General features: G+C 41.5%; 7 protein-coding genes across 9 annotated transcripts in view; 2 read left to right on the forward strand and 5 right to left on the reverse strand.

Moving 5' to 3' along the window:
- Nucleotides 1-5906: 5906 nt before the first annotated feature.
- Nucleotides 5907-33101, reverse strand: prtga (protogenin homolog a (Gallus gallus); the record flags this gene model as incomplete). The annotated part of the gene is made up of 19 exons (XM_079997117.1): nucleotides 5907-6288; nucleotides 6441-6548; nucleotides 6661-6799; nucleotides 7070-7193; nucleotides 7392-7559; nucleotides 8041-8211; nucleotides 8540-8667; nucleotides 9558-9744; nucleotides 9914-10009; nucleotides 15827-16015; nucleotides 17262-17567; nucleotides 17890-18054; nucleotides 19715-19962; nucleotides 20498-20657; nucleotides 20757-21053; nucleotides 21374-21507; nucleotides 21739-21883; nucleotides 31206-31508; nucleotides 33035-33101. 19 exons carry the CDS (start codon nucleotides 33099-33101, stop codon nucleotides 5980-5982), a joined length of 3444 nt encoding a protein of 1147 aa, XP_079853243.1. The 3' UTR covers nucleotides 5907-5979.
- Nucleotides 33102-36289: 3188 nt separating this feature from the next.
- On the reverse strand, nucleotides 36290-57972 carry nedd4a (NEDD4 E3 ubiquitin protein ligase a). 2 transcript variants are annotated; one of them, XM_079997089.1, is made up of 29 exons: nucleotides 57875-57972; nucleotides 56309-56382; nucleotides 55850-55928; nucleotides 55688-55726; nucleotides 55167-55220; nucleotides 48646-48696; nucleotides 48093-48154; nucleotides 47787-47889; nucleotides 45198-45361; nucleotides 44860-44977; nucleotides 44307-44468; nucleotides 44143-44226; nucleotides 43816-43938; nucleotides 43252-43458; nucleotides 42893-42970; nucleotides 42208-42262; nucleotides 42049-42107; nucleotides 41898-41963; nucleotides 41542-41771; nucleotides 40671-40792; nucleotides 40428-40498; nucleotides 40211-40306; nucleotides 40020-40093; nucleotides 39865-39925; nucleotides 39717-39776; nucleotides 39508-39615; nucleotides 39283-39379; nucleotides 38430-38502; nucleotides 36290-38339 (listed from the first exon to the last, which is right to left on the reverse strand). In XM_079997089.1, exons 1-29 carry the CDS (start codon nucleotides 57917-57919, stop codon nucleotides 38237-38239), a joined length of 2718 nt encoding a protein of 905 aa, XP_079853215.1. In that variant the 5' UTR covers nucleotides 57920-57972; the 3' UTR covers nucleotides 36290-38236. The 2 variants fall into 2 exon arrangements, with proteins under 2 accessions (XP_079853215.1, XP_079853214.1); XM_079997088.1 differs by lacking the exons at nucleotides 55167-55220; nucleotides 55688-55726; nucleotides 55850-55928; nucleotides 56309-56382; nucleotides 57875-57972 and adding an exon at nucleotides 51040-52815.
- A 1298-nt stretch (nucleotides 57973-59270) lies between these two features.
- Nucleotides 59271-83682, reverse strand: LOC307228119 (DNA-binding protein RFX7-like). The gene is made up of 9 exons (XM_079997644.1): nucleotides 83307-83682; nucleotides 73663-73696; nucleotides 71766-71851; nucleotides 71330-71455; nucleotides 69126-69246; nucleotides 68386-68466; nucleotides 67387-67594; nucleotides 66836-67134; nucleotides 59271-66087 (listed from the first exon to the last, which is right to left on the reverse strand). Exons 1-9 carry the CDS (start codon nucleotides 83459-83461, stop codon nucleotides 62818-62820), a joined length of 4380 nt encoding a protein of 1459 aa, XP_079853770.1. The 5' UTR covers nucleotides 83462-83682; the 3' UTR covers nucleotides 59271-62817.
- Nucleotides 83683-84446: 764 nt separating this feature from the next.
- On the forward strand, nucleotides 84447-89475 carry tex9 (testis expressed 9). Of its 2 annotated transcripts, none has more exons than XM_079997224.1 (12): nucleotides 84447-84967; nucleotides 85249-85380; nucleotides 85620-85683; nucleotides 85898-85980; nucleotides 86091-86136; nucleotides 86399-86481; nucleotides 86647-86801; nucleotides 87988-88070; nucleotides 88291-88464; nucleotides 88554-88688; nucleotides 89050-89184; nucleotides 89265-89475. In XM_079997224.1, exons 2-12 carry the CDS (start codon nucleotides 85271-85273, stop codon nucleotides 89340-89342), a joined length of 1146 nt encoding a protein of 381 aa, XP_079853350.1. In that variant the 5' UTR covers nucleotides 84447-84967; nucleotides 85249-85270; the 3' UTR covers nucleotides 89343-89475. The 2 variants fall into 2 exon arrangements, with proteins under 2 accessions (XP_079853350.1, XP_079853351.1); XM_079997225.1 differs by having other exon boundaries at nucleotides 84447-84889.
- Nucleotides 89476-94244: 4769 nt separating this feature from the next.
- Nucleotides 94245-99101, reverse strand: mns1 (meiosis-specific nuclear structural 1; the record flags this gene model as incomplete). Its single annotated transcript, XM_079997256.1, has 9 exons — nucleotides 94245-94355; nucleotides 94448-94573; nucleotides 96033-96290; nucleotides 96649-96756; nucleotides 96855-97071; nucleotides 97238-97467; nucleotides 98274-98376; nucleotides 98468-98595; nucleotides 98907-99101. The coding sequence occupies 9 exons, from the start codon at nucleotides 99099-99101 to the stop codon at nucleotides 94245-94247; spliced, it is 1476 nt and encodes a 491-aa protein (XP_079853382.1).
- A 4118-nt stretch (nucleotides 99102-103219) lies between these two features.
- Nucleotides 103220-127614, reverse strand: LOC307227819 (uncharacterized protein). The gene is made up of 27 exons (XM_079997257.1): nucleotides 127474-127614; nucleotides 121901-122034; nucleotides 120537-120730; nucleotides 120214-120310; nucleotides 119842-120054; nucleotides 119681-119755; nucleotides 119467-119573; nucleotides 118822-119021; nucleotides 117454-117611; nucleotides 117256-117356; nucleotides 117010-117156; nucleotides 114011-114145; nucleotides 113693-113892; nucleotides 112881-113021; nucleotides 112711-112779; nucleotides 112423-112538; nucleotides 112300-112321; nucleotides 111753-112215; nucleotides 108471-108677; nucleotides 107910-108037; nucleotides 107605-107707; nucleotides 107181-107410; nucleotides 105217-105433; nucleotides 105011-105118; nucleotides 104573-104830; nucleotides 103839-103964; nucleotides 103220-103746 (listed from the first exon to the last, which is right to left on the reverse strand). The coding sequence occupies exons 2-27, from the start codon at nucleotides 122025-122027 to the stop codon at nucleotides 103636-103638; spliced, it is 4053 nt and encodes a 1350-aa protein (XP_079853383.1). The 5' UTR covers nucleotides 122028-122034; nucleotides 127474-127614; the 3' UTR covers nucleotides 103220-103635.
- Nucleotides 127615-133455: 5841 nt separating this feature from the next.
- Nucleotides 133456-144179, forward strand: part of tcf12 (transcription factor 12) — a 70187-nt gene continuing 59463 nt past the window's right edge. The window contains exons 1-3 of the mRNA XM_079997501.1: nucleotides 133456-133583; nucleotides 133670-133758; nucleotides 134562-134634. Of these exons, the coding sequence (XP_079853627.1) occupies nucleotides 133687-133758; nucleotides 134562-134634 (145 nt within the window). The 5' untranslated portion in view covers nucleotides 133456-133583; nucleotides 133670-133686. The remainder of the gene's footprint in view (nucleotides 133584-133669; nucleotides 133759-134561; nucleotides 134635-144179) is intronic.

A 144179-nucleotide genomic window follows, 5' to 3' on the forward strand; every position in this document is an offset into this window, starting at 1 on the left:
ATGCAGTCCACACCAGTTAGACTCCAACTTGTCCTTGTAGACCCTTTTTGCATCTTGAATGGCTTTCTGTAGGTCATATCTGGATTTCCTCAGGGCCTCCAGGTCCCCAGACATCACCATTAACTCAAAGCTTTTGATGGGAGAAAGTCCATTGACTTTCGGGAACGACATGATCGATGCACATGGAGATGTAGGCTGAAACAGTCTGTCTATTCATTAATGTCACCATCAGCTGCAACACAGAGCATCTGCCATTCTGTGGTTTCAAAACAGTCCTGGAGATTGGTGGCACTATGATGTAGTGTTAAGCATTATTTTATCATGTCAAATGAGACTATTATAAAGTTATGTGTGTGATGTTTGTTCCCCTCCACCCCTCTCTCTCTCTCTCACTCTCTCTCTCCCTATATATATATATATATATATATATATATATATATATAGATAGTGGCAGTTCCGCCAACCACACACCACCCGAGTGGCTTTTTCAGGGCACTCCAACACTCAACATGTCATGGCAAGGACTCTTCCTGTGTGTGAGGGGATAGGTGATTTAACCTGTACACATTGCTTGCACTGGTGAGCGACAGGCGTACAGCCAACCCTGATCCCGGGCCCAATTAACTACACCCAAGACAGGTATAACTGCTTAAAGTGTGTCATTTTGTGTAAAAAAAAAAATTTATAAACCGCCTGGAAACACTGTCCCATACCTACACATAATAAAAGACCGGATTCTGAACAGGGTTCTTATACCCTAAACAAATAAAAAACGTCCAATAAAACAGAAACAGTCCACTTTCCCAGAGACCTGGTTCCCCGGAACAGCACGGTCCATGGGCAACCCTCCCCCAGGGCGATGACAGACTCTCTTCCCTTTCGGAGCATGGAGCCTTCGGCTGCTGTGCTGGCTGGTGGAGGTGTAGCCGTGCTTGGCTGCTTAGAGGGGTGGCCTGGCTGCTGGGCTGCTGGACGGTCCCAGTGGTGTCTGCTGCGAGGAGCAGCTAGCTGCAGACAGTTACCCATGGTGGTTGCTGTGGCTGCTTCTCCCCCGGTACTCCGCTGGTGATCCTGGGTGCCTCTGCTGCCAGTCAGGAGAGGGCTGGGGCCATGGCTGCCCACTGACCTGCTGGTCGCTCCAGTGCATCTTTGGACGGCCCTTCTATTTCCCTTTCCCGTGCCGGAGAGTCCCTGTTCAGGCACCACTGTGGCAGGGCTTTTTCAAAGCCCTCCGACGCAGAGACACAGGCAATGGTGTTGAAACGTACCAGTTTAATGAAGAGAGTGGGCAAGACGGAACATATCCAGAGCAGATGGAATCATGACAAGGGCTCCGGCCGTATGAGTGTAGGGATGGGTTATTTAATCTATGCTCGTTGATTGCGCTGACAAGCAACAGGCATACAGCCACCCCTGATCCCGGGCCCAATTAACTAGACCCAAGACAAGTGTGGCTGCTTAAATCACACCAGCCCCACAACACATTTATACAGTTACGTAGCAAGCTGTGACGCACTGTGTGTTCTGACACCCTTCTACCATAGCCAGCATAACTATTTCAGCAATTTGTACTACAGTAGCTCTTCTATAGGATTGACCAGACGGGCTAGCTAGCCTTTGCTCTCCACACGCATTAAGGAGCCCATGGGCATCACCCTGTCGCCAGTTAACCAGTTCACTGGTTGTCCTTATCAGACCGACACCCCGCCCGAGCCCCCCGCCCCACGGGTGGGCCGGCAAGACCCCCACGCCCACCCACACCCTGCACAAGGGGGGGGGGGGGCGGGGGCCGCGCCACCGCAGCCGATCAGGCGCCCCACCCGGCGTGAGTGCCGAGTGACCATACACGTAGCAGCAAGTGCCCAGCGCGGGGCACCCCGATGTTACCACCCCCCCCCCGGGTGATGCGGGCAGGCCGCCACGTATACAGGCCCTCCGCCACCCCCAGCACCCGGGGCCCCTGCCGCAGAAGCAAAAGGCCAACAGCCGCCCCCCGACCCAGGCAGTCCCCCCAGGGGCCCTAGAAGGCACCCGGCAGTGCACTCCGCAGGGTGCACAACCACTAGTTGTCCTTACTTGGACCACTTCTCGTAGATAGTAACCAAGAGGCCACAAGACCTGCCGTTTTGGAGCTTCTCTGACTCAGTCGTCTGGCCATCACAATCTGGCCCTTGTCAAAATCGCTCAGATCCTTAGGCTTGTCCATTTTTCCTGCTTCCAACACATCAGAACTGACTATTCATTTGCTGCCTAATATATAGGGACACAATGGGAAATGTTATTCACTTCACCTGTCATTGGTTTTAATGTTGGGGCTGATCGGTGTATACACTTTTATGCATACAATTGCAAGTGAATCCTGAAAAAAACACAACTGCAAATAATTTCTATTTCTATACTTTTATTTGAACTACAATTCCTTTCATCATTAAAATTGTATAAAATTGCTTACATTCAACAACTAAACAATCTTGGCAGGCACATAGATGTAACTGTATGTAATTCTGACAAAGGACAAAAACAAATGGAGAAAATATAGCAAGATGCTAACACAAAACAACCGAAACCATAATAGTTACAAAAGGTACATTCAATTTTCAAAGTCTTTGGTGTGCTTTCACTTAAAAGCAGAGCAGCAGCAGGTTCCCCTGAGTTTAACTGTAAATGACCCGCAGTGCCCCACTATTGCAGTTGGAAGACACCATTGCTTTATATGAACACACTTACTGCCAAAGGGAGAGCCAAGCATCGCTCCATTCAAATGCAAACCAAGCCCGACACCAAGCCCTTTAGATTCACATCGTTGGAAAGGAACATCATTCCAACATTTGAAAACCATTCTCGGAACATGGCAACTGGCAGCATCTAACTAACATTCATTATCCAAGTGTGATGTATTCATTATTATAGGAAAACGTATAATAAAAGGAGGTAGCATTTATGTACCTGCATGGCCTGTTTCAGATCCTCAACACAACAATAACCACAAGCAGAACAATGAAATAAAAAAAAAAATCATAAAAGTTACATTTGTAGTTTTTACGAAGCAGAGGGTGAGTACTTTGTCACTGCACATGCACCGATTAGCAATATTTAGACCCTTTCTTTTTTTTTTTTTTTGCATTGTTTTGGTTTCAAACATTTTAAACCATCCATGAGAATAAAATGAAAATCACTGTCTTCAGATCCTGGATTGAGCCTCATGCAGCACTTTTGTAGCAGACAACCCTTAAAGTATTTAGCTGCATATCTGCACTTATAATACAAAACAAAACTGGTACATTGGTAAAATTAGAACACAAAACTGCATTGTGGTAGGAAGACACATTTTCCCTTGAATGAGAACGGGATAACAAAATAAAAGGGGAAAAATTGAATGGAATTTGTTGGAAATAAACATTAATTCGTGGCCACAATATATACTTTCTGGAGTTGTTTTCTGGTATTTTAGAAACACATTAAGTAGTCTTCAATTCCCAAATAGTTTAGGTTTGATAACATTTTGAAAATGGTGACACACACGAGGATAGTGAACAACAAAACAGATCTCTCGCCAGTATGTAACGGTGATATAAAAAATCTTTGGTTTACAATGTTGCTTCGAAGAAAAAAAAAATTAAACTGATTGTGTTGATTCTCATGCAAACAGACGTCCCGACTAATCTCCCTGATTGTTCCCCTGTAGAGTCCTCTGATTGAAAACACAACAATGTGCAAGGTGAGAGCGGCCACTGACTTTTAAACACATCTACGGAATCACCATAAGTGGAATCACTCAACTGTTACCGACCAAATAGGCAGCTGACTTCTGAAGCAAATATTTGCCAGCAAAAACATGTTCCATTTGAGTTCAGATTTAGAATTCATTCATTCATTTATGTAGCGTAGGAAAGTGTGAAAGTCAATGGATCTACAAACTCATCCACACGACTGCAATGTTGCAAAATAGGTTAAAGTAATATAATATTCTTTATATAAATGCATATCAATTTCACCTATAATGTACAGATACCTATTTGCAACATTTAGGTTCTTTAAGGACACCTACAAGGGATTCATTTGGTACGTATGCATGAGACTCATTATAATTGTCACATCTTTCATTACTGGGTGCTTCAGAATCCTGTGGGCACTTCGAGAGTCCAGAAAGCACTTGAGCTCTCCACTATGAGAGCCAACTCACGTTATAAACTGGTTGTTCACAGGACAAGGGCACGCATGTGCAAGGCTTTGTTTTGAGCATCTCAACTGATCTGCAAAGCTCTGTTTCATCTCCGAAGAATCAGTGCTTCTGCAAGAGATCAGCCGAGAGGTCACATTTAAATAAAAATAAAAGGGAGGAAGCAAACAATTCTTTGGGGGGGGGGGGGGGGGTCATAGCATCGGTCACCGTTGCATACTGGTTGATAATACAAAAAAAATTCTACTTGACAGACAAGTGCTAATCTTCATCTACCCTACGATAAAACTAAACTACTCGGAACAAATGTCACTACAATGTGTCCCCGGTAGCACAAATCTCCCAACAAAAATATTGAATTCTTAAGGTAAAAGGTAGGTAAAATTCTTCACTTTCATTTCTGATTAAACACTTGCATTGCTCCAACAGCCACACACACTTCATAAATCTAGCATACTCACGTGCAAGATCTCCTTCAGCAAAATTAGACTTTGGCATTATTAACATTTGAGGGATTCTTTTTCGAAATAAGGCCAATTGTAAAGCTTAAGGTTTGCTGTACTGCCATATCAATACAAGCACTTTTGGTAATTTCTCATCCGTTAAAACGAAAAAAAAAAAAAAAAAAAACAAGTCTGTTGTACAACATGAATATTTCTAACTGAAATAAAAACAGAACAAAAACATATATATCTGAGAAGACGGTAACAGCCTCTACCCAGCTGGCACAGTTTTTCAGAAATACATTCATCACACATGTATTAGGCAAATTACACATTAAAACAGTTTAGCGCTGAGAAGATACCCTGTTGATTTTTCCATGTGATATCACATGACTTTTCAAAGCAACTACACCTTGTTCCCTGAGTTGAGGAAAAAAAAAAATAAAAATTAAAAACAATCATTTGTTTAAATGAGGTAGTATAAAAAAAAGTGAATTGCGAGGGCAACAGCGTAAGGACATAGGAAAATAAGTTGTCGAACCACAAGGGGAAATTCTTATTAATACTGGCTCGTCATGAAACTTCAACGCCGTTCCACGGAGAGACGAGGAAACACGCAGCGCTGCCGTGCCCTTCCAGTCCGATGACTCGGAACAAAAGAGGAGGGAGGACAAACAATGGGACGTCTCCGACCGGGGAAATGGAAAGGGAGCTGTCCGGAAGGAGCAGACGCCGTGTGACTAAAGCCGCCCGGTCACATGACACCCGCGTAAGGAAATATTAAATATATATAGTGGATGTTTACCCGGAGGTAAACTGAGGTAGCTTCTTAACAAAGAGGACTCACTCTTCCCTTTTGCTCCAGTGATAAACTCTTAAATACTGTCAAGAAATGTCACAGCCATCTTTTCTTTCACATTTTTGACAATCCTTTGAAACATTCATGGTGGGTGAGATTTTTCAGACAAACACAAAAGACATACGCACGCACACGCACACACAAAGAGAAAAAGGCCAATTTCGAAAAGATGGTAAAAGTCCAAGCCACTGGATCCCAATGCTTCCAAAGACCTTTGATCATCACTTCCTGTTCATTGTCTCTTAGAACAATAGCCAATGAGTAGAGGTCTATCTCTCTCTTTTCTCTCTCACACACACACACACACACACACACACACACACACACACACACACACACACACACACACACACACACACACACACACACACACACACACACACACACACACACACACACACACACACACACTCTAGCACGTTGACTTAGAGAGAAAGTGCAGACTGGGAAGCATTTTTGGGCTTCACAGTGATGGTAGCCCATCTCAGTGGAATCCCCTAACTCCATCGCACATCCACCCGGGCCCCGTGTCCCCGCTCCAGAGACGGGCCGCTTTCCTCGGCCCCCACAGACGTCGGGCGGCTGCTCGGCCCAGAGGAAAGGTTCGTCAACTCCGCCTCGTCGTGCGAGTAGCGCCCGGAGTCGCCCGTCTCGTGGCTGCCCTCGCTGTTGGACGAGCCCTCCATGTCCACAGAGGAGCCCAGCAGGGCGCCGGGCTGGTTCGGGGACGCCGGCAACTCCTCTTCGTAGCACAACACTGTGATGCCCGGCTGGTACGAGCGGCTGCCGTGCCTCTGCTTCTGCACCTGGGATACGGCAAGTCAGTCCGCGGTGTTATCTTACTATCGCATTATTACACAGATATAGATAATAATAGGTGGTGGCAAAATGATGCGACTGTACTTCCCAAAGCGACTACTCATCAGAAATGCTCAATCAATTCTGATCTTACCTGCACTGCCTCAACATGGTTCTTCTTCTCCCGGTTGAAGAAAAAACATTTATTTTTCTTTTCCGTGCTGGGCTGCACAGGTCCAAGGCTATTGATGATCAGATTTGTTCCACCCTTGAAAAATGAACAAAGTATTAGCTTCATAATACATAGTACCCGGTGCCAAATGCACTTATTTTTGGCTGAAGCTGATGGCAGCTCCCGTAGGTGTTTCAGGGTTTAGCACCTTGGCATCAATGAAGTGTTCCCCGCTCATCATGGGCACCGTTATATCAGCGTTCTGGGGCTGAGGCTCGGAGCCCAGATGACCTGCCGCCGGGGACGTGCTTGCTCTCTCCCTGTACGCCTTCGCTGCCAGCAATTTCCTGGGAAGGGAAAGAGAAAAACATTCATGAAGATCATATTCAACCTTTATAACATCTTTTGACTCTGTGACTCTAATGTGTCCCGCTCTTATCTGAGGCTTTGCAAACCACGGCTGTGATGCTACTACTTATTGCAAGCCTCTTAAATGGCACGATTTAAAGTTATGTAATCTAGGCAGAGCAGAACATTTCTGCCAAAAAGCGTGTTTAGTCCTTTAAATAGCTCACATTACTAATGTCCCAGTACATTACTTATGGTTAGGTAATTACCTGTTTTTGCCTCTGCACACAATGATGAAGGCGCAGATGATGATGCAGATAAGTGCGATGCAGACCCCGACGATGATCCCCGTCATGGACCTTTGATCCAGTTGGTAGAATCCATCTGAAAAGACTGCGAGGAAATAAGCCCAAATTTCAGATCAAATCCTGAATTAACACCGGTAAAAATGAGTATATAAACAAGCTTCTGTGATGAGAAGAGTTGCACCACATAGATCGAACTGATGGAAGCCAAATGGGTGGTGTGGTGGCGTTAATCCTAAATATAAGATAAAAAACCACAAAGTGATGCCTTCAGCGCATCTCTAACCTGTGTTGTGTGGGGAACCGTGCGGGTGCTTTGAAGTCTGATCCGCCTCCACCGCCAGCTCCACCGTGTGGGAAAAGGGGCCATCTCCCATCTGGTTGGAGGCAGAAACCTTCACCAGGTAAACCTGCCCCGGCTGCAGGTTTTCCAGCAGCGCCATTGTGATGCTCCCTGTCAGAGAAATGTCCATTTTGCTCAGCATCTTTCATCATTGTTTTTTTTTTTTATTGAGGTATTCACATAAGAACGATACATCACCAGGAGCATAGAGGACTAAAGTTGTGGACTGCTGATGATGTTTTGCGTAATTTCCATTACATTTGAAAAGGGAAAGACCTTGAATGCTTGAGAATGATTGCTCAAGAGTGCAACGCATTAGTACATATGGTGGGAATTTAAACACTTTTACTGCAGACAAAATGTAGTGTTAAGCCTGATGTTGACCAATAGGGTGTTGAATAGAATAAATTACAAATAAGCAATAGATTGAATATAATGGAACATGATTATGGATTATGAAATCTAATGTCTAGTCACTTTATCTCATATGTTGGCAAGGGGGAAGAGATTGTAAGCCGGACTCTCCATACACCAGTATAACAGGCAGCGCTCCACTCTTTCCTTACAACTATCCTCGGCTCCTTCCCCTCACCTTCTCGTTGAAGCACCTGCCATTCACCGGCGATCCAGGCCTTCCTAGAAGCGTACAGGATTGTGTAGTGTGTCACAGCAATGTTTGGCACCTCTGGTAGTTTCCATGACACCAGTGCTGTGTCCTCTTCAATAAGAGTCACTTTCACATTGGACGGCGGTGTCATAGGTGCTGGGAACGGAGAACCAGAAAAAACATAAAAAATGACAATTTAACCAAACCAGACATCTTAACCAGCTTAACCTGAAGCAAGCCAAATATTGAGCACCCACAGAAAAAAAAATCAGAAATGTATTACTTAAGTGACTTTTTCAGGGTTTCTTGGTAAGTAATATCAACATTAGATTAAATTATGTAATATCATCAGCCTTCACTGCATGGAAGAATAAGTGACACTATAAAAAAAGTACAATTATGAACCATTTTGTAGAGTTATGTAAGAAAATAAATCATCTCACCTACACTATTTGTGAGTAATTTGATGTGAGGTTGTGCTCACCTTCAGGTAAAGTACTCTGGTACACCACAGGGCTCCAGGGGCTGGAGAGCTGATCGATGTGCAGACGAATGGCAAACTCATATCTGGTGTTGGGCTCCAGGTCCTGAACCAGGAGCTGCTGCTCATTCCTGCGGGGAAAGCGGGATACACAAACTGTCATGGCAGCAGCCAATCAGGAGATGGAGCTGGAGAGCCGTACTCCCACACAAGCGGGAACTACAGTAAACGTCCATCATGCGGGGGACTCCTGTCTGTTTTTGGGAGGAACTATATTGTTGGAGAAACATTTTGGCGGATATAGTCACTACTCCCAACTTCTCCATGATGTGGAAATAGGTTTGTGTGATATGGCCAAAATCTTCTGTCCCGATTTAGGTCCTTTCTTATCTCGATAATGATTTATATATCGCGATATAGCACCTTTTCTGTATATTCAATTAATAAATAGTTTATATAAAAAAAGAAAAAACACATGGTAGCCTCTTTGTGACATGGCGCAGCACGGGAAGGGGCTTGTCGGGGCTCTCATAATCACAGGAGAGGCAAAATAAGCGACATACACTGTATATCAAAATCTGAATTATTTGCAAAATTGAAGATGTAAACTGTAACTAAAAACAAACTAAAACCATCGGCAATCAAAAGCTGCTCTGGTTCAGCTCGGACGTCACCCTCACCTTATGTGGTGCGGTGGCAGACGGGCAAATGCTGTAATAATCCATCCAATGAGTAATTTCCCAAAGCGCCACGTTCCTCCACATTATTTGTTTACGATCGCTCCCAAGTGCAGATAACGTAAAACAACGCGACATAAAATATTGCCGTAAAGCAGTTCTGCGGCTGATTTGCGCCATAGCGATAGAAACGGTATCAAAAATATACATACGATACTAGTCATTTCTCTATCGTCTTACGGTGTATATCGTCATAGTGCCCAGCTCTATGCGTTAATAAAGAAATGAGAATGGAAATCCGACACAATGCGGCGAAAAGGGAAAGGTTTGTTTGAGACTCTTACGTCTGCAGGTACAGCACCAGCGAGGCGTTCTGCAGGCCCACCGGGTTGCAGCGGATGGTGTAGTTGACGTCGTTGCTGGAGGAGAAGGCGGGTCGGCCCCAGTAGAGGAACACGGCCGTGGAGCTGTTGGTTTTTGCGTAGACGTGGTGCGGAGGCGGCGGAGGGGGAACCAGACGATCCCGCACAGCTAACAAAAAATAAATAAAAAATGGAAGAGAGAGGGGTATTCTAGTTTGTTGTTCCCTCAACCGTACTGATTCTATATTTAAATGGAATGACGCAAAGTCTCATACAAGTGCACATTCAGTGTGAATTCATATGCATGTTTTTGAGAGTAAAAAAAAAAAAAGACCTACAGACACATCCGGGGGTGCTGATAGTCTGGTCCGCTTGGTAACCATCCCCCATGAAGTTGTATGCCAGGAGCTTCACATGGTACTTCTTCCGTGGGTCTACGATGAGAAAGGCAGAACATATTTAATGTCTTAAGGGTCACAATTCTCATCGTGTCTCTTATGCTGGGCTCTGCTGGGGGGGAAACAGGCTCGACAAGTTAATCCAAAAGGCTCCAAATTCACTACAGGTTACTCCAGAAAGATATCAAAGGTTAAACTGCAGTTTATCTATGTATGTATGCATCTGTCCTATCTATCTGTCTCTGTCTGTCTGTCTGTCTGTCTGTCTGTCTGTCTGTCTGTCTGTCTGTCTGTCTGTCTGTCTGTCTGTCTTTCAACTCTCTGGCTACTATGACCCATAACAGCAGGAAAGACTAGTTTGGATGATGGTATGTATATGTATGTGACAAATAACCTCTTGAATCTTGAATCATGAATCTTGGTCCTTCAAATATTAAATGTGAGTAAGCTCTGTGATTGTGAGGGTTTGAGTTTGAAAGTGAACGACAAAACAGGTGAAAAAACAAAATCTCAGACACAGCGGCAGATGAGATCGGTGTGGTCAATCCCTGAATCCGTTGGTCAGTTTCTGCCCCTCGGGGTGGGGTGGACGCACTGTGGGTGACCTACATGATCCATCATCCTGCCACCCTGTCTTTAAAGAATACGTAGGGCGGCCTTCTTCTCTGCCCCGGTCAGGGCTGCCGACCAGTGGTCAGTGTATTCAGCTCCACCACATGAGGATTGGGGACAATGCACTGGGAACCACAACCGTTCATCAACCTCTGCTAACATCTGTGACCCCAAAGACACGTTGATGAACAAAAGTAACTTGAACAATGTTCCTTTTTACTTCTAGGGGGGGAAATGCCATACAATTTTAAATTAAATGGTGTACACAAAACTAGTTTTTCAAGAATCAATCAAGAAAAGAGAGTAGCACTGATCAGTGGGATCTGTGTGTTGGGTCAATTTCAATTAAAGGCCCATAAAAACTTGAAACTAGAGAAAAAATACAATCCCGAAGGACAGAGAAAATAATGTTAAATATTATGGCATTGTTTCGCATTTATAAGCAGCTATAGTTATATTGATACTTAAGGTTAAGAAAAATACAGTTATGATTTGGAGAGTGTATAGATATTGGTATGAACTTCCAACTACCTCCATATTATTTTAGATCAGGATTCATTTCAATCCATTATTTTCCCGAGTTCGTTTAAACTAAATTAAAAAATTGCATTAGCATTACAATTCAAGCGTCAGACTTAGATGGAAATCTAATTAATCGGTCTTTAAAATACTAATCAATTATAACAACATCTCCTTATGTGTTTGTGCTTTCCGGCTCTTGCATTTTGCACGACTAAGCATAACGTCACCATAAATCATCTTGATGCTACTGCAGAACTATCTGAGCTAAAAAACACAACCACTTGCCTAATGTGAATCAGATATTGATCAAAGGGTCTTGGGGCCATGCGGGAGACACTGGGAGGTAGGGACATGGCCAGGGGCGGTAACATAGAAATTTAAGAGGGGTGGAGTTTGGTTGGGACCCCCCAGCCCTGAGGAGTTTCGGTGAAGCCGGCAGGGCCAGCGGGTCAGGCCGAGATAAAACTCTTAAAGAATCTCAGGTCACGGATGTGGAATACGAGATGAGCCTCGGTTTTGTCCCCCGTACACTGGGCCCAAACGGCAAAGGATAACACAAAACTATTGGACATCTGAGAGAATACTACGAACATTTAGAGCCAGCTATCTTTATTATATAAGTTACTTAGGAATTAAGCAGTGGGGGAAGACAAAGGAAACTTTAATATGGCCAATTCAATGTAGGACCTAGCATTTTTTGTCTTTATTTTATAGATTGTACACTTAAATTTAAATGAATACAACCAAATTGATTTTTGATTTCTTACGATTTATATATATCATATATCATATATACATTCAAGTATATTCTGGCCAGTCCCAGTAAAACTCCAGCGTCCACCTCTAAAGAAGGGTCCCACAGTATGCACCCTTTACCCAGCCCCAAAATACAATAGGCCTGTGGTAATTACGCAGGAGAGGGGTAGGACAGGGGCGAGGAGAGGGGGGAAGTTGTGACATCTGGGCCACGACCTTTGACATGGAATCCGGGCAAGCTAAATCCTGCAAAAGGCAGGGTTATAGGGTTTTGTGTCATGGGGGAGGGGGAGGAAATGAGTGGAAAAACAGGGAAACACAGAGAGCCAAAGTAAAATGCCACTTAATAGGTGTGTGCCAATTAAAAAACAGTCGGCTCAATATGTCAACACAATATCTTAGACACGGTAAAAGAACAGACAGCCGCCACGCTCGTACGCGTGCCAATTCAGTAGTCATAAAAAAAAAAAAAAAAATGGAAAAAACAACACATATGTCAACAGATTATTGCTATGCATTCCTTGTATTAACAGGTAACAATAAATTGTGCTTAAAAAAAACAACGTTATTTACTTAACTAAAGACTATTACACAATTCCAGTTATCGATTAGAGACATTAACGATGTGGTAAACAAACAATAAACAATATACAATAACTATATTGTGTGAATCGAACTCTCTTAATGCAATAGTGAAATAGAAAGCACAGATACTGCAATATAATCAGGGAAAACTCAATATATCATTAATACAATTCACATACTTAGTTGGCTCAATCTTTGCTTGAGGGGATGGGTTTTTATCTGCATCATCCTAAAGAGAAGCAGCACTGTCTTGTCTTTTCAGAGCTACGCCTCGCCTGACTTCGGTCCCATAAATTATGTGACTTTGTATTAAAGGGACATTTTTAAGCTGTTTGTGGTCATCTGACTTTTACAGCTGACATGCAGCTCCCGCTGGCCTCTGAGGCTTTGTTCTGTCTGTGAAAGGTCCCCCCAGGCCGCTCCGCCATGCTGGAGGAGAGGCCGTAAATGTCAATTCCCACACTGACCGACACACCGGCATCTATCGTCTCTCACCTATCCCCCTCACACACACACACACACACACACACACACACACACACACACACACACACACACACACACACACACACACACACACACACACACACACACACACACACACACACACACACGCACACGCGCACGCACACACACACACACACACACAAATCTCTGCAGTGTGCTCTTACCCAGTGTTTAATAAGAGGAAAACAAACGGCAACCAGAAAATAAATCTACACTTTCTGTACCTAAAGTTCAGGCGCCAACTGCTACGAAAGGCATTTTAACCCCGACCGCGCTGCTGTATTCTTTGGAGGTGATAAGAACACACATAACACGGAAAGGTCACAGTATTTCAACGCCAAGTCATTCAAACACATGACCGAGGCCCCTCAACCACATTCCACTCTTTCAGCAAAACTTTCAATCATGTGTACAGTTGTACGTGATGATTGGACGGCCAGCTGGGAACGCGTCTTTTCATGTGTTTACACCAGAGACGATTGAGGTTTAAGGATTAAGCTACTTTTCCATAGTTTTGTTGGTTTGAATGACCTTTCTGATTTACAAGGTTATAACTAGATAGATAGATTATAAATCCATTTGAGTCTCGACCAATGCCTGGACCTGAGGCCTGGTTATCTGGAAATAAGTTAAGGAGGATAAGAAGTACGATAAAGGCAAATCCTATAATGTTTAAAAAAAAAAAGTCCTGCTAATGAGGCCTTGCCCACACTTATGTGGGTCACCGCGTTTTTTGGCCTCCCTCCTCCCGTCCACACCAAAACGTGCTGTGTTGCTGTTGTGTTCGCCGCTCAGCCCATCAATGCGCATGCTCCTTATGTTCTTCTGTGGTGTTTGACATAAAGTTTTATAATCACCTACTGACCTTGCATGCTTTTGCGAGCGCTTTAAATCATCTTCAGAAATACCCATATATATGTGGACGAGGCCTGAATTAAAGTGACTTTTTGCTGACTGTGACACAGATTTATAGCTAAATTATTAACTAATAGTTTAAAAAGTTATTTCAAATAAAGATCAATTGTTTGTGGGAACAACCTAGATTACCTAACATTTATCACTAGAGGTTCAACAGACAGCAACTGTTTTAAAGACTCATCCAACACCTCCCAAGATTTCAATTACCTCTAATTATGGAAATCAGTTTAATCAGTAATTTAATAATTCAATAAAAAAAAAAAGTGCATCTTGCAAGCGTAATAACAAAACACATAACTACAAAGCTCAACTCTCATCTGGAACATATGTCACACAGGTAAAAGCTGAGAGCTGTTTTCGTCTGCCTCCACATTTGACCTCATAAACAGGATTTCACTTTCTTCCGGGTGTCGCTCCGCATGGGAGGTCACAGCTTTCACCTCGCTCTGCTCTGTGATGTCACCGACACTATTTCATGAAAAAAGGTGTCAGAACTGCAAAACTGTTAACTGAAAAGAATGCCTCACTGTGCTGCTGGCCTCGTGCTCGCGTGGTATGAGGGTGAATTGACGTTTGTCTTTTTTTCAAATAAACCATCTTTGTGGGTCCTGAAAGACAAACACTAGGAGAGTCTTTGATGTCAGGGGTCCCCCCCCTGCCCCCCCAGCAAAGAAATTCTCAAAACAGCCATAAAACACAAAGTAAATATCACTCCATAATAACACCTCTACCCTCGTAAATTAAAGAGGAAAAAATGGAAGACAATTCCGTTTCTTCACATGGGCAGAATTTCCATTGATACTATTTTCTTATTCAACCGTGTTCAGTTGCAAGTGTACAAGCAAAAGCTGAGCATTCCAATATCTCCTTTGGTGAATTTATTTTCTGAGTGACCAAATTCTCTCCAAATGGTGCAGATATGACAAAACCGCCAAACACTACTGTACGTACGTTCATATGATCTTTGCACAAGCGGAAGATAAGAGAAACTATGTAGAACACGGATGCTACAAAACCTGTCCAAATCTCTCAAATACATGTGGTTTCTCCTCAGTGTTTGTCTTCAGAATGCCCAGAATGGATGGCAACGGCTACAGTGGCGATGTCAGTCACAAAGCAGCGGCGGTAGTGACAGAGCCCCCCCGAAACCACGGAAATAAACGCGGCCGCAGATTCAGGCGTCCCCTCACTCCTCGTACTGTGTAATCCCTTTCTACCGCCAGGCTTCCTGATTTACAAGTCAGCTGTCGACCACCTGGCCGACCTCCTCTGACCACAGATGGTCAGTTGTCCAACTCCGCTGGTCTGGGACTCCCCTCCACTCTCTAACAGGGACTGCGTGGCCGACCCAAAGGCCAAGAAGTCGATCTATGCCCAACACCATCTCGCAGCTGTTGGGGCTGAAATCCACACATTGGGATCCCACACAAAAGGTTGCGGGGGTAAGGGAAGGTGGGGGTGGGGGTGTCACCCTCTCTCCTCCACGCCTAATGAACCGCCGCATACCACACCAAAAGCCAGAGACGATTAATCACTCAAATGCTTGGCTGTCAATCGCTGCTTGTTTGTCATCTGTTTATCCAGAAAATATCATGTCTTCATTGATCATGACCTGGAGTTTGTTTTTCAAAATCGAAATATGAACAGTCCGCGGTGTTATCAATAAATTGGGAGGGAATCGCTGCATAATCTGTGACGACGGTGGAAGCTGAACACAGACAGTTTCTTATCATTTTTATACTTTTTTAGACCAATTCTAAAAAACAAAAACAAAACACAAGCAAGAAATAATGACAAAAGGTAGGTTAACAACCAACTACAGCATCTGTGGCTGTGGTCAACTCAGCTGGCGAAGTAGAACTGTTGATACAAAAATGTTAAACCGTTCCGTAAACCGTAAACCGTAATAGGCTGTATTTTAAAACAGTTTCCGTTCATATCGAAACAACTCACCCAGCCCGCCGATGACGTATCTATGATCCGAGGCCCGCAGCTGAATCGGGTCGCTCTCCGGCTGCGTCTCCTCGTGGTAGAACAGCTTGTGACCCTGGACGCGGACGGAGTTTCCTGGCGCGAGCCGCCAGCTCACCGTAATGGTGGTGCAGTTTAGTGGTTCCAGGTGCAGCTCCGGAGCCAGAGGTACTGTAGGGAGACGGGGTTGAAATGATTCACATTCCAGGTGTTTGCTATTTGAAAAAAATACAAACTTTACATTTTCATTATTTAGCGATCTGTAAGATCAGATCAGATGGGCTTTGTGAAAACTTTTTTTTTAAATTATTTACATTTAGCAACCTAGGCAAATGAGTACATAAAATGTAGAAAATGAATAACAACAACTGTGTGTTTAATATCATTTTGTAGAGTTAAAACTCTGAAGCATTTCATGCAATTAAAGATAAATCAGATTCTTGCTGGCCGACTTTCTCAGATGGACACAACAGGCCCCTTGTGGAACTTCCTCTTAAATCACAGATTAGTGCGACTCCCACTTAGACCATCTCCAGCAAACCACGAGGATCAAGCGCTCTAGAAAGGACCACAGTCCACACCGCAGGCTTTTAGTTTTACTGCAGGGATGAGGCTCCACAGCAGAACTGGAGTCAGGGGGCAAAAGGGATGACAAGACAAACAATCTGCCCCCCCCCCCTCCGTGCTCAGGCCTCAGAAGTCACTCTAAACAGCCCCATTCTCCTTTCCAGCCAGAGGCCTTGGTCCCTCTCTCTTTATGACCCATGACTGAAACCATTCCAATGTTACTGACAGTGCAGGCCAAAGGTCACAGAGTAACAAACGCAGTGCCTTAACAAGACCATTAGAGACAGCTCTTCTCTTGGGCTCCTCTCTCTCTCAATTTGATATTATTATTATTATTATTATTATTATCGTTAATAATATTATTATTATGGTTTCCATGCGTTATTACATTGTGCCACGTTGTGCAGCAACAGCGTGTGTATCAGCTAATGTGTAATTTAGAAAAGCTCACCCATCTGTGTTTCAGTGATTGATTTTGTGGGAATAATAACATGAATCTTGTGCTGTGCAGAGCAAACCTATCTCCTTAATGTGACCCGCAATGCAGCCTAATCACATCAAACACACAAACACTGACGTAACCCAGTGTTTACACATTGTGTTGTAACTTTGCAGTTTCTTTATTACTTTGCATGCAAATTCTCAAAGCAGGAAGAGACATTCTTCCCGCGAGAGATACAACACAACACAGACCTGACCGCATCTACTTCACACCCTAATGGCTACGTCATGACGCCCTCGGAAATAATTCGTTGAAGCCTATTAATATAGGCTAATATTAACGGCACCGTTCTGAGTAAAGGCTTGAATTTCCGTGAAATGGAACTCGAGATACTGTTGAACATTCTACCTTTTGCGCTGGAGGCCTTGGGAGTGCGGTGGGAGGTCCAGGCGGACTGCTCCCCCCACCCGATCCCCGTGGCCGCCGCGATGCGCAGCAGGTATATGGTGTCCGGCAGCAGGTTTTCCAGGAGGTGCTGCTTCACGTCGCCCCGCAGCTCGAGCTGGCTGACGGGCTGCTCGCTGCTGGTGCGGTAGGACAGGCGGTAGGCCGTGACCCGGCCGCGGCTCAGCTTGTCCGGCAGAGGCTGCCACGACACCTGGATGTCCGAGGGGCTGCGGCTCGTGAGGCTGAGCTCTGGGGCCCGCAGCGGAACTGCGGATGTAAAACGGGAGGGAGGATAAGTTGTGGCCAACTCCCATCGTCGAGAATCTATGATCTGTTTTGGCTTTTAGACAAACAACGATTTGATGTAACAAAATCGCCCACACCCGATTCACTGTCCCCCTAAATACACAGCACATCTCATACACTGCAGTAAAACTCCCCGGCAACAATACTCACAAAGCTTCCATTAGTGGACAAACTGAAGATCAATACAATTAGAGCGTCCCGTCTATATATCCACATGAATCTCTTGCTTTCTTCCAGATTCATTTTGGAGCTTTATTTTCCCTGTATGGAAAGCATGCCTCACCGTCCTCAAACGTTCGCTGGAACACGTGGTCCGACATGCGGCTGGCCCCCATGGGCATGTAGGCCACGATGTAGAAGGTGTAGTTCCGAGCCGCCTCCAAGTCGTCGATAATATACCGAGTTGTATCGTTACCAATTACAACCTGATACTCCTCGTTGTTCAGGCCTAGCAAAACAAGAAATGAAAACAATTGAACTGAAGGTTTAGTTGAACATTAGGTCCAGTTTAGTTCTTTTTTTGTTCTTTTTCTGTAACTATAAATTCATTAAAGTTTGATTTCAACATAAACATTCATCCATCATTGAAGTGAATGAGATATGTATTGAATATTGAACCCTCATTAAACTTGGATTAATTTGTTTTTGACGCCCTGCACAATTTGTACAAAGACTTATTACAGACATGCTTCTTTTTGTCAAGAAGGAAAAAAAAGTTGAAGAACCATATTTTGAAAACACTGCACACATGGTGAAAGATTTTTAGAGTTTTTCATCATTGGTCCTAAAGGTATACACGGACCGACAAAATGACTTTTATTCCAAACAAATCAAGTCCTGGGGAAGCCTAACAAACATGGGAAGGGAAAAGTCTATTATTCTGTACAAGTCAACCAAATCCAACTGGTTGAGGTTTTTGGGCTGAAAGCCACATTTCTGAACACTTTCTCCCATTTCTCAATTGACATTTCTTCATAATTAGAGGACATACGGAAAAACGCACAAAAGACCTACTTGTAACCTTGGCACAAAGCGCTGGGCTGAATTTTGACCTGGTAAACAAGGTCCTTGAGGACCAACACCAAAAAAAAACGAACTTATCCACAGCCTGAATGCTGCGGTAAACCTCCATCCAAAGTTGAACAAAGCCGCTCTCCCTGTCAAATATACACTGTCCCACAGCCTCCGTGGAGTGTACACGTATTAGCACACTCCATCACACAGGATAATTAGTTCCTCCTTTCAGTGGAGCTTCCATTTAGTTTTCGAGCGTCTCTGTCTCTGACCTCAGGTGCAGAATGCACTGTCTGAGACTGCACTGTCAATGGAAAGCCATTCTCCAGGAATGGAAGCAGAGGGAAGGCGTCACCACCTTTTAATCAAGTGCACCCGCTCCTTGACAGAGAGGCAGTTATTCAAGAAAAAAAAACAAAAAACTGCATTTGTTAAAACGTTTTTTTTTTTTTTTTTTTTACTTCATCCCTACATAATCCAGCAGGTGTCCCTTTTGCTGCCTCACATCCGTACATTTCAGTACTCCTATGGCGCCCAATGGCATTATCATGTATTATGTCGCTTGAATGCGGAGGCAGAAAATTTGTGTGAAACGTTTGTTTGAATGTGACACTTGCTGTCGACAACAAAGGTTCCCAAGAAAGCTGTAAAGGCCTTTTTTTTCCCTCATACACTAGACCACTTGTGTTTTCATGAATAGTTTTCCCCACAGCATGCATTTTTTTTTAACCGAGCAAAGAGCAACCTGCTTCTTAAAAGTCACTCCATGGGGCTTAAGTCTGTGGAGGACCGTTCCTGTGCTCGGAGAAAGTCGTTATTTTTATTCCTCTTCGGTGGAGTAATCATTTTTTTTCCCCTTGACCTCTGCCTGCCAACGGACTATTGGCACCAGATGGTCAATCTCCCACATTCCACTTTTGAGGAAAGGAGGAAGTAAGAGCATTTCAAGGTTCTTAACTACTGGCTCCTGGGGCTATGAAGTCCATTAACATAAAATGTTTAATTGAATGATTATTTCCTGACACTCATCGCGGTGTGACACATGGAAGGCTGCAGTGAAAAACGGCCGCTTCGTGCCCCGCTGTACCACTCACCCTCCGCCTTCATGTAGTGCACGGAGTAAGCGATCACTTTGTTGGAGTTGTAGAGCGGCCGCTCCCAGGCCAGCAGGATGGCCGAGCTGGACACGGTGTCGGCCTGGACGTTCCTCGGAGCGCTGGGCCGGTCCTCCGACATCACCACAATGAGCCGAGCCATGGACAGCACGGAGCCCTGCTCGTTCTCCGCTTGGCACTGATAGATGGCATCATCTTCAGGGATTATCTGGTTGATGACCAGTTTGCTTTGGACCGCACACACACACACACACACACACACACGCACGCAGGCGCGCACACACACACACACACACACACACACACACACACACACACACACACACACACACACACACACACACACACGCACACACACACACACACACACACACACACGCACACACGCACACGCGCACACACACACAACACACAATGGGTGGACAGACAGATGGATTAGTCTCGAGGCCCTTTTGGGTCGTTTAGCTTTGTCATTGCCGTTACCGAGCAAGGTTGAAAGGCGAGCAGGGATAAAATTAGAAGGAAGTCAACTACAAAGCTATTTCCACCGTCGTTAATTATTTATCTTCGTCTGCACTGAAGAGACAGGCTAATTAATATTTGATTATAATTATAGTCAATAAAAACAAATACAGGTGATTACAGTAGTAAGTACCCCTGATCTTTAACGGAGAAACCATTTGGCTTGTGCTCAAAGGACTCATTGCTGAGTAGGATAAGTGAGCGAGGAGAATAATAAGTGATGCTCAGAACCGAGGATACCTGTTGTACATCTTGATGCGGCCGTTGGAGTGCACTCTCTCTCCGTTCTTCAGCCAGGTGATGCGGGGCGCGGGAACGCCCTCGGCTTGGCAGACAAAGCGGGCGGTGCCGGCGCGTGGACGGGTGAGGCTTTCTGGCCACTCCACCAGAGAAGGTGGCGCTAGAGAAAATGAATCGCAAAATGAGTCTCTCAACCCAGTGAAAACGACTCATTCCTCCCACCTAAATTATGCGTATAGGGCCAAACTAGCGTCTCTACCCAGCACAGTGACGTTGGCCGAAGCGATGGTGTAGTTGCGTGTGCCAGGGGTGGTGGCTCTACACATGTAGACTCCTCTGTGCTGGGGCTTGATGTCTGTAATGATGAGGTTGCCGTTTCCCAGCACTTTGGTGTTGTAAACATCAATTGACTTTCCGTCTGCTCGGCTCCAAGAAAGGAGGGGGCGGGGATTCCCTGTGGCCATGCACTCCAGGATGGCATTCTGGTGCAGGGCCACGGTGATGTTCTGCGGGCCGGCAATGATGCGTGGCCTTTGAGGGAGCCGAGGTCTGAGGGCTGCAGTGGAAGACGAAAGGAAGATATATTTGGTATTTAGAAATTAATGTGAAAAAAGTAACTGTGCACAAATAATTCAGTTCCCGACTCAAAAGGACCTAATCACCCACTAGGTTTGGTTCAACCACCACTGACAAACGCAGCTGCTAAATGACTAAATGTGAATGTAAATATAAAAATTGTAAACCATTTAAGTATCAAAACAATTTAGAAAGTCAACAACTAGAAAGCCATGCAGATTGTTGCCATAGAATTTAGGAGAAAGGGTTTCAGCTCAACCCCATTTTGACACGCTTGAAACAGACAGCTAGGTCACACACCAGGGGTGACTGTGAGGATGGCCTCTGTGCTCCGGCGGCGACTGGCAATGTTGGTGGCCGTGCAGCGGTAATTCCCAGCATCCGCCTGCTGCACCCCATAGATCTGTAGAACACCACTGGGCAGCACTGTGATTCTGAAACACACGCCCCAAAAAAAATCATAAACTTAACAAAGTTTCTGAGAAAAAGGGAAAGGGTCAAGGGAAATACCTCAACAGTAATAGCAGAAAAGCAGCCCGTGATTCAATAGTATTTATATTTTGTTGAGATTAGACTGTGTTGTCAAGGTGCAACATTACGTTTGGAATTATTTACACTGTCTAATGGAAGACATTAGCTGAAAATTGAATTAGCCGAATGCATACCTTTCAGTGGAAAGTGGTAATGTGACGCGATTGAACTCCCATGTGATGATTGGGGGAGGGTTTGCAATGACTTTACAGGCCAACCTGGCAACTGAGCCTTCTGTCACCACTATAGACGTTGGTTGGATTGCAAAGGAAGAGATACCTGAGAAACGAAAATGAAAGTTGGTTAAGCATTTTATTAAGCACCTCTTTTCTGGCAAATTTACTAGATGCTTTGCATCCCTACCCAAACTTTTTTAAACTTGGCTCACCTTTCTTCCGTATTCATTTGTCATTATTTGTGTCATAAACTAAAGTGACCAACAAATAGTCACAATTAACACACATGCAATTATGTTCCCTAGATAATATACTATATATAAGATGGGAAGACAAAATCATGTAATTCCAGTAAAAAATCTTTTGACATTTGTACTTTGATGACATTTGTCGATAAAGCAAATAAAATCAATTCCTTGCTTACCAACACCAAGCTGAGGCCTAACTTATACCTAATACATCTTTCTGTAGGGCTTATAGCCAAGGACACATCAATATATTATTCCTACTGTCATAAGAGTTATATATGACAAAATATAACATCTCACACAAAATATGTTTCAGTATAAAAGAAAACAACCATTGTTGATAAATTCACCCAGCACAACCAGAGGGTATAAGATGACAAACATGACAAATAACACTACTATTTAAGAGGGTGGGAATTACCTGACAAGCCCACACCTAACAAGACTGTACCGCAAACTGCACGACCTAAATGACAACAATCCATGGATGAAAATGCTTCTTTTAAGCTGATGGTATATCTACAGTATAAACTCAATTCCTGATATATTTCTTTTTTTTTTTTTTTTTTTTTTTTTTTTAAATCAAGCAGTCAAAGCTACAAAGTTATTTTTGGAAAGAATTGATGTGGACCAGCACTGTCCTCCTACTAGATATAAGGATGCTTGTGGAGTGGCTGATGCAGACTGCTTGTCAGCCAGGCATTTTCAGTAGTCCCATAGTATTGGCAAATACCCTAGAGTGACACAAACAATTTGTAATGGTGCACTTATAAAAATTACCCAAAGCATCGGTTAAAACAAAATAAAAGATTTTAAAACTTAAAATAAGATTTATTCTATTTTAGTTATACTTATTTACTAAATGTGTAATAAAAATTGATCCCCCTTGGTCGTAAAATTCGTAAAAGCTATTAGGGTCATTCGGTGCTGTACCATCCCCCGTCACTTTGAAAGAGACTACAGGGGCTTCAAGTCAATAACTGGTTAAAGAAACTGTTTTGTTTCTGTTCTTGATAGCGTGAATATAAGATACCCCAAATTTAAATTTTGTGATAAATAAGCTATGAATAAATTGGGGGTCCAAAGAAGCCTACAAACGCCAGAGAAAGTTTTCTGGAGAACCATAAAAAAATACAGTTAACATATAGAAAACTTAGTTCTATGAAATCAAAAAGAAACTACTCAATATGCATTGTTTTCTGTTCGGCCCCATCTCCTCTTAAAAGTAGGCAAACACGCAGAATCAATCGCTCTTTGACCTCAGCGCTCATCCGAAGTGGCTTCTAATGAAAGAAGTCATGACCACACACTAACGTAAGAGCAGGCCATGAGGAGGGGAGTGCTAAGATGAAACCGTGTTGCAATATATTCAAGGTGCAAAAAAACATAAAACCCTAAAAGTAAGCATGCTTAGATCTTCTTGGTCAATGTTGATAAAAGCAGCGAGTTTAACAAGGTGAGGGGCTGAGAGCATGTAAACGACTGGGACAATTTAAAAAAAGAATGATTAAGAAATATATTGCCCTTACAATTTAAAGGGTTATTATCTCAAACAACTATGGAGGGAAAATCTCAAGTAAAACATCATCCACTTCCAAATGTGATTCCATAGACTGAATCAGCTGCTTCAATCGGTCAACCTCTAGTTCCCTAATTTCTTATTCTGTAAGATCAGATGAAAGTATGGCAATAGGTGTCAGCTCTAAAAGACAGCCTGGTACCTCCCCCTCCCCATCGCCACAACACAGCACACGCTGATGGAGTCGTGATGGATGGCTGCATGTAAACGGTGCTGCCAGGTGTCGTGGCGCTAAACAGCAGGAGCTCCAACAGCCAAGATGAACTGTGGGAAAAATCCCCAGCGCCCTCTCTGCAAACTGGCAGGTAGAGAGCACAGTGACTTCAAGGAGATTCTCCTGAATGCAGCCATGCTCATCTGGGGGGGGGGGGGGGGGCGGGGGGATACTTCACTTTTCCAACAGACAAAGAAGAAATGATTGGTTCATTCACTGAGGCAGAAAAAGTAGTCTTCCAAAGTTTTCACTATTATTCTGATACAGCTATTACAGTACGGCTTGAGATAGTTTACTGATACTTTAGCTTAATGCTGTTTAACGACAGGACTAGGACAGGACATTTTTAATTGACTTATTTTGAGTGATTAGGCCTCCCAGCAGAACTTTGAGGAACTGGGGGGGCTTGACCCTGATACCGTCGCCACAACAACTCTAGAACATTAATTAACTTTAATTAATGTGCTGAAGTAATAAAACTAGAAGGCTGTACTGAAGCCCCCTTGTCCCATTGCCCCTCTGCTCAAATGATATTGGATTCACAAACGGTGAGATCATCATTGATTATGGATAAACTGATAAGACTAGGCTGAAAATGTAAGACTGCTAAGGTTTGTTAGGCGTCTGCGAGAGCACTGGAAACAGGGATATGACCTTCTGCTTGAAGCGTTAATGTTTTCTCTTATGTACATTTAATAATAATTTTAAGGGGGAAGCTTTGAGATGTGTACAATCAATTCTCCTTATTTAGTCGTTTAAATTCGATATCATCATATTATCACCCATAATGTTTAATGTTCCTTTAAAAGACAATTTATCTTACTTGTTTTCTACCAAAAAAGTATTTGAAGTGTTAAAAAGTGGAAGCTGGATTAGATCAGATGTTTACCGGGGTATTTTTTTGTCTAATCAGGGGCAAATACCTCAACCCTTACTTTCCCAATGAACACAAAAAGAGGTTCCGACCATCTGCCCCTCCCAGCAGCCTCCACGCTCACCTTTGACCTCTACAAATCCTGGCCAGCACACAGCTCAGGCTTATTCCTGCATGACCACCCCTGAACTGTGCTGCAGCTTAGGGCTCTGCTTCCAAGAAAATTGCCAATAAATCACTCAGAATCTTCTTCTTAACACAATATGAAACTATACCGTCTTAACACAACATATAAATGAAACTAAACTGCCTTCATACAACATATAGAAACTATACCGCCTTAACACAACATATACCACCTCAACACAACATATAAATGAAACTAAACTGCCTTAACATAACATATACCGCCTTAATACAACATATAGATGAAAATATATCAAACTTAACTCAACATTTCCCCCCTTTAACACAAAATATAGATGAAACTATACCGCCTTAATGCAACATGAAACCATACCACCTTAACACAACATATACAGTAAATTAAACTATACTGCCTAAACACAACATGAAACTATACCGCTTTAGACTCAAGACAACATATAAATGTAACTATACCACCTTAAATGCAACCTACAAAAGTCTCCATCTTATTGGCTTGACTACGAATTTCACATCAACTGATGCTTGCCACTACACATAAGCAATGAAAATGATTGTTTACATGTGCCAGTCAGCTGCAACAATATCAGGGTCCTAATTAAATACTCAAATAAAACTGTCAATTAATATGTTTTATATTGCATAGCTCAGTTATTCCTGCTCCCGCCCATCAATGTATTCTCTGCCCACATGTTGGCAAGCTGAAGACCAGAGTTCAAATTAAGCTGTGCATTTCTGTACAGCCAATCTGTTAATTCTACAATGGACATCGGTAATAATGGGATGTTTCTTCCACAGTTTGTCTGAATTAGAAGAGCACAAAAGAAAAAACAGTCTCAACTTCTTTTGGATTTACTATTTCTACGTAAATCTAACTGTGCGGACTAAGCGGCACCAGAGCAGCAACAGATTGGCTCGCTGATACCAGCAGCTAGGGTCAGTAACGGGGTCATGCCTAAATAAAGGTCCCTTGAACATTTTTGGAATTAGTTCAGCAATCTTTCCTCTAGTTGCACTAGCCAGTACCTCACTTTTTATGTTGAATTTTGAAGAATATGAGCCACATTAAGTCAGCGTACCGCCCTGTAACTAACCTGGACGCTGTCTGTCGGGTCACTAAGCTTAAGTTGGCTCAATTGAAACAACACAAGAATGTTTAACACACAAAACATTAATATTATTCACAGAGACCGGCGGTGGGTGCTTGACTCATATAACAAAGCACATTCTCATGTCACACATCCTAGACTCTTCAACCTTTATACTGTCAGTCAACTGGCTACAGTGAATAGTAAAGTTTCTCTTTCCACTCCTGAGTCGTGTCCGTAGTCAAACTCCTGAAGACCATCTCAGTTGTAATTGGGCAAAGGGTCGCACACAGGCCAGCTGGCATTCACATCAGCATCATAACTACAGTCACCCCGGTGGTGTTCGGTTGCCATGCTTCCCATAGCTCAGCATCCAGTGTTATTCTTTGCGAGATTATTTCGTGGGACTAAATTGCGGGATCGAGCCATTACAATGCTGAATAACCCGACCCAAGGTCAGTTAGGTCTCGAAGGAGACCTGGAAGGTTCTCTCTCAAAATCAAGAGGAAGAATGCAAATGTAAAACTCTCCACAAATCAATCACAGGCAGACCGGCAGCCCTACAAGCCCCTCCACACATTCTGCGGGCTACTCGAGTGGCCAGTGGCCTGGCAAAACAAAGAACAATTCCCATGAGCAGCGTGACCCTTTTGCAGCGCTGGCCGGTGGGGGAGTGAGGTTAGGAGTGCACTCCTCCCTTCCTCCAATACCTTATCATCCCCAAAAAGTTTTCCAATCATTCAGCACCAACCCGTCCACTCACCAGAGACAGTGCTTTCATTGTCTATGATCTCTATCAGAGTTAAGGGTTAAAAAACAGTTTTTCTGCCGGGGATGTATGATCTACGTTTCAATAACAATAACCCTCACACGTCATATCATTTCAGTAGCCGTTAAAATTCAAAGTGTTCTTTAAACATAACATTCCGATGAAAAGGTACCGATAAGAACAATTTGAATAAAAAAAACCCTCCCGAAAAAACGGATGATGATCGGGACGGTGAGATCATTTGATGAACTTTGAGGAATGCCCAGCACTATTCTCAGCGAGATTTACGTTCCGTTCTCTGTCCCAGGGATAACAATCTATTGAACAGTTTAAAGAAACCTTTGACCTCGGGGAACCTCTGTTCCAGGAAACCATGGTAACCTTTTGTGTCCGGCAGAAGAAAACAACATCCAAGGCTTATTTCACTTAAGGGTTTTTCATTCATTCTCACCCGTCTCTTACTGTGCCAAGTTTGCTCTTGTCTTATTACAGCTCCTAGTCGAGTCGAGCCATCGCGAGTCAAGCGCATTCCTTAGCAACTGAAATGAACACTTTGTTCGTCTGAATCTTCTCAATTCATAGCTGCTTACTGGGCTCCCGCTTTGATTTTCTTTTCAGTTTATACTGTTATCACCAAAGTGAATTTGTTTGTTACTGAGTGGATTTGTACTCTGTATACTGTATACTGCGTACAGTCAAATGATCAGTTTTCATAATATCCAAGGAAACAATTGAAAAATATAGGGTTGAGCCAATACTGGTGTCCGATATTGGTCAAAAGCCAGGCTAAACTAGGGCATCGGTATATGAGAATATTCACACAAAAAAAAACAACTCATTCCAATAGCGAATCAACCATGGCAGATTTATTTTCCGCTTTTTTGACAGTCGGTGTATCGGTGAGGGTGTCATTGTCATGTCATTCATTATGTAATTATGACCCCAAACAAACAGCCTAAACTTAAAATAATCAGTCAGGGTAAGAATTTGGAATCCTCTCCACAATTATTGAAATCTGCATTCCCAATATGTAATCCCGTGAAAGTACGAAGTGCTGTTTCAAATTTTCTGAATTTGAGAATATTTGTAGTGACTTTTAAAACTTTTAAAAGAATAAACCGTGTACTGAAAAGAGAAATCAACCACCGTCAGCAAATTTGATCAAAATGCTGAACAGAAAGTGTGTCAAAGTCACGGCAGAGACAATAATTAAAAGGGAAACGTATGCTTATGATGACACAAAAACCAATCGAGGCGTTAAAAAAAACAGGTGTACATTGATGGAGAAGTGAAGACAAATGCATGGCCTCGCCGTTCCGATTTAGCGACTTTTTTTTGTCCTTAAAATCGTTGTGTCAGAGCCCTAAAGGGAGTCAACTCAGGTGACAATCTCTCAAGAGTTCCATCAATCTGTGTCCTATTGACAGAAGTCAGGTGACGATGCCCGGGTGTCACATGCTTATTCAACAGAGGCGAATCCCCATTGTGCCTTGGCAGCCCAATGTTTGGAGGAACCCTCCACGTTTGTTCAGGAAGCAGATAGAAAAATACACCACTTCAGAAGAGGAGGAGTCGCCCTTAAAACCAAGAAGGAACCTCGTAAAAAGTAGAATTTCAACACTTCACATATGGAACATTCTATTACTTATACCATATAATCTCAATATTAACTTGCCGGCATGGCCGAATGGTTCCTGGTTTCTGGGGCCACAGTTGTAATACAATCGTAATCTGCCTACAAACAAAATTCTCTATGGTGGTGAGTCACACAAAGGCTACTGCGTCACAACCTGGACTGTAGCCACGGCAAATGGAGCCAAGCCTCAGTGGCGGTTCAAGCTGAGAGATGAAGAGGTGTCAAACGTGCCCGCGCCCTAATGGGGCGCTCTATCACAGCCGTCAAATTCATCTCCTCGGTCAGAATTAGCTGCTCGGTAATATTTACCGGCTCAGTCTGCTCCGCCCCCTCCCCTCCACCCACCTGTGTCCTCTGCCTCTTCAGTTCAAAGGGGGATTCAAGCTCCCATATTTAACATTATGCCAATCTAACGTTTGCTCCAACCAATGCGTTAGTGATGCGTTGGTTTGATTTCAAACCTAAATGTTATATATATTATAATAATAAAACCATTATTTCATGGTGAGTTTTGGGCAAAGATACGCACAATGAATACAATGATATGATGTTAAATTCCTAAATTCCTTGCGATAATTAGGTGGTTAATACAAAACCAAATGTCCTGGGGAGCAAGGAAGGGTCAAACTGGAGAGCAACACCACACATATTAAAAAAAGAACATTTTTTGTGAAGACTCAACATCCTGCATTTTAGATGAAGCTAAACATCTATCTCCTCTTTGACGTTTTACCATTCACATATTTCGATTTGTCGAGGTGAATGGGCCCAGCTGTTGTGCCCACCGCTATCTGGACAAACGCCTCCAAAGATATCCTTTTCTTCGCAGGGCACTCAGGGGCAAAGGGGACAAAAAAAAAGGGTCAGAGTGAAAAGCTTTTCATTCTTTTAGTGGGGAAGGGAAGCAGAAAGCCATTGTACTGTCCATGCTACACTCACAAGACCTGCAATAAAGTTAGGCCATTTAGCACTCAGAGCAAGGCTGTAGTACTAGGAAACGGCAATTCACATGTATATGTGTGTTTGTGTGCCTGCACGAGTGAGTGAATGTGAGAGAGAGGGAGAGCGAGAGAGAGAGCGAGCGAGAGAGAGAGGGGGGGGGGGGGGACGGACGGACTGCCGGTGCTATTTTCAACAACCCCCACAGCTACCTCTGTTTCTTTCAACTGTGCATTTCTCAGGTATGTGCAAATTTTATGATCTCCAGATAGACCTTCAAGCAGGTCTAAGTACCACTTTAAAACAAACCAGTAAACTCTACTGGCCACCTTTATTACCTCTAAAGTTAAAACTAGAAGGCAGGCAGGCGCAACTAACCCCAGGCAATCAATTCATAAAACTAGACACACTTATAGCGTTCAATAAATATCCGAATGAATACCTGGACCACAGCAGCAATAGATTACAGCCTTGCAAATCCATAAGTGCTTTGTACGTTTCATTTCATTATCCAAACAATAAAATGAAATGCCATTTTGGTCAATGTCTGTCAGCGAAATCAACTTTTCAAATTTCACACCCTCTGAACTATGTTGCACTGCACACACCCAACCTGACATAGTCAGCTTCAAAAAGTGAAATAAGCCCGAGCTATCGTGCTCCGAGAAACCTATACAGTATTCTGGAATTTAACAACGTAAAAAAGGTACACATTTAATCAAATCGAATCTATATCTAATATAATCTATATTAAGTAAAATGGGATTGTATCTCTGTAACATAAGATAAGATGATATAAAATAGATAAATCATTATTAATCCCTGAGGGGAAATTCAGGAATTATTTTTCATATTTCGTATTTCTTTTGTACTAATAGTAAAATTCAAATTCATGCAAATTCTTCATGTACATTCTGGTCTTTTGACATATACCCGTCAGGACTGCACGAGACAGGGGGAGAGCACTATAAATTCCCAAGACAGTCCCCCAGTATGCAAAAAACAAAAAAAGGAATATGTCCGATTTGACAAGAAAACAAAACGGGGAGAGTAACTATATCAAACCATACGTCGCTTGATTAAGTGCAAAATGTCCCATTCCAGGCAAAATGTAAAAAAACAAACAAAAAAAAAAAGGCCAATTTGCCCTGGAGATAGGAATGCGGTGGAGGACGGAACGGGGCTGATATGTGTCTTGTGCAAAAGTGGCACAGCAAGAAGCGCGGCCTGGGGGAGGTTGGGTGACACCCGGGAAAAAGTCCCCAAAAGACTTGCCTGTCACTTTTTTTTTTTTTTTTTTTTTTTTTATCTTTCCCCCGAGAAGAATGGGCCAACTCACACACACCACTGGAGGAAAAAGCATTCCAAAAGGACAATCCCGGTGATCAGGGAGCAATAACATGAAAGCCCGGGCCAGTGAATAGGGGTCATCTGCTTCTTAGCGTTGGATAACTGGTCGCCCGGCCAGCTCCTAACCTTTCAAACCTGCTGCTCCCTCATTACCACATCAATGGCCGCGCTCTCCCTCCAAATAGTATCTTTTGGAGCTCTAACTTTGAAGACTTTATCCCCCCCCCCGACCCAACTGCAACTACGAAACCCCTTGAATGGCTCATTTCCCTCATCTTTTAGGTGAATTAGAGATTTTAAAATGTCCAAAATGATGCCAGGGACCCATCGCTGGTGAGGAAGGGGTGTGATTCCTTCAGACAGTTTGAAATTGATGTGCGGCACTCCTTGTCCACACAAACACATAAACATGCAATGCTTTGTGCTTTTAAATCCTTTTTTTTTTTATCCCAACTACAAGTAAAACAAGAGTAAACAACAACAACAACAACAACACAACAACAAGTCCTGTGTCACTGCTCCATATTGCTGCTTTGCCCACATGATTCCAGTGCGATACTCACTTGCGATTGTGAGACGGGCTTTCTGGCTCAGAATTGCTCCATACTTGTTCTGAGCGAGGCACTGGTAAAACCCCTCGTCTGATTTGTCTCCTCTTCTGCTCTCCACCTCCGAAATATAAAGGGACCCGTTGGCGAGGAGGTAGACTCGCTCGCTCTCCGCTAGCTGGGCCCCGTTCTTGATCCACCCGATGCCGATGGGCGCCTCTCCGTGGGCCTGGCAGTCCATGATGACGGCATCCTTCCGCAGCGCGGTGGTGTCGTGAGGCTCCTTGATAAAAAACAACTCGCTGAAACAAAAAACACCTGTGGAAAGAGAAGAGGGGGAGAGGGATGAATTTCAGTAAAAAAAATTATAATAATAAAAAAGTCAAGGTTTTGCATACGTCAGACTTATGGACTGTTCACTTGGATGAACAGGCCCACAAAGCCATTGCTGTGGCCCAATAAGTATTCAAAAAGTAAGTCCACGAAAAAGCAGCTCGGGAAATCTGGTTTTTTTTTTTGGGGGGGGGGGTGGGTGAAACTCCACTCCCTTGCATCAATTTATTAAAAAGAAATGGTACACGGCACCGTATGATTTGAATCCAGTGAGTCGGTGAAGTCAAGTTTCAATGTAAATGCAAAATCAGACGTCACCTGTTGTACAATATCATTTGTGGAGTTTCTTAAAATTCTTCTCCTCTTGTGGGATGTTGGTCGACATGCATGTCACTTAGAATGTGAAGTAGCTGTGTTATGATGAATGCACGGCCGACCTCCAAGACTGAAATGATTATGCTCATTGTGGCTTAGAGTCCATGTTCAACAGATATGCCAAACTTGAATTGAGATAAACAGACGAAATATACATCTTCTTTGACAGCGACTACACATAGCCTGGCTCAGTTCCCACTGTGTTCACAAAGAATTCAGTCTGCCCCCGAAAGCAGATGTTAGGATAATACTATAGGTGTCAGCATCGCCTAGAAACCATCATTAATGAAAAGATATAGTAAATTTAAAAAAAGACCCTCACAGCAACCCTCCTATTTCTGTGCAATAACCGTAACCATGAGGGTATGTGTGAATGTAATAAAATGATCTTTTTTGGTCTCTGACTTGTAGCCCCCCATTCTACCGCATCCTCTCCCCCTCCATTCGAGCCGTGATCTAGGAAACGCACGTATAACGTTTCACAAACGCACAATCCCTCGATTCCGCTGGAACAACTTTATGACGCAATGCTCATTTAACAGCCCGCAAAGTTGAACTTTAATAAGACAGGAGGGGTTACTGGGGTCGAATGGGCATCTTATCTGCCGGGATCACCATAAGCACCCGCGTGAGGCATGTGGTGAAAGCACATTTTGGGAAGGGAGTTAAAGGTTAAATAACCAAATTGCCTCATATCACTGATTTTTGGGGTCTCGAGAAGCGATCAGAAGGCACATGTTCTGTTACGTCACAGGATCAATTATGAAAAGAATAACTTCAAGTGTTGTCAACTTGAAATTGAGGAATGAAGATTCACATTTTAAGTTGATAGAATCTAAAAAAACATATACAGATATATAGTTGTACGAATTAAAGCTTTTTTTTTTTTAATTGACCCAATGACTCCAATCCTTTTGTTTTCCAGTGTTTGTTTGACTGGAGGCGTATTACAAATACGAGACACAACATGCGACGAAGAAGAAGTTGATGTGGAAGAACACCGAGGTAACTCCACACGTTTGCGGGGGAGAACGTCCCGGTTCTCCCGGCAGTGACTCCCACCGGCAGCGTGGGGCACGTCGGGGTCATTTCAGTCCGAATTTGCCGCGAGCCGAGCGAAAGGTGAGTGGACTCACCTGAGATCGGAAGGAAGACGAGAAGGAACAGCAAACGCTGGTATAGCTTCCTTTTGACCGACGCCATTTAGGTGAGTAGAGCTTGCATGCTAGGCGCTCCCAGCTCTCCCGGTTCTCCCAGATGAACTGCCGCTGCCGCTGCCGCTGCCGCCGCCGCCGCCGCCGCTGCTCCTCTCCACGGACGCTCTGCCCTCTCATCCCAGGAGCTCGGCCGCGCCACACACCGCGGCGCGGCTCAGGGGATCCAGCGCCCCCCAGCGGCCTCCTAGTGAATCGGCGCTGTGTTTTTATTTTATTTATTTTGAATTCCATCTGTTCCTATTATATTGTCATGGATATGGTTGAAAAAAAATAAAGAATACAAAAACATATATATTATTTTTGAGTTATATTTTTATATATCTGAAATGTATATATTTATTTTAGTCAGTTATATATAGTATATATACAGTTTATATCAAGATTCAAGATTTTTATTTGTCACATACATATACATACTTTCATACATATATGCAGTGAAATGTAATGAAATATATATATATATATATATATGTATACACACATATACATATATACATAGTATATATACTGTATTATTATTATTATTATTATTGTAATATTAGCCTTTATTTGACTTGTAAATGGTTTCAAAGTGTGAAAGCTTTGATAAGCGTTTATGTTGTCTATTCGAGATACCTCCATTTTTGAAGCTGTCAGTGGAAGATCAGTTCGTCAGGCATGTTCTTTTTGTGTGTTCAAAAGAACGCACAACACCAACTCCAAGAACAAACAACAACTCCAGGACACAACTGTAGGGTGATGTTAGTGAGATACCTCCATTTTTGAAGCTGTCAGTGGAAGATCAGTTCGTCAGGCATGTTCTTTTTGTGTGTTCAAAAGAACGCACAACACCAACTCCAAGAACAAACAACAACTCCAGGATACAACTGTAGGGTGATGTTAGTGGATGTGACACGCAGCGTCCATAAGAGCACTTGCACTGCCAGGGCTGCTCAGTGTTTGACGAGGCTCAGAGCTGTCCTGTTCTCTTTCTTGGTAATGAATAAGCTTATCTCTTAAAATTGGGAAATTTGACGAGGGTGCTGTTTTCTTTGCGTACACAGCAGATCGATGCTTATCAAATGTTCAGGAACATTGGATAAAACGTCAAAACGTTGTTTTCGTCCCAGGCGTTATGGTGAGGTTGTCAGCCTCTCCTCCACATTAGGCAGCCACTGTAACTTGATTGAAGTACATTTCATAAGTTGAAGTGAAAAATAAACTGAATCCCCAAAAAAACAATCACTAGTAAACATCTAGTTTGACTCTTTCTATAGTGATTGTGCAGGGAAATCTATTTTGTTAGTTTGATCAATTGTGCTCCAGTTGAAGTGGCTTTATCTCTCAGTGTAACACAGCCAACTGCACGCAACGCAAGCCAACTGGTCATGGAAATGACTGAGACCCTCGTCCACTCAAAACTGGGCCCATTGGACAATTACAAGAACACATTGATGGGAGCAGCAGGACAGCTGCTGTGTTAATGCAGATATTGATCCGATGTCCATCCCGTATTGTGGAGAGAGTTTGACCTCTCGTCCCCCTCTCTGCACCCTTATTCAGCAGCAGCAGCAGCGGCAGCGAGGCCCAGCTGTTAGATCCATTCGGCCAAACAGAGGGAAACCCAAAAGTTCTGCGTCGTGGTCCAGTGAAAAGGTAACAATGCTAATAAGTGCATATAGATATTAAATAAGTGTCCAATAAATACAAATTATAAGCATGGTGGATGGATCATGGCTGGGGAACCGTTAAACTGGCATTCATACATATACAGTATATACTGTATACAATATCCCAAACTCTATTCATCCATTTTGGAGAAGAAATCATAGCTTTGATTCATCATTTAATATATGTTAAAAAACAAACAAACAAACAAACAAACAAAAAAAAAAAAACGTCCAACGCTGTCAGGCTCCCAACAACAAACTTCTGTTACCATCTATTACATCTATTAAAAGGAGAAGTGATAGAGATAGACGGGTGGCAAAAATGTCACTTTGCCAATTGCCTTTTGACTAAATTAACATTTTCAAACCAAATACAGGCATGTGTCTGAGGCCTGCATTGTGGGCTGTGGTCTTTAATATGAGAAAGTAAATGCCAGTCCTTATTTACAGCCACTCCTCGCTGGTCAAGGGGCGCCCCCAAAGGTCTTTAATCAGGAATTCAGTTTCGGCACCTGTCAATACAGCACAGTTTGTGGGTGGAATGATGATCGGGCTACAGATGAACTAAGGTCAAGCTATAAGGCCAGATCAATGGAGTAAAAGTCATTATCAGGTTATGAATGTTTGTTAGGCAATGGGTAAAAGAGAGCACACCCAGCGCCTCCTGCCATTGGCCGAGCTCCTTCCCATTCAGAAGCCACACATGCCCATCCCCGCTGACCCCAAAAGTGTCCAAAAAGGCCGGCCTGAATCGTGTGACCTATCTCCTGACCCCTGTGGGAAGGGGAGTCCTTGGCTGGCGCTGTGGGGGTGGGGGAGACGAGAGCTGTGGTTGTTAGGGTGAATAGTGCAAACAGACCAAGGAGAGAACTCAACCTGCTGTAAGAAATACAAATTTGAAAATGTGCACCATATTAACTTTCAAAGCACACAGAAGAGATCACGTACTGGGTTACATTGAGGATTAGGGTGTTGATTTTGACAAAGACTAAATTTAATTATATTTCTTCAAACATAAGAAAAATACGATACGTACAATCCTACAGATTAACAATGAGCCAATAATCTAAATAAAAGTGTCATACGTAAGTATGACAGCGTATCAAGTATCTGTCGGATTAAACATGAAACTTATATATAGAAAATATTCTTCAAAGATCATTTTTAGAAGATATATTTCATGGTCAGCTTTATGGTTTGACCCCAATTATTGCAACATTTATGAGTGTACTTGCACTGTACATAAAAATAATTGTATATGTAATTGTGTAGAATTGATCTAACTGGTCAGAGGTTTATCTCCTCCTTCTGGGGCAATCTGGTATTACATCGTGTGTATCAGGGCATCAACGTGCATCAAGTCATGGTTTAAATGTAATTATTAATCAGATGGGAATAAAAAAAAAAACCCTGTATGACTATTACAGGGAAAAAAATTGTCTTTATTGCATAGACATGAGTTGATACAAAAAAATGAAAAAAAGGTTTTTTTATGTTGGAAAACAATCGAAGACAGTACTACAGATACTTGCATTGTCATGTCTTTATTGTTGTAAATATATTTTCAATTTGGTTTTGATATTCGACAAATAAGATAAATTGTGGATTTTCCATTTGTTTAAACTTTTGAAGAATACACTTACAGGTGTAATTTTAAGTTCTAAAATAGCAAAATCTGCCAAATCATAAACGTCTTTATATTCCCACCATTCCTAAACAGTCAATATCAGATAATTAAGAGCATTTAAAAAAATGTTATATCTCAAAAGGTCATCTATCAAGAACAAAATTAATAAATTACAAATGAAGGCCTCATTATTTATTTTAAATTACATGTTAGAGGAATATGCTTACTTTGAGAAATACTTTTGTGTAAACATTTTTTTCTTAATTACAATTGAAGCAGAGGATCTTTTTCACATTTGCAACCATTGCAAACAGTCTGCAGGAGATAGATTGGCAAAGGTCTAGATAAAGTAAGACTTACCTATATTCACAAAGTGCTTTACCTTATAAAAGCAGAAGTATAAAACTGTGTTCTTAGAGACAAGAAGCCCACAATATTTCCTTCATTAACAGCCTGTAAACATAGCAGATAGTGTAAACATTTTTTAACCATGTCTAAACTTTTAAAACACATAACTGCTACAAGGAGAGAATTCTTTACATGGTTAACCAAACAAGACATATTTGAGAACAGAATCAGCAGTTATGAATTACCACAAGTCAATCTACCGGCAAAATAACAACTTTACAGGTGTACTCTTAAAAATAGAGCTTTGCACTGAAATTACACCCTTGAGGAGTAGAGGAACGCAGCCTTCAATAAAAAAAAAGAAAAGAATATACATGTGATTATATTCAACATGTTTCTACTGTATGTTAAAGTCCACCTGCCTCATAACCATTTTATTTTTTGAAGATAACTAATATGAAGATATGTTGTCTAATACTTGGATATACTTCTTATTCCACTTAATTGTGGCAAGTTGCCATTGATGATTATGGAAAGGAATACTTAGTTCCTAATGCATAAATGCACAAATAACTTCACAGGCAGATTACTTCTAATAGAGGCAATGTGCTTTGCTACGGTAATAATTGTACGTGTGTGTGTGTGTGTGTGATACTTCATGATTGCTTTAATTTAATAATATGCACCATGATAAGCAATGCATAGTTTAGTGGTTGTTTTAAAAATCATAGAAAAGGAGTAATTTTCCAGTTAACTGTATAACTGACTCTCTTAACAATGCCTGTGTTGTTGCATCACTACTTACATTGCATGCATTTGGTTAATTTAAGATAGAATATCTTTGTGGATAAAACCCTTCACAATTAGTGGTACAAAATGTTTTGATGCCATATATTTCTTATTGCAGAATCAAATGAACTGGAATGTTATGTAAATATGAAGAAACAGAAAAAAATAAACATTGTGAATTTGTTAGGAAATTGCAGCTGACTGTCCATATGGTGGTAAATATTATATCTATATATAGATAGACAGAACAATCAAAGAAAGTTGATTTCTGAATGTTTATGTTAATAAATTGTATGTGTTCACAAACATGGTTTGGAATCATCTTTTCTAAAATAAAATATAGTTTAAAGAATATTTTCTGAAGGCTCTTTCAGCAGAACAAAATGTGCAAAAATCTCAACATAGCCATTTGTTTTTGAGCAACTTGACATTAAGTATCATAACAGAATTAAAAAATATATATTTGTAAACTTGAGAAAGGGAGTGGTTTAGTCACTCAACATCTCTCCAGGCTGCGGTCGTGTTCCTGTACAGAGGAGAGGAGTTGAGCCCGAGGGAAGGCCGCGTGACCGTCCTTCATTAGTCACATTGCTGGCATATAAGGCCTCTAGTTGAGTTCTTCCCTCAACAACACAATATTCTACTGTTTAGGTGCTGCTTTAATGGCAATCACATCAATTAAACCCTGTAAGATAATCATTTATTGTCCTAATCCACCCCGTCAAAGCCTTGTGCATTTTCTATGGCAATGTGAAGTTTCTCTCGCAGCTCTTCGAAGGACTCATATGGAGGCAGGTCAAGTCGATTGAAGCTGTGGGGAATGAAGGTAAAGATAATTTAGTGAACGTCCAAAATGCTTCCCCGGACAACTATTCTCGAAACATCCCTGTGAAGTACTCACCATGTGTGGGCTCGGGGCAGTTTGTCACGTGTTCCCCACTGCTCGATGGTGAACAGCTGTGGCCCGTTAGATCCTTAAAAAGGAGATAATTAGGAGGGAAATTTCATAACGCACTATTTGGGGAACATGCTCGATGTGGAGCTGAACGCAGAAGGCCCTAGTAGTAATAGACCCTGTGGTGCAGGTAACCATGACTTCAGGAAGAAGGCCCTAGTAGTAATAGGCCCTGTGGTGCAGGTAGACTACAACTTCAGGCAATGAATATGTGTATGAACGCGCGCGCGCACACACACACACACACACACACACACACACACACACACACACACACACACACACACACACACACACACACACACACACACACACACACACACATTATATAATATATGTAAATATATATATATATATATATATATATATATATATATATATATATATATATATATATATATATATATATATATATATATATATATGTGTGTGTGTGTGTGTGTGTGTGTGTGTGTGTGTGTGTGTGTGTGTGTGTGTGTGTGTGTGTGTGTGTGTGTGTGTGTGTGTGTGGGTGTATGTGACAAATAAACCTCTTGAAATGTGAACTCGTCTTCAGTTTGTTAATCCATTCATAGCTTTTGGCTCACTTGGCTAAAACTTGTATTGATCCATACACACATTTGATTATTGAGCAAAGAGTCAATATACACAACACAGTTCAAAGCGTCAGTAAAGGAGTGTAAATTACTATTAATTATTCAATCCAATTAACCTGATATAATCTGCTCCTTTCAATCAAAACACACAAAATGCAATAACATATAATCATTTAAAGCAAAAACACATGACAAAAGCTCACCATAGAGTTCAGCAAAGCCATTCATTGGGACCCTGGATGTGCCTGTCACAAACTGTAAAAGTCTGATTCTCTTCTCTGCGTCCATCAGCAGTACAGTCTAGAACAAATCCAATGAAAGAAACAATTAAGAATAAACCAGACACACAAATCGAAAACCTAATGAAACATTTTGTTCCACAACAGAGAAAAGACCCCGTTGAACTCCACTGGGGAGAAAAGGCTTACTTTCCAAAACCACTGGATGACGGGCTGGTTGGCACAGTAGCTGTTCTTGTACTTGGTGTTCTCTCTCCAGTCGTTCACATCCACGTCTCCCAGGCCACACATCAGCAGCTGAACGGAAGAGCGGAAGCAGAGATTACAACAACAACAACAATTACAACGCATCCGACTGAAAATAAACGGTTCAAGGTGAACAGCGTAAAGAAACCCACCTCCAATTCATTCTCATCAAAGATCTTCACCAGATCCTGAGGAATTAACTCATAGAATCCCTAAGATAAAAAAGAAGAATATATATTTTTTTAGAAATCAATCCTTAATTTATTATGACAACTAAACTAAGTCGGACTAATTATTCACCTCCTTGAAGGCGGTCATCTGCTTCTGTATCCGGTTCACAAATCTCCACTGCATCACGAGACTGTCAAACAAAGCAAACAGCAGCATAAACAGTATGTGTTTTGTAATATGTGTTTTGTTTTTATGAACGTGTCCCCGAGCGTCCCTCTACTTACTGGATGTATTCGCTCTTGTTGTCGTCAGTGACGACGATCTCCATGCCGCCAGGCTTCAGTTCGCGCTGGTGTGTCTAAAAAAGACACATAACCAGTCAGTACGAGTGACATGTACGCGTGCTTCCTTTTAAACCACAAAGTAGAAAAACAAAAAAACAAAAAAAAAAAAAAAAAGTACACATGACGCCAACCTGTCCGAACAGTTCTTCATCAATGGAGAACCTCAAGTCCAGGTCGGTCGGGTCGTTCTCCAAAATCCACTTTAAGGAGTTGAAATACTCGCTGTCCTATGGGGACATTATTAAAAAACACCTTAGGTATCTGGGCCACCAAAACATCCACGCGTTGGTCAAAAAGTGCAGGATGGAAACAATAACCTCACGAGGGAGCTCTAAGCGAGGAACTCACCACAGACTCCATATCGTGCAGATTGATGGACTTCTGCAACATCATCTTGTAGAATGGCCGAATGAAGAACGCTGGGGGGGGGAGACATACACCGAGATGTCACGTGAGGGACCCTAAAACCTTGCAATTCGATCTGCCCCTCTCTAACCGGATAGCTGCTTCACAGGAGTTTAAAAATATCCAAATAGCCATGTGAAAATATTGTTTTTAATGAGACGAATGTGTTTCGGTCGGCGTCCTCACCATCGAGCAGCTTGCCATGATACACCGCCATGCCCGCAACGCGACCAATGAACTTAAAGTACGACAGGTGGTCCTCATTACATAAACCTGAGTTAGGGTTAATCTGCAGCGTGTAGTTGTCCCTGAAAGAGATATCAAATGAATAATGAACATGTATAACTGTATATTAAAAAAAAAAAAAAAAAAGTTGTGCAAGAGGCCTTACTAAAATTTTTATTATGGAATTTAAATTTCAATAATTACATAACACCAGTTGAATTATGTAATATGTGGACTGACAGGATTACATAGATAACCACAATAATTAGTTAAATAAATTAATAATTGCTTACATTCATTTTGTAAAGCAACCAACTTTATCTATGGTTATTCTGTGGTTAGCCTTTTTTTGTTGTTTGGTCACTGAAACATCTTCTATTATCCTTACAATGATCTGACCCGGGTTTCTGGACTGGTTTCAAAGAATTTCTACTAATGATGGCTTGGCACAATGATTCTTTGTTTTACCATTTCTTTGTCTCTTGTTGTGTAGCACTTCTTGACAATTGTAAAATAAGGTTACAGCATTATAGAAATGTAATATTAATTCTAGTGAGTATAATTATTCATTAAAATCATTCATTACCCCTAAGAATATATTTACAACAATCTACATATTATTTAAATCAACAACAATAAGATTAGCTAGGGTACTCTTTTTTAATTACTACATTTCCTACAAAGTCTTATTTATCAACTTAAATCAACCACATCTCTAATCCATTCCAGAATATCCATGATTGCTGGAACAATACACTGTACTGAATGAGACTCCCAGAGGATGTCGAGATATCAAATAAACAAGTCAATAAGAAATAATATTTGAACTCACGTGGCAGAATACTCGAACAGCCCATAGTAAGGGTTGAACATCTCCTTAGAGATCAGGAAGAACCACTCCCGGGCCAGACCCCCGTAGTCCAGCCCTTTCTCCCCCTCAAACGCCACCCAAAGCCGGGCCTTCAGGACATCCGCCCTCTTCACCGACAGGATGCGCCGGTACGAGTCCTCTAGCACCGCGTTCCTCCTGAGCTTCATCTCAAAGCGGTTGGGGATGTCGGCCTGGCAGGCGTGTCATTTTGTGTTTTAGGTATAAAAAAGGTAGTGTGACCATATCTGTGTGAAATGATCAACCGCCTGCTACAGCTAAACATTACCAAAAAAACTTCAGGAAAGCATTAATCTTACCGGTTTCTTCAGCTTCTTACGGAAGTATTCATATTTCTGCTTATAATCTCTGGAATAAGGCACAGCCTGCAATTGACAAAACAGAAGTTATGATGACCAGAACACAGTATAGTCAATATAGGCCGATACTGCTGAAGTGAATAATACTCACTGGTCCTGTTATGGCAGAGTTCTGTAATCTTGGATCGTCCCATTGTGTGGTCCTAGTGTCTGATATAGAGAAGACAACATATATGTATAAGTAACATGTTATAGTGTTTCATTAGACATGGAGCAAAGACATATGCTTAGAGCTGAATGTGATACGTACTGTGATCTATGTAGAAAATTCTCCCATCACTGTGTACCCTCTCCTCCCAACCCGGCTAGGAAAACAGACATTTTACAATATAAGCATACATGTTTTCAGTTTTTATTTATAATTTTGTGCAACATTTGTGCAGTCAGTTTGTTTATTCCATTATCCACGTCTAAGTTTAATATACTATTAACATCCATACTAGATCAAAAAAGGCACCCTGTGCAACATTCCCCTTTGTTTTAATCTGTTCTCTCAAAAATACTCCACCCCATTTCAATTTTTCATCCCTTCAAAGTAGGCCTAAGAGGGAAAAGAGACTAAGGTTTACTTCACTTTTGGGACGAGCCCTATGTATATCTTTTTTGGAGTCACTGTAATTCAGCTTAATACGTACAGCCGTAATTACAATAAATAAATAAATAAATAGATAGATAAATAGATAAATACGGAAACAAATATATAAATACACTCACAAATCAATGTTTCTGTTTTATGAAGCTCAACGACAAGCTCACAGAATTATCCCAAAAAAATTCAAATATATATATATATATATATATATATATATATATAAAATAAAATAATCGGGTCAAATCTGCACAGTATGCCTTCCTGCTATGAAATCAAATTATGTCCGTCAAGGGTTGAAGATGATCTATGGTTTTTAGATAATTGATATATTGGATGGTCTTACTGGCATTGAGCCCAGATCAGCTGGGTCAAGTGAAGGTCTCTTCCTCATCTGCACAGGAATCTTTAGCCTGGGATCTTCCTGCATTGAAACAGGATGCGAGTCATTTAAAGAGACGCGGTTCTATTGACGGTATATCGATGGTGTAAAATGATCACACCGGGAAGAGTGGAGGGAACAAGAGAACAGGAAAACAAGAGGGTCCAAGGATTTTAAAGTTTAGCCTCTACCCAACATGCAACATGCACAAACTCAGAACAAGACACATATTTTCTTTAAACCAGCACCAGTTTTTTTTTTTTTGTTTTTTTTTTTTAAATAAAAAGGTATGTATGAAGAACACAGTGTTTCGCTTTTCCCACCCAAGTAGTAGTCTTTGTGTTGTGGTCGATGAAGAATGGTCTTCCATTGGGAGCACTGCGAACCTCCCAGCCAGCCGGCATGAAACCACACTCGTATCGGGCCTCTGGTCCTGGGGAGTGCTGGGGAGACTCCTCCTGGTTGACGGGCGGCTGGTGTGCTGCAGGGCTCTGGGGTACCACATTCTGTGCCGCTGCCTCTGATGTTATCTGTCAAATTTTAAACGTTACAATGGTAAAATAAATAACTAAATACAATTAGAAAAAGAGGGCTGAATAAGGGGCATGAGCGACGCATTTGTGTAAACTTATTAATATGTATGAGATATTCAACTTGGATAAATGCAATTACTGCTTGGTAGGGAAGGGGATTGACGGGGACCTTACGATTCAATATCAAGGATAATTATTTGATGATTCTTTAGTATGGTGACTTTGTGAGTATTGAAATATGAGATGATGATTTCATATTTGGCCAAGTCGGCTAGAACTTCCTGACAGGCTCCATAATGCTTTTCTCCCCTCACCCTCGCCTCGACACATCGAGAGCCACAGAGTGGATCCTACCTGAACAAGGGGTCGCGTCCATGTAGTGGAACGACTCTTGTGGTTGATAAAGTAGCGTCTTCCTTTGGTATCCTGCTTCTCCTCCCAACCTGGAGGCAGCCCGGGTGAGGCGGGCAGCGGCTGCTGAGAGACCAAAAACAGAAAACGCATCACGCAAACACACCTGAAGTCGGCGAAGAGAGCGAAACTTCACCGAAAATCCAGAAATCCAGAGACGTTGCCGTGCCACAGTGATGAAGGTAAACCAAAGACAATATACTACACGGTGACCGTAGAGGAATCCAGCTGGACGGTTTAGGGTGTTACCAAAATGAGTAAATCACGCACCACAGGAGGAAGAGGATGTTCCTCGGCGGTTGACGTTGGCGCGCTTCCTCTTCGACTGGAATGCCTATAACCGCTGGAGTGATCCTGCAGCAGAGGAAACGGACATTACAGCGCGCGGCCATGAGTATGACGGACCCGAGAGGCGCAGGATATTAAATAACCACCTGGGAGGCGTGCCGATCGCCGGGGCCGGCCTCTGAGACATGGAGGTGACTCAGCTCCTCACAAAAAGCATGGAACTCCAGTGGTGGGAGGGGTGGGGATGTGGAGCGTTGGTTATTATTATGGTGTGGCATGGACTCATCCTCAGTTATGATCTCCCAGTTCTAGAGTAGAGAAGTTATTTTTAAAGAGAGGGATTCTGGGTGACAAGGATTTTGTAGACGTTGTTTTGTTGGACAGTTGGTTAATTAGTCAATGCAGCACTTGGTGGATGCCAACAGCAACTGTTTGAATAAAAAGCTTAAAAATATGAAATGCCAAACTTCATAGTGCAAAAATATTGCCTGGGTTATCTTAGCCTGATCCGTTGTATAACAATACATTTACAGCAAAATCAGCAATTCTGCAATTTCCGGTTACATTTTGATTATTATTTATTTAACGTCATTTAAAATCCAGGCAAAACTAATCGTAAGATATTAGAAGATATTGAAAAGGGATTAACAAGACATTATTGCGTACAGAGATTGAGCAAATCAAATAAGCAAGGATTACTTCAGGAGACTCCTGCCTGTCATTCTCTTCGTGGTCAGAAATTTGTCTCCGGCCAATGAAAGCATAGTGGGCCTCCATGTTGTTGTCCTGTCTTTGCAGTGCCTGCATCGCACTGTCTCTGTGAGAAACACGCACACACGCACACACACACACACACACACACACACACACACACACACACACACACACACACACACACACACACACACACACACTTGAACTCCCAAGAGCTAGTGGATGTTCTCCTGTCATCTTCAAAGCCTCAAAATGAAGCATTGATACAGCGTAACCGTACTGAAACCAAAGCATTGTATCGCACATTGATAAAGCGTTCTTACTGTGTTGTTGGTCTGTGCCACTGTGTCGTTCTGTTTTCATGGTTGACGTAGAAGGTCCTTCCCAGGTTGTCCTGCCTATCCTCCCAACCAGGCGGCATGGCGGGAAGCTGCCGGAGCTGCCGTGGACCCGACATGTCCTGCCCCTCCAGAAACTCCCAACCAGGCTGCGTTTAATTCAAAGACAGCACAGTGTCAAACACAGACAACATGGGCCAAGATATCAAATTGCAAGTCAATAGCTGTGTATGTGACATATTGACTTGGCCAAAGTCAAAGGATTCACCAGTTAATAAACACATTAAATAACAATAGCTCATGAAAATAACCAATTCATGACAAATGTCTTACGTTCTTACTCTGCATTTGTCTGTCTGTCTGTCTGTCTGTCCTTTGATTTTCTCGACAACCGTTCATCCTATCTACTTCACACTTGGAGGGTGTATTGCTGGGGACCCAGGGACGTGCAGTGTCGAATTTGGTGCGATTTGGACATGTGACACATGTAATATTAATAAACAACATGCAACTGCCCTCTGTGCTCTCTGTGCAGGAGCAGGGCGGGGCTTCAGGGCTCTGCGACTGAGTCACAAAGATTCTTTACCGGCTGTCTGACTAACCGGAAGTTTCATCCATTGTGGAAAGTGGACAGCGTGTGCGTGTCATCAGAGTCACGCCTAAACATAGCTGTGCCGAGCGGATGTGTGAGGAAATAGTCCTACATTTTGCACGGGCATGCACTAATAACGCTCAATAGTAACAGGCTGAACAAACTTCCTTGCGGCGTCTCATTATCAACCTCACATTTCATTAATGTCTAATCGAATATTGACTTGGATTGTCCCGCCGTGTGAAAAAAATAAAATAAAATCTCTTGATTAAATTAAACGCTCTACCTTTGATTTTCAACTTTGTCAAGCTGAATTATTAATCCTTCTCTCCACAGCATATTGTATTCCTTTCCATCGAGGAACACACACACAGCCACTTCCTTGCCAAGTGGTGCTTTCCTCATTTCATCCTCCAGACAAATTGAGAGTACCTAGCACCTCTTCCCTTTTCTAAACCCACTCCAAACCCAGTCATTGGTCTATTTGATGGCTGAATCGCTCCATTCTCTTCCTTTCCCTCCCATGTTCTCAATCATGTTCCAAACCTGTCATATTCGTGTTGTCCTTCCTACTGTATCTTGTAACATTAACTCCTCCAACTCTCTCTTTTTTTGCTTGCCGAATAGTTCTCACCACTGACTGTTGTCTCTTATACTAGATGAGATCTTGGGAGAACTTAAAGGCCTTGTTTCGGTTCTTCACTGCTTCCCTACACTCCTCAGTCCACCAGGGAACTCCCTTCATTCTTATTCTTCCTTTACTTTTTGGTATTGTAACTGTAGCTGCCATTATCCAATTCTTCCAAACTCTGTGTTTAAACAGCTTTTTGCACCAAATTCGTAATGTTGGATTACCGAGTGTGTGTGTGTGTGTGTGTGTGTGTGTGTGTGTGTGTGTGTGTGTGTGTGTGTGCGTGTGTGAGAGAGAGAGATGGCAAGACGTGCTGCCCTTGGACGTATCGATTGAAATATTTGGTCAAATTGTCCTAACCCGCTCGGAGTTCCCAGTATTTTATAGGGGTAGAGTTGTGACCTCACAAAGACATCCTATGACGATGTCGATGCACCCAGGATGCCACAGCTACAAAGCAGGGGGGGGCATGTATGTGAGGAATTCCCCTAATATGTCTACCTGTATTTTCAGGTGGGTTTTTGCCGAGTAAGCATAAAACTAAGTGTGCGGCACTCCCCACACAACATTCCTCCCTAGAATGTACGCACTTATCTGTTAAGGGGAATACAGCCCATTCTCAGCATATTCTGTGTTCCATATAACCCGCTGCAACACTCCCGTTTCTGAGAACAGGGCAATCATGCTGTTTGAGAGGCTGTGACCTACTGCCAATGTACTCTTTTGGCCACACCCCCTAGAGGGCCGTCTAGAGATGAATGGATAATCTCAATTGAATTCAAAACAGTGGGACAAGTGCTATGTTTTTTAAAAACATTAAATATAATTGTTTAACTCAATTAAATTGCATCACTTTTCCAAGCAGGCGGTTGGAACTTTTCCCCGAGTTTGGACTTCCGCGGAATGCGTAAAGCAGCTCTCTCAAAATTCAGTCTCAAAAAGTCCTACTCCGCGTTGAAAGAGAGCGTGGAAAGCTTCATAATAAACCTGTATGCACTACTCTGAGGCAGGAGTGTTTTTACTCCTATCAAACCTTAAGCGTGATTCCTAGCAGTGATTCTCACATGCCTGATAAAATCGGGCCAAGGTTGTATATGCTACTTGAAACAGCAACATTCACCTCTTGTACAAAAAGCCAGGCTACTTTTCTCATGGCGTAATCATTATTATACAGGAGTCATGTTGCAGCATGAAGGCTCAGCTCTAAGCAAGCAAAAGTGAAAATAAATAGGATAATGATGGCTGAGGAGGATCAGTGCATCAGGACCTTACATAACCAATGAATGGGGAGATGTCGGAAATGTAGATAAGAAGATAAGAATCGGACGGAGAATCGAATTGTTGGTCTTACATCCGGTTCCTCTGTCTGTTCTGCGGTGTCCTCCTCTGAGCCAGGGCTTTTGGGCAAGTAGGTCATTTTTAGACGCAGATGACCCTTGACTCGGGACTTGTGGCTGTATAGAAACAACCAAGAAAAGTTTATCGAAGGAAGTATTGAAAAAACAAAAATAAGAAAGGCCAAAGGCCTCAGAACAGGACAGATTGCTTGTGTTTCTCATACATAGTAAAATAATGCACTAATACATGAAAGATTAATATTTAAATAAAAAAAAAACCCAAAAAACAAGAAGCTTAAAAATTATGAAAATAGATTGACCTTCTGGGATGAAGCAGAAAATCCTTGAATGTGTACGGCCTTTCAGTGTTAGGATTTTCTGTCTGGAGAAAAAAAAAATAAAGCAAAAAGGAAATCCTTTCATTGTTTTAACACAATCACAACTTTGTTGACTACAAGAAGAACTTTATGGCATTTGATAAAAAAAAAAAAAAAAAAAAAAAAAAGGTAGTACAGCAACAATTTAAGCATCGTCATGTGAGATTATTTATTCAGACAAAAAAAATAAAATAATTAAAAACTAAAAAGAAAACAATGAAAAAACTAACTTAAACAAGATGGAATGTGTGTCCATAACTACTGACAACAGAGCAATGGAGCATAAAGGCCAAAAATACGTGTTTACATTTACCACATGTGGGCAGTGGTGTGGGTGAAGCTAAAAATTCAGGAATAGTAAAACCAGTTACATAAATTGCATAACTTGTATAAAAGCTCGTGGTCCGTTTTGAATTATTATTATAAATGTATTTTCCAAATCAGCTACACAAACAGAATGTGTGTTTGAAGCATCAATCCACAAAGCGAGGCTCACCGGTATTTGATGTAAGGGGATGTCCACTTGGCCGAGAAAGTCATCGCGTGTCTGCAAAATAAAGATGAGGGCATGCTTTACCATACATGCAAACACACAACCAGGCAAGACCTTTAACATCCATTATTCCGCTATTACAGAGATAGAATATTGACAAATGTACCATTTGATAGTTACATTGTTTTGCACATTAAAATAAGAATTTCCAGCGCTGACCTCCAGATATGAAGGTAAGCGTGCAATGGTGTCAGCTTTCTGACCGAACCAACACTGTCAGCATGTCAGACTGAGCGACTGAAATATGTAGAGCGTTATAGTGTTTGACATGAACAAATATAGATTAAACTCTCTTTCCTGCTGCACTTACCATTCTAGTGGCTCAGCAAAGTAAAACTGGAAAGGCCAGATTAAGCAACAAGCCGTATCCGGACCAGCTAAGGAAAACAGTGATTGCCAGGTTTTAACCAACCTCAGCAGCTCTTAAGTCTTATTTTCTCTACGCAATTGCTTGTTTCATGTATACTATACCCGTCCACTAAGGATTTTGCGGATGTTTGTAAAGCCTTATAAGCCAAAATTTGGTGTTTATTTCTCAGAAAACTCTGCCACAAAGTGCACCTCCTGCTTCAATTCTGGAGCAAGCAAAGAGCTCAGCACAGGTTAATGTTAACTAAAAAATAGCCAATTTTTCATTTCCCCCACAGAGTAAATTGTTTATATTACAATTATTTGGACAATGAAAATAAACTAACACCATTTGGAAGGTTTATGATAACCAAAAGATTTAAATCAGGACCAGTAAGTGAGCCCCGAAACTTAAAACCCTGGATTTTATTATGAAGTCCAAATTAATATATTCTTTTCTAATTATAGAGATCCCCTGCCTCAATTATTATATATTAAATAAATCTATTTTATTCCTCTCAATGAGAATTCAACAATCAAGATAGACTGTATATTTATATATTAATATTAATCCTAAATCTCAAGCGACCTAAAGCTGAATTTCAAAACCAAAAGAATATAATCAACTCTTTTCACCTTTCTATTTGTACTGAAGGTAAACCAGGATATTCATTAACTTATTGACAAGGACATGCAAGTATATGGTTGCACTACAAATGAGAACACACAGGTAACAGATCCATGAAACTTGCGTCGTCAATGCCAAAACGGAAAGAAATTTCACACGCGTGATTGAATGAGCCCCCAATTGTCACCGTCATCAGAGTCCGGGGTACATGAAATATTGCACTGTCAAAATGTGAATATTGGATATTTAAATGAGAAGGCAACAGCTAATTGCCGGCGCATACCTTCCCTCTTGACAACCTGCTAAATACAAGAAGGAGGGGGGCTGACACCTGATACTTCACAAACACTGCCTCGCAGGGGCGCTGATGGGGGACGGAACGGGGCCATGCTTTTACTGGAAAAGGATCAGACTCTTACCCTGGCTACACTATATGACACCCCCTTCCCTCCCCTCCCCACCCCAAGCCATCTCCACAGATAGCTGGCATGGCATGACCGCTGCTCTGGTATGACACTGTTAAATTTGAATCCACAGGACTGGGCAGAGCTTCAGGCCCCCCAGACTATCCGGAGTCAGGGGGAATATTTTAGACACAGTTTATTTATATCGGAAGGGGCAATGGCCTACCCCCGACTAGAAATAGCCAGGCTAAAATACTTAATCCGATTACTCATAGCGCTAACAGAATAATAAGACTAGATATCGCTTCTAAATATAAGCCGTAGACATATTCTAAACAATATAGACTAACAACACTGTTTCCAATTTCTGGGAGACAAGTATTTAAAGGGGCTACTGTAACGCAACCGAAAAGCTTTTAAAGTAGTCCCCCCCCCCCCAAACTAAACCTTGTTAATTGCATTACTTTAACCATCTGTTACAGAAATAACCCATTAGTTGTTGTCAGACCAATGTTCGACATGAAGTTGGAGCTGAAGCGTTTGAAGGATTCAGGCGGTTATAGCTGTAACAGAACGGCAGCAGTACATTATCAGAAGGTGTCGTCTCAGATCGATAGACCTTTCTCCTAATGCCAGCGAGTAACCTCTCTCACTCTTGTAACCCGAGTTGACCTCATAATAAAACTGTTAAAAGGCTAACAATGAAACACGTTTCGGTCTCAAGTTATATTATGTTCTTAGGGGGAATGTTTGTGATACAATTTTCATAGGAAGAAAATAAGATCTCCTTCAACCATTTTTCTTCTTGAGGTATGGCCTTATTTCATTGGGCAATTGTGTTTTTTTTTTTTTTGTTTTTTTTTTAAATCGGTGCTGCTTTTTTTGGGGATGTCGCACGTGCTCTTAGTTCCGCCGATCAGGGGTACCAGTTAATTCCAAGACGCACATATCACTCACCTCAGTGTCTTGACCTGGGCTGTTCAGAACGGGATCCCTTTTGTCGCTAGGTTTTACATCACTTATGGACGTAGGCAACCGAGCCCCGGAGCAAGGGGACAAATGAATATGCACGTGTTGAGAGCACGGACTTGTCAGCTTTGGGTTTGAAAGATGACAAGAAATTCCGGTGTTGGGGTAAGGCACTTCCAAGGAGAAACTCCTTTGCATGGCGGGATGACAATGGTTTTCCTTATGTGTCCTTACATGTCCACTTTCTCTTGGACAGGCTTTGTGATTATTTTCTGAGAGTTTAGCCGAATGGAGCAAACACGCGGACGTACTCCGGTACAGCTTCACGCGAGGTTCACGCTCACCCCCGGGTTGTGAGGACGGCTGAAGAGCCGTCGGAAAGTCCGCATTAGCTTTAGCCCTGGCTGGAGCTCCCTTTTCGGTTATCACTGGTCTCTGGTGGGCAAAGTGTAGCAGCACCCTGCTGGAGTGTCGATTTGACAGGTCTAATAACGAAGACTGTTCTGGCATTTTTCTCCAGTCGCCCTTATTACATTTTGGTTGATCCTGTAAGGGAACATTAAACTGCACCATGTGTTTGGCGTCCCTGAAATCAGCTGAGGAACACCCACTCTTTGCGAGTCTAAGGCCATTGAGTGACGTGGAGCTGGACCCTTTGCAGCTGACCTCCTCCTCGTGTGAGGACTCGCTGGCAGTTTTTGGAACACAGGCCTGAAAAGAGCCTCTTGTTGGAGGGAGAGCAGGGACAGCCACTGGGTTAATTGGGGAGGCCGGCGGGGTACTGCAAGGACTCCTTGGAAATATGACCAGCGAGGAACACCGCCTCAAAGGGATCTTGGACTTGCGGCAGGGTAAACCCTTCTCCTGGCCAGTTCGGGGATGTTCTGAAGCCTCCGCGTCAAAAATGCTGCTGCTGCTGCAGTACCCTGCATCGCTGGCCATGCTGCTGCTGCATGAACTTCCATCGGAGCTGTTGCCTGCTCCTGCTTCACAGCTCCCCTGCTCCACATCTTCCGCGTTGCCTTCCAGCTCTCCACCGAGCCTTCCACAGGGATGTAGGGAGATCTGCAGGGTGCTCTTCTTATTACATCCGCCACTGTTAAACTTGGGTATGAAGACTGACGAATAGCGCTGAAGACTGCTGTAGTCGGGAGAAAGAGGAGCAACCTTCATGTGGACAGCACTGTGCGCCGAGCTCTCTGTGGGGCTACAGGCAGACAAACCGACTCCCCTCTCTGCATCGTGGCTTCTCAGTGTCTCCGACAGAGGGTCTGTGTTACTTCTCCTCGACGCAAAATGCAAGCGGAGCCGGCGCGCCATATGTTTAACTCTCTGATGCCTGCAATGCGCGCATGATAAAGCCCGCTCGGAGGAGAAAAGCAGCAAAGACACCGCTCAGACTTCTGGTCCGTGATAACAAACATTAGTGTCTATACATTGCCAAAATAGCTCTGTTGACAACTCACATTCCTCTCACGGCTGATGTCAGCTATTAGTCACGGCTCTGAGTAAGTGGTTCTGTTTAGCGGGTTTAACCAACCATACAACACTTGAGGTAATCCCAGCGGTCCTTCTCTTTTAAAACTGTGTTTGGAAATCAAACGACTGCACTGAATCTCCAGTGGCAGAGCTCCAACACTAGCCTTGCACGAGCCTCTGCCGTGTCGCAACGGCACCTCCTGGATTCCAGTCAGACCAATACAGTCCCTCTGTCTTTATCCGCCAGTCACGCTCCTAGTTGGAAACAACCGAATAAACGTTCTACTTTACATCTTAGACCGAAGCGCTGGTAAAATTGGGAGCGTCTGCTTCGGGCAGCGCACTCAAAACTGAACTTCCCACTGTAGCTATGCTTCTAATGTTTCTGCTCCTTCGTGCCCCCACAAATATTTTTACCCACTGGTATTAGGTTACAGGAAATCGACGGGACCAGCTTTCAACATTATTCTGTATCAAACTGAGGATTGGGTTGCCGATAGCAGTCATAACATAAAAACCAGGGTAGTCCGCAGACACATGGAGGAAGTCAGTACAAAACTGCAAAAGTCTGTAGGTTTATAAAGAGAGATTCTCATCACAGCCCACAGAAAAGACAGAAAAGTGTTTACAGAGCAAGCTCACTGCTTTGCCTGCAAGGAGCAACGTAACATGGCACCAGCATTGACATTTTATTCATTTGCGTACATTCCTGTTACGCAAATGAATAAAGTCAACTTTACATTGCCCTGAGATATAACAGGCTAAACCACTTCTCCTGTGTTATGTAATCTAATGTAACAGCGAGTTCTGGTTGTGTCCCACCATCCATGTGCGATACGGGTTGTCAAAAATGCTGTCAGAAAAGTGCACCGTATTTCATGAACTTGAAATAGTAATTCAAGTTCTATGCTACATTATGGCAAGATTTCACTTTTAAAATCTGAAAGAAGCACTTCGGTCCTTCATGTTTCTGAAGTAACAGGTGCATTGTGGCTAAAACCTTCTTGTTCCTATTGAAGGCTTTGTTGACGAAGAGTGTGAGGTACAGTCGGTTCGACCACTGATGATAATAGTACCTATTGTAAGTCGCTTTGGACAAAAGCTTAATTGCGTAATGTAATGTAAGATAGGCCCAAACCAAAGAGGGAGAAAGAAACCCCCAAAATAAACTCTCTTGGCAGTACATTTTCCAAACTATCTGTAAAATGGAATTACATAAAAACCTTATTAAATATTATTGTTTCTGTGAGTTCGATTGCAGTTTGTTAACTCTGGATTACAATTTGAACACGGTAAAATGTTCCATATTATTGCCTTCGGAATCAATATCTCAATTCAAAAGTCAACGTATTGTTACACACCTAGTGATCACAATATCATGGTTCTGAGGTTCCAAAGGAAAAGACATTCATATTCAGGAATAACCACCACCACTCCATATTGGTATAGAGCAATAGGCCTTCAATGGCGTGGAGTCATTACAACTCCTGAAAATCACCTTCTGAGCCTTCCATTCAATCACGGCCCCCATGCAGCAGGTGTGCTTTATTGACTAAAGATCTTCTAGGAAAAGAGGTTATATTTGATTGAATTATCACATCCTCACCCGCTCCCCATTTCCCTGCTGCGGCTTTCCAGTCGGTAGACAAGCCCAGTAAGGAGAGCTGGCTATATATGATTGCCACCTCTCTTGCGTATGCTTTATATTGGGTAGGGATTTCTGTGAGACCATTTACATCAGGACAGTATATTTATTTTGCTGCATCTATAATTAGTGTCCCAAAACATTATAGGCAAATTACTTGAACAAATAACTATGCCTGATATATAAAAAGCGATTCCATCATTCATGACACACGCATCAGCGTCTCTATTTACAGAGAAAGAATGCAGTAGAGAACACCATTACGCCTTTATAATTATAACTTTTAAAAGGGTTACACATATGTTAGTTTAATACATTAGGGATTTTTTTATGATTGTACATTATCAAATATAAAAGCCATGGAATAAGTTAATGTAAAAGTGTAATTTGTGTTTGACAAGTGTTGAGGGCTGGACAACTTAGGCGAGGGCAGCTATCACCTTAGTTTTGCCACAAGCTGGAGCCAGTGTGACAAGATGATGGGATGTTTCGGTGTAGTCAGTGATCGCCCATATTTACAGCTCTCGGTATTGAGGTGCTCGACATTTCCAGCAACAGCAAATAGTCATAATGGCATAATAAGGGTGCTTGTCGCTTTGATTGTCAGATGAACCGTTTTTAGCCAAAATATATTAAGGTTTACAGCCTTTTCATCCCGTATTTACTGAAATTTGAGATGCTCTCGGGAAAGTGACAACACTTTCAGACATGACTTTGATTGCTGCTTTTACTACGCAGGAAAGCGACCATCATAACAGGGAGAGGGTTAAAAATTGTATTTTTTTTTGATTTTCTAATGAGCAAAATGAGCCTTACTGGATGCATGAAAGAGTAATTAAAAGCTAGAGACAAAAGACAAAATGTGCTGCGACACACCGACAATAACTACAAAATACCTGTCAACTGAATTATAACACATAATGTAATGACCATCCCAAAATATGAGATTAAAAAACAAAACAAAAACAAAAACAAAAAACAACCTACTCACCAAACGATTCTCATCAAACACCTCCAGGAGAAGACGGTGCTTCCTGGGATGAACCTGAAAAAAAACAATAACAATTCTAAAGCACTGGCCTTTAAATTATGTTCTGTCATTGTTAGTAGTTTAATGACTAAAATCACACAAGTGGAAAAATCCAACATTACTGGAAGTGATGTGATCAGGGATAAATTTATCTTACTTCCTGTTACTACAGTCAAGCAACTGCATTTGTGGAAAAAAACTGGCAAGATAAGTTAAAGCATGCCGAGTTGAAAACAAATACTGTCTATCTGCTGACATCACCATGGGACTGAACAGAAAGCTCAAGACAATATCTTAATACTATTAGTGGTATTGTCAGGATCAGGATAAATAGATTAGTGGTATGAACAATTTCTTCATGGGGATTCAAAAGCCATTACCAGTACGCACAATCGTCCATATGATCAGACATGGACTTTAATCAAGATATTGGCTTAGGGCACGATGCAGGTAGTAGTTTTTCATGACGTTTTACAACTCACTCTGAAATAGAAATCCTCATTCCATTTTGGATCAAGTGTCTTCGGGTCACAGGAGATGCAAAAGAAAAGAAATTAGTGATTTACCAAAAAAAAAAAAAAAAAAAAAAAAAAAAACATCCACTAATAAAATAAAATTTTCCGTCAAGCATTTGTGTGACTCACCTTTTTAATTTTTTTAGTCTGAAGACTTGTCAGCTCTCCTTCGACGGGGTCATAGAGCGACAACCTGGTGTAAGGATCGCTGCATAAATAACAGAGGGGACGGAGAGAGTTTAGATCAGCTGTGCCAAATACACCTTTGCTTAGGATGTGAATGATTCACAGCGCCACACACTGCACCTAAGCCCGGTCGGTATTAATTACTGAAATGCCGAGCTCATTGCAAAATGTATTGGGAGTTGGATTTTGTCGACATGCAAAAAATAAAAAATAAAAATACATCTTCCAATCATTTAGCCGATTCATAAAGATAAAGAAGCAAGTCCTCTAATATGCCATCACAAAAAGAGAAACAGCAGCCGACTGGGGTGTTTCAATGCGAGACAATATGAATTGCAACGGATCACAATATCAATTCAGGCACGCAAAGCACAACTTCTAAATCTAGGAATCTTTTCTTACCTGGCGCCGAGTATATCTTTTTTGGCCAGCCCAATTCCAGCGATGACTTTGACTTTCAGGATTCTCGACTCCTCCTGAAACGATACCATCAACTGTCAACACCAAAGTGCGTTCTTAATCTTGAATCTTGAATCTTGACAGCACTAACATACACTAACACCATAAATATAGGACACATTTTTTTTTTTTTTTACAATATTCTTATACACACATATATATACACACACACACACACACACACACACACACACACACACACACACACACATACATACATACATACATACATACATACATACATACACACACACACACACACACACACACACACACACACACACACACACACACACACACACACACACACACACACACACACATATATATACACACACACACACACACACACACACACAAATACATACATACATACATACATACACACATACATACATACATACATACATACATATTTGTTTCTGTTTAAAAAAAAGGTAGTATATATATATATGTATATATATATAAGTATATACTGTTCATAATTGAACAGTAGAGCGTAAATGAGCAAGGCCATTTGGGGTGATAAGTTCCATAAAGTAAGTAGGAACTTTAATATCTGACAGAATCCTCTCCAAGTTATTTAACAATTTTCTGTTCTCTGTAAAGTTTGACCATCGATGTCATAGGGGCGTGACGTCACATGTCACGTGGCCGCGGCCGAAGGAAATAACAACGTTCGACACTTTTTCTCGGAATCGGTTCTTGACGAGTCACTCGGCAAAAAAAAAAAAAAATAATAATAAAATCAAATCAATTTTCCATTTTATTTTCAGACTCTTCGTTCGTTTGATTGGGTTTGTACAATGCGCAGAAAGCGAGGGAGGGCTTCCAGGGAACGACGAACGACAATCAGAACAGTCGGCTTGAGCTCTGAGTTGTGAATCTAATTATCGTAGGAATTTGTTAATTCTGTCGGTTTTTTTGGTTATTAAATTCCAAGTGTAACTTAGCCAAATTCAATATGAATTGTGATAAGTACCTTGTTTTTTGTTTTTTTGTTTACTTTGGACTTTTAGTCCCCAGTCATTCTTTTCAGTTTGTGAGTCGAACATTTATTGGCGCCGCTCTCTTGGCGGAGTGAGTCCGGACTCCCTGATCCATTTTAAAATGTCGTTCGCGGCGGACGGATCGTTCGCGAGTCTCGCGTCGGTTCAGGCCTTAAAACTGACAGTTGATAAGATTTACTTCGTTCGTTTCTAATCACAGACTCCAATATTGGGCTGAGCGGCGGGCGTCGGTCAGGACCGCGGCCTCTGCCTCTTACGGACGGGGTCTCTCGGTGTGTTTTGCTCGCCCTAGTTAACATGTTCAAACGGCGTGTGCCAATTAGCAAGAAATAGTTGGCGCAAGCTAGCGAGAAGTTTAAACGTCAACGATGACGTCCGTCACGCTCCGAGTTACTCCAGCGGTTCGACAAACAGCCGGCGGGTTATTGCTGTTACGCATTAGCGTCGCCCCGTGCTACAACTATTTGGCGACCGTAGCAACTTAAGGTTCGGAACTAACCCCATCGGTCTGAAGTCCCCGGATCTCAGGAGGGAGAGACGCCATGTCCTCCAGCTCGGTAACAAGACGGAGAGGTGCAGCTAGCAGGACGTGACTATCCCGTGTTTAAACCTCAATGCGTTTTTTATCGCAAGTAACTTTAGTGTAGTTCTGTGACGTCACCCATTCTGGCCATCCGCCTCCTCCTTCTCTTCCTCCTCCTCCTCCTGCCCGCCACTCCTCCTGCCTCTCCTCCCACTTCCTCCCCTCTGGTCTCATCCAGGGGGTCTGGGCGGACCCGGACCCGGGCGGCAGAACCGCCGAGCGGATCCTCCTGGGGACACGGTTGGCGCCCAGGTACAAGGAGGGCGCTGGGCCATTCAGCCAGGCAGCGAAGGTGTGGAGGCTAATGCCGCAACTACAAATGTTCACGTAAACACACACATACATGTATGACGTGGCGACTGATAACAGTTGTAATATTGTCGTGTCATCATGAGCCATAGTAATATTTGAAATCGCAAACAAAACTATTTATACACACGTGGAATCGTGCCAGTCTTTTCATTAAGTGGACAGATGTGTGCACAGCAGTCACGGGTAATAAACTTAGGCGCCGACTGGCAACCTGCACCCAAAGGTCAAAGGGCGGCAGCGGGTGATGGCGGTCCAGGTTTTCGGGAGTATACATTGTTTGAGAGCGTCAGGAACCCGCCGGACGTAGTGCCGTGCTTCAAACTGGACCTCAGATAAACGGTGTAGGAAATGAGCTGCTTGCGCAATGTTGATCTTTTCACGCCACCTGGATCAAAATATTTAGTCAGAACTGGGCAGGTTCGAAATTGACTTTGGCACGAGGCGCGGGGCGGAGGTTGAGGGACCATTGGACGATGAAGAAAGTCAGAATTGTTCCAGCGTAGCTATAAGTCAAACCTGTTATTTATTAACCTGCGCGGTGAATTCCCCCCAAAAAAGAAAATAAATAAACCAATGCGCGGCGCTGCATGAATCTTTGAACTACCCCAGATGAGGATGTTTATTGTCATTCTCTTCAAGGTGTTGTGTGTGTGTGTGTGTGTGTGTGTGTGTGTGTGTGTGTGTGTGTGTGTGTGTGTGTGTGTGTGTGTGTGTGTGTGTGTGTGTGTGTGTGTCCTATAAAACAAAGAGCTTCAGAGTGTGTCTTTCTTATCCTTCAAGGAAGAAACTGAACTTTGCCTCTCTGGGACTCTGGGAGCCTTTGTTCAGTGGATCATGTTTTTTTTCCTAATTCCACTTAATTTATAAGTATGAAAAAAGCACCAGTTGGTGCCAGTTGGCCTGGGAAACAGTCGGCTACACACCTTTATCCCAGAATCGAGTTTCCTGCAGTAAATACTGTACTCTACTGGCCTCTTTATTGAAACATTAAAAACACCAATGTTCTGAAAAGGTTTATTGCATAAAAAAACACAGTAAAAATCAGTTTTAATAAGCACACACATGGAAAAAAGATTAAGCTGAAATGCAGCAATAATAATAATAATAATAATAATAATCATAATTCTGTACACTGACATAGTCACAGGAGGGGGTTGTCCTACAGCTCTAACGTAGCACAGCAATTATATAACCTGTATGCGAGTCCTATAATCTCACAGAAAAATGTGATATCTTCATTCTACAACAATTATCAGTGCTGAGAAAGATATTTATAAATTAAAACAAAAAGCATCAAAATATTTATAAACATATTGTTCATCAAAAAGATCAAACATAAATGCCAGAAACATGATATATTGCAAAGAGAGAAAATCTATTCTGTAACAAATAAGTTGAAATACTGTGTGTAAAAAGCACATGCAACCAAAAGAAATGTATTTAAAATGTAAAAGTGATGTCCCTTTAATGTGATCATCGTTTACCACCATTACATATGTTAGTCACATGCATGAAGGTAAAAAGATCTTAAAAATCTGATGACACACAAAATGTATTCGGTATGAATTATTTGGATGTGTGCCAAATATACTGTAATTAAGCTTAATTATGTGCCAACAAACACAAAATGCCATGCTAAGCTAATCAGCCTTTAGAAAAACCATTGTGTATCTAAACATCATATGGATATTCAGTAGACACTGAGTCTGTAGATGGGGAAACAAGTAAAGCTATTAAAAATATTAACTGCATAATTTGGACAATAAATTATGTCGTATAAGAAATAATTTAAGCTTTACAGAGTAAGTGCAATATATGAACGTGATTGTTTGCTTTCTAAATACAATGTTTTACTAATTTGGGCTAAAGAGTAGAACATTAGAAACTGAGAAATTGGCAGTATTTTACCATCACATTGGTTTTGGAAATCAGCAACTGGGCCTTTAAACGTTTCCCCCCATAAAAAAATTACATACATATGTTTACATTTTCCAAAGAATTGTAAATTCAATTTGAGATTCAATTTAAAGTATTTAGTAACTGTAAACTATTGAATTACGAAAGAACATTGCATTCAAAAAAGAAAAACAAATTAGACAGCTTATCTCATAATTACAAGATGAGGATCCCGTAATTACGAGGTAATATCTTCTTTTGTGAATACAATGCGAAACGTAATTCGATAAATGGCAATCATGATTTTATTTATGTGGGTTAAAAAATGTTTTATCAACCAAACCAAATCTATTGCATCATTAAAAAAAACACATGGCAATCTGGAGATATATTGATGATTGTCATAGCAACTTGATGGCTTCGAAATAAGGGCACATATATGCTCCTGACAAATATAAACATATTGACCAGCAGTTTTGTTTGGTAACACCTTGTTTCAATTATACTTTAACAATATATATATATATATATATATGTACAAGTAAAAGACACTGCTGTTAGTGCCGTGCCGTAGTGCAGATTTTCAAAGCAAAAACTGTTCCTAGAATAAATGAATAAGATGTAATAATAGAGAAAAAAATAATAGAGTGCCATATTTTTGCAACATTCTTGAGCATTTACTGTTATTGACTTATTCTTCTGTGTTTTCTCAGGAGCCTTCTGAATGTTATCATTGCACTATATCATATCATTATATTCCATGCCTTCATTATTGTGTTGTGGAGAAAATGCATAGTTTGGTGCATAGTTTGGCACAAAAGTGCTAACGCTAGTTTCTTTTGGTCTTCTGATTCCTTTTCTAATGTCCAAGTTAGTGCGCACTAATACATTTCAAATGAATGCTTAGCCCTTGATTCATCTGATTCGTCTTGATTCATCATTCTTCAATCTGCATATTAAATGGTTTGTAACAGTGCCGGTGTGAATGACTTTGCCTTCATTCTTAATCTATTCGCCCTTTGTAAAGTGCAGGGGGGTAGATTCAATAAATTAAATATTTTTTACATCTCATTAAGTCAAAGTGACAGCACAATTTAAAAGGGAAACTGGGGGCCATAGAAAGTAAAGTTATATTGTAAAGTTTGTGTTAAAGGCAGCGATAGGTAGCATTTCAATTACATATATTTGAAATATGTGTTTTAATTCATTTTGAGGAAAACAAAACAAAAGTAATTTATGGAAATGTACATTCAGGTCTGATTATATTTAAAGTTATTATTACCTTTCTAGAAAATGTCAAGCTAAATTATATTTTCAGATTTTCTTCACCAGCCCTGTTTTGAAGGTATTTGATGGATGTACTAAATACTGTACGTGCTACCATGACCTATATTGAAACTTTAAATTAAACAGTTTTCGGCATGGGTAAAAAAAAAAAGAAAATAAGAGAAAAATTTAGCTTGGTAGTTCGCAATTAAATCGCATACCATTTTATGTTTAAAAAAATCCTACAGCTTTTAATAAAAATAATAGATTCAACAAATTAACAAACCTAATTTCACAGATTTCTTAGCATTTCACATTTTAACAAATTTCAATTGATCTAGTTGCATTGAATTGGGTTCCCCCTTTAACTTAACATTTTGTTTTCTTTATTCACTCAAATATTGTATTTTTTCTGTACAAAGATCATATTATGTGGTGGCTAATGGACAATATTTTGTACACTTTAGATATGTTTGAAAAGCTACGTCATTATTATTTCTTTATGCTTGTAAAGCTGATAAATGCTTGAGACGCTCAAGCGTCTGACTTACTCAGTGCATTTTAACTACTTTGGCATCTACCAAAGTCACCAAAAAATTATACTTTGAACATGAGGTATGATACATACTGAGATGCCAAATTATGATACAAAACATGGTTACTTCACTGCTGGCACTAATAGGAAGACTTCCCATGGTTTTCAGTGGCCTCCATTAGGTTATATCAATCTTTGTTCACTGCTTCTTTTACATATTTTTTTGTGGAAGACGTGCAATGTATTCCAGGTTGTCTTTAGTTAAACTCTCGTTAATCCTCAATTTGACTCTAACAAAAGGTTTAAAAACAGAAACATTAAATAGTTATGCACCATTAACAATAAATACTAATGCTGATGCCCAATTACAGGGATTCTGTTACATAATATTGTGCACCAGTATAGTTTTATCACAGTGGTATATATAGTATATCACATTGAGTCATGGCCTTGTTTGTAAACTTCTTTCAGTCATTGGGTATGAAAAAGCTTCAAACAGAAATAAATAAATATAAGTCAAACATCAACTCATGCCAATAATAAACTCCATTGATTTCTCATTGAGTACTTTTGTCCAACTTAAAATATTCTAGATAAAGTGTATAAGTATATGTTCTGTCAGGAAAATCACGTTGATGTACATTTCATTGCGCTTTTACTATACTGCTTACTTGAGAAGCAAAGCAATCAACCCATTAAACTAGACTGGATGCATTGTGAAATATAATGCAATAGTTTAAAAATAAATAAAAATAAACAGAGAAACAAATTACACATTCAAATGCAAGCCTTAATAAAAATTAATAAAACTATAAACAATATGAAGCTAAAAGTAACTAAACGGTGTTATTCAACCCAATAAACCAACAGTGGGGTGATCTTTGCTTTCCAGCCACTCAAATCCACCCGAATTTGCAGTCTCGCTGCAAATCTGTTGAAATAGTGGATCGTTCATTATTTCATCTGGTGTAGTGTCCTGATATTGCCCTTGTTGCTGATTGGGGTCAAACAAAAGGTTTGCGTCCAAAGTGTTCAAGTCACTAATGCTATTTGAGAGCTCAGGTGTGATTCCAACTTCTCCGGGGAACTTGCCTCTCCCTGTTCCCTCTGACACCTGCTCTAGGAACTGGTTGCAAGGTGTAAGGCTGGTTCCAGTCAGGAGCTTCTTAACACTCGTGTTTAAATCCAGCAGCTGCTCTGGCTGCTGTTGATGCTGCAGGTTCTGAGCCAGTCGCATAGTCTGGCCCTGCTGTCTGGAGGCAGCTGATTGTGCTTGGCCGTCACCTGGGCCGACGATCATTTGTTCATTTCTAACCTTTTTCATGAGATAATTCAAATCTTGGAACTGGTATTTACTGTTAGTGTCAGTAGAAGTCATCGAGGTCTGATGGTTGGCACTTGTTGGAGTGGATTCCAGGAGTTGGGTGAGGTTCGAACATGCTGTATAGCTGGAGGTTAAATTATTGATGCCAAGACCCCGCACACCATCATCACGTTCTCCATCCATCTTGCTCAAGAGTACATTAGTTATATTTTTGATGTTGCACTGCTGACCCTGTAATGGAAGTACCTCAGTTTGCATCATTATGTTCACTGGCACAGATTGGCTCCTCTGGGCCATACTGGTCGCACCAAGATTTGACTGGCTGTTGGCAAATATGTTTAACACCTCAGGGGTCACAGCACAATTAAAGGGAGACACCACCGTCCGGGAGATATTGGGAGGTCCGGTGTTTCCTGCAATCCCACTCAAGTTTCGCTGACACACAGCGGGGCTTACGCTTCGACATCTGAAGGTCAGATTTGTTGCAGGGTTATTGCTGGTTTTGTTATCTAGAGGGGCAGGAACAGCAAAGCTCTCTTGCTTGGCTGTGTTAGCCATGTTAGCTACCTGCTGCTGTACAGGGGAGATGGGGGTCAGGCGACCAAAATGGTTGCTGTGGTGCCTCACCTGAGAGTGGTAAGACTGCCCTGGAATAGCAAAGGCATGGGGCTTTTGGAAGGGGTGTTCACTCTGGTCTTGATAGCTGGAAATGATTCCCATTCCATTGTTTGAATCGCTTTCATTACTGCTGTTATAACTGTCATTCATCCACTCCAGCCTGGCCTTGTCTGGGTGGGTAGCCATTGGCCTTTGCATCGGTTTTACAGGGCTGCTGGAGACAGTATTCCTTTCATGATTACCAATGATACTAGAGTTAATGGGAGTAAATGCAAAGGGGTTTCTGCATTCCACTGGACTAGGAGGTACAGTGCTACTACAGTTTGAGTGCGGGGTACCGATTGGAGTGTGACGACTACTGCCCAATGCACTGTCTACTGGGGTAGTGGGAGCAATGCGGGAGTAGGGGCTTTCTCTGGTGAGGTCTTTTGCTCCTGAAATGATTTCAGATGTAGGTGTAGGGGTGGGGGTTGGAGTTTGAATCGGAGTGATGCTTCTATTAGCAGAGTTGTAAAAAGGAGTTATTGTCTTATTGGTGGACATTAAGTTATCCTGCATCACAGCCTGCTGCCGTTGAAACGGCATGCTGTGTCCAAATTCCTGCAGGTTGAGTTTCATCTGTTCCTCCATCTGCACAAGCTCCTCCACAATGCTGTCTTGGGTTACATCATCATCACCACCAACATCATTGAAGATAAAGTAATCAATATCTGTCTGCATGGGGAGCTGACTGGAGGCTAGAGCCTCAATCATTTCAGGCAGCGGTTCTTTGACTGGAGTGGATGATGTTTGCCAATGGTTTGCCTGTGCATTCATGTGAATGTGCATCTGATCTTGACATCTACTCAGCCCTTCTTTGGTGGAGACTGAACTTTTAAGATCGCCAAAAACAGGATGTTTCTGGGGGTCAGGGCTATTTGATATGGTTTGCATGTTGCCCATTGAGTGCTGCTGTTGTTGCTGTATTAGTGCATGACTGACTGAGGTACGAGTTTCCATAACATTGGAAGTGTTTTTCCTTTGCATCACACTTTGTGTTTTGGCAACAGTCTGGAAGCCACTTGTTCTAAAGGGGGAATTTGAGAGTCCAAGGACTTGAGGAGACGCTGCAGAGTTCATTGTCATCATTACTTTGCCAATTGCTGGTGCACTTTCAGGTCTGACCGGCATACCCGTCCTAGGCAGTTCCCTTGTCATGGTGCTAATACCATATCTTGAGTCATCAGAGCCCCCTTCTGGCTGCTTGGAGGTGAAAGCCCTTTTCACTAGGGAGGGGTGACACTCTGGACTAAGGCCCGAACGCTTCCTGGTGCTTGTGTTCGGCAAGACCCCTTTGTTGGAGGACATTCCATCAGTGCTTCCCACAAATGGTGATGAAATGCTGGCATTCTGAATTGAGTCAATGTTTATATTCCCAGTGAAAACAGTTGAGTGTAAAGTGCTTTCATTGATATCGTCATGATTGATGCCTTTTGTAGTTGTCACAGAGTTAGGACCTAAAAAGGACCTTGGATTGTTTTTAGTGCAAGATGCATCCTCCAGTCCCAAGCAGCCTTTAGTTCGAGGTATCGGCACACTAGCAGCCCTTGGTATACCTCCAGTATTTGCCCCAGCAACTTGACTGAAAGTGGGACTGCTAGGATTTAGGAATTGGCTGCGCTCATGTATTGCTTCAACTTCCATTTCAACATCAACGCTATGGCTGTTATTAGCTTGCTCTGGTCTGGCTATAGGGGCCAGAATCGGGGCAGCAGACCCGCTCCTGATCTTCAGGCTGGATCTGATCTCCTCTGCAATCCCAGCACTGCTCATGCCGGCAGAGGTAGATTGTGAAATGGTGTTGGTGAGTGGGGTGGCTGTAGTGCTACTAGGTGCAAGGGATATGGCGGTCATCTTGACCAAGTTGACTGAACTGACGTGACATGCGGGTATGACGGTCTTAATGGGACTATTAGCAATGAGCATGGTGGAGGGCGAGCGCAAGGTGATGGCACTGGTGACCGAGGGTTTAGGTAAGATTTGGGCGTAGCGCTGACGGGCTGTACGATCCATCATTGGGTTGGGGCTTTGTCTCACAGGCTGAACTGGCTGGGTCACCATTTGGAAGTTCAAAGGCACCACTTTGCTCTCTCCTGCACTCACTGGACTTGGAGACACCAGCGGCCGACTTCTCTGAACCTGAATGAAGAAATGAGGATGAAGTTAGTGAATGATGAGAACTATAAGCTCACAGACTTAATTGGATTTGTATTTTATGCTTCAACAGGGTCTCTAAGTCTTATGTTTCCTCATTCCACATAGGCTAATAATAACTGTAGTAATGCTGAAAAAATTACATTTTGATTAAATACAGGAGTAAATTTTGACCAATTGCATTGGACATATCTCAAAATCTATCTCAAAGACTGATAATCAAATTTGACATCCTTACACGGTGAGCAAAGCAAATTTTCAATCATTAATCGACGAGAAATATAGAAACATAGTTTATAAATGTAATATAAATCACATACTTATAGCACATGAAGTTTCCACAGTATCATCCGTCTGCCATGCAGTCACCCTATTTTCTTTCTTTTTAGCTTGCTGACATACATGTGACCGACAAAATGCAGTTATTACAAGTTCCTTTGGACAAAAGCGTCTACTAAATTATGCAATGTATTATTGTTAGAATTTCCCAAAACCAGAAAAAAGAAACAAAACAAAAAATTGAAAAATTTGAGCAATCATCACAAAAATCATCAGGGGTGATGAAAAAATGTGTGTGCTGACCAGTAAACGGGCTAAAATTCAATTTGGTCTTTATTTAGTGGCCATACCGTCTCGTTATTGTCCTTTTAATAAGAATATCACAAATAGTGGTTCCTATTTCATCTACTGCGCTGAGAAAGCTGCCTTGAAGTGGAAGGCTCTACTTGCTCACCGTGCTGGGACTAGGCACTGCTGCGACCATGATGCCTATTGTTGTCTGCGGGGAGGGATGGGTGGGACTTTCTCCAGGGACAGCGCTGGTTACAGGGGTGTTATCATCTCCTCTCCTTGTCTGGCCTTCTCCAGGGAGTGGTGAATGGAGCTTCTGTTCTTGTTGCTTCCTGTGGATCTTGCGCTGAAGCTGCTGCTTGGCATCGACAGAAGGTGAGGGCAGGGTTACGGCTTGCGGCTGGAAGGAATTGGCCTCAGCAGTAGGGATGAAAGCTGATGTTGGCTGTGGAGACTTCATCCCTAGAGGAAGGATAAAGGGCATTTAAGGTAAACACAGCATTAACTACATTTGTTCATGAGAAATGAAACACAAAATAATTATTCTACTGGCTGACAACATCTTATATCCGGGCCCATGTTTATCCTCTGCAATTTCATGTTATCAGTTGTTTAGTAAATTAAAATAAATCAGTATCTACCAGCAGATGGCAGCATTTCCCTCTTTACCATGACAGCGACAGAGACGATGGAGGTAAACAATCGGGGTCTTACCCGATGCTGTGCCAGCCATGATGGTGAGGGCTGCCACAGACTTGTTGCTGATGTAGTGGCTGTTAAGAAGGAAGCGAGCAAGGTCTTCCACAGCACTGAACTGACGACTGAGTACTTTTTGGGCCCACTCACACACCAGACCACAAGCTGCAAACCGCACTTCCTCTTTTACGTTGGAGAGTTGCCCTGATGACTCCAATACCTCACACTAGTGAAAGAAACAAAACACAGATATATGGGACACAATTACAGCAGGTTGCATTATCCAAACAAGAGCTACTTTCAAAAAAAGTTGTCATCACAACGTGACTGATACCGTTTTCACGCCAAAATTTGCCTATTTTTAGCTGGTCAACCAGCTAAAAATAGGCGATTGACACCTTTCCCATTGCCAGGAGAAATGACGTTTTTTTTCTGGTGCGTCACGTTCAACATCACAAACACATCGGAAAAGGGGCGTGTCATGGTTCCAGTGTGATTGGGAACAAAACAATGGAGGAGACAGCAACTTAAACAAACAACAACATAAAACTGTAAAACTTAAAAAAAAAAAAAAGATTTTGAGCTGTTCCAAAGAATTGGATCGTTCATGAACGACCCGACGCTACAGTAGAAGCAGCATAGAACACCGGTCCGTCGGCGGCTGGGAGAAGGGACTGGCTTGGGGCGGGGCTGGAGTGGCTCAGAGTGCGGCGGGTAGCGGTGGGGTTCTCGCTGTGCTCCCCACGGTGCAATCACCTCACTCACTACATTTCATGGCCCCCCATGTGGGGAAAAAAGTAAATAGCTCCTGATTTTGATTTTGGATTCTAAATGGGATATGAAACGATCGAATGATACTTGGATATTCCTGTCTACTTATGCCAGCGTCCGGTTTTTCCCCTTCCCACCGAAGAGGAATGCCGGATGTTAGCAGGTGTTACTGGGCTTTTGGTGCAGTGGGAAAGGGTAATCCAAAAACAAGCAACATTTTGGTGGGTGAAGAAAAAAAATACTTACTCCATCTCCTGTTTTATGCAAATCAAGACTTGGCAATGATGGCATGTTAACTAGGGTCCTTTTTCTTAGTCCACTATAACAGTATGTAAGAAAGAGTTAAGGCACAAATTAATTCAATCAGCCTGTTAAAGAGTAACAGAGTGGTTATTGAAGGTTCATTTAAAAGACGTACACTACTTTAAGAGGAAAAAATTGTTTGAATGTCAGATGTGGGCAAAGGCTTATCTATGAACTATGGTTTAAGAATTATATTACAGATTTTGACCTACTCAACAAATCACACAAAAATCAATTTGAATTTGCAATAGCAATTATAAGGCTTTTGAAATAATCGGCATCACATATACAGAAGAGGAAGAGATGTTCTAAATTCAACTGTTACACCAGATTTAGATAAAGTTCCTTCACAACAAGCAAGAGACTGAGAATATGAACAACTCTCAATAAGCAAATTTTCTACAGCCATGATCTTACACTACATTAAAGTGAAGTGAAGCCTCTATGGAGGGGTAAAGTATAAGGCTACTGTACGTCCTCCGTGAAAAAAAGAAGTGACAGGTTTCACAAATCCTTCCTCAAGGTCAAGATGACAGAGATATCCCTGAGTCCTCTGCCGTGCCACCGCTCACAAGGCAGGGGGAACTTTATTTGATTTGATTTCTATATTTAGACTCTTTATGAACTGCAACAGCTGAGAGTCCAGAGAGAGGCCCTACTGTGACAAAGCATTCCAGGAAAGGATATTTAGATTTGCCTCTCATGCCAAGTCGCCGCGCCTTCATGTTTGGAAAGACGTTTTTCATCATCTTCCCAAAATCTGCAGCACTTAGTGGGTGGTAATTGAGGTTGTCACAATAGCTCCTGAAACACATAATGGAGGGATACGGATGGCATTAGATTGGGAAACAGGGCATGGGCTACGGTAAAACCTTAAATCAAGATTGTAGAATAATAATATCACAACCAACATTACTTGTCTAAAGAGGATATTGTGATAATACATACTGTTTGGAACTAAGTTGATTTAATTGCGGACGTTAACCTCATCCTTCCAAATGGAAATTAGGTCAAATTAAGTTCCTATAAAGTTGATGCTGAGGAAACGTCTACTTATATTCAATCTACAGTAACTGCAATGTACTGTAAATAGTACAGTGTAACTGCTTAGTCAAATTAACACCATTCTAAAGGCTAATCTGTGAAGTATCTGCATGTTTTGTAATCAGTCACAGATCATCTTTAGCAATTAATTATCTGAGATTGGAGTAGGGTACACTGCTGAATAATTATTGTTAATTTGTTGAAATCCCTGTATTAAATGATTTAGCATTGATTATTATCATTATTATTAAATCCTGACTTGAATTGCAAGAAACTACAGTCCAGGCTTGACAGCCATCCCAAAGGGAAATATCTAAAAAGGACTGAGCGATAACTCAACATTGTCATGAAATTATTATCTCGTCATATCATCATCACATCATGTGATACACAACTTTGTACTAAATTAAGGTTGATGAGAACATATGACCCAATATTGCTCACTACACACGGTCAGAAATATTTGAGTTTCATTTTTGTCAGATGTAACTGAATGAGTTGACAATATAGTTTAATGTGATGAAACTTTTTTAACAAGGGATTTTGAGTATATGATCTAACATCACAGTATGTCCAATTTCTCTAAGTCTGTCTGCCTCTGGGGCGCCAATATTTCTAGGGGGCACAGTGTTTCTGTTTGCTAGCCGAGTTAAAAAGACTGGTTACATAAGAGTGCCAAAGTATTTCAATGACTGTCTCAGACTTTCCATTCTAATGTTACCAACACATGGCGCACACTGAATCCCATGTGTACTGCGTCTATTTATATTGATGCATTAGCTGTCAGTAGCTTGAGGGGGAAATCATCTAAAAACTTGAATTAAATTAACATTGCTCAGGATATAATGTAATTTAATAATTTACATAATAATAATTTTGTTATTTGTAGGGGGTGGTAGCTCAGGCGGTAGAGCTGGTGGTCTAGTGATCTAAAGGTTGCTGGTTCGATCCCAGGCTCCTCCTGCTAGCATGCTGTAGTGTCCTTGAGCAAGACACTTAACCCCTCATTGCTCCTGATGGCTGCGTCCGTCGGTGATTGAACAATTGTAAGTCGCTTTGGATAAAAGCGTCTGCTAAATGTAATGTAATGTAATGTAATAATTTAATTTAGTGACATTCATAAAGAACGTCCGTTCTGATGTTCTGTGTTTGATTATTGTGATGTGGTTTGAGGTGGTGTTTAGGTACAGTCACGGTGCTTTGGTGATCAAACCTGATGTAAAATAATCATTTTTTACTGAATATGAAATTTTAACCGGATCTGTCGGCCTACAGCTAATTTCACGCAATTTTACTTATTTTGAAAACGATTTTCTATGGTTACTGTGTTATAGGGCAATAAGCATCCTTTGGGTAGTTTCGGTGACGACGATAGGTGGAATTTTAGATTGTTTTCTAGAATTATTCTTCTAACACCCAATTGCTGAATTGCTTTGAAATGGAACTATTCCAGATTGTGGATGTGGTGAATTAGGCTGGCCCGCCAGGCTTGTGTTCTTGAGGTTTCCTTCCAATTGTCTGTCTTCTAATTTCATTAAACAGAAATGGAACTAAGAAAAAGATGCATTATTGTGAAGACCTAACTCAAAACATAGGCAAACTAGCTCTTTTTTTAATTTTTACAACCAGCACATTCATCTGTTTGGAATTAAATAATTCCCCTGGAATTAACACGGCATATGACAACATGGGAACTACAGCGCATTTGTTTTTATGGAAAATATAATAAGCTGCATTTCTTCTGGCTCAGTTGTTAACTTTCGGTGTCTAACTTTATTGTATAGCAGCAGTAGAAAATGGCTTTGAGCGTCCTTTTTTTTTTCCCCCAGTGATCGACACCTACTTGTACTCATCGTAGACTTCCTGTTTGGGAAGGGACGTCTCTGTGTGTTCTTCCAGGTGGTTTTGGATCCAGTTGAACGCATACATTTGCTGCGTGCGGCTTGACAACACGGAGCTCTGGTCACTGCTAGAACATCAGAGAGATAACCGGAATATTTGTCTTTCTTAGCAGTGCTTAAGCCTAGATGCTTTAGGTTCAGTCATGTGTTTACAACAGCCTCTGTTTGCCATTGTAGGTAATGCATGAGGTATTGAGCGTTAACTGTGCAATACAATATCACATCATTCATTTATCGGTAGTTGTGCACTGATCAATATCAAAGTTAGTTTGCAATTTAGATGATTAAATATTAAAGTAACAATCTGGACATACATACATGTTGCATTTTGAAAAAGGCTGGATTAAAAAAAACCAATCAAGAATAAAGGATATTTACCTTTTATCAGTGCTACTGCTGGGGCTAGAAGGCAACTTGAGGTAGAGGTAGAGTTTTTCAATGTCAGTGAACTTTTCCACATCTTGCTATTCGAATAAAAAACAAAGAAAAACAACTTTTATTATGGACCATCTTATAATTCATCCATATATTGTAATGTGCTCTCACATTTTAAAATCAAGTCTATTCCATTGTAGAAATATAGAGTAATTGCAGAGCACAAACATGCCAGCCTCCTTTACAGACTACAGAATAGGTTTGTGGCTTTAAATTTGGACGAATCATCTTTCCTATGTCATGTCATCATCGATCGTACCGAGTTATTTAAGGAACTCAGTAGTATTAAAAGTAGTGTCAAATATGTAGCTAATTCTGAAATTATGCAACACAACTAAACTTTCTCAATGGAATGTAAAACACAGTAATATCTATACACACTAGATGTTTAAAAAAGCAAAGCGTGTTAATGCACTTTCCAATCATTAAAGCTAAAAGTTATGTGGCTTTTTATTAACAACAAAATACAATGTTGTGTCGGTTATATTAACTTGTCAACCTTTTCTATGACCATTGATCACATGGAGAGTTTATTTTTAATATATATTTTTATTCTTTTAGCTGCAGCCCCAGGAGATTAGTCTGTTCATGGTAAAGCATACTGTAAATAATAATAGTTGTGTCCATAGAATTTATTTAGAAAATAATTTATAGAATAGGGATTTTTTTGATCACGTTCTAAATTAATTTATTTTGGAACGTTGAAATTAAGTTGAATTGCAAAAGTATTTTGAGGAATTAAAAAAACAATTAAATTTCGTAAAAAATATTTGTATTTGGCAAAGTTTGTACTTTTTTTATTTATTAATTTGTCATTTTGTGATTGGGCTGCAGATCCTGAGAGGTGGCAATCAGGCCCCTCTCATGTGGCTCCCGCCAGGCTGGTGGGATGTACATGCTCTCACTATGACGCTGAACCGCTGCATCTATTTTCTAAGAATAAACGTTCCTTCCTCTGTCTTTTCTTTTCACCTCTTTGTAGCTAGGGAACAACAGATCGCCAACGACTTAAGTTAACATTCACTGAGAAGTGTTGGCATCAGGGGTGTGAAGTCAATAAATACAGTTAAGGAAAAGTGACTTTTTAATTATTATTTTTTTTAATGACAGTTATTTAGACTGGGCAGTTTGTTTGAGTCTGTAGTCTGCACTATAAAGCCGATCCATTCTGTCCACATCCGTTCACATTGAATTTTGAATGGGTATGTATTATATGTCATTTAAAAACACATTTTGCACTTCTCTTAAACTTGAACTTGAACTTGGAATACATACAGGTTTAAATAAAATAATAAAAGTGGGTGTGTATAGGAGAGAAGCGCTTAGTCCCACTTGCTCCTACAGTCTATATTGTTTTAACAGCCTGAAACAACACCACTGCCTGTTGGCGTTCATGTTTTACTTTTATTTTATGCCCAGATTACACACTTTTGATCCATTAACTTTTTTTTTTACCATCGAATATGACAAATAATGTGAGAACTTCTGTTTTTCAAGCTGTTGCTGTAGTAGTTGTTTATTTGGTAATATCAGTCGGACTTTAACACTGATATTAAGACATTTAAAACCATGATACTGTGTATTGTAAGATGTCAAGGTATTGGACTTTTATTTGTCTTTAATTTTGGCACCAAAATTAAAGACAGATAAAAAATGCAAAGTACTCAATCCAAAAGATCTGTCATGTAAGGCGCCAGTCATTCCTTTTTAGCATGTCAAGAACTAAACTACAGACTCTACTGACTCTTAATTAAACAGAACTGATAAAAATTCTGAAAGCCAAATGTTTTTTCAAAGATAAAATCAAGAAAGACCTCAAATTGGTTTCCAAAATACTCACCAAAATGCTATCCACTTTTGATTGGACAGATTTGCTGAGAAAAGAGAGACATAATATAAATTTGAATGACAGTAGTGTAACTCAAGCTCAGAGCCTAAACTGTATTTATTTATAAAGCAGTGGAATGTACGGAATGAAACAAGCCCTCCATCAGCATCTCTAAGGTCACGTATGCCAGGTCCAAAAACACATGTGGTCATTTGTTTAAAAAAAAAAAAAAAAAAAAGAGAGAGACAGAAATTACATCAACTTTATTTTGGGCAGAATGCATTTTAATATCATGTCTACAGTCAGCTTCCATCAGTCACTGAGCCAAAGCTCCACAGTTCCAATTCAGTGCAGCCAGAGTCTCTAAAGCTAGATGTTGTGTAATTGAACTTAGCCAAGTAATTCTGATCCACGAAGTAACCTTTTACACAAGGTTTCCTCAACCCACAGGACATTTGGATCATTCATCTGCCTCTGGGGCAAAGGCAGATGGATCCATGTCTGTCCCGCACCTTCGGGTTGGGGTAGGGAAACATCAGTGAGATTCAAGCCAGGGGCCGGACCGTTAAGAGCAAATCTGAGCCGGGTCTGGCCGTTTTCAAACCAGATCCGTTTTTCCAGTTTTGGACAACCGTACAAATTGAAGCTGGATCAGATCTGTATATGGATCCAGGCCACCTGTCCTGGTGTCCTAGTATCAATTTGCTGCATGGGAACCCATCCAGGTGTACAAAAATATATATATTTTAACTACGGGTGCACGATATAGGGAAAACATTTCACAACAAATTGGGGTTATGAGAGAGCATTTTAACATCCAAAGTATCTTCACACGACGCACTTCCCCATTTTAATATTCATTCCGCAATTAGTTATTAATTTGACAAAAAGCCTGTTGACAACAGTGTTGCAAAAACCCTCTCCTTTGCATGAATTAATGCCAGTATACCTAGAGATAAGGTATACTGCCCGAGCCACCTGCATCAGTATAGTGACTTCTTGATGTCATTGTTATTTGTTTTTATTCCACAATATCAACAATCCTTAACACACAAAGGTTGGGAGGTTAGGGCAGGTTAGGGCACCGTACTTAAAGAGAGACCGTGCGAGGAACTAGAGTGAGATTCATTTAGCGGGAATACATTTATAAAACACTAAAACCTGCTTTAAATTTCAATTGTTATTCTTTATTGACCTCTCTGGGGAAATGTGTCCTCTGCATTTAATTGATTTAGTGGTTATCCACAGGTAAACTTGGTGTGGGGTCAAACCCACGAGAGCAAGGGGAGAACTTGTATAAGCTCAAGACGGAAAGGGTTTGAACCTTTGACCTTTATGGGAGGCAGCAAAGCTAATCATTGAGCTTTAAACGGGGACAAGCACTTAACAACATCCAAATTAGATAACGCAATGATCTCTGCCGACCAGATTCCTAATCTGTAATCTATGAGCTGGTACGCCGAGGCAGAAGGTAAGAAAACTTTAGACGGGAACAACCACTCAAGCCAAATGAGATAACGCAGTGATCTCTGCAGACCAAATTCCCAACCTGTAATCTATGAGTGGCTACGCTGAATGGCAACAAACAGACAAACTCAAAACCAACCAAATCCAAACAACATTAGATATTATGGATACGGTAGGGTGGGTAAAGTGAGCTCGATTCCATTCAATTAATTTATGGAAAAGCTCTGTAAGAGCACGGTGATATTAAGTAAGGGAAAACATGGGAAAAGATTAAGAAATTTTAATTTAAAGGAAATAATTTAAAAAATGTTTCACTCTCCCAGGTGATCTTGACATATCACAAGAATTCTTCTTTTATTTAAATGCGTATTCGTGACCAATATTGTGATAGTAAGAAGGTTTGCCCTTGATACTAACAACCACTTTACACTGCACTGTAGAATCAATAGGTACAGCATGTGTCAGAATTAAAATCTTGGGTTTTCCCTTCAAAATGTGCAGTAGATGCATACTTTTTGTTGACTTTTCATTTTCTTAAAGGTTTATTTAAAAATATATATATTTTATGGTTTCACCAACTATCATATGCAAATGTTAAGATTAAAGACAACTACATTCACGTTTATTTTAAGAATCATTGGGAGAAGATGGGCCCAACAGGACGGACCACACGGTAACGATGGCAATGGAAACAGACCACGAGAACACCAGACCTCCAGCAAATGAGGAGAAGATCCTCCAGAAGTGTGCATGCGGATGGGAGAAAGTGACCACGTTTAGAGGCTTACGAATCCACCAGGGGAAATCAAAGTGTGGTCAGAAAGGCCATCAGCAACTTTACACTGCGTCAGCAGGTGAGACAAGAGGGACCAAAAGCCAGGGTAAAAACCACAGAGCTGAAGGACCCAACGTTGGTGAAGGCACAAGAGTCACAGAGGAAGAAGGTCCCCTGGCGGAGGCTGAGCCCCCACGTGAGCACGAAGACCCAGTCCTCACCACCTCACACAGAACAGAGCCAAACGCAGAGACCAAGAAACCAGCCAAAAGGAGCAAGCTCCAGTGGCCTCCAGTCAAACGAAGCAGAGGCATGGCACACATTGGACACAGACCTGATCAAGACCCTAGAGGGATTGTTGCGTGGAGTGACTGAGTCTAAGCTTAACCTGATTGGGGACATCATATACCAGACCTGCATGGACAGGTTTGGCAAAATTGTCCCCAAACAGAGGACTGCCCTGAGAGAGGGGGGAAGGAGGGAAAAGGAAATCCTCCAGCTGGTGCAAGGGCGCCAGCAACTCCGCAAGAACTGGAGGAAGGCAACCCACGCAGAGAAAGAGGGTCGGAAAGCCCTGTGGGAGGAGGTCAGGAAAAGGCTAGCTGGGCTTCACAGAGCTGAACGCATTCGCAAGTGCAGTAAACGGAAGCAAAAAGAGCGAGCCAGCTTCTTAAAGGTTCCCTTCAGGCACACCAGACAACTGCTGGAGGAAAAGAAGAGCGGCAAGCTTGAAACCACCAGGGAGCAATTGGAACAGCACGTTAAAGAGCAGTACAGTTATTCGCAAAGGAGCGTCCCCTTAGGAACACCAGGATACGTGCTTCGGCCTGTACTGCCGACAGCTGAGTTCAACATCATGCCCCCCAAGCTCAGTGAAGTCAGGCAAGTCGTGAAGAAGTCAAGGTCCTCTTCAGCACCAGGCCCCAATGGAGTCCCCTACAAGTTCTATAAGAACTGCCCCAAGGTACTAGAGCTGCTATGGTACCTAATGAGAACTGCCTGGAAAAGGCAACTCATTCCATCCGAGTGGCAAAGAGCGGTAGCAGTCTTCGTTCCAAAGGAAACAAACTCCCAAGATATTGGCCAATTCCGAAACATCACCCTGCTGAATGTAGAAGGAAAGATCTTCTTCTCAGTACTAGCCCGAAGGATGACCAACTAACTGCTAGAAAACGGCTGTATCAACACCAACTGCCAGAAGGGAGGAGTCCCAGGTTTCCAAGGATGTGTAGAGCACTCCACGATGATCTGGGACCAGATCCAGAAGGCCAAGCGGGAGAAGATCCACCTGCGTGTCATCTGGCTCGATCTTGCCAATGTGTATGGCTCAGTCCCACATCAGCGGATCAACTACGCCATGGAATTCTTCCACATGCCAACCTGCATCAAGAACTTGGTAGCACAGTACTTCAGCGATCTGCAGATGTGCTTTTCCCTCCAGGATTTCACCACCGGTTGGCAGCGGCTCGAAGTAGGAATCGCTATGGGGTGTGCCATTTCTCCAAAACTGTTTGTAGCAGCCTTTGAGACAATCCTAATCGGAGCAAGACAAATGGTTGGAGGGATCAAACTACCAACTGGTCAGAGGCTACCCCCACTGAGGAGCTACATGGATGATGTCACCAGCCTCCTTCAGACAGCAGCATGCACATCGAGACTGCTGAGAAGGATGGATGAGTTGATGTCGTGGGCAAGAATGAAGATCAAGCCCTCCAAATCTCATAGCCTGTCACTCAGAAGAGGAGTCAGAAATGACAGCACCATCTTTATCGTTGGAGGAGAAAAAATCCCACTCCTATCTGAGCAACCCATTAAAAGCCTGGGGAGGCAGTACACTGCAGAGCTGCCTGATAAACAGATGGGGAAAACCGTCATGAAACAGCTCTCTGACGGCCAGACAAGGATCAACCAAAGCCAACTTCCTGGGAAGTATAAGGTCGGGTGCTACCAGTTAACACTCTACAGGAGGGTAATATGGCCCCTGAAAATTAGTGAGATCTCCTCATCGACCGCAAGTAAGATGGATGGAAAAGCCAATTAATTCATCCGAAAGTGGTTGGGGCTGCCACGGTGCCTATCTGAAACCGGTCTCTTTGGGAAGAACACACTGCAGCTGCCACTGCAGTCCATAAGTTTGGGCTACATGCAGGAGAAGACCAGACTGGTTCTCGAGCTAAGGGAGTCCACAGACCAGTCGGTAGGGAACGCAAATGCCAAGGTTCCAACCGGCCGTAAGTGGAATGCCCAAACCGAGGTTGACCAAGCTGTCGTTTGGCTGCAATACCGGGAGATCGTGGGCAGAGTCCAGACAGGAAGAGCAGGGCTAGGATGGGGAGAGGCGCCACACTTCTGGTCCAAGGTCAACCGTAAGGAGAGGAAGGAGACGGTGGTGAGGAAGATCGCTACAAGATCAAGGCTGTGTCGCAGGGCCGACAAGGAAGCAGGACAACCTGGGAGGGAGTTGTTAACCAGAACATCAGTTGGTCAGACCTGTGGAAGATTCCACCGGCAAACTCAGCTTCCTCATTCGCTCAACCTACGACACGCTTCCCTGTCCTTGGAACCTCCACCAGTGGCTTGGGAACGAAGAATGCTGCTCACTCTGCAATGCCCCCAACGCAAGCCTCCAGCACATCTTATCAGGCTGCAAGATCGCGCTTTCACAGGGGCGCTACAGATGGCACCACGACCAGGTCCTGAGAAAGCTAGCCAAAGTGCTGGAGGTGTGTCGACAGGGTAACAAAGAACCACCATCAGCAGAGGACCACACCAGCTTTGTCTCAGCAGGAGGGGTAAGGAGAAACACCAGGCCAACAGAAACATCAAGGCCCTTCTCCCCCGACCAGGAGTGGAACATGAGGGTTGACCTCGACAGGCAGCTCCGGTTCCCCAGATAGATCACCACCACATCTCTCCGACCGGACTTTGTTGTGTGTCAACCAAGGCAAGATCTGTGCACCTCATCGAGCTCACAGTACCACTGGAGGAGGGGATTGAGGCCGCCTTCGAACGTAACAAGGCCCAGTACTCAGAGCTGGCTGCTGAGTGCCGGGAGGCTGGCTGGAAGGCTACCATCTAACCAGCGGAGGTCGGATGCCGAGGGTTTTTGAGGTTGTCGACCACACGCCTCTTGAGGGATGCAGGAGTGTCCAGAGGGAGGCTAAAGAGGGCAACAAAGGACCTGGCAGAGGAGGCTGAGAAGGGGAGCTTTTGGCTCTGGCTGAGGAGGGAGGATAGGTGTTGGGGAAAGAACACCTAACCCCAGACAACACCCGCAGGGGAGAACAACTATCAGCTGCAGGGGGTGACAGGGAGACGTCCCTGTCACTGCTCCGCCACCAGGAGACGTTCCAGAATTAAAGGAGCGAAACGCTGGTGAATGGTGGTTTCTGGCTGATGACCCTGCAGCTGACCCATGGGCACCGGAGGAGGTGTGACAGGCAGCAATGCCCAGCAGGTGATAACATCTTCCTGTACATTTATTGTGCACTCTTTTTCACCAAAGCAGAGTGGATAATAGAAGTTGAGTCTTTTTTTCTTTAAAGCTGAGCCGCTTTAAGAGAAGCAGTTAGGTGCTTAGTGCCTTGTTGAAAAGCACAACCTCATATTGACATCTGCCAACAAGGTGGTCAAAAACACGTTTCAGAAAATAAATGACACCCTACAGACCTTGAGAACAATCATAACATTTAGTACAAAACGTTTTATAAAATTACTTTCTATTGGAAAATAATATTATAATATATACGATATGATGATATTAATATGATATTTTACACACTGCATTGGTTTAACCCTTCTCTAAAATATGTATGGCCAGCCCAGAATAAATGGTGTTGACTGAGAGAATCTTTTAACTCTGTATATCCATTTTACACCGTTGTAATCAGGTTGTACAAACATCCTCAGCCACGTAATATACATATATAACTAGAATTTTTTTTTTGTAACAACAGTTGTTTTGTTATTATTAACTGAAATATATTAAAGGGTTTCAATTTGGAAAAGATGATAATGATAACTAATCAATATTTTCAGTAGCAACACCTTATACAAGACTTCAAATCTTTAAAGGGGACCTATTACGCTCCTTTTTACACAGGTGTCTGGGGTCTCCAAAACAGGTTTTAAGTTTTTTGCCGAAAATACCGCTCAGATTATGCACCTATACCACCTTATTCCAAAACAGGCTGTTTTTTGTGGCCTGAGTTCTGTGAGCTAATGGGGTTTGAGCACAAGCTCAGGGTTCTGTGAGCCGATGGCGTTTGAGCATGGCTTCCAGTTTTTGTTGCATTTACTCTGTAACATTCACAAATGTCACCTTTTCAGTCTCCAAAATCTGTTTCTGAACAAATTTGAGGCGAGAAAAAAGAAATCCAGTGATGAATAGGCACTGGAAGACCCTGTTAGCTACTGATGAAAGCAAAGCAAAGAAATTACTTGCAGTGCAATAACTCTGTATGTTTATGACCTCATTTTTTTTTTGAGGGTTTAAACTAGATAGTGACTTTTTTCAGAGAGGTAAAAGACTGCCCACACAAACCCTATAATAACCTCCCATTTCTCAGTAAAATTCTTGAATAGACAGTTTACGAGCAGTTACACTATTACTCATCCACTGATAATATTTAGGACAGCACAACGGTACGGTCGCTCAGGAGGTAGCTCAGGAGGTAGAGCTGGTGGTCTAGTGATCCAAAGGTTGCTGGTTGGATCCCAGGCTCCTCCTGCTAGCATGCTGTAGTGTCCTTGAGCAAGACACTTAACCCCTCATTGCTCCTGATGGCTGCGTCCGTCGGTGTTTGAATAATTGTAAGTCGCTTTGGATAAAAGCGTCTGCTAAATGACTAAAATGTAAAAAATGTAAAAGCACAAGGAATGATTGGATCATTTGCTAACTGTTTTTCAGATTATCATCAAAATCCTGGAGGCCCAAGGACAAACCCGGTACCAAGCAGAGGTGCCCATGGCCCGTGGGAGACAGTTTTAACACTCGGAGAAAATAATATAGTTATTGCACTGCGAGTAATTTGTTTGTCAAAATGAATAAATAAATAAATGGATAACATGGATATGGATAACATAACACTACAACATAATGAGTTGTAGTGACGTTTGGTGATTCTCACGTAAGACTTCTCTCTCCATGTACATGGATCTACAGACGTCTGAATCATGCATCAATCTAGGTCACTGAGGGATAATTTCTCCCTGATCAGGGTCACTGATCTTTTTTTTTTTTTAGCATTTCTTCTTGACCTGCAAGTATGGAGTTCCTGAAGGGTGGACCGGTCACAGCCGATGATCCTCTCTGCTGCTCTGATGACCTGTTGAGTCTGACTTCAGTCTGGACGTTGGCCCACACCAGCCACTAAGTTTTGTTGAGTTTTCATAGATTTTTTTATTGGTGTTTTTTTTCCCCATGGTTGGCTCACCGATGTGTGTTGCTCGCTGGTGTTCTGAAGTGTAAACTTGTGTAACATTTTTAATTACAGTCATTTTTATAGGTTTAAGTTGCCGGGGTCAAACGTAAAATATGGCTGTTTATTTTAACATGATAGCTGGGTTAATTCGGATCTTGACAACAGAGGATCCAATAAAAGTGCTGAGGGTCGCTGTCTTCCACCAGCAGCTCACGGGGTCTTCCAGTGCCTTTTCACGTTGTTTAATAAATTGTTTATGAGAAATTGATTAAGAAATAAATTAAAGACTTGGCAATATTTTAGAGACTTGTTGAATCAACTTTATATTGGCCCATTTTTGAGAGTCAACTGACTTTTTAAGTTTATTTCTAACGAATAAACGTTGCATATTTGGATGTACGCGGACGCAAAGCCGACGTTCAAGCAAACTTCCGCTGCTGACGTGACGTAATTTCCTTCGACCCGCGGACGTGCCGCGTCGCGGACGTCTGCCATTTTGTCTGCATCGAGGTCCCTCTCGAAAGCCGCTCAAAATGAACCTGCTCACCCGGATTAAGATCCATCAGCAACTCAACAGCAGCTCACTGAGGAGAAACCCCGTGTTTCTGTCAACACTGGCCTGTTTGACTAATGCATACCTCAAAATGTTATCGTAATTATGGCTCCGTGGACTTAAAAACTCATGTTTGATTCTGATTCTGATTCTCCATGAACTCCCCCCACAATCAAACGAGTGTAGCGTAGACACGCGTTTGGACCAATGGTCACTTCTCTGCCTTGTCTTATAACACTATTACTACACCATAATAACCTTAACCCTCATAACCACAGGGGGTAGTTCTCTGCCCTGTATTAGAACAATATATGAACCTGAACCTTCACAACCATAACAAGCACTTTCTGCCTTTTTATAACAATTTAATAACCTCTAAACCTTCACAGACTATTCACGGTGCCCTTTACTTCAATGGACGGTGCATTTATATATTATTCCAGCCTTTTGAAAGAAAAAGAACAATTGATATAACAAGAGTTTGAGGGTGCTGTTCCTTTACAGTTTATAATCAGTGATGATAAAAAAAGTGGAATTGTACCAACACCGATAATCAAAATGGTGATAAAAATGATATTAAAAAAATAAAATAAAACATTACGAGCGGAACTTCTTGGAAGTTGCATTCTGATCCGAGGGAAACAAATTAGGCGTGTCTCCATTTGGGGTGAGGGAAATTAACTGTCTACTCAATTGTTTATGTTCCAACCTTGAACGCAAGTGAGTGGAGCAGGTGGATAATAATGCAGTGGGTAGACGCGTATTATTACACTTTTTATTTTCTTTAATCCCACTATTGTAGTGCCATAAAATGCAAAAAAAAAAATATATATATATATATAATAATAATAATAATAATAATAATAATAATAATAATAATAAAAATACTCAAAAATTGTGTAGCTGACGGTTAGTATTTCGAGTGCAGTTCCATTATAAAACACGGTCAAATTGTAAACAAGCAGCGGCCGTGTTGTGCGTTTGACTTCTATTTAACGATTGTATATTTTCTGTAGAACCTCTCGTTGAAACGATAAAAAAAAATAAAAAAATAAAAATCCTTGCACGTAATCTGGCTGGTAAATAATAACAACAACAACAACAGCAACAACACAACTTGACCCTGAGTGGTGAAGGCGTCTATGCCCGACGACCTTTTAAAAATAGGTTACATGTGTGCACGAACAGCAGGGAGCGCAGCCTAAATCCACACTGTTTACTGTTGTCAGGGTCCACAAAGCTCTGGGCGGGGCTCACTGACAGCAGGAGGACAGTAAACACCAAAGCACGCTGTCTGCTACAAATACCGCTCTTATAATAATTACTATCATTACTACTATTGCAATTAGTAGTATTACTATTATCGTTATTATGATTTTATTATTTATTTTATTATTATTATTATTATTATTATAAATAACACACACACCCTCCTTACCAGATCGAGTTCTTTATTCTGAGCTGCAGCGCGCTGGCCTCGCTGCCCAGCAGTCCTGGGACCAGGGCCGGTAAGGGACCGGGTCCAGGGTCCGGGTCCGGGTCCAGGTCCGGATCCGGGTCCAGGTCCATGTGGTTCCTCGGCTCCTCGGCCATTACCGCAAAACAAGTGTCAAACAAGTGCCGGTGCCGAACGGCTGTCCCTCCGTGAGGCAAAGCAGGCGCTCAGCATTACTAGCTCCAATTCTGAGAACCTTGCAACGCTTAAAAGAATGGCTTCTTGTAAAATAAAAAAGAGAGATATTAGCGGGTTGTTTTGTTTTTTTCCCCCCGTATGTTTAAATAAGTACAAATGGAGCAGAGACAGCTCTGCTCGGCCTCTGTCAGCGCTCTGGGATTTCTCTACATGTGCGCGGTTCGGTCTAGTAAGAGGTGCTGCGCATGCGCATTTCGCCCTATATTAATATAGAAGCGCGCATACTGTGTGTATTAATACCGGCACACTCAGACCTTACACTAAGTACTAATACACAACTAATACACAAAGGGACCAGTGAAATAGAAAGTACCACATTCATGCTCTTTAATGTATTTATGTGTGTGTGTGTGTGTGTGTGTTTGTGTGTATATATATATATATATATATATACACACAAACACACACACACACACACACACACATATATATATATATATATATATATATATACACACACACACACACACACAAACACACACACACACACACACACACACGCACACACAGCCAAGGTGTAATGTGTTAATATAGAGCCGACCCATTGGTCAGCTCTTGCACAAGTTTTTGTAGGCTCCATTCATTGTTTTTAAAGTTCATTCTTCGCGTTGTGGCGTTTTGTTTACGACTTAAAAAAAACAACCATTAAATGTTTTTCTTTGTTTGACTACATTTTATTTGTGGAGTTTATTTGAGAGTAGATTTGTACACAAAAAAAAAAAAAAGCTCCACCTTACAAACAACATGCCGAGCATGTCTAATCACGGAACTTCAAGGACAGCCCGATGTGCACTTTCATTGTCTGTCAGGTTTATTTCTGTATCTGCGCAACCTGTCGTCTTAAATCAAGTGTGGGCCCCGCGCCTCGTTCGCCGGCGGCAAATAAACCCAAATAAAAAATGGACGGACCACAGCAGAGACCCCGTTGAACCGGCCGCCAGGGGGCGACAGGACCCTTCTCCGAGGCCTCGTCGTCGTCTTGCCAACGCGATCGACTTCGCCGGTCGGGTTTCTTTCGCGTCGCTCGGCAACCGCGTCCGCGTTTTGCCAGCGGAAGCCGCAAGTCCGGGGGAAACGAGCCGAAACCCCCGCGTCTGAGAGGTAGCCTCGACGACCGTCCGCGTTTAAGTGGATAAAACCTACAGTGTCGCATCCGTGTCTTCGCGTTTCGAAGTCTCGACGTTGAAGACGGCTGTGTTTTCCAGAGCCAACGCTGTAGCTAGCGCCTGCTATAGAACGTTACTGCCCGGTAGTTTACGGAGTTTAGGATTAAAGAGCTTTACAGATCCCATAAAAAAAAAAAAAAACACCACTCGGCGGGTTTAACGGTGAGAGACTCGGGCTTTGAGCGATTTATTACAGGCCTTTCTCTTGCTGATTCCTTCCACCCACGTCATTAAAAACAGGTGGGGTTTTTTTTAACCGCGCCGTGTCGTTCTGACGTCACAACTCTCCCCCTATGAAGTAAAGTGCTTGGACCTGAACTCAGTTCTAAAAAGAACACACACACACACACACACACTTTTACAACTTCACCAGGAGTTGTCTAGGTTGGGTTTTTTTTGTTTGTTTTTTTTACAAGACTTACTGTAAACCTACTTGTCTATATAGGTAAGTAAGGTTACTGTCGCTTACGATTGAATAATCTTAATTTTCGTTGTTTGTATGTTGTCATCAATCCGCCTAGAAAACCTCCAGCTGCCGGCTCTATGGACTGCAGGACAAGGTCCAAAATGTCAGAAGCAAAGATGAGAGAGTCCACCTCTGGTCCACCACATAAACCTGCCATAGACCTCTTTGAAAAGGAGATGCAGTACAAGTAAAAGCGTTCCAAGTTTTGTGAAAACACATTTCGTTTCTTAAAGAAATAAAAAATAATCGAGCAAAGATCCAAATCCCCCCCCCCCCAACGCGTGGATCAAGACGATCCTTGCATAAAGTTCGAGTAGATGAGTTGTCTGGAATTACAGCTCTTGATGCCGTGCGCAATAAAAATGTCAATGTCAAAATTAACCCAAAAAATATTGTTGCAAATGCTTTTTTTTTCTTTTTCGGCAGACTAAGGAATGCAGAGGTGGAAGCCAAAACAGCCGATCTAGCGAGACAGGCAGAAGAAGTTCTGGTCAGTGGTTCATCTAGGGTTTACTTTATTGATGTAACTGAAGGGAGTTTCAAGTCAAGATAAACATCTTCCATCAGGGACAATGACTTACTGGTCAAACAACATCAACATTACTTTTAGATGACAGTGAGGGGGAAGTAGATATATTTAAAAATATATATGTATGTACATAAAACAACATAATGTCAAATTTTTCCTGTTTCTCAAATTACAGAAAAATCAAAATGATGTTTTGTCCAATACCGAGATAACACTGAATCATCTGGACATTAATACTGAAGAGGAAAAAGACTCAAGGTACGGTATTGGACACTTTGGGTTCAAACCAATTCACGTAATCGTTATTTAAATAATGTTGAGAGTATGTCGAGAGTATAAATAATGTACGCCCCAATGATTTGTTTTAGGATGTCCATATTCAGGAAACCTCCTCTACAGCAGACCAGTGTCAAGGTAACTAAACCCTAAAGTAGAGAAATAACATTTGACCTGCGCTGGGTCACAAAAGTAAGCGCAAAAATAAAAAAAACCACCCACACGCTGTTCTTATGTTCCCAGGTGTGATTGTTTCGTATGATAGATCAGGTGGCGTGTGGGTATGCCTTCTTTCTCATTAAACTTAAGGGACAGCGCATCGATATGTGACCTCTACAAATGTGTACTGGGCTTGTACGGCACCGATCCTCACTGCGGGCTTGTTTGTTCTTGTGCTCAGGGAGCGAGTAAAAACCGAGCCCCGTCAACGCCGATATCACAAAACAGAAACGATGGGAACCAGAGGAAAGAGCGTACACGAGCGTGAGTTTGATCGGCATTTAAGAAAGTAAATGAAATGAATAATAACGCTGACAATTGTCTCTGACGAAACAGTTCTGCTCTACATGTGTGAATCGGTACAGCCCTAAAGCTTCACTCTAAATGAGCTCGAAAAGGGATGTGTCTGTATTATCGACCTCATTGTAGAGCGTCAGTGTTATCACGTGGCGATGATATGACGACGGAAGAGAAGGTCATTCTGGAGAAGGTCATTCATAGTTTGGAGGAACAGCTCGATGACCCCGTCAGCTACGGCGATAGCGTGGACGAGGATCCCAGCATCGGAGACAGCGTCGGACAAAGTAAATGAAATTGCACCTAACTTATTATTTACCAAGAATTACCGTAGCTGTTTTTTCTCATTTAAGAAAATGTCCGTCTACAATTACTTCTAAGGTTCAGACTGAGGACGATGGTAGTTTAGAATAAGATATTTTTATACTTTTAGATTAGAGTTACACATAGATAGACCTTCGATAAATACCAAAACTATTCTTGAAGTGCTTCACATATTTATTTTTTTCTTTTTTTTTTAAGTGGACCTATTACGCTCCTTTTCACCAAGTTAATAATATATGGTCTCCGAGGTCCCCAAAACATGTTTTTAAAGTTTTTTGCCAAACATGCCACTCAGATTATTTGCATTCAAGCAGTTCTAACATGCGTCCAATCCACCCTGTCTGAAAAGGGGTCTGTTTCAGTGGAACGCACTGCGGTGTCTGGAGCAGCGCCGAGCTTAGAGCACCGGAGGATACGGCGGGGCTTGGGGCTTTTTTTTGGGGTTTCACTCAGTTACGAAAACGTCACTCAGTTACGAGAATGTCACTCAGTTACGAAAACGTCACTCAGTTACGAGAATGTCACTCAGTTACGAAAACGTCGAAAAATAAATAGAATAAGTCTCCGGTTTTGTTGGGAGATACGCGGAGCGGATCGCCCGCCGCAGCCTGCAGTACAGTCACCCTACCGTAGAGGCAGACAGACAGACACACACACACACAGCAAATACATTTCTATCGTCTGCAGTATTGTGACAGTATTAATTACTCTTTTAAAAGTTTAGTACTGGTCTCAGAGCACTTCCCGTGATTAGCGCTACGCTTCAATGCCACGGGGTCCGGTTGCGGCCTAGTAGTGAGTTACTCGGTTGGGGGGGGCGGGGGGTGTTGTTCCAATTACAATGACTGCCTTGGCAAAGCAAAGCTGAACGGCTCGTTTTAGGACGACATGTTTTTCTGAAACAGACAGCTCACCAAGAACTGACTGGGATGTCTTATTTCACAGTTTGTGTGTTAGTAGACCCATCCGGGACCCAAATGCATGTGCACCAGTACATACACCTAACCCTAACCCTAACCCTAACCCTGAAAAAGTGAGTTTTGCATGATAGGTCCCCTTTAAAAGAAATTGATACGAAAGCTTGAGACAAGAATGGTCACGGGTTTAATTGTGTAACTGTTTATCTGGTTTGTATTGGCGATGTTTTAGGGGCTCAGGTTCGTGTTCTGGAGGCAAAACTACGGGTCATGCAAGAGGAAATGGATCGGCTTTCATACGAGTATAGGGAGAAGGTACTGTACAGATAGCTTTTAACAAATGCAAATACAGCGTCAAATACAGTTTGTGTGGAATACTAGACATATGTGCAGTATTACATTATCTTAAGTTAAAATTGAATTAAGTTATCTTATTATCTTATTGTTTTATTTGCATCAGCAAGCAATAGAGCGGGTTCGAGCTTTAAAAAAAATCTGGATACTCTACGCACTTTGCATTTGTTTCTGTCTGCAGGATGATGAGAACAACAAACTGGGCACCAAATTAAAGGTGGTTGAGGAAGATCGAGCCAAGCTGCAGAAGACCACAAATACTCAGCAAACACAGATCGAAAAGCACAGAGCATTAGTGGAGGAATCCAACCGGAAGTGTGAATGCCTGCAAGTGCAAATTGTCGCATTACAAAAGGTTTGGGTCTCTTTTCATTCAAAGGTGAGGGGATGTGAACGGCACATCATAAATTGACACACTCTTTGACGGCATCGCTGACTTTGTAGGAAATCCAGAGCTTGAACAAAGCCCAGAAACAAGCCGCTTGCAACCAAAACGCGGGGGAGGTTCGCCTGAACAGAGCGCTGGAGGAGGTGGAAAGGCTCAAGTCCCAGCTGAATAAAACCAAGCAGATGAATCAGGTGAGCTTAAAACCCACCCATGCAGACGCTTGAAGCAGACCATGTCGGTTCGATAACTCCCCCCTTCCTGATGAGCGTAGCTTGGTTTTCAGTCGAACATACTGCATGTGTTTTTGGTCAGGGGATGGTCTTGGTCAAGTTGTGCTGATTTTGAGTAAAATGCTCGCTTGATATTTTCAAATGTGTTCCACCAGTGAATAGAATTTGTACTAGTTTGCAAAATACAAAAATGAGAAATAAAAGTGAACATTCTGTCATGTTCTGAGAAATCCTGCTCAAAATTAGGATGGTCAAGTGTATAGACGTGTTCCCCGGATTAAGAACGCTGTATGTTCTTTTCTCCTATACATGTCAAAACAAGGACAAGATCAAGGAGGAGCAACAGAGCAGAGAAAATATACTGGCTGAAAACAAAATGCTAAAAAAACAGAAAGCAGAGCTCATTTTGGGGTTCAGGAAACAGCTCTGTTTAATAGATATCCTCAAAAGACAGAAAGTAAGTTCAAAAGTCCCAGCGATTTATAATTCCCCACTTGATGCCAAACTAATTGAGTTCATTTTTCCTTACCTGCGCAGATGCATTTCGAAGCTGCCAAGATGTTGTCGTTCACTGAGGAAGAATTCATGAAGGCCCTTGACTGGGGGATGTCGTAGAGAAGTGAAGCATGTTTAATTTTCTTAAATGTTGGACGTGTAAAGGTGTATGACCTTTACATTTGTCAAGATTGTGGAGGCTAATCGGTGGATCTTGTGTGGTGTTCCAATCGACATAGAATTTTGATTAAAATGCTGCCATTTCACAAAATTGTCCTAATAAATTGTGAGTTTGTAAGAGCATAGGGTTTTTTGTATCTCTTTCTGCTTTTCTGTATTACATGATCTTACAAATTATAACAGTATTACCAAGAAAGGACAGTAACATAAGGTCAATTACACGTTTTTAACATATTCAACAAATGGAGACCAGGTTTTTTTGAACTTCTGAGAGCCCTGTCGGTTAATATCAATTATTTATAACATCTCGTCACAGCCCGGCTTCTAAGCTGCAACAAAATGGGAGACCAGATGGATTAACAAGTGAGGAATAAGCATTTATTTACAACATAACAAAGAACAGAAAAACAAGAGTCAGTAATCAGCCATGTGAGCTTGTGTGGATGTGTGAAAATGTCTCCACCAAACCAAACAATGAAGTTAATGACGACCCTCCACCCTGACCCGGATCCTGCAAAACAAAGACGAGCCAACAAAACAAAGGACACGGACGCCTAGTGGAGCAAGCCCCCCACCCATACCGGCAGACCACAACTATTTCAAAACTCAAAATAGGCAACTACCCAGCTTAATAAAAAAAATAGGACTGAAAAAACAAAATCCATCGCATCGACCGGCGGTTTGGGCACTGCAAAGAATGCAAAAAAAGTTATTGGGTTGCGGTCTGTGTAGACCACCAGAGAAACAGCAACATACGCTTCAAAATGTTGTAATTCCTAAATGAGTGCAAGCGTCCTCTATTTTTGATGATAGAATCATTTTACTGAAAGGTTACATTTTCTGGGGTGGAAACAAATGGTGTAAAAACTCGGGGGTTCGTTCAACACCACTGTTATCACACTGAAACCAAACAGCACCTGCGCTTACATCACTTGCATCCACATGCCGCTTAAAGGGTCGGTCCATGCATGGCGCTGCAAGAACGGGAGGTGAAGAACAAATTAAACATTTTCAAAAGTTTGCCGACCAGAAGCTGACCAAATCTACTTTGCTTTTCCTTTAAGTAAGTCGGTCAAAGGAGCTACCACTGTTGAGTTTTTACAAAAACTGCGGTAGTAACCCACAAGACCCAGAAACCAAACCCCTGGAGATCCTTCTTAGTTGTGGACACTGGATGCTGCTCATTGCAGTCACTTTAAGCTGTACTGGCCGCACGTTCTCCTGCCCTACTACCTTACCAAGGTGTTTGACCGTGGCCTTCGCAAACTCACACTTTGTCAAATGAATTTTCAGGTGTGCGTCCCCCGGACCGTCAAACAGCTTTTTGATGCCAAACACCCGCTCGTCCTATGTCCAGTATTGATGTAGATCTCAACGTCATCCAGGTATATAGCACATCCCTCCAGCCCAGACTAAACCATATTCAGCAGGTGCAGGAATGTCGCCGGTGCATTTCGCAACCCAAAACTCATCGCAGTTTAGGAAAAAAGACCGGATGTCGTTATGAAAGCTGAGATTTCCCTTGCTCTTTTGCACAGAGGTACTAGAAGCTAGAAGACGAGGGTTCTGCAATACCATTGTCAAGCATATTCATTTCTGTGTCCATCACCTTGTGCTTTTCCTCCGACACCCGGTAAAAACGCTGCAGGATTAGCTGCCCCTCACCTACATTTACAGTATGTCTCGCTCTTATCAAGTGTGTTTGGCTTGGTGTATCATTAAACGAACAGGGAAACCTGTTTAATAAGAGCAGCCAGCTCAGCACACCTCTCCTTGGAGTGTTCCGGAGCTCTTTAACCAGCCACGCAACAAACTCTCATCGGGCGGTGTCACCCCATCATCCCGCTCTGCAGAGAAAAAAATGAACAGAGCTCCTCACTGTTGCAGCGCCCGAGTGTAGTAGGGTTTCAGAAGATCTACATGACATATTCGGGTGGATTTTCTATGCTTCGGCGTTGACAGCAGGTAGATCTGAAATCTGGCGTAAAACTGTAAATGGGCCGGTAAACTTAGCCTGAAATGAAGAACAGACAATTGGCGACAAAGCAAGAACCTGGTCACCGGGACGAAACTGGCACCGCTCAGCTTTACAGTCATAAAGAGGAGTTTCTGCTTGTGCCCCCGGCATTATGCAACAGAGTGAGCGGCCCCCGCACTGTACGCCCAAAAACAAGTTCACTTGGGCTTAAAAAAACGGTGCTTTCCTCCACAACCTCCCTGGCAGCAAACAATAACTACAGCAGCCCAGCCTTAGTACAACACAATAACCAGGCAACAGTAGATTTCAGGGTCTGGTGAAATCTTTTCCAGAGCTCCTTGACTCTGGGCATCGTATGCGGAAGCTGGGTTATTGTTTGACACGTAGATGTTTTAGAACTTGAGCAAACAAAATTATTAAAACCCCCGATTTGAGCCCTGGTCGCCCTGGATTACTTTTGGAACTCCGAAGATGGAAATGAACTGTTCCAGCGGTTTGTTTTTTTTACCACCGACTTAGCAGTAGGGGAACGCAAAGGATATACAACCAGATGTGTTTTGACACATCTGGTTGTATATATTAAGCCAGTAATTGCTATCAGATTTGGAACGAGGTAAAGGTCTCACACGGTCAATTAACAGATGCTCAAAATGGCTGCGCCATCACCGGGATAGGAATCGCAACACAAAGTCATATGTCTTACTGACTCCCAAATGTCCTGACTGATCATGAGAAGTCTCGACACTTCATCATGGATCTTGGAAGGGACAAACTGAAAAACGGGATCACCAACAACGTGTTCTCCGGGCGTTTTCTCCCTCACCAACAAACTGTTGGTTTTTCGCTGATCTATGAAATGGGAGGGTTGTCCCGCCGCCTGTGGGTCATCTTTGAGGAAGTTCGAACTGCTACCCCATTTCCAATCTTTGCTGAGTTTTTTACTGGAATGATGAGATGACAGAAATGGTGGGAAATGGATCTTCAGGTACTCTCCCCTCCTTCGCCCGGACGTTAACCACCGCGTTGGTCGGCGAAGTGTCTTAACCATTCAAGGCTTTTTTTTGCGTAAGTAGTTGAATTGTAAGAAATAGGGGTTAATAAAAATGAGACTTCCTGTGGGGAAGAAACCATGCGTGTGAGGATGTGCCTTCTTTTTGGATTTTTAGAGCGGCTTGTATCCCGTTTGGCGCATCATTACTGTACCATCCTCCTCTTGCCGTTCACGTCACACAGACATCACATGATGTCCCTGGTTGCCATAGCTACCAAGGGGCAGGGCTATGTGGGGAATTCTCCTAATATGACATTGTGCCTCCCGGATTTCTCTGCACTCTATTTTCCCCAGATGAAACCTCTTGGGCCGAATTTTCGCACACAAAGCAGAATATTCCCAAACCCTCGGCCGAAAATTACAGCCCAACGTTTCCGGAGCGAGCCAGTGGTTTTGATATATTTTGCATCTATGTGGCTCGAAAACCTGGTAGGAGTAGCGTGGCAAACTTACTTGTTTGCTATAATAATAAGCATAATTGTCAATTTTATTTTGTAAGAGAATGAGGCTTCAGTCTAAACTTAATAACACCAAGCCCGTGAACAAGTTCAGCTTAACACCATTCAATGCTGACCATTGGAAAATAATGAACCCATTTCTTAACAAAGACAGAAACTTTGCCGTTAAGTGTTGTTTCATAAGTGAAGTTTGAAATCATGTTAGGGGTACAGACTCCTGCTCTACTACTACGGAGTAAGGGATGCCATCTAGGGATGTACAGTAGTATCAAACTTGCCATTCACTGCCTTTCCATAATTCTTCAGAGGATATTTTTGAGATGCGTCTCTGAATTCCCAGTCAATGTGCTCCAGGTCATCTTCACAGAACAAGCCCTGAAAACGTGTCATATTGTAAATACCCGTGTTTCCTGCTCTATGCCCAAGCCGTTTCACTGTTCTTATTTCTAAGAGATCCCCCATAAGTGTAATGTTTTCATCATACTTACCAGCTATTGTAACTATATTGTTTACACCATTAACCTTTGATAAAAACAAACTAATTAGTGACAAGGTCTATTGTCAACTCCAGTTGATTCATGTTCATAATGTCCCGTATTTTCATGGGAGATCAGACATGAGAAATATTACTGTGGTTTGGGGGTGGGGTGGTTTGAGCAGCCACACCTGACCTGGATCTAAGAAATTGGGGACCCAGGATGAGAGTGGCTGCATACCTGTTGCTCGTTGGTTGGTCTAATGAGCAACAGGTAAAACCCCCATCCCTGCACACACACAGGAGAGAGGAGCCCTGTCATGACCTGTGTCCATCTGCGCTGCGGCTTGTTCGATCAAGCCCCCTCTCCACAATAAACTTGTGCGTTTTCTACAACCCTGTCTTCTGTGTCTCTGTGCTGGAGGTCCCTGAACACGCCACTTGGGTGGCGTGTGGTAGGCGACACGGCCACAAAATTGCCATGTGTTTAAAGTTGCCTGCCTTAAAATCTTCTTAAAAATTGTTAAAACCTTATTACTCAACGTAACATGTTTTTTTTTTTTTTAATCTCAGCGGTGTTCCCAAACATTTTAGAATTATGAACATTTTTACAGCTAATACAAACTTTCAGGCAAATTCCCTAAAAACAATGCTAGATTAGCAGTATGCTCTCTACCTACCATCAATAATCTAAAGTTCTGCCAATAAGACAGAATACCCATTCAAATTTTTCCCAACATCCATAGGTACTTGTAAATATATGCATGCACAGTATAAATGCATGTAACAACTGTTTATTCAAATGAATAAATTGTTTCATAAGTGAAGTTGAAATCATGTAAAGACATCTAGCCATCTGCGGATGTAGCATGAAAACTTGCTATTCATCGTCCTCCCAGCCTTCTGCAGAGAACATGTCTGCAGGACGTTTTTGAAAGTTGCTTCTGAATTCCTCGTCAAAGTGTTGAAGATCATCCACATGGAACAAGCCCTGGAAACGTGTTATACTGTGTTTAATGCACGGCTGACAGCTAAGCAAGGTAGTGGAATTGCTTTCGAATGATGCATGGTGGCGTGGCGTACCTTAGGAAAATAGCCAAGCAGCTTGGTTGCATGATGTTTGAGAAGCCGTTGTCTCTCCTCTTCAATGATCTGCCTGCGGAGAGCCTCTCTCTCCTGTTCAGCGGCTCTCTCTTTTGCCTCGAGTTCCTGATGGACGATCAATTAATGATATTAGCATTTAGTAGGTAGTTCGTAGTTGATTGGCAAAGAGGCGTTCAGAGATCTTTACACTGGCTTCCTGTCCGTCAAAGAATGGATTTTAAAACCCTACTGTTGGTTCATAAAGCACAGAATGGTTGAGAGCCAAAATACATTTCTGATCTTCTGCTACGTTATGAACCATCCAGACCCCTCAGGTCGTCTGGGACAGGTCTGCTTCCTGTCCCCAGAGTCAAAACTAAACATGGAGAAGCAGCGTTCAGTTTTCATCCGCCACATATTGTTACAGAAATTAAAGGGTCGCTTTAATCTGCAGTTTTTCAGTTGGTGGTTTTAAATAAAGAGGCAGACGGAAGTTGTTGTTTTTTTAACTTGTACAAGGGTCGGATCAGATGTGCTCAAGAGCAGCTCCCCGAGACGAACAGTGTATTTTATGGCGGCAGAAATCTTATATAGTCAGTTTGACGTCACGGTTTCGTGCGCGCTCAAGATAAGGCGAAACGGTGACGCACAGACGACAATAGGGTGTTGTTCCCGCTCTGCAGCTGCAGCGCGGCGAAAACCAAAAGCAACGACAGCCGCCGGAGTCCAGGAGTCCAGGAGTCCAGGAGTCCAAGGCTGACCGCAAGCACCTGCACGTATGTGTGAGAATTAACACTGTGCGCTGAAATGAAGATACGTGCCTGGGGGCTATATGGGGTTGTGCTCTTCATTATGTGTGTGCATACATGTGTTCATGTGATGACATAGATTTAGATATATTGTTACATTATCTGGAACAAACTCCCACAAGACAGGTCTGCTGAAACTCTCGTCCTCTTTTAAATCAAGGCTGAAGACTTTTCTGTTTGCCGCTGCCTTTTACGAAACCAAATTTGCATTTGATTCATTTCTTGCACTGCACTGTAACTTTTATGACTTGATTTTATGCATTCTATGTAATTAATTCAAGAGGTTATTTGTCACATACATATTCATACGGTCATACATATATGCAGTGAAATGTGGTGATTACGCACAATAAGTTTTAAAAATACCAAAAAAACACTAAAATGTGTATTCTATGTTTTAACTTGATAACGTTTTCTTTCCTTTTATAATGCGTTTCTTTTGCACTCCGTCGTAATGCTTCTGATGTTTTATGTAAAGCACACTGACTTGCCTTGAAATGTGCTACATAAATAAACTTGCCTCACCTTGAGTTCTGATATTCAGTTTAAGGCGGCACTGTCAGATTTTATTGATGTGTTTAGGGATGGGGATTTGTTGATGTCATTGTCGATGTTAATTTATGTATCACTCTCCACTTATGTGCCTTTTTTGAGAGCCGTGGCTGCTTTGATGGCTGTACAATAGAACAACCGACCCATTGCACCACTGTACGCAAGTATCTTTAACCGCGTTGCGATAGAAAACCTTTGGACGCAGGGTTTATAACCACCAGTACCTTGTCAGCCTCACGCTGCCGTCTGCGGTCCTCCGTTAACTTCTGCAGCGCCCGCTTGTGCTCAAGCTGCATCGCACGGCGTTTTCGGGCATTCATCTGGTCTATGCGGTCGTCCTCCGCCAGCTTGGCCATCATGGTTTGACGGAAAGCCTCGTCTTCTTCCTTCTCCAGCCGTTTCTGAATATCCCTCATCTCCATTTGTTCCTGGTTGGTCTGCTGCAGCATCAGCCTCTCTCTGATTTTCTTCTCCATCAGCTCCTGTTGCAAAAAATTCAAAGCAATGACATGAACAGAGATCCCGTCACACTATACCGTATATCTACGGTGATTTTATAGATTCATCTACATTGGCAAATTGACGTGAGAAGAATGATGAAATGTACGTGTGTTTAAAGTGCGTACAGCTCAAAGAAATAATAACACGTCAGATGTGATATGACCACCTTAAAGATAAGGATTCTTAAGACTCCAGCGACACATGTATGCATGCGTTTTAAATGGAGAACCCTTCACATTTCACTCCTCTCAGCTTTCATCTGAAATAATAGATTCAGAAACGTGTCCAGGAGAGCGGAGTGCTTTGTTTGCTTTTGAAGAAATAAAAACAGCTGCTTACAATTTCGCTCTGCCTGTCGGCTTCAGCCTGTTCCTCCGTACAAAGCTCCTCGCGGATTCGCTCCAATTCCTCACACTGCTTCGCCTTAATTTCCATTTTTTCGGCGAGCTTTGAAGGAAAACGGAAAATGATGTAACCATGATCACTATTTTATACAATAAACTTTTGTATGGGTGGGTGGGGGTCTGTGAGAATTGTTAATGTACCATCCTGTGAACGTGCTGTTTTGCTTGTTTCCTCGCCAGCCTTTTGGCCACGCTGCTCTCCTCCATTTGCTGCTTGTAGTTTGCAAACTCCATGATGCGCCTATTTTCAGCCTCCATTTTTGCCCGTTCCGTGCACCGGCACTCAGCCTGTTGCCTCTTGAACTCTTCGATGTCCCGCTGATCGGCCGTGACTTTCTCGAGTTTCAGCTGTCTCTCCCTGCAAGAAAGGACAGTTTGACAGCGGGCATAATTACACGAGAGTACTTTCCTAAACCCCTCCAACAGCCTGACTAAGTTAGTGACTGCGGTGCTTCTGTTTCTTCATTGATGTTCAACAGAGACAAAAGGGTGCGCTGGAGTGCATGCAATGCCGAGCGACTCACTTCCAATCTTCCTCGTAGATCTTCCTGACTATCTCATCCACCAACAGCTTCTCATTGAGGAACTCCTTGTAGGCCTCTTGTCTCCTGCGGTCCTTCTCCATGAGCTGCTGCTCCAGTTCCTTCTGATACCACCTGGACACCTCATGCTGCTTCCTTTCCAGCTTCTCCTGCTCAACGCTGACTCGCTCCTGTTCCTTTTTCATCTTGTCGGCGAAGTCTGCTTCCTCACGCTTATGTCAGAGAAAAGGTTCTGTCAATAAGCCTCAAAACACATGTAAATACTTGTGTTGTGATTATTACCAGAGACCAGAATCTCTCTCTCCCTCTCTCTCTCTCTCTCTCTCTCTCTCTCTCTCTCTCTCTCTATATATATATATATATATAGCTACACTGCTCCATACACAGCAAGCTGTGATGCACTGTGTGTTCTGAAACCTTTCTATCATAGCAGCATTAGGTTTTTCTGAAATTTGTGCTACAGTAGCTCTTCCGTGGGATCGGACCAGACGGGCTAGACTTCACTCCCTTCACGCATCAATGAGCCCATGTTGCTGATTCACCAGTTGTTCTTCCTTGGACCACTTTTGGTAAGTACTAACCACTGCATACTGGGAACACCCCACAAGACCTGCTGTTTTGGAGATGCTCTGACCAAGTCGTCTAGCCACAATTTGGTCCTTGTCAAAGTCACTCAGATCCTTACTCTTGTCCATTTTTCCTGCTTCCAACACATCAACTTCAAGAACTGACTGTTCACTTGCTGCCTAAAATATCCCACCCCTTGACAGGTGCCGTTGGAACAAGATGATCAATGTTATTCACTTCACTTGTCACTGTTTTTAATGTTGCGGCTGATCAGTAGATTATATAATATTTTAGCTCTTGATGTTAATGTTATCTATTATGAAGTGGTTTTGTTTTTAGGCCAAATATATTCCAACCTGACGAAAGAATGGCATATAACCCAAAGAATGAATTTGGTGCTAGCCAAATGAAAAATGAGGAAAAAGTATTATTGATGACTCCACAGCCTTACCATGGTTTCAAATCGGACGGCCTCCTTCTCAGCAATCTGTGCAGCCCTTCCCTTGTTGAGATACGCAGACTTGAGCTTTGACTCCAGCTCTCGATGCTCAATGCTGAATGAAAACATGCCAATATTGAATAAGACTGGTGATTGTGATGAAAACACCTGGCAAAACTAGGAGCAAAATGGTTTTCGATACATACCTGTTCACTCTAATATATTGCCGTATCTTTTCATCTCTTAGCTTCTCATGGTTGATGTGAGACGCCTCTTGAGTGTTTCTCTCTTCTTGCTCAAATTGCTTTGCCATCTTAATTCTCTCCTCCTCTGCCTGTAAATACATATTTTACAAGAATTGTGTTATTCTATCAGTTGGAGGTCCACACCACCACAGGGGCTCCTAGGCTGAGACCCTCTCTGCATAGTCAAAGAAATGGAAAAAAAAAAAAAAAAAAGAAGAATAAATACATGCAGGCATATCCATATTTATGAAACACGTGAGGACACATTGATACGACCACTTAAGCGTGCACAAACCACGATGAGGGAGGGAGCCCAATCCAGTTTGAGGCCCAGAAGCTGAGAGCCCCTGCACAACTTTTACAAGATACATGCCATACATTAAGAATCCAAAAATGATACCTTTTGAAGAGAATCCTCAATTTGACTTTCCGTTAACTCATGTTGGAACTTGCGGAGATATATTTTCTTCTCCAGATTTTCTTCGTTCTTTAGCATGGCTTGCATCTCTCTGTCTTTGTTAATACGTTTAGTTTGGTCTTCTCTTTGCTGCTCCACGCCCCGCTGTGCAGCCATCCTCTGCTGGTGGCTTTGCATCGTGTTACAATTCTGGCACAAGGAAAAGGTCCAGAAAACAATAAAAATAACAACTAGACAATTACTGGCGATATTGGAAAAGTGTGCTGCTTCTGTGTGTGCATGTGTGTGTGCCCGCACACATACTATTTTGAATAAGTTGTAGTATTATTATTAGAGCCAAACATTTCCACACTACTCCTCCACAGCCTCTCACCCAGTGGCGTTGAGGACGCCTGTACGGTGCTCATCTGGTTGTTGCAGCTACCGAGGGCCGGGGAACTCTGCTCATGTTTACATGGGTTTCCATGATAACTGGATTTCTTGGCTGCACTGTTTTCCTATAGGAGACCTGTTGGTTTCCTTGCTCATTTGCTTAAAAGGTGGAAGATTTTACAGACTGCTGGACGAAACCTTCCACAAAGTTAAAGCACAACCCTCTGGATCGAGCTGGTCGTTACGAGTATTTTGCGTGTGTGTGGCTCAATGGTGGAGTCGTAGCACGGTGAAATTTGGCTATAATAATAAAATGTGCAATAATAGTAGGTGTGCATAACTCATAACAACATAGTAGTAGGTATAAGTCATTTAAGTAACATAAGTAGGACTGTTTACACCTGGCATTAAAATGTGATCTGTATCTAGATACATTATCTGGATATGGAAATATACATGTTTAATGCCACGTGTGAACGCAATCAGAATGCAGTCGGATCTGCCCGACCACCTCCGGCGCTCATTGTGATCCGATCTCAGCCAGGTGCAAACGCAATCCGAACAGTTTGCCCACATTGGTGAGAAAAAAAAGGTCCACCCAGAAGTTGAAAACATCACCTCTCTCCCACCAATCATCAGCTCTTGGGCACATCCACAGAGGGCTATTTGATGCAGAGGTATTCATGGCAGCTGCATTTGCTGCGAGAAATATTTGTTTGCGTTGCGCTTGTCTTACTGCAGACATTCATAATGTAAAATTAAATTCAAAGTAGCATCGCTTCCTGTGCCCATGTTTGTTGACAAGTCCACCAGCCGAATTTGCATTCTGCGATCCGATCACAGTGCGGGCACAATAAAAATAATAAGAATGCTTATTACAGTTTTTCTTGATTGCTAAGACACTTGTCATGAAAAATGGGGTCCACTTGATCTCCATCATCACCTAATGAGCGCAACATTATTTTCAGCAAAACAGTCCATCATTTCTCGTCACTTTCACACACAACGCAAATGCTCATCAGTTTTGCAAAACAGTAAACGCGAGTCCCTACAGAAGACACAAAACTCAGTTGAGTAAATCATAAATAACTAAATGAACACATTGGGTCACAGCTGATACAACTCCCTCTCTTGAATGTCGGCCTCTTCTGCACGTGCGCAAAACATTTTTGCACAGTTGTTCAGTCAGCTATCAGTCTCTATTCACGCGTAAAGGAATTCACCTCTGAGTGTCCATTTTCAAGAATGGACCAAGTAAGAGGCAGAGGGCAAGGACAAAGGAGAAGTAGAGGGGCCCATGGACGAAGAGGGGGGGGGGTCAAAGGGGAAGAGGGCTTAAAAAGTTATTTTCTCGCTGCATCGTGAGGGAAGACATCCAGTGTGATGTTGACGACAACATGTGGCCTGATCCACAAGAACCAATGAATGTGAATGCAAACAAGAATGTGTCGTATGAAGAATTTGTTTTGCTTTCTTTTTTCCTTTTTTTTTTTTTAAATATATTTCTTTGTTTTTGCAGTTATTTCCTAGCTTGCTGGATTTTATTTATTGAGTTTGTAAAGGATAAAGGTTTTGTAAAATAAAGCCTTTTCTTTCTGGACATTCTTATTGACATTGGTGCATTTCGCAAAAAAATAAATTGTCATTTTGGCCAACATGTAAAAGTTTTGTAGTGTGTTAATTGTTTTGAAAAAGTGAATTCTGCTGGGACAAAGCTCCACCAATGAAGAAAAACTGTAATACCAGGTGTAAATGCAAAGTATCTAGATACAGGTCACATTTTAATGCCAGGAGTAAAAAGGGCCTAAATACTTAAATAAATGGAATACAATATAGCTGCAAGCAGCAAGCGAACAGAGTACAAGTACTTTGTTACTGTATTAAAGTACTTATTTTTTCAAGTATTTATACTTTAGTATATTCCGTTACAGAAACTTTTGACTTTTATTCCACTACATTTTAAACAAATATCTACACTTTTTACTCTACTACCTTAATAGTTATATTTGTATGTATTTATCAATGACTCATGCCACCTAAATTGTGTTTGTATAAATTGTAATCAGGATAAGCATGAGTAGTCATCTGCAGAAAAAGGTAAGAGTAGGCACTTTACGCCATATTATAGGCTCTTTTATATCAGCGCACTAAATATGACCAGCACTTTCAATACCTAAAGTGGATTTGAGAGCAAGTAGTTATTTATATACTTTTACATCTTTGCATTTACCATGTGTGATATGCAAATCGGTGCGGAAATCTTTAATCTTCAAGGCCACGTGAACCTGGTAACGTTAATTAAAACTGGACAATTCCGGGTGAAATTGAAGGCCCTCTGCGTGTGTGTGTGTGTGTGTGTGTGTATGTCTGATCTTCTTGTGTTTTAAAAGCAGCTTGCATTCAGTTGTAATGTTGCAACGTAAGCACCACCTTCTGTATTTGTTATTTTCTGTTCTTCTTTCTGACCGGAGGGTCCCCCTGTACGTATTCAAACTCCAAAAATGCATCTCCGAACTCAGTTTTATGGGTGGAGGTTGTGATGTCACAAAGACATCGGGATGTTTCCGGTTTCCACAGTTACCCGGGAGCGGGGCTCTTTGGAAAAATCCTCTTATATGTTCATGTGTTTCCATGACGACTGGATTTCACACACGACATGCTCTATTTATTTGTCGTGTGGTCACCACAGTCTGTCATGTTCACTACAAAGGGCCGGGACTACTAAACAAATACTCCCCAAACTCTAGTCCTGCTGTTTGTGCCGGGTCTGAAGTAATCACAGTTGAAATTAGCAGGTAACAGTTAAAACATGTGAGATCCACTTATCATCAGATAAATCATCATCATCATAAGCAACCAAAAAAACCTTTGTTACATCAGGCCTGCAGACCCACAGGCCAACCTCAAGCCGAAGTTTAGCTTTTGAATGTAGTAAAATAAAGCCTATCTGCCAAGATATTTCCCCAAACTGTCTGCAGTTTTGTACCACTAAGACATGGCTAAATCCTTGTAACTTCAGCCATTTAATAGAAGCCACTCCCCCAGATCAAAAAAAAGCTACAACTAAAATCATTTTATCTGACTGGGCTACACCAGCGCACTTAGAACAAAGCACTGGAGGAGGTGGGAAGGCTCAAGTCTCAATTTAGTAACACCGGGCACAGTGAAACGTTGTGCTCAACATCATTCAATGCAGACCATTGGAACAGAACTTTGGTTTGATATTTCCCCATTTTTGATTAAAAAAAAACAAAAAAATAATAGATAAAAACGTTGCTGTCGGGTTTCCTCGACTGCTTAGACTAAGACAGCCAAGACCATCATCTAGGGATGTAGTATGAAAATTGCCATTCATTGCCTTTCCACCAAGAAGGCCTTTCACAGAGGATATTTTTGAGATGCATTTCTGAATTCCTAGTCAATGAACTCAAGGTCATTGTGGCGGACCATGGGGTGTGGTCAAGCTGTGGCTGCAGACGGCACCACGGCTTCCTTTCCCACGGCCGCACAGCTGCCTCGAGTCGGCCGAATCAGCGCCGCGCAGGCTTAACCACGCCCCTCGGTCTGCCACTGTGATCTTCAGAGAACAAGCCCTGAAAACGTGTTATATTTGTAAATACCAGTGTTTCCTGTCCTGTCGCTTTAAATATCAAGACATTTTACTGAACCTCATTGTCTAAGGAAACCTCAAGTGAAAATCACCTAGAAGTATACCAAGTCCCATGTTTTTACGGAAGATCCGACATGAGAAATATTACCATGTATTAACTTTCATTGTATATTAAGCTATGTGATAAAAAAAAAAACAAAAAAAAAAACTTCTTAGAAATGCAACAATACAATGTGTTTCACGTGTGCACAGATGGGAAAATCACAATCAAAATCACAACATTTAAGAATTAATTTCTTGATAGTTTTCCACATATATTTATAATTAATTTTAATATTACTTTGTTCAACCAATATGGACAACATTGTGATATACAGTATGCAGAGTTTACTGCCTTAAAATCGTATCTGTCACATCTCGCTTATCAAAGCGGCCCTAAAAATGTAACGATTATGAACATTTTTTACAGATAATACAAACTCTCAGGCCAATTCCCCCAGAAAACAGTTACTGTAGGTTGCCGTTATTCTCTCTATCACCATGGAGGCCAATTCCCTTCTGTAGATTGGATAGAATACCCACTCTAGAAATGCTTTAATTTGGATGTACTAAATCAGTGCCCTATTTAACTGTAACATTTATAAAAAATAATACATGTAACAGTGTATTTAAATAAGTCCAAATCATGTAAAGACATCTAGCCATCTACGGATGTAGTATGAAAACTTGCTATTCATCGTCCTCCCAGCCTTCTTCAGAGAACATGTCTGCAGGACGTTTTTGAAAGTTGCTTCTGAATTCCTCGTCAAAGTGTTGAAGGTCATCCACATGGAACAAGCCCTGGAAACGTGTTATACTGTGTTTAATGCACGGCTGACAGCTAAGCAAGGTAGTGGAATTGCTTTTGAATGATGCATGGTGGCGTGGCGTACCTTAGGAAAATAGCCAAGCAGCTTGGTTGCATGATGTTTGAGAAGCCGTTGTCTCTCCTCTTCAATGATCTGCCTGCGGAGAGCCTCTCTCTCCTGTTCAGCTGCTCTCTCTTTTGCCTCGAGTTCCTGATGGATAGTGATCCAAACAGCATTTGTCAGGGAAATACTAAAAATGGACATTTCAATTAATGATGCTAGCATTTAGTAGGTAGTTAGTAGCTGATTGGGGTATTGAGTTCTGATATTCAGTAGGGTGGCACTGTTGAGTTTTTATTTCATTTATGCTCATACTGTAGCAGCAGCTGTTCTATTTTCTATGTGACTTAAAATGGGCACCAAGAAATTACGTCTTATATTTTTCCTGATATTGAAGCTATCAATGCTTAAGGTCTTACTTTCAGCCTCAAAGTTTTGTCCTGAGGGGTGGCAAAAGGAAATACTAGTTTCACATCCTGTGGACCATCACATTATTAACAAATAAATGATTCTTTTCTGCCTCGTTTACAAGTCAAATGGATTTGCCAAATTGTGAAACTAAAGAGCCAATTGTCAGTGGTGCCAATTTTGATAGCTGTGGTCTTCACCTCGAGAATAAATTATTTGCTCCATAACTTCAATTAGTATAAGCTGTAGTATAACTGTATACCATGAACCTACAACGGTATTTCGAGTGACTGCAACGGTGCACACATTTTAGGCGTGTACATGGCTGCCGGGTTTATAACCAGGAGTACCTTGTCGGCCTCACGCTGCCGTCTGCGGTCCTCCATTAACTTCTGCACCGCCCGCTTGTGCTCAAGCTGCATCATACGGCGTTTTCTGGCATTCATCTGTTCTATGCGATCGTCCTCTGCCAGCTTGGCCATCGTGGTTTGACGGAAAGCCTCGTCTTCTTCCTTCTCTAATTGTCTCTGCATGTCTTTAAAAGCCATTTGTTCCTGGCTGGTCTGCTGCAGCAGCAGTCTCTCCCTGATTTTTTTCTGCATCTCTTCCTGTTGCAAGAAACAAAAAAACAATGACACGAACAAAGATCCCGTCACACTTCTAAACTGGCAGTTTTTCCCCCCACATTGCCATGCCTCACCTGTCATCTAAAATATTCGATTTTGAAAACTATGGCCAGAATAGTGGAATGCTTTGTTTGCTTTCAAAGGAATAAAACAGCTGCTTACTATTTCGCTCTGCCTGTTGGCTTCAGCTTGTTCCTCCAAACAAAGTTCCTCTCGGACTCGCTCCAATTCCTCACGTTGCTTCATTTCCATTTCCATTTTTTCAGTGAGCTTTGAAGGAGAAAGAAAGTGATGACAGTGTAAGGTGTAATTACCATTTAATTCAATAAAGTTCCGTATTAGGAACTTCTGTGGAGTTGTTAATGTACCATTTCATGAACATGTTGTTTTGCTTGTTCCCTCTCCTGCGTTTTGGCCACTCTGCTCTCCTCCATTTGCTGCTTGTAATTTGCAAACTCCATGATGCGCCTATTTTCAGCCTCCATTTTTGCTTGTTCCATGCGACGCCACTCAGCCTGTTGCCTCTTGAACTCTTCGATAAAGTGATGAGTGGCTCGGACTTTCTCCAGTTTCAGCTGTCTCTCCCTGCAAGAAAGGACGGTTTACAGCGAGCATATTATATGAGAGTACTTTCCTAAACTCCTCCAACAGCCGCCAGTGGAACGCAAAAATGTGGGCATCCCAGGCCAAAATGCCTGTTAGAATGAATATCCGAGTGAAGGGACGCTGAACTGACCTCATAAACCGTATCAAGTTAAACATGACACCTTTCATGAAAATTTAAAGCAAGATTACTTTTTATAATTTCTACATAATAAAAAAAATGAAAAAGGCCCTGTGCAAAACTTTGGGATCCCTTCTGTATTATTCATTGTTACTTTTAAAAAGATGATTACTAATGCCTCGACTTTATTTACTCATTAGGGCTCCAGAATCAATTGAGTTTAATTCCAGGGTTTAACTATTTATTTGGAGGTCACGGATTTGTTCTGATGGTGATTATTCTGGTCACTCCAAAATATCAGCCTGTGGTCGGCCGGTAGCTGTTTTATCTGGAATTAACAACCAACACCCTGTTCTCCAGAGCGGCAGAATCAAGGACAGTCCAATTCTACCAGCAAGGAGAATGCTACAAAAAGAAAACCTCTCAATGTTTAAATTTTCCTATTTACACTTTTAGAACCCACATCATAAAAAAGGGAGGTAAGTAGAACAGCATAAGTCAAGCCAAGGTCTGGAAGACCAAGAAATATTCCAGATCACCTGGAAACCTGGTGATAAATATGCAGAAGAAGCCCCACATCACTGCAAAAGAGCTGCAGAAAACCGTAGCGTCCACAGGTGTAGTTGTTTATAGAACAAAAACACAATGCACCTCCTCCAACAAAGACATCCATGGCAGAGTTGCGAGAAGGAAACCTCTCCCACGACCCCAACCCAACATGAAACATCTGAAGTATGCAAAGTAGAAGCATGCAAAGCTGAGAAGCCTGAAGCCTCTTGGAACAATGTCTTATGGACTGACAAAAAAAAAGAAAAAACCCAAAATGATCTTTTTGGCCATAACCGAGGAAGACATGTTGTGAGAAAAAAAGGGTGAAGCATTTGGAGAGAACACCTTGTCAACTGCCAAGAAAGGGGGGGTGGATCCGTTATACTGAGGAAGAATGGATTCCATCAAATATCAAGATATTCTAGAGGTTAATGTTGGAGAGTCAGCCAAGACACTGACGTAGAAGAGAGGTCGGGTATTCCAGCAAGACAATGACCCGAAGCACACCTCAAAGACAACCCTGGAAAGTACCTCCAGCAACTACGGGTGAAGGTCTTGGAACTGCCGTAAAAAAATACCCAGACTTCATCACTGAAATCTGTGGCAAGCTCTCAATCATGTCATACATGCAAGGAGATCAAAGAATATTTCCAAACAAGAAGTGTTCTGCAAGGAAGAAGGTGGAAAAATCTCAAAATAAAGAATTTAAAGACTCTTAGCCTGGCTACAGGAAGCATTTGAAAGCTGTTAACATTGCCAAATTAGTAGTTATGAAGTACTAACTGACAGGGTCCCAAAAGTTTTGCACAGGGCTCTTTGCATTATTTTGACATTTTTTAAAAGTTCAAATAAAAAAAGAATCCCGCTCTTAATTTTGAAGGACGGTGTCATGTTTGACTTGGTACGGTTTAGAGGTCAGGTCAGCTGCAGTTCACTTAGATATTCATTGTAACATGTATTTTGAACTGGGTGCCCAAACCTTTGCATTCTGCTCCAAGTCAATGAAAGGTGCTCTCTTTCTTCAATGACATTTAACAGCAACAAATGGGTGCAACTCACTTCTGATCTTCCTCGTAGATCTTCCTGACTATCTCATCAACCATCAGCTTCTCCTTGAGGAACTCCTCGTAGGCCTCTTGTCTCTTGCGGCCCCTCTCCATTAGCTGCTGCTCCAGTTCCTTCTGATACCGCAGGGACTCCTCGTGGTGCTTCTGTTCAAGCTTCTCCTGCTCAACGCCGACTCGCTCCCGTTCCGTTTTGATCTTTTCGGCAAAGTCTGCTTCCTCGCGCTTATGTCAGAGAAAACATTCTATCAATAAGCCTCAAAACAAAACAAATACTTTTGTGATTATTACCAGAGATCAGATGAGAAACTGCCTTAAATACTCAATACTGAATTAGCTTTGAGCAAAAGGACTCACCAAATGCCCACCAAATGATCAAACTCATTATGAACTCCATAGCCTTCATGGTAAAAGCTTACCATGGTTTCAAGTCTGAAGGCCTCCTTCTCAGCAATCTGCGCAGCCCTTCCCTTGTTGAGATACGCAGACTTGAGCTTTGACTCCAACTCTCGAAGCTCAACGCTGAATGAAAAAATGTGAATATAGAATAAGACTGGTGATTGTGATAAATAAAGATAAAACACATGGCAAAGTACCTTGTAATCAGTTAAGTCTTTAATTTATGACATTTCACTGCATATATGTATGACTGTTTGTATATGTGTGTGACAAATCATCTCTTGAACTTGAATTTCTCCCTTGGAAAATAGCTTCCCATACATACCTGTTCACTCTAATATATTGCCTTATCTTTTCATCTCTTTGCTTCTCATGGTTGATGCGAGACACCTCTTGAGCAATTCTCTCTTCTTGCTCAAGTCGCTTTACCTTCTCAATTCTCTCCTCCTCTGCCTGTAAATTAATACATATTTTACAAGAATTGCATTATTCTATCCAAGGGTTGGAGGTCGTCAACGCCACAACGATGCATAGGCCTAACAGAGAACATGAAAATCATAGCAAAAGAGCTCGTCCTAATGATAATAAAAAATAAAGCTTCCAGAACAGCTGCTTTCTGCATAGTCAAAGAAAGGAAGGCATCAATAAATAAATGCAGGCATTTCACTTTATGCCAACATATTTATGGAACATGTGAGGTCACATTGATATAACAACTTTAGCATGCACAAACTACTGTGAGGGAGGGACATAAATCAGGTTTGAGGCCCCAGAGCATAGGGCCGTGGCACAATGCCCATCAAATACATGCCATAGATTTACCTGAATTTCCACACAGGGATTGATAAAGCGCTATCTTAGACAAATAAAGTTCCAACAACAATACCCTTTGGAGAGCATCCTCAATTTGACGCTCGTTTAGCTCATCTTGGACCTTGCGTTGGTATATTCTATTTCCCCGTCTTTCTTCATTCTTCAGCATGGCTTGCATCTCTCTGTCTTTTTTAATAAGTCTGGTTTGGTCTTCTCTTTGCTGCTCCAGACGCCGCTGCGCAGCCATCCTCTGCTGGTGGCTTTGCATCGTGTTACGATGCTGGCACAAGGGGGAACAACAATAATATTAATAATAATATTAATAACAACAACAACAAATATTAATAATAATAACAACAAACGTTAGTCATAACAATAACAAATATAAATAATAACAAAAAAAGTAGCAGCATATTTGGTTAAAGCAACGTAGCCTGATATTTTGAATAAACATCAATAACAAATAATGATCCTTTATAATAATAAATAACAGTGTGTGGAAAGCACTTCGTTACATTTTTCAAGTTGACCCACAGTATGTCATAATATCCTGCAGGATTCTACTTCTACTCCATGACAGTTCGAAACATTTATAACTTTTTAATATCCTATTTCTAAATCTATTTGTAAAGAAGTATGACACACAGGTACATTATGGGTTGTTTTTTTTTTAAACCCTGTCAGTTGAGCGGTCTGAGCGCTAGCTCAACCACTGACACGCTGGGATGCTTTGCTAACTCGAGGCTGGCGCGGCGGCTCGTCGAGACGGAGCGCCACAATGACCCGGACGAAAATGTCGGATTCGCGACCCGTATTTACCACGGCTTCTGCGTGAATCGGTGCTCAAATCTCAAGCTCAAAGGAACAAGCGACGCGCCTCTCCGCTCGGGCGAGTCTGCGCCCGGCCGCAGCGCCCGCCGCCCGTGTCCGCTTGTTTGCGTCGCCGGTTTCTTGGAGACGGAGGCCCTTCCGCCAACCAATCAGAAAACGCCTGCGGTGTAACGTACTACGTGACGACGGCAAAAGGGGGCGTCCGTCTGAGTTCGTCCGATCCGGTCCAACGGCTTCGTCTTCACGCTCCCGTCTTGTCCGCATGAAATGTGGAGGGGTGTTGCTGTTCAATCTCCAGGGGGCGGCGGCGGCGGCGGGGGGGGGAGGTGACCCCTACTATTACCACCGCTGGCCGTTGATGTTTTCTGAAGCGTCCATTTCCGTTGTATCGAACGGCAGCCATTACGGAAGCCCTCCAAGCTGCAGTTCAGTGAACGGCCGCTAGATGCGGCTCCAGGAGACCTGCGACTTGAAAGCACGTCAACGAACTTATAAAGAGAGAAACGCGCTGGAAATACGGGACGATCGACGACACGTTTTCCCCGCGAGACTTTACCGTCTCGGTGTCCAACATTTGCCTGCTCCGTTGAGTCGGGACTCTGAAAACGACTCTGCTCCATTGGGAAATAAAAGTAATTCAGCGTAAAGTTGTGGATATCCGTGGGCGTGGTTGTCTTGGTCGACAGGTCTCTCGACACGGTGGGCGCGTCTCTTCCTTCGCCAAACCCGAAATCCCGCCGACCAGCTTCATATGAAATGGAAGTCATTTTTCACATTTGGCCACGCTAAAAAAAAATTCCCCCATTCAATTTGTTGCCAAATATAAGCGACTGGTATTTACTTTTACTGTACCTTTTTATTTTAAAATATTTTGAAATATCGCCATGTGTGACTCTTTATTAAGCGATCAGGATTTCTCAAAAACACTTCAGTGCAATGTCCACATACTTCATGGGTGAAAAATCGGAAAACGACAATTCAGATATTCAAGCACAAGGATTTATTGATGTTCTCATGTTTAACTTAAATACATTTAGGAAACATTACTTTGTTTAATATGGAGATTTATATACAGAATGTAAAGCTTTAATGCCTTAATATTTCTATAACTATTAAAAGCTTATTTTACTCTTAACATTTTCTTTCAATGACAGCATCCATAATACAACTCACTCATTTAAGAGTCCTAAATGTACTACTGTAGTGTCAAGCAAGTGAAAGTCTTAACACTTTACAGTTAAACATCCAGGATAACTCCCTCAAGAAATACTTCCAGGTTGGCGGTATGCGCTCTACTACGATACTTCCAAAGTTTTGCTGTTGGTCACAATGTGTTATTTAACTACAACATTCAGCATAATAAAAATACACGAGCCCTTGTAATGCATGTAACAATCGTTTATTTAAAATGACCTGTTCAATGAGAAATTGTTCAACTCAAATTCCACAGGCTAGAGACCTACCTGTATGTGAAGTCTAAGTCCTAGAAAAGATTCAGAGACAAGTGTATTCAACATCAAGATTACACTACAATCATAGGCTTAGGTACACATAGTTATTGTTATGCATGATTAATCAGTGTCAAGGTGTAAAAAAAAAACCCAAAAACAATAAAACAACAAAGAAAATCCCCCAATATTTCCACATAATGCTTTCACAATATTTTCACTTGGTATTTCCATGGTTCATCCATAATTAAAGAGTTTACTCAACTTGCAATCAGGAGCAAAACCTTTCAACATTTCTAAACAGGCTTGAAGTGTGTGGTGCCTAAAGACGCCAAAGCATGTGCAGAAGCTTGTCTACGGCAAGGTAAGTTACAGGAAGTGTGGTGACTTAACTCAAATTTAGTCACAGCTTCTCAATCATTTGGCAAAATAAGCCGTATCCCACGGGTACTGATACTAACTCGAACACAATTGTAAAAAAGCAAGATACACATTGTAGATGAAGTGGTACACATTCTAGAATTCCTTTTTAAAACTCGGTATACGGATTGTATTGACATTTTAAATTGCATTGGATTTTTTTTATTCTGCCTAAAGCTTGAGGTGAAAATTAAGAATTGCATAACTGTATTCTATATGATAGTTTAAAGTAATTTCAAGTCAATGACTTAAAGTAGTTTTGTAGATCAGTGAGGTTTTAGGAGGTCAATATTTTAAAAGTTGTTTGTATATTCAGGACAGTCCCCAGATGATTCAGAGAATCTGAGATGATGCGATGGTTATTTTCAAAGTAATACATACAATTTAACATACTTAAGTGAGTAATTGAATGTAGGTTTAGTTTTTATTTAAAATGGATATTCTCACTTACATTTTTACAAAGGCATGATGGTTGAATATTTTGATGAAAGTACCGGTGCTCTGACCCAAAGCTGAGATTGGTGAGCCTTAAGCCTTACATATTTCTTTAGTTTAATATCAACAAAAGGTATGGGTAAATCAAGCTACAATACTTAATAAAAAAAATAAAATAAAAATAAACACTCGGCCAACTATTCTGCAGACTTTTCTCGCACTTCAGGAGAGTTCGGCGCCTTCTCAGATCCGTCCTGGTTGGACACGGGCTGCACCTCAGTTTGCGTAATCCCAGTCGTGTGCTCCAAATCAGCTGGTGAGACCAGAGGCTCCTGGGGAGCATCTACACTCTCAGAGTTACCCAAGGACTCCGATGCATCCGGACCAGCAGAAGGGGGACCAGCCGCTGAGGGCGACGAGCTGAGAATCGACGCGTCCTCAACTTTCCCTTCAGAGGGACTTTCGGTTAGTGTTGCCGCTGCCCCTTCTTCTTTGGTCCCATCAGCTGTGGTCGACTGCTCCGATGGCTCCTCCGGTTGGGGAGCAGCGGCGCCACTACCAGAAAGATTGACCTCTCCAGATTTGGTACTCTCTGCCTGTTTCCCGTCGCATTCCTTCAGTTCTTCAGCAGATGTCGACGTTAATGAGTTCAAGTCCGTTGACGGCTCCCCAAAAGCAGACACCCTAAGCAGAACGACAGTTTTAAATGAGCTTTTTAGAGGCACAAAAAAATAAATTGCATGAACCCACTGTTTGACTACTACTTACCCTTTATCTTCAGCTTGGACATCTGCAGGTTTAGAGCAAAATAAAATAAAAATAAAAAAGTGTTTAATGTCGAGGACTTCATTTCCGTTCATTTGTATTTTAATATTATGAAAAGCAGAATACCTTTCTCTTGAACAACTCTGCAGACGTGATGGGGATTTTCAGTTAAATGTTTGGTCATTAGATCTGCCTCTGACGCATCAAGGAGGAGGTCACAGTCTAGACACCTCAGAGTTAAACTGAGAAGAAAAAAATAAAAAATAAAAAAATAAACTTAAATTCTATTTCTACTACATGATATAGTAAAATAATCAACCTTCCTTAATACAAATTCTGTCTGGGGATGTGGCAAGTGTTACCTCATGATGTCCCTTAAAAGGTTACGATACACATTTTATGTAAGTTACTTACACAAACGCAGTTGGATTTTTGCGGATTGCCATTTTCCAAAACCTGTCTTTTGTGATGGTACTATGAAACCTGAGGAGTGAAAAATGACATAATCAAACAAAATGAACCAATATAACAGAGTTCACTGCAACAATCAAATATGCGTTTAAATCAAGGTCAGGTTCCTTCACCTTATCATGTGATTCCCAATGGACACCTTGCAGCTTGTCTGATATTTGCATGCGCCACAATTTACAACCATTGGATAATGAGAAAAGAAGTCCTTGACCCTAGTGTCACACTCGATACACGTCTGAGGTCCTTCAGCAATTCTAAAGACGACAAAGAGAGTATAGACAACAAAGTCATGAGTAAAACACCCAATTCATGCACGCAATTTCCTGAATACTTACAATCATGTGCCAGGCCAAATTAAAGTACGCTTTGATTTAGATTTATTGGATGGTGACAATATTCTGACATTCCAATTTCACCCACATATTGAAACAAGGGATACTGCTTTTCACTTCAGATATTAAATCCTAAACTTTAGGAATCGGCTGAAGCAGAGCTACTCCATGACATTTACTGAGCAGTATAGACATAAAACTGTTAGTTTGGAGCCATGAGAACATAATGACTGACATAACGTTTCTCTAGCATCCAGTCTGTTGGCTTAAAGATCACTTCTTGAATTTAGTGTTCCGTTCAAAAGCACCTGTCCTGTGACAAGGGCAACCACAGCAAGTTATCTTTACAAATTATCTTTCTTCTTTTAGATAATTAAATTTTCTCTATTTTTGTTTTTGTATAGTCTCACACTTTAGACAAATTAATCAGGTCGAATGTCTGGATAATTCTTCTGATGAAAATCGTGCCTTATATTGGCTTTATTGTCTAACATTAGTAAAGATTACGATTTTTTTTTAATACAGCTTTATAGCTGTATTAAAAAAAAATCGTAATCGTAATCTTATTAAAATTGTGAACTACTCTCCACAACCTGAGATTCTTCAGTGCCAGGTTCTTCTTGGAGACTTGGCGCTCCTGCAGCTTCTTAGGCTTTGGCTTCACCATGGAATGACTGTTGGATTTGGACTTGGGCGGTGCTTTGCGACTCGGCACCTCTGGAGTAACATTTAAAGCCCCCTGGCTGACGCTGGATGGAGGGACTTTCCCTGTGAGAGAGGCTCGAATTGTCACCTGGATTAAGAAGAATGACACAAATGTTTGTTTTTATTTCAACCCATGCCTGATTCATGAAAAAAAAATAAAAATCCTGCAATAAATGTATGACATAGCTCTTATTGGTAAAATCAACCTTTGTTCCTGGGGGAAGCCCCTCCAGGGCTCTGGGTTTCTTGAAAGTCTTGTGGAAGTGAGTCTTGTGGTCTATCCTTTCTTTGTAGGTGAGAAAATTGAGTCTGCATTTTCCACACCGGTGTATCTTTTTTTTCTGTTCAATAGAAGGATAAGGATGCAAGGCTATGAATACAACCAATAACTTATTTTCTTGACTGTAAAATGTGATTTTTTGATTCTTTGAAGTACACCAAAAAAAAACAATTACATGTGGTATAAAGGGGCAGGCTATATTACACTAAGCTGTTCAGCAGACAACCAAATGAGCATGGAGGCTGCATGATCAGGGCTAGTGCTACTAGGAAAACAGGCAAAAGAGTTTCAACTTTTTGAATTTGAAGAAGGAATATCAGCAGAATGTCATGCACATGGAATCCTCTTTATCTGCTAGAAACTGAGCTTCATGAGATTAACAGACCTGCCAACCTTGGGAAAATATTTTGAGTACCACAACAATTACAGGAGTCTGTGGTGCTTGAGAAAATGCAGCTAAATGACTCATTATTCACACCGTAGCAGTCTCGTAACGAGGCTAATCACATCCTATGCGACTACTACGGCTAACTACATACAGTATACTAATTCATATCATTAGGATATACCCCTTGAAATAGATAATCTCGTAATGTTACCCAACATATTTAATAACTAGAGATGCACCAATTGCAATTTTCTTGGCCGATTCAGATTTCTTTTTTTATTATTATTTTTTTAAGTCTGACCTGCAGATTCCGATTTCCAATCGGCTATATGTCAATGACAAATGTGATCGTGATCTGATCATGCTCCTGTGATAGGACAGCTGCACATATGGACTACCGCTGCCATTTTCAGTTAGCACAATAGTGAGATTGCTGATTTTGCCACTGGTTATTAATGACTATGGAACAATAATAGAACATGAAACTGAGACTCCAGACACCAAGTTTCAGTATAATTTAACCTGTAACTCTCACTTAGTTTTAGTAGAACACAACATATAACTAACATGGAAATGTCCAGTTCAAACTTCAAATCAATGTCTCTTACACTTTTTATATTATAAATATACATTTATATTATATTGATATGGTACTTTGCAAATCAATTGCACTCATTAAGAAAATAAACAAATAAAATAAATGGCCAACACTATCGTTCACTGGACGTCCTCCTTCCCTCACCGTACATTAAACCAACTGAATCAAAGCAAACGACTCGTTTTACTGAGTGACTTGTCAACCAAATCTCAAAAAGTCAAAGTTTCATTCAGTTTTCTACACAACTTAAAAAAAATTGTCAGGTGATAAATAAATAATTTAGCTAATCTTCTTTGTTTACCTTAAAGTACCTCCAAACAGCCGACATTTTCTTTGATTTGCTCTCTTTTTTTGAGCGTCAATTACTTAACTACGTTGCATTATGTTGGTATCGGGTTTGAGTACTTGAGCATTTTTACGAGTACAGTACATGAGCACAGTATCAGGCTGTAAATTTGACTCGCACAGAATCTGAAAATATATCTGACACTGACCTGCTTTGAAAACCGGCCGATCGTTCGCTGCATCTCACGTTTTATATGTTAACATTACGGTCACATATTTGTGCTTTATTTTAACTCTCCCACTTCCCATTTATCCTCCGCAATGCAGCGTTACACCTTGTGGAAAATAAAGTACCACTCAGTGCGCTGCGTATCAGCGGATGCTGAGTGAGAGGAAAGGAAGGGGTTACAGAACCACAGGTCGTAGCATCTGGTCCAATCCGAGGGATGTATTTTAAATACCCAATAAATGTACGGTTTTGTATTGATTGATTTCAGTCATTAAAATACAAATCCATAAAAAAAAAGTGCGCACACACACACGCACACACCACAAAAAGTTAGGGATATTTGGCTTTCGGGTGAAATTCATGGAAAATGTAAAAAGTTCACGCTACAGTGATATATCATGAAAGTAGGGTATTTAAGCAGAAGCATGCAATGGTGATTTCCTCATCTCAAACAATTTATTGAAACAAAAGCCAACAACAGTGGTAGGTTTACCACAACAAAAAATGTCAACGTCTCAATAACTTGTCATGTGCCCTTGAGCATCAATACAGCTTGACAACGACGTCTCATGCTGTTCACAAGTCGACTTATTGTCTGCTGAGGCCTGGCCCCCCACTCTTCTTGAAGGGCGGCCCTCAAGTCATTGAGGTTCTGGGGTACAGAGTTACGAGCCTCTACACGGCGACTCAGCTGAGCAGTGTGGAATGTGGCCAAAGGACGTTCACCTCTATGCCTTTCTGTGACTCTTCCAGTCTCTCTGTATCTCCATTGCAAGCTGCTGATGACACTGACACTCTAAGCTCAGTGGCCACTTCCCTCTGAGAACATCCTGTTTGTACTGTTGATCAGTTGTTAGGTGTCGTCTCGGTCTCATGTCAAAATGTGAACAGCATGGTGAAGAGGACTGTTTAAATACCAATTCTAATTGAACCAGGGAATGTATCGGTCGATTCATGGATCAAACACCTGTTGTGAATTTTGCCGTTCAGCTCCTTGTGAGAGAACAGCGAGTTGTGCAAAAAGTACTGAAACATTGAACAGTTGGACATGTGCATTCAAAAGTTTAGAGGTCAAATTAAGTTCACCTATAAAGATTATAGTGCATTTTAGGTTCATCCTGAAATTTCACCTGAAAGTCGAATATCCCTAACTTTTTGTGAGTAGTGTGTGTGTGTGTGTGTGTGTGTGTGTGTGTGTGTGTGTGTGTATGTGTGTATATATATATATATATATATATATATAAAAAATTTATAGTTTCAGCTGGCATTTCGTACCTGCGTATTTTGACTAAGAATTGCGCAGTTTGTATGCAATGTGTGCAGGTTGGCAGGTCTGGATTTAGAATGATGATGTCATTTTAGGGCAAAGATTTCTTCAAACAGGTTATATCTATTTAATAGACAGGATGTAAGTGAATATCATACCTGGTGTTGCATGTAGTGTTGCATGTATCTGTGACCACTTCTGAGAACTTTGAGACAGAAGGGGCAGAGTAGATCCTTTGTGTTTTCATGTACAATTCGGAAATGTGCCTCCACTTCGATGTAAAAAGAGGATCTGTAATTGCACACCTGCAAGGAAAAGCAAGTTGAAGTAACAGTGGATAATGTTAATTTTTTTTAACACTTCATGGCTGAATCCATTACAACCCACATCACTTAGTAACTAACCTGGCACATATAGGGCATTTCTCCAGGCTTGTGGTTGTCCTTCATGTGTTCCAGGAGCACTTGCTCAGACTCAAATGCTAATTCACATATCTTGCAGTTGGCTGATGGGGAAAAACCCACAGAAATTAATACAAAAGTTTTATGTTGTGTAACAGTTGTACTGTGAAAGTCTGAACTGTAAAGCATATCTTGATATACTTGAGGATTCAAATCGGCTGTGGGCGCTTTCAATGTGACACTGCAGCTGAAACGGCGTTAAGTACTGTCGGTAGCAGTGCTGGCAGGTTGTGTAGCTTTCCCAGCTCTCACTGTTCTGTTTTTCCAATTCCAGGTGGTGTTTCATGTGGTTCATGAACCTATAAAAGGAGGGCGCATACAATAATACATCAATATTACACCAAAATACACAATATTATTTTGGAAATCCAAATCAGGTCAGATTCACTCCTACAAATATATAAACATCCAACAGAAGTTTGTTATGCGGTTTTGACGGATGGTTGACGGTAAGGGAGCATTCTGTAGTCAGCCTGCAACCTTATATACAAACAAATTAGTATTTTTCCATTTCATAACCCATTGGAAAAAAGTAAATTCTAGCAGCCAAATCGTTGGTTCAAACACAAACCAACCATTTGAATGTCCCAAAAGACCTCCAATCTTGATACATTTAATTAGTGATCTGATCTACAGCATTATTTGTCAGACTAATTGAAATAAAACAAATCTTTGCTGCTTTTATATGCTTAATTCATGCAATTATAAAAGTAAAACAAATGGGTGAATATATATATGCATGGCCCATGTGCACTCAATGGTTATTCAAGTCACTACGGCAAAAAAAAAAAAGATTAATTAACTTGCACCTCATTCTCTAAGCATGTATAATGGCTGTTATGATACCGGCAATTACTAAAAGAGTTTTGTTTTGCTTAATGATGCAGTGCTTGGTGACTGCTGTGGGCACATCGACCTGCCACGGCTGCCCCGGCAAGGCTCAGCCCATTTTTCAGCCTGTACAATCTGCTTCCTCAGCTCCCCTAATAGAAAATTTTATGTAGGTGAACCTTGACCTCTGCTGCAAGAGTTTGGTTTCTGTACAAATGTGTTTCCCCATTAAAAGCAGCTTACAGAGGCTTTTTTTTTTGCCATGTTCTGAAGCAGTTATTTAATCAAAGGACCAGTTCTTTCACCACCTAAACTACCAGTCATTTTTCATCTTTAGGCCCATGAGGAAAAACTGCTTGGATTTTGCTATCCATCTAAGGGGAAAACTGATGAGCCCATGTGTTCTATGGGCATTGGACCATTTTCTGTTCACTCAAAAGAATAAACCTAGCTCCCCTCTACTTTAGGGACAACATGTTTTTATTACACAAAGAAAATCCCACTAATTCATTTAGTATATGACCTTATAGAGCACATTGTTATTTCAATAAATTTGCAGCATAAAATACCAAACAATTGTTTTATTCCAATCAAAGTAGAAAAAAGATTATTTAAAACTAAAGCTATTAATTTATAGAAGTTTTTTTATCAGTACACACTGATAGAAAGTAGCCATACCTTATATTATTCTTAAGCACTTTCAGACAGCTATGACACTTGAAGGTTGTGTTGGTTTTCTGAATCCGTTGCTTCTGCCAATCCCCTTCAAATCGCCCATAGTAGAACTCTGAGACAAGCATGATGCGCTTGCTTGCATTGAGCGAAGTTGTGTTTGGTGTTGATGGAAATACATTTTCCATGAGGTTAGGGCAGCAGCTCTAAAGTTAAAAAAAAAAAAAAAAAAAAGGAAAAACATCAGATAGATTGATGGTCAGATAGACAGATACTATATATGCTCAGGTACCACCCATCCAATTCAAGTTGCAATGTTACATTCAAATTGAAGTAGTTGTGAAGAGAAGTTTTGATCACTTTTATTGTAATGATGAGTTACATTCAAGGAATATTATTAGGAATCTGAGACTGCAACACATCAAAACCTTCTTCTCAAATTACAACATTACAGATACATTGTGCTGTGTTTTTATCTTTTCAAACTGCACAAAACAAATAGCAAAGATCTGATCGCTTGGCCTGTAGAGTTTTGTACAGTTAAAGTTCTAAACAAGAGTATATTATCATTATTTGTAATTAATAATGTTCAGGCTGACACTAAACAAAGAAAAAGTCCCACGGAACCCCAAAATTGAATGTTTCACTTACCATCATGTGAGTTTGCATGGCTTCCTGTTTAATGAACTCCATTTTGCATGCAGGACATTTTTTCCTGAAGGTCGGATTTTCCGCTAAATCCATCACTTTATTTTGTTCTGAAATCAGAGGTCATGTGGCAAATAAAAACACAGCACTGACTAGAATAACTTGAGATGAGTTATGATATCAGACACAGAATTGACAATTTTCACTGGAAACGTACCCAAATCCAACTTGGCTTTCTTTGCCAAGCTCGCATTTTGCTGTGGGAATAATCCCTGTTTTACCGAGCCCTGATCTGTATAGAAAAAAATATATATATTCATTGGAGGGTTGCAGACTAGTTATCAAGCAAAGTACACAAGTTGACAAATAATGTTATACCCCTTTTTCCATCAGCCTTAACAGGTACTGGAAGAACGTGTAGAGACTGCAGGTTACTTTGCAGCTGGGGGGCTGATGCTGAGTATATGGCAGGGCTCTGGACATTGGATAAGGTCACTACATTGTTGTCGATCTGCTTCACTTGGGGTCTATGGACAACACCAGGTATCAGCTTGGTTGTAGGAATCTGATTCAGGAGGTGCTGTTGACCTGCTGTGGGATGGTAAACAAACATTCAGTAAGACATAAAATACATTACTATAATACAACAAGTCGTACCATTTCATTGTACGTCACAAAGCCAGCGAAACTTGAGCGAAACTCAAGACTCAACTGGGAACATGAAGCTAAGGCTGAGATAGCTTTAGTTACCTGGTAAGATGGTGAATGACGTTCCAGGGGGATATCGTTTACCAAGAGAGGCGATGATGTCTGCATTTGACAGCTGTTGTGGTGTCACAATGAAGCCCTAATAATAATAATAATAATAATAATAATAATAATAATAATAATAGAAAAAAAAAAGGAATTAGAAATGTGTTCACACTTCATAAAGTACATCACTATATTCTTAAATATTCTCAGCAAACAGCATTCTATTTATTTGCGTAACGAAATTAAGCAGCACTTAAAGCATTTTTGTTGACTTTATATATATTGATAAACATGACCAAAATAGTACATGGTTAACATACCTGGTTATTGACAATAACTGGCTGTGGAGTTATTGTTAAACTTTGTTGAGCCATGTTTACTCCATTTCCAGGGAGACCCGTCGACAAGATAATCTGTGTTGGACCGACGGTTGGTTGAGACTGTACTTCTTGCCTTCCTGCACCGTTTCTTTGAACAGGCGGAGGGATGGGCTTACTGTTCTTGGGGTAACTAACTGAAAGAAGAAATACATACTTTTAATGTACAGCACTTTGAGGTGACATTCAAGCCTCTCAGAATTTCCCTTAATTCGGAATGGAAACATGGCAAGTCTACAAAAAGGAAAATTATGTAATAACTGTGACAGCTGTACCTAACATATAAGCACCAAGACAGAAACCACTGATGAAGGATACAGACTCTTACAATAGTCTATGAACTAGTGTCAATAATAGAGACTGAATGTGAACATAGTGACCACTCAAACTAAGGTTTAAGGTGGGGGATTTTTAAATTTAGATTGCAGACCAGCTCAATAGTCTTGTTGTCAACGGCGGTTGTCTCTAAAAGCCTGTAGTCCCAAAAATGCAGAACAAGTGTGAATAAATATTTCCATTTTGGGCAGGTTGGCATGCGAGTTTGGATAGTCATAATTGGCTTCCTTGGAATCAAATAACTGTCAATAATATTTTGAGCTTGTGGAATGGTTTGTGAATATGTTGATGAATTTGGGCACATAGATATAATTTGTACATGTGTAAAATGTTTTGTAGCTGGAGAAATATTGTGTATGTTTGATACAAATTTGTGCAGGAATATTTTCAACAGTGAGGTTTCACAAAGTCTGAGACAGACTCCAATTTCCTACCTCTGTATGCGACACTTAAGTTATAAGCTATCAGTTACAAGCATGGATTTTGACCCTGTTTTTACACCTAGCTGACTAACCAATCAGCACATTGTGCACTCACTAGACAATCATCACGTTACCCACTGACTAGCCAGTCAGCCCGCTGTTCTGGTTATTTAGAGACGTGCTGCAGTCAACATGGAGAGAGAGCAGAAAAAGCAGAGCTGAGTTTCACCAGCCACCATTTTAAGTGTGTGTTGGTTGCCGTCTCCACATGGGTGCATGTGCTGTGGTGTGTGTGCCGTGTGAAAAATCTTTGACTTAAAAAAATGTTTTATATTTGTGTGCACAAAACTTTTCCACACATCCACAAAACATTTCAACAGCTGCGAAACTTTATTACACAATCGCAAACCATTTAACAAGCTCAAAATATTAATGAACATTATTTGATTACATGGGTTTCTTGCCAAGTTCCATTTTAACAAGAACTAGGAGAGAAAATCATTTTCAAATAATAAAAAGCTTAATATTAAAAACGTACACACAACATACCAAGTTCTCCAACAAAGATGGGCTCATCATCATCATCATCATCATCATCCACTAAGTTGACTTCTGGGACTTGTTTCTGCCACGGCTCCAACTCCTCCTCTTCACATTCCATAAAGAGTTCAGACATATTTGACCTGCAATAGAATGACAAATATCTTAAGAACAAATGTGCAGAAGATTTTCCGAGATAGCCAATGGGAGGGTAGACACTCTCAATGGCACTGATCATTGAAAAATGGAAGCACAGACCACTGCGTCATTGTTCACAATTAGGCTATTTTTTTAAATGAAAACGTCCATTTATTTATTCTGCTTAGTTTACAGCAACACCATTGTCATTTACAAAAAGTATAAACAGCACCATCCATCTATGTAATGTATATTAACCACGAAAAGGAAGAGGAGTTTGGAATGTTTGGTGCGCCCACAACAGCCAGGGGCAGAGACCTGGGGACAAGACGAGAGCGACTTGGCTTCATGCTGCAGCCCTGTCCCCAGCGGTGTGAGACCGTATCACTATAGAAGTGCTGGACTTATTAAGAAGTAAAGAGAATTTGGACAAAGTTCAGGTTTTACTAAAAAAAAAAAAAATAAATCCCATAGCAATGGATAAATGTGCGTGGTGCGACGAAAGACACATTTGTTTAAGTAGGAAAATAAATAAATCTATTAACCCAAAATAAAAGCACTGGGGTATTGAGGTGGGCTCCGCCTCTATAGCATCTCTACTAGCCAGTCCAGCTCCATGACGGTGTGGGGCTGCTTCTTAGTTAGGTTTACATTTTTAGTTTTAACAAGTAGAAAAATAAGGTGATAAATGTAAATCTCTGTTCAGCTTGAGACTGCATTAGAGCTGTATTCAGATTATATATTACAATATTATAATCACAATATGTTAAATATTATCAACAGATTATTATTAAATTATCAAATTGACTAGATTCATAACAGTTTGGATTATCAGTTTCTCTATTGTCTCTTCGTAATGGGCCAGCAGCGGGAGGAGAGACCGTACACCTGTGGAATACCATTACGCCTCTCAGTTGGGACTCTGTCATTAATTACATCATTACCTTAACCTTCTATTGAGCTTAATTGGGGTATTGGGTGCATGTTACTGCACTGAACGTTGTATTTATAGTCCAGCGCTGAATAATTTGCTATCTTTCACTTCTTTTACTCCTTCAGCAAAAAAAAAAAGCTGTTTTTGGCTAATCTCTCTCTCTTTTTTTTCATATTTAAGCAGCAAAACCATATACAGGTACTCTCACTTAATGACCTACCTGTTTAACGACCACTCTGACTTATGACCAGCTCTCCGACCAGTCTATTGTGCGCTGCGTACAATACCGCGGCGTGCGCGCTGCATCTGTGTCAAGCATCTCACCACGCACGTATCGACCAAATCACTTAACGACCTGGTCCGAGGAATGGAACTCGGTCGTTAAGTGAGTATCTGTACAGCATTTATATCATCAGGGAGTTGCAATAACATAAGCAGTTTTGTTCAGTTGTCTAGGTAATAACCTTTGGGCTTATCTGAAGACAACCAATTTAAATGCATGAAAAAACCAGGACAATCGAGTATGGCCAAACACTGCAAAACAAGCAAAAATAAAAACGACCCCCCCTCTAGCAAATGGTGCTGTTACTGATTAGGGAAGAGCAGGCGCACTCGTTCAGAACCTTTGGATCCTTGAACTAGACTAGACATATATAAATACACACGCACGTATATTTATATACACATACACACACACACACCAAAAGGGGAGAATTCAATCAAAAAGGTTTTGAGAATTCAATCAATCATGTTTGTAGCACAGCTTTTAAAGCCTTTCGTAGAAAAAAAGTGACAAGGCAGTAAAAGCAAAGTGACAAGCCAGTAAAAACAGCAAATCAACTCCACTCCCTCTACAATGGACACCGTGTTAAACCTTGCGATTCACTTGAAAGTAAATGTAATGGTTTATCTTGTAAACAGGCTGTATATGCTATGAGCACACTTTAAGAAAAATGCAGGAAAACAGCGACTGCCACACCAATCCTGATAACGATCATTAGTTATCAAGGAGAGTGTTTTGTACAGTGGAAGATATGCAACTTTACTTATCTCCATACCAGTTCTCTTAGTAATTACTTGCAAATCAAATCACACCAATCATAAAGAAGCCTGGTCTCGACCCGGACAACCCCAACCCCCCGATCTCCAACCTTCCATTCCGAATAAAAATCCTTGAACGAGCAGTTGCCGCCCAACTCCAACAGCACATGTCCAACCATGAGCTTCAGGACCACCTTCAATCCGGATTCAGAACCCACCACAGCACAGAGACCGCCCTCATTAAAATCACCAACAACCTCCTCATTGCTGCTGATGCAGGCTACATCAGTATCCTCATCCTCCTTGACCTCTCAGCTGCCTTTGACACAGCCTCCCACACTATCCTGCTCAAACGTCGATCTGGCTACCTTGGCCTCGCCGGTATTGCACTCTCCTGGTTCCAATCCTACCTCACTAACAGGAAGCAGTTTGTCTCTATCGGAGACTCCTGCTCCTCCCCTGGCCCAGTTGACCAAGGTGTGCCTCAAGGCTCCGTGCTTGGGCCCCTCCTCTTCACGATTTACATGCTTCCCCTTGGTCAGATCATACGCCACCACGGTCTGTGCTTCCATACCTACACAGATGACACCCAGTTATACCGCAGCACAAAACCATCCTCCTGCCTCCCCCCTGTCTATTATAAACTGCCTCCACGACATCAAAGTCTGGATGTCATCAAACCTGCTCAAACTCAACAATAACAAAACTGAACTCATGGTTGTGGCTCCCAAGGCACTGCTCAGGAAGGTTGGAGATCTCATCTTGGTTATTGATGGCTGCTCCATCTTCCCATCCTCTGAAGTACGCAACCTAGGCGCCGTCTTCGATTCATCCCTTTCATTCCACTCACATGAAATCCATAACCAAATCTGCCTTCTTCCACCTCAAGAACATTTCCAGACTCTGCCCATCTATATCAGATTCCGTAGCTGAAACAATCCACACTTTCCTCACCTCCCATCCAGACTACTGCAATGGAGTCCTGCCCGAGGTTCCAAGCAAAGCCCTGGACAGGCTCCAGTATGTTCAAAACTCTGCTGCCAGAGTTCTCACCCCCACCCTCATCAATCTCCACTGGCTCCCTGTCAAATCCCGTGTCTCCTATAAAACCCTACTTTTAACCTACAAATCCCTCCACGCCCTCACCCCGCCGTACTTATCTGACCTCCTCCAACCCTATGCCCCGTCCCGGAAGCTGCAGTCCTCGGACACGGGTCTGCTCTCCACCCCGCATGAGGCTTCGAACCTTCAGGGAGAGCCTTCAGTGTGGCAGCCCCCACCCTCTGGAAATCTCTCCCCACTGACATTTGGAATACTCCATCCCTGGCCACCTTCAAAAGCCTGCTAAAAACCTACCTCTTCAACGAGGCCTACTGCCCCTGACCCTTTTGTTTGATTTTTTCTGTTATTTCTCTTTTTTCAATTTTATACCCTGTCTTGTTTTATTATCTACCCTGCCTTGTTTGTTTTTCCATTGTAAAGTGTCCTTGGGTTCCTGAAAAGCACTATATAAATCCCAGTTATTATGATTATTATTATAATAAGGAAAACACAAGATGATGACAAGCAGTCGGCATCACTCAGCAACTTATTTAAACCAGTGGTTCTCAAACTTTTATTTTTTGTAGTGTACCTTTTATCAGCTGAGTACCTTTCACTGGCATTGGGGGAAAAAAGAAGATAAAACTGAAATACATGATATGTATGTGCGCGGTGTTTCTTTGAACAGTATATATAAGAAATTTTCTTTAACAGGTTTTTTTTTTCTCTGAGAGTACCCCTCACAGTACCCCAAAGTACCGCTAGGGGTACGAGCACCCCCATTTGAGAAACACTGATTAAACCAGCCTTTCCCAAACTGGGGTTTGCATGCCGACGTCAAGGGCTTTGGGGGGGGTTCGCTACCAACTGCGATCAACGAGACAAAACAGTGTATTTTATTCTAGATGTAGGTTATTTTATGTCTCCTTATGAAACAAAACAAGCACTGTGTGTAATAGGGACACTTCCTGTGATTCTTACACCCCGTCGATACTTTGTCTGGACCTGCAAAATGGCTAGGGCTGGTCCTGTAGAGGGGTTACGCAGCTGGAGGTTGAATGTGTGAGGGGTACTGTAAAAAGTTTGGGAACCACCGATTTAAACTATTTAGACTAATAGTTTGTTATTTATTTTGTGAACTTTGTGAAAGTCTAGAAATGCATACAAGTGCATGCATCATTTAATTTTAGAGAGTACTTTAACAGAGTAATTAGGCCACGCCTGGACTCCCTGGGGAGGATATAGCCATGCTAGGTTGATGTTTATTGGCCTTGTTTACAGAAGGGACTTGCAAGATGGATTTCGGCTGCATGATGGCAAAGACTATACCGTGTAGGCAATAACCATGCAACCTAATGCTTGTTGGAACATATATTTCAACAAGTTTTGTGCTGCATTTTTATACTTTTATACTCTAAATAATATAAAAGATGTTTGCTGCTGCAAGAAATGGGCTTGACAATGTATAGATCAAAAGTTCACAACTGGATTTTCTAGAAAGTGAAATTCAAGCAGCACACCTCAGTTACATGGCGAAACAGAGAATGACCTAAAAGTCATCATAAAATGTATTTAGGCCCCAACGCGTGCCGGCGCACACATCAACAAGAGAAGCTTGTCATCCCTGAACGACGCTTATTAGCTGGTGAGTAATGTCCATTTAAATCCAAAACCCTGTGTCATGGTTGAAATTTACGGAACCACAAAAGGGAGAAATTTTGACTCAAGTAAGTAGATTGTGGAGCTGTGGACTAAATATGCGAGACCTGGTGTGATGCTTAAAGTTGGCAATACCAGCTGCCTGGTAAACATTACACATAGGAGCCAGGTCTGGTGTTGCCCATTGACCAAGGTGTGGTTAGTGGTAGTAGCGAACCATTCAACAAAGTGCTCCCATGTCTTGCATCACTGGTGTTGACATAGTGCGGGCTGGTGGTACTTCACGCTCACGTTTGATTTTCCTGGAAAACGTCCGTTACAAATAGTCATGCGATATACGTCGCCCATTGTACGCAATATTTACTTCGACATTTTACAACCGCATTCTTGCAACCATCGTAAATACCCGCAAACTCAATGTAGTGGGCTAGCAAACCAGCGAGCCTAGGGTGCTATGCTACCTAGCACGCCCCGGGCAGCACCAGGGTGCTCGGCTAACTAGCAAAGCAAGTGGTAACGTCGTTCGCTCGGACTGGTTTCTGCGCGAAACTGGCGATTGGCGTTGCAACGCGATCGCCCCCCGTGGAGCAGCCCACGTGTTGTGTTTGAAGCGGTCTTACCGTTCCAACGCGGGGGCTGCGGTTAAAAACACAGGCTAATTTGGAAAACCAGGCGCAAGGGACGACGGGTAATTTCCGCTTTCATTCCCGCCGGTGCGGCGGCCGAGACAAAGACGGCGTCAGCGCGTCAACGCGGACCCTCGAATTACCTTCCACGCAGCCGACCGCCGAAATATCCCCGCTAAACGGCACGGGGGGGGGCTGGGGGGATGGGGTTAATGTGGTGGTGGTGGTGGTGGAGGAGGAGGACTTGGGCGGACGGTTCGACGCGGGGTCTTCGGCTCAACGGCGGGCCGAGCCAAGCAGACGAACCCGCCGCGCGTTCCCGGCGGCGCTGCGTGTTCGCACGGGAGTTAAAGGAGCGGCGGCCTGTTCGGACACGCTGCTCCGTCACTTCCTCCCCACAACTCGGGTTACGGAACGCTCCGCCTGTGACGTCAGAACCGCGAACGATTCGAATCGTTTAAAGTGAGGGGGGCTCGTTCCGGCAAAAAAAAAAAAAAAAAGAGAAGTCAACGACGACGTTCGCGACTCGGCGACTGCTGCGTCCTGACGTGGATTCGCGAACGGAAAAGAAAAAAAAAAGGGAAGCGTCGCGTTCCGGCCCACGTCGTTTTTTATTCCACCGCCGGATGTCCTCGCCGACTTATTCAAAATGAACGAGTAGTCGGAAAATCGAACGACTCGTTTTTTTTAACCGAGTGACTCGCCAAGAGCCGAATCCGAAAAAACGAGTCGGATCGCTCGTCGCTCTTTTCCAGCGAGCCTCGCAGTGCATTGTGGGATACGCTCACCTGCGCGTTCACCGGATGTAGTGTCGCGATACGTTTTGAACGATTTCCGACGTACACAATGTGTTCATATACGAGTTTTCCGACTAGTATTTTATATATTAATAAACTTGTTATTGGTTTGTTCATACGACCAGATAGCTCTGATGGAGACATTTATGGCATGTTTCATATTGTAATCAAAACGAATGTAACGGAATTAAAACACTAGTTCTGAATACACGGTGTTACTTCTTTTCTTCCCATTTCCACATAAGAATTAAACGTAATCTTCTGTTTCCAAGTCGATTTCATCGGTATGGTGGTTCGGCACATGCGCACTTCACATACAAATCAACAGCATCCTCTGCTTGTGAGCCTCCGGGAGGGGCGGAGGGCAAACTCCCAGAGAAACACCGAAGAACCCTTGAGAGGAGGGGTCACACGGGACGCTCACACCAGAAGCGACGCGATCCGGGAGAACGGGCGACAGGAGAAAATGGAATGGATTTCAACTTTTACGCTAATTAGCCGCGGCATTTCCGCTGGTCCGCCACTAACAAAATAAACAACAACCCAAAAACCCGAACAAACCCTTGACTTCGTTTCCTATCAAAGTTTTTGGCTCCTACCAAACTTTTGTTCCCAAAATGGAGAAGCTTCTCGCTGTACTGTAGGATGTGACCGTTCATTTTTCAGAGACTTGAGTAAAAAAAAAAAAAGAAGGTTTATTACATAATGCACTGACGCAAAAATGTGAAAGTCCAAGTTGGATCCCTGTTGAAGTTAAGTTCTCATGGAGACTGTCCCTGTACTTCCATATAATTTGAGTCAAGACATTTTCCATCTTGTGAATGATGTCATGTAGGACAAATCACATGGTTAGAACGCATGGGAATATTTTTTTGAGAAGTTAATCTGACGGGTTTTAAATGTAAACGCACACACATGTAATCGATGAGTATGTTATATATATTTTTAGACCACTGTATGTACACATACACACTCACATACATCCACAAAGAGAGACAGAAGGTTACAATGTTTTGTTATTGTATTTTATTTATCATTGGTTGAAGACTGCAAGAGAGAGAGAAAGAAAGAGAGGAACGGGTAATGTTGCATATTTTAACATAGTGTATGTTATATTATATTTTATATATTTATTTAAAAAAAAAGAACCGCGTCACTTGACGATAAATATATTTGCAATCAACGTCTGAATAAATGAACGCAGCCCTGCGCACATGACGCGATAGGTTGAACAGGAACGCCCTCAAGCGACAGCGACCGCTCCTGGTGTGAGATAGAAGCGACAGCTCTTTGGCGATAAGGTGTGAGTGCGCATATGAAGGTAACCTGTTGAGGTGAATGCAGCTAGGTGGCCTGGATTGTAATTCTGGCCAAAATACAGACTTCCACGTCTTAACGTATTTCTCTATGATTTTTTTTAGCGCGTTTCATTTTTTAATAAAAAAAAATGAAATGCGCTTGCACTAGTTTTTTTTAATTCTCTAGCAGTTTTCACGTAAAAACAACGAATTTCCTAATATTGCGCAATTTGTGCACTCATTTAAAGCTGTTATTTTGTCCCACCATGAAACACAAACTGTTCCTCGGGGGGGAAAAGTGTGTGTGTGTGTGTGTGTGTGTGTGTGTGTGTGTGTGTGTGTGTGTGTGTGTGTGTGTATATATATATATATATATATATATATATATATATATATGCGCGCACAACTTGTGTATAAATTGTGCTGGCATGACTAACCTCTATTGATTGCTGATTTTTACTGACTGATTTCCATTTTTCAATAATTTTTTATATATACACTCTTTGTACCAGCAGGAAATGCCATCAGGTTTACATTCATGTAAAGTAATTGAACAATCCAATGTAATGTACTATACTTTGTTAATTTGTCAGTAATTGTTGCACATCATGTGGATCAGAGTCACCATCAGCAAAGTCGTCGAAGAAGATCATTATAAGGGGAAGAGGTGATTGGAGGAGAGGACCAGGTGTATCCTGAAGAGATGGAAGCTCATTCCACCATTTACAGACATACAGTCGGTATATAGTTTTGCTTCATATTCATGCACTTACTGTGTCAGGCCACACATTAAAATATAAACAGCATTGTTTTACAATAAAGGAATGACACCACCAATGTTCCTTATATGCTGTTCACCTAAAATAAGGACTACGTTTTGATTGAAGTACTGAAATTAAATACAAATGTCGCTAAAGCTTTCTGCAAGAGTTGACCTTTGTATTTAAAAGAACTCTTATTATTTTGAGGGTTACTAGAACAGGTGGCAAATGTCAACACAAATGTACCTTTTAGGCCACAAAACGAAGAAATAGAGCGAAGGTGGAATGACTTTCAGATATGTTTAGATCAACAGTTTCTCAAGCTACTCAGAAGGGCAGTTTCATGAGTATTCATGCAACTTGAGTTACAACAACATACTCTTGTGATTATAAGGAAATGCAATTGCAGATGGCTCGTTGATGAATGGGCCAGTAGAACGGCAAAAGCAGGTATTTTCCAAAGATAACGTCTAAACTTTAAACATTCAGGCACTCGCCTTGTAAACAGTGAAGTTACAACAGATTATATCTGGGGCACTAACATCAATGCCAGAAATTGCCCAAAAAAAAAGGACAGAATAAGCAGTAGATAGTGAGGTGTTCAGAGTGAATTTCGTTTGTCCAACAGGTGGCAGTCTAGATTAATAATACAACAAGAGGATGGCTGGATTTATGATCCCATGGTTTTATGATTAAACGTTGAACATATTTTGGGGGGGGAAAGGTAACAAGAATCGCATTCATTTTCCTTTTCCTTGATTAATTTAAAAAAGGCAAGGATGGGTGCAATGAGAGTTGAATGTTTAGCACTCAATCTACTACTACTATCTATATATCTACTAACTTGTAATTTGGGGCTTTTGTTCATGCCTTTTTTGTGTTAGAGTAATATGAAAATTGTATATTCCACAACTTGTGCATAAAGTGTGTGTACTGCAATAACAGCACCATTCGCGTATCAGAAATGAGTACCAGAATTTAGAAGAAATTCTGTGGGATTCTAATTCGGACCATGTTCTTTTGGTTATAGTTTTGAATATTACATTTTCGTACTATTGGTTTCACTGTGTATTTATTCGCGAAAATTGGGAATCCGTCTACTGAGCTACGTTGGACAGGTGATATAATGAACCTCGAATGCATTTTGACAATGGCATGAAAATGAAGCATATGCAGTGACTGAGCTTAATTGTCCTTCACAGACCTGTCCACTAATTCCATATGGCCAAGCTTAAAGATGAAGCGTCTCCGAAATGTTAACCATTCATTCCCCCCGCAGACGTTTGTGTTCACGAAGTCAGTTTCATGTTGTAGAATATAGACGCGCGATTCTAACCCAGCAACTTTTTACGCCACATACACACACGCGGAGGATGGAGCGTTCCGAACTTTATTCATACTCAAAGAACACGTTTTACGTACAAGGTTGCGAATACGTTTACGTAATCCTCTTGTACTATCAAGATCTTTATGTGAAATCGGTATGCTTTGAATGCTCGTTAAACATATCGACCTCACGTTCGGTGTGGAGAGCAATTGCATCCAAAGTGCGTTTCCTTATTTCGGCTACGCCAAACTACAAGCAAAAGTTGATTGTGTTGAAAGTTCTGGCATGGAAGTGCCTTTTGTAAACATAAATAGTGTTTGTGGTCCGCATTGTGTTCGGCGGAGTGGAAATTAAAAGTTCATTTCAAATATTCGGTCGAGTAAAATAAAGAACGCCTTGAAATGATGCTCGGGTGCGACAGTCGAAATATAAAAGCTCCACATTCCATCGTGTCGGCGCGGTTTCCAATATGAACCGAACTTCACCGCAGGTTCGAGCGCCTTCACTCGCTATGGCGGAGGAAAAAGTAGTTCCGACGCAGAGAGCCGGGCTTGTCTTTTGGCGCAAATTGGCTGTTTCAAAAGCGGCTGTTTCACGGGGCGCTGTGCGGGTGTTCTACATTGTCGGCTTCACAAAAGTTGCGCTTCTTCAACTCGACCTGAACGCACCTTGTCATAGGTTACAACCCCAAACTCACCATCCGATGTCATTATTCTGGTGGTGTTTATTTCAAGCAGTTAAAATACATGTGAACCCTGTCTAGTTAAAAAAAATAAAATAAAATAGAAAAGGGGACGGACAACATTAGGACTGTACGTATTCAAACATTTCCAACGCGTTGGAAACTCGGCGCGGTGTGCTTTAAATAGAACGCGCTCGCAAAAATAAACGCACACAATAAAAAGGAAATTAAGACGCACAGCATAGTTCATGCGGGCGGTGTCGTGCAGTACAGACCCTGTGGTTTCCCAAGCTGCTAATGTGCGTGTTTACCTGTTGCCAAAGTGATTATTACACGCGGTTGTCAGTTCGGAACCTTTCCAGTCTTTGCACCAAGAATTATATGGACATTCACCGACATCTCAAACCGCACATTTGGGCCAAGAATGGCAAATAGACCCGTTCGATCTTGTCAGTTATTTATTTTATTGGAATTCGGCTTCTCTAAGACAAACTACGCTTCAATCGATAATAGTAGTAGTAGTAGTAATAGTAATAATAATAATAATAATAATAATAATAATACAATTAAAAATAAATCAATTAGCCCAATTATATGGATTGATCATTCTTGTTGGAGTGATGACATCGTTTAAAGTGCATAAGGTCTTTGAACGCCGTCCAAACGTCTCCAGCGGTTGCCCCTGTGAATAGAATAGAATGGGATAGAATACATAAATTCGGCGTTCGTTGAGTGTGCAGTAAACAGATATAGACCGTGGCTGAAACGTGCAACGCGCAAGTGGAACATGGAAAGACGACTACCCCTGCGACCTAACCAACGGGTCTTCTTCCGCTCCGTGTGTGGGACACAACGGGGAGAAGCCGTGTCGCCGGCCCCGGCGGAGGGATACCGCCGCGAGTGTCACCGTCGTGCTGAGGCTTTCGCGAGGCAAAAATGTCTGCCTAAGGGATACTCGCAAGTGATATATATAGAGGATGTTTTTTTTCCAGCCTAATCACTGTTTGTTTTTGTTACCGCTTTTCCGAGGCGTGTTTACGGGGGAAAGCAGGGCTCCTACGGCCACACGATCACCCTAGTCGGATTTCTTTATTCGGATAAAGGTAAAATATCCACGGGAGTTTCGGACTGGTGAGAGAAGTTGGGGAGTTTGAGGAAGACCCACACGTCGTGGAGCAGGGGGGGGGGGGGACCGAGGGGGGGGGGGGAGCAGGCGGGCGGGGGGGGGGACCGGCACCACCACCACCACCACCACCACCTGCTTTATTTACTCATGTCACATAATGTGTGTTTTCCGGGTCTCACACCGTAGACTCCTGCTTTAACTAACACTTTGCGGTAGCGGTCAGAACCAAGCGGCCGCCGCGAGCAGCCGCCGATCAATGGATGTGTGTGTCCGTATTGTTTATTCATAACACGATAACGCCTCCGGGGGTGTCCGCTATGGCCGATAACACACGGATCGTTCTTCCAGGTTTTTAGACCGCCAGGATGAATCCCCAGCAGCGGATTGCCGCTATTGGAACAGACAAGGAATTAAGTGATTTGCTGGATTTTAGTGCGGTAGGCTGCAAGGTTTTCATTTTTTTTTTTTTGTTAACTTTTGTGTCGGTGCTGTGTTGCTCTCTGCGAGGCTCTCGCCCCGCACCGGGCTGTGCATTTTGGTGTTTTATTCGTCTCAGCAACACATTATGTTTGCTTCAGTTAATGGTTAAGGTGCATTTTTTTTTTCTTTGGTCACCGTGACGTGTTTTGTTGTAACTTTTTTTTTTTTCAAGTATATATTAGAGCTGCCACAATGATTGCACAATCGTCTGATCGCGATTATTTCAGCTGATCGCCAATCTTCAGATTCCACCATCATATTTTTCCGTACAAATTCAAGGGGGATTTGAAGCTAATTTGCTGTCACAAAACAACAACAACAACAAAAAAAAAAAAACCGCGAATTTGCTGCATATTGATTGTAAAATTAACTGTCTGAAATGGTGTCTCTTCATGAGGTGAATGTATATATTATTACACAGTTATAGCCTCATACTATGGCATTAAATGAAAAAAAGACAATTAAATTGTCAATTGCAATTATCTGTATGGCAATTCATTGTCAATGTAATGTAACGTGACAGCCCTAATATATATATATATATGTATGTATGTATATATATATATATATATATATATATATATATGTGTGTGTGTGTGTGTGTGTGTGTGTGTGTGTGTGTGTGTGTGTGTGTGTGTGTGTGTGTATTCATGCCATCATAGTTGATATTCTAAATGGTCCTATTCTAAACGACTTTGGGTTGCTTGGAAATTGTTCAGATTCTTGGATCAAGTTATTAAAGCATCTCTTTTCCTCGTAGATGTTCTCGCCGCCTGTAAACGGTGGGAAAAACAGGCCGACCACCCTTGGAAGCAGTCAGTTCAGTGCATCAGGTAGGATTTCCTCCAAGAAACCTACTTCAGTAAACGTTGTCGTGTGTTGGTCTTTGTTCGTGTGACACACACACACACACTGTAAATATCAGATTTAAAAGGTGTTTGTGTCCGAATCTACCGTTGGCGTGGGAATTCGTTTTTGGGGTTAATTTCTCAAAGGAGAAGAAGCAAAGGGGGCTTCGTTTTCAGCCCATCGTGTGATGCATTACCCACCTCCCGCTTGAGCACAGTGCACATCTGGCGCTTGAAACATGAGCTCTCCACCTGGAATTGTCATGGAGCACTGTAAAGATGTGGAACAAAGAATGGTTTTGGCCTTAAAATGTGTATTGATCTACCAGACATCATGATGTAATGATCGTTGTTCGGCCAATCTCCAAGCTTGGTGGCAAAAAACATACAAGCTTATAATATAGCAAATGTTAAATATTAATTATCATATTGCTGCAGTGCAACCTCATAGACATGCGACATGTTTCGAATTTTCGTCCTGTCAGGAGCAGAGTTTTTTGTGCTCGAAGGGGCCAGAACATTGCTGTCATTTATATAGGCTTTATATAAACATGGATTTAAAATGTCTAATTCACGAGCATGTGATCAGCCATCTTTTATATCTGAGCATCTTTTCACATTAAAATGCACGGGTGCAGGATTTCTGTTTAGATAGCCACGGCTTCTATTCCCTCCTTTTGAGGATCATTGCCGAGCAGTAAGGGCCCCAGGACATTAATCCAAACCACATCCATTGTCAGATGTGCTACGAGGGAAAGCTCACAATCAAGCATTATGTTTTCTCAAAGCATGTTTTGTGTACATCCACAAAGCTTTGTTGTTTGTATTGATGAAACCAAAGAAACGCATTTAGTGGACACTGAAAAAAGACAAAAAAAAAAGCAAAAAAAAAAACAAAACAGTAGAGGCTTTTCCGAAAAGAATTTATGAAGCTTTGAGGACAAATTTTTTAAATGTCAGTTTATATGTTTAGTTCATCACTTTGCCATCTGTACTTTCTCCACTCTGGTGCTGCTGCATTAATGAAAGAAATCTGATGCTGTTGAATGCGTCATTAATCAAAGTTTTGAGCAACATGCTGTTAAAGGGCAGAGCCTAGTCAAAGACCTTTTCCAAATATCAAATTGCTAAATAAGGGACTTTGCACAATTGCAACATGATAAATATTTAGCAAATAGGAACTGGGCTTTATAATTCATCATAAATATAAACCTGGAAATAAATGCTGCTTTCAAGCTATTTGTTTTCAATGCCAGATTATGAATCACATATTTTCTTTCTCAAAGCAAACTTGTTTCTCATGGGAGTAACCCCACAGTTTTACAATAGTATTGACAATTATCAATTATTATCAAGTTAATTATCAAGTTCTAGAAGAGAAGAAATGGAAATGGCATTGTTACCAAGTGACAAGGAACCCTTTCCCCCAAAATTTATTTATATAAGCTGCTGTTTATATGAATATAGACCCCCCCCGTGATTGAAAACCTTTACAAACACGTTTCTAAGTGGTTTTTAATTTGATTTACTATGGTATGGGCCTCATGTGACCAGCCATGTCTTGCCCATGCATTAATTTGATTTCAAAGTACACCAGTATTTGCATGGTTGCTTGTTATTTTCACACTGGCTGGTTGTTTCCTACCACTTCTACTGCACACATTTTAGGTTTGAAAGTAAAGAACCAGTATACCATTTAAAAATGTTTTATTCTTTAACAGTATTTGAAATGATTGGTGTTGTTTTTATAATTATTATTTTTTTTAAATCAGATACTTTATTGTTGGAGAGGTGTTGGTCGTAGTTAAACACACATCAATACTGTATGTGTGCACTCAGGCTTGTCACTTCGGCAAGAGATACATATATAAATTTCCACGGCCGAGGCTAAGAATAACAGGAGCCGAGCTGGTGTGATGTGGAGGAAATTGAAGCGGTAACACGCTTTGATGCTGTTGTTACTACATTCCCCTGAATGATTTGGAAATACCTCAACAGAACCCAGATCCTTTTTTTTGCACACTGGGGAGACTCCGGCGTGATCGCACACCGGATCTATGCAATAGTGCTTTAAAGACAATGGCGTCCGAGTTCATCAAAGGCTCCAGGCTTATCGCTGGAGCAGGATCTTGCGTATAGGATGCACATGTGTACAACTTGTCAGCTGTACGTTAAATAAGATACGTGTAGATAAACGTGGGTTGGTTAAGAGATCACAGCAATATATAGTTATTCTATCATACATGTCAATTAATTTAGAAGGCAAATGCATTAAAATATTTAGCATTGCAAATTTGCGAATGGATATCTTGTGGTGGTTTCTCTGACCCTGAAGGTTGGAGGAAGAGGAACCTTTTCTCTTTCAAGTGATTTTAAGCATAAGGACAGTAACTTTACGAAAGGATTGTGGTAATCGTTTGGAATGAAAGTTTGGAATTACTTCTCTGAACTGCGCATTCCAAGATAATTGTAACAGGAAAACCTAAAGTGCCAGAGAAAACAGACTTAAAAAAATGAAGCTATCGTTCCTTCCCTGAAGTCCTATTGATAATGGGAATTTAGTGAAGTCAGCGGTTGATTATTGATGAGGCCATTGGCTTTTCAGTGTATCCTAATGGAATGATACTGTTGCGTCTGTTTACATGAACTTCTATTGACATTGTGAATAGTGATTTGTTCTGAAATGTTTGTTATCACGATCCAATTAATGGGAGGGGGGGGGTTTGGATTGGCCCGAAAATATACCCCTGGTATTTATTGGCTCTTTGATATAGTTAACTTCCTCTGATGGCACGAAAAAAAGAATGCCATATTCATAATACCACTCGGTCTGCGAAATATCTGAAATGTGAACGTGGCATTTAATCTCTTTCGACTACACAGCCTTAATATAATCAGGCCCCTTGTTAGCTGCTGTGACAATGACAGGTAAAAAGCTCTTTTCTTAACATTCAATGATTGAGCGTATTGTAAAATCCTCCCTTCGAGAGCCGTCTATGCCGCTGAAAAGATACGTTTCAAAGAAAACAATCAACAGAAATAACATCACAAGTCAATTTTAACAGTGCTCGTCTTCCTAAATTCAGGTTTGAGAGTATGTGTTTGCAACTATTTATTAAAAATACATCCACAAACTATTCTCTCTTGCAAAAGATGACTTTGGCTTCTTAATTGTAATAGTGAACTTCGAACATTATATTGTATATATAATTGTATAAATAATAATGAAAAAAAAATATATATATATATATATATATATATTGTTTGTTTGCACTCTCATAATTTATTATCATAAAACAAAATGAATGATACTTGCACAGTACATATTACACATGTACTTTTTTCTATGTGGCAGGGGATGCCCGTGCATATGCTATATCCAGTTTAGTAGTAACCTTGTTTTTCTCACATTCTTCTCAGTCTTCCCCCGTCGAGGGCTTGTCCGCTCCAGCTAACTCATCTTGTGATGACACGAGAAAGTAGTAGTTAAATTGAAAGGGATGCGCCCAAAATAGCCTTCTTCTTTGCATGCTGTCAAATAAGCTCAAGGTGTGCTCTGCCACTTCTTCCTCTCTGTCGTATTGGCTGAATGTTATTGCACAACTCTGCTGGTCTTAAGATATCCCAGTCATTCTGACTGGAAAGGGTATGCTGCGCTGGGCTGTATCCCAAAAGCCTCGTGGAACGTCCAACTTATGAATGATTGGATGTAATTGTAACACAATGCATAGAAAAATAAAAGATGCACCAGATCAGTCAAGCCTTTGTAACTTTAAACACGAGGCCCAGTTCTCGCCCAGTATTGTAAGGGAAGCAATTAAATACTTAAATCCACTGGAATTGAAAGTAGCTATTTTCCTTGATAACCATGATAACCGCCACTTTAGTGTGCAGTTTGCTGCATATTAAGATGGCGTCGGGAGCGTCTTAGATTTGGCAAATTTCCGCCTGGTGGAATTATGCACCCTTTTCTCCTGAGCAACACAACCAGCAACACCAAAACAATCGACAATTTGGCGCCCACATTTAGGCCCTGAGTCGGAGCCCTAACTCGCCCCAAGCAAAGGCGGAACGGCTTCAGATGCATCTGGAGCAGATGCACTAAAAATACCAGTGTAAGACCTTTTGGTTCTGCCTTCACTTGGTTTCATGTGAATCAAAAGCCGGTGCATGGCTGTTGTTTCATTTAACATCCAAGGCCAGCTGAGGTGAAAGGGACCAGAAAACAAAATGAGCAAAGCTTCCATATCTATACCAATGGACAAATGCAACCAATCAAAAAGTCTGGTCGTGCTATAAACTCACCTGAGGAAATACAATTTATAGACAGAAATCATATTTTTATTGAGACTATGTGATTGCTTGAGATGTACAGTGTAGGCTGCAATATCACACATTTTTTTGGGGCTCTCTGTTGTCACAGTTGGGGCAGAACAACCATTAATTTAGTGGACGATGAAAAGATTCCTGAGAACAATACAATCATTAAGAATGGCGTCATTTGACCAGGTTTTTTTTTAGAGCCTGTCTTGATTTTGTTTCCACCCAAAAGCTAATTTATTTTCAGTCATTTATCAATGATTTGATCTTGATGACTGAATATGAAAATAACTTATTAATTTCATTAATTTTGTCAGGCAAACAGTACATATTGTTTAAAGTCACAATTTAGCTTTTTTGAGCTTGTTGCCCAGACATATCAACCATAACTGGTGACGGTGAGGCTCATTTCAGTTAAAGTTGTAACAGTTAAACAATTGCTAAAATAATATATCAAACAAGCCTATTTACTAATTTAGTAATTCATCTAAAATGTTATCTGGAAGTAGTTCTATCTTACCATGTTCATGATTTGTTTTGTATTTTTAACAGGTATTTTTACGTGCCCAAAAGCCATTACACTATTTCACCTATCATTTTTGTCTTTTTGCAGTTTCAGTTTGCTGAAACATTCCTGTTTCAAATTGAAGGCATTCCCGGATCTTAATCAGATATGAATCAGAAATAGATAACTGTTGATCTTAGGCCGGTGGGACTTCAGCGCCCAAAACGTGTGAGTGTTCATGAAAGGTGTAATTGATATTTAAGGCGTAATCTCCTTAGACCGATTTTCCTTCAAGTCTTCAAACCAATGAGGATAGCATGATGTTTGTTTTTCTTTTTTGTCTGTAAGTGTCGGAAATGTGTTTATCATATCAACTGGCACTAAGCGGAATGGTCAAAGATACCAGACTCAGAGATGCATGCAATTCCAGTGCCATGTTAAATGCATATTAATGAATGAGACTGTACATAAATTGAACGAAATATACTGTACATGGTTGTTGTTTGGATATTGAAAAGGAGGACCATAAACATTTAGCCATCTAATTGACCTTTTTTTCCAACCTGTATTAGACTATAGCACTCGGTCATCATAATCTAGGGATGAAAACAAAGCCGTGATGCCCGTGTTTGTCTGTGACTTGAGGTTCTTGCTTTTAGGACGGGTGTTGTGAGTAACGACTCATGATAGGTTACAATGGTTTAAGCAAAGTGTCGTGTCAGCATTTCTTTAGCAACGCATGAGTTTTGTACTGGGCAATCTATAAAGAGTACAATGTGTATGAGTCTCTGCAAACATATGTTCTTGTGACCTACTTCCAGATTTGGCAATGCATGTATGTAATTCTGTTTGTTTTATGATGTGATGTTTGTTGTATTAAATTATTTGAACTCTAAACACATTATTTCCATGCAGTTGTTGTCTATGATTTTAGAACATATTGAAATGAAGGAAGTAGCGCACTACGGCCTACATGAATTTTTTCTCACTGTACTCTCATGGTCTTGGGTTTTTAGCTGTAGTGAAATTTATAATTGTATTCCTTCCTTAAGAAAATTGTTAACAATTGTATTTATTTATTTAAGAAGTCTCGTCATCATCGTCATAGGTGAGTAAGTAGCCCGTGTGAAGTGGTTTCAGGACAGTAAATATGATATCTACGAGATAGGAAGGAATAATGTGTAGATGTTCTTTATTGGAATTAGATCAAACTGAGGTGTAAAAAGTACAAAGCAGCAGAAAATGACATACAATATATTAGTCTTTTGCCCCCATTGTAGTATAAGAAAATTCATATTTGTTGCATGACTCACATCTCATTTATCACCATTGTCTGATGTCTCCAGGATCTCTAATGGCCTTTCTTGAAAATTCTTCTGAGGTTGTTTTACTTTTTTTTTTTCTAGTTGCATACTCAGGCTACTGCAAACAGTGTGTGTTTCCAATATTACCAACGACTTAGTGTCATCATGGTGGATGAGTGAATTGGTGTTTTACAGTATTTATGATCAGATGACAATTGATTCATCTCTGGGGGAAATTCAGGAAATTAAGTCAACATTTGGAACCGTAAAACTCCTGTGATTATTATACACTTCATTTTAAAACTCTAACTATCTAAGTTATCGAACTATCTAAGATTTTAAATATATGAAATGAAGATTTCAAAGAAGGCCATTTCAAAGCGAACAGAAATCTGAAAGAAAAAAACAACAAAAAAAACACACATATATATATATATATATATATATATATATATATATATATATATATATATATATATATATATATATATATATAGTTAATTATATTCTATTTCCATTTAAAGGGAAACATGGTAGTGGACTTTTTTTCTCTTAAAAAAAGGGGAAGCGGTACCTCATCAAAAACCCAGTGTCTTCTGATCTAAGAATACTGATTCAGTATTCTTATCATCAGGAAATTCATATTCAATGCCTTGATTCAAGATGCATTTTTGATAGGGGGCAAAAAAGCGAGACTCCATTGCTCTTTATCACACACACAATATCTTTTGATCAACCTAATCGTTGATTTCCTCCTTTGATCCGCATATATCTATTATTCTCATCTCCTTATCTCTCTCCCCGTATGGACATGACAGTCGCCAAGATGATTTCATTTAATGTCAACATAATATGAGTGGCATGATCATTAAAACCTTTTTTCCATCTACTGTGCATGTATATGTTTATGCAATACAAATGTTTTTATTTTTATTTTAAAAACTGCAACTATACAGAAACGGAACTATTTTCAGAGCAACATTTGCAGTCAATAACAATGATTGTCCTAAATCAGAAGCCTCTGAATATTTTCTCATGACAGCATTAGGGCGAAATTGTTGCATCCAGAACTATCAAAGCCCCAGAAACAAGTTCATTCTCGTGCTGTCCATCAGCTGTGACTCAAACTCCGGTACAATGGGCTTATGTGCAGATTTCTTTTGCATGCTGCAGATGTAAACGAGAAGAATTAGCAGAAACCAGATTTTCCCCTATCAGATGTTGTCTTCTATTAAGGCTGCTCGCTTTCTGATATGGTGCCAAATGTTAGCCTGCTCACTGATTTTGCTTATATTCTGCAGCAGATAATAAACAGCAATCAGATTATGAATGATGTGGCATTGAATGCGAAAATCACGGAGAGAGTATGTGAGGGGCCAGGTTCCAAGAGTACCGGAAGAAATCTCAGAGAAGATTTTTCTCTGTATTTGGCCAGTTGAGAATTTTTAGGAAAATAAATATCTCACTTATTTTAATTGTTTCTCGTATTTGTTCTGACACTACTAACATCTTATTTTTTTATAAAATCGCCCAATTTTTTTCCAACTGTTAGAATTATTTTTAATTTGGCAATTGGTCAGTTTTTTATTTAGCAATCATCTCTGTTCCAGCTTTTTTCTGTATTTTGTTAAATTGAGTTTGTACTTGTTAGCGGGTCGGATGTAGGGACGATATCGTGATCGACCGAATGACCCTCAACAGTAATATATAATATATTTTGACAAGGGTAACAAAAAAATATGTCCCAGAGAGTTTTTTTTTTTAAATGGTCATTAGATTGCATGAGTATTTGCTACAGATGGTTTGATTGTATAGTTGAGTTGATTCTCTCAATGACTTACCAAAAAGGTATGATTTTTGTTGCGTGTCACTGTAGAATGGCATTGTCCTGCCTTGCTGTGGAAGAGGAGCATGGGGACCCTTGAGCTCCATATCGGATTTGGGGTTCAGACCAGAGAGCCGATGACAGCTTGTGGCCTCAGGAGGAAAACGACTTCTGACTTACTGTAGTCTAAGGGGGTCTCGAGCTATAAATCACGGCAGGAACATGAAATGCCAAAATCTGACTTGGGAACTATTACCAGCTCCTGAACTGTATCATTTATCACAAATTAATACCATAAAAAAAAAAAAAAAAACACGATGTAGCCAAGTCGATCTACTTTCAAATTCTTAAGCGGACTTTAACCTCTGGAATTTTGGTCAGCTCTGTTTGGAATGAATATCTTTCGGCTGCCTTTATGCCATGAAATCCTCGCCCACATGTTTGATCGTGTGATGACTGGCCGAACAACATTATTTGCAGTGGGAAGACTGCTTCTGCTTTGCTGCAGAGTTGTTTGTTCCAAACATGCAAATTCTGCTCGGATTGTTTGCCGAACCGTGCACTCGAGTGCGGCGTCGACGCGACTGAGGGCGGATCATTTATAAGCATTTTAGGTTCCACACTTTACTTTTTAAATGCATCTTAAATTTTAGCGCACACTATTTCTTTGAATTTGATTTTTTTTTTTTGTGTGTGTGAAAACTGAACAAAGTGTATTGCATTTTTACTGAAACAAAATTACATGACAACTGGAACAATCAATAGCTCGGAAAATGTTGATTGTTTACCGGCTCTGCAATTACATTTTGTTCATGGGGTGTTACAACCAAACAATATTGTCTGCAACAGCGAAAACAATCTCGTCGTCATATCTTTTTACTGACTTTAAGTAAAATAAACTTGATTACAATGGTAAGATATTACGTTTGTGATCATGTGGCAGATGTTCCAAGTTTTATAATGTTTTCAAAGTCATTGATATTGTTTATCTGTTCTCTTTCGAACAGGCACATTTTGTTTGACGAGAAGATGAGATCTGTGAAGCTATAGTGCTCAGCTGTTGTGTTGAAGCCTGGATATTATCGATGCCAAGTTACCAAATTGGAGTTGATCTCAAATGAATTTAAGGACCCGTGTCCTTAAAATGTATTAAGATGTTGAACTATCTGCCTTTAATCACAGATATCTTGGGAGGTTGTTATGCGGCGTCAAAAATAAACACATGTTTACCACGCGACAGCCAATAAATATACCTGCCCTTTCAATCATCTGTAAGTCTCATAGTATTTACACAGGTCTCTAGGTGAATACAAATAAGCTTGTGTCAGTTAAGGTGCATATGATGATGGTTTACCTACTGATTACTGTGAGTATTGGAATTGACCTTTCCCCGACGCAATAACATCAAATTTGCCGATTGTCAGTCTGTACAGGACAGTACGGTGACAAGAAATAACACGTCGCATGGAAAAAGAGGCGGTTTCCATATTACAAACGTGTTAACGGTTCTTGACATCCTGCTGCAGCAACTATGAAAACGAAAAGGTCTGCTGAAAGTCAGCAGTGAATAACAAAA

Source organism: Zeus faber (assembly GCF_960531495.2).
Source record: "Zeus faber genome assembly, chromosome: 3".
In the NCBI taxonomy this organism is placed as follows: Eukaryota; Metazoa; Chordata; class Actinopteri; order Zeiformes; family Zeidae; genus Zeus; species Zeus faber.

What these genes read in the sequence shown, in the direction of transcription:
- nedd4a (XM_079997088.1), bottom strand. Translation starts at nt 52,371, where the DNA reads ATGGCGCGCCGGCTCCGCTTGCATTTTGCGTCGAGGAGAAGTAACACA. An exon ending in TTGATGAGAATGAATTGGAG is followed by an intron (nt 39,616 to 39,716) that starts GTGGGTTTCTTT and finishes TCTTCCGTTCAG; the next exon opens with CTGCTGATGTGTGGCCTGGG. An exon ending in TCATCCAGTGGTTTTGGAAA is followed by an intron (nt 39,380 to 39,507) that starts GTAAGCCTTTTC and finishes GATTTGTTCTAG; the next exon opens with ACTGTACTGCTGATGGACGC.
- LOC307228119 (XM_079997644.1), bottom strand. Translation starts at nt 83,461, where the DNA reads ATGGCCGAGGAGCCGAGGAACCACATGGACCTGGACCCGGATCCGGAC. An exon ending in AGCAGTAGCACTGATAAAAG is followed by an intron (nt 71,456 to 71,765) that starts GTAAATATCCTT and finishes CTGATGTTCTAG; the next exon opens with CAGTGACCAGAGCTCCGTGT. An exon ending in CAGTGCCTAGTCCCAGCACG is followed by an intron (nt 66,088 to 66,835) that starts GTGAGCAAGTAG and finishes TTCTTCATTCAG; the next exon opens with GTTCAGAGAAGTCGGCCGCT.
- tex9 (XM_079997224.1), top strand. Translation starts at nt 85,271, where the DNA reads ATGGACTGCAGGACAAGGTCCAAAATGTCAGAAGCAAAGATGAGAGAG. An exon ending in GAAAAGGAGATGCAGTACAA is followed by an intron (nt 85,381 to 85,619) that starts GTAAAAGCGTTC and finishes CTTTTTCGGCAG; the next exon opens with ACTAAGGAATGCAGAGGTGG. An exon ending in AAATTGTCGCATTACAAAAG is followed by an intron (nt 88,465 to 88,553) that starts GTTTGGGTCTCT and finishes CTGACTTTGTAG; the next exon opens with GAAATCCAGAGCTTGAACAA.
- LOC307227819 (XM_079997257.1), bottom strand. Translation starts at nt 122,027, where the DNA reads ATGTCTGAACTCTTTATGGAATGTGAAGAGGAGGAGTTGGAGCCGTGG. An exon ending in AACAACATGTTCATGAAATG is followed by an intron (nt 105,119 to 105,216) that starts GTACATTAACAA and finishes TCTCCTTCAAAG; the next exon opens with CTCACTGAAAAAATGGAAAT. An exon ending in CCAACAGGCAGAGCGAAATA is followed by an intron (nt 104,831 to 105,010) that starts GTAAGCAGCTGT and finishes TTCTTGCAACAG; the next exon opens with GAAGAGATGCAGAAAAAAAT.